Here is a 138864-nt window from a genome sequence, read left to right as displayed (position 1 = left end):
CGCGAGGTTGCCAAAAATTGGCTATCAAAACAAGCAATATGGCAAATCTACTTACCACCACCTCGACAAATCAACTTTGCACATTTTGATGTTAGTGTGCCCAATGAAGTTCATCAGGCTGACATACTATTCCTGCCTCATGATACTGTCCGTAGAAAAATATACAAATACGCGCTAACAGTAGTTGATGTTGCCAGTAGATACAAAGAAGCAGAACCGTTAGCGACTAAAACAGCGTCCGAAGTCGCCTCTGCGTTTAAACGAATTTATCAACGAGGACCTCTAAACTGGCCACGATTATTACAAGTTGATCCTGGCAAGGAATTTCAGGGCGCGGTGTCATCACTGACAAAGCAGCATAACGTTACCATACGACGAGGACATACTGAAATTCATCGGGATCAGGCAATTGTTGAGCGATTTAATAGAACACTCGCTGAGAGATTATTCGGATACCAGTACGCGAGGGAATTCATTTACGATACGAGATCTCGTGAATGGGTTGCAAGACTGCCAAACGTGATAGCCGCACTGAATAATGAAATTACCAGAACAACAAACATGAGACCTGTAAATGCAATCACAAAAAAATATATACCCCGCGTCAGTGAACGCGGACAACAGCAACAAAATGTTTCAACGCAGCCAGGGACGCTAGCGTCCCCACTGCTGGGTAATGTCACCGTTAGGTATTTATACGAACCAGGCGAACTAGAAGGAGGAAAAAAAAGAGCAACCGATCCCACATGGAGTGTTACTACACATAAGATATCCAGCATAACCAGATCAACTGGGAGAAACGCAATCTACAGATTAGATTCGACTGCTCCTCAACGCGGATTTAAACGCGAGCAACTTCAGGTGATTCCCGAGGATACACAATTACCACCCCGATCACTAAAGTGATCCGCACTGAAGTGATTCAATCATTTAAATAACTGCAGCAACACCTCTGCGTCGGTTACACTCAAGACAGGTCAACATCACATTTTCACGTGTATGACCGCGACTGCTATCTATTCTATCTACGGTGAATTGCCTTGGGTCGTTTTTCGAATACTGCCACAGCAATAAACAATTACAACTCGCACAGTGATTATTCTGCTGTTGTTGTAATTGTATTACAAATTCAACATCCAAACTTTGTTTGGGATCAAACTCTCTACCATTTTTTTTGTCGCTCTGTTTGTAACCGGCTAATTTCTTTCTTATTGTGTCATCAGCGATTGAGCTGTCGTTGACAACATCATCTAATACAATTCTTCGTAACTGACCTATCCTTCTTACTCTTGACACGGCTAAATAAACTAAATTTGACCACTCGATGCGATCATCAACAATCCAAACTGTTGTATCTGAAATAGTTAGTCCCTGCGAACTGTGGATGGTCATAGCGTATCCTAGCGTCCACGGGGATTTGCTCATTTTCAGTGCCTGTTCAACAGCATCAACATCAACTGTGACAATATCATTTAATACTAAATTCTGTTTCTCCGGACCCGACGCAGTCAGGCGCCCTGGAATATCAACATCATTATTCTGCAATCGCGTATCAGCTGGTCTATAACACAACGGCACTGGCAACATGGGAAATTTCTTCTGATGTAACTGAAATAACCGCTGCTGAAGTGTGTCCCTGACTATCTTTCTACTTGCCACAATTAAATCACCTGGTTTCCACGTTTCCCAAAAGTCGCTCAGCGAAGTCTCTGGAATTATTTCACGCATTATCTCACACTGGACTTTATTGGTTTGTAGCCTGATCAGTGCCTTAAACTCTTTCAGCGTTTCATCGAGTGCTCTAACATCGTTAGTTATTTCCTCATAATAATCTACAAAAGTTTTCAGCCACTCGTGTGGAGATTCACCTGTAAATGGGGGTGGTTGACCATGATCGCCGCACATCACCACTGCGGTATTTTTCTTTAGCAGCCAATCCAGAAACTGTTTTAATGTATCCAACGGCACAGTGTCTATCTCATCCCAGATGATTTTCTCGGGAATATATTTCGTTCCCATTCGTTCAGGTGTCCACGTGCCGCCGCTGTATTTGAAAAAACTGTGATACGTGCACGCGTTAACATCCCGTTGTCTCATCTCCCTGGCAAGTCTGTGTGTGGGTGTTAGCACAATCATGTCAGAGTTTCTAAATAATTCAATCGCTCGAGTTGTTTTACCAGAACCACTAGGACCGTTCAGATAAACTGTTTTGTGTCTTGTAACAGGATCGTGCACCGGCGGCAACAACGAAGTTGCCCCCGACGAAACCATCGAAGATATTTCTGCGCTGCGATACTCATCCTCGATTTCAACATCAGCCGATTTACAATATCCGTGTAACATTTCATTCTTTATTCTCCACGAGCCCCACGATGGATCATCCGATATAACATTATCCAACAGCGCTGAGTGTTTTTTATCAATATAAAATGAATCCGTTGCAACTCTCACTGCGGCAACAGGGAATCTATTGATCATCGACAACAAATTTATGGATACATAAGCCAGCATCGAAGATCTCAAATGTATGTACTGAGATGATTCTCCGTCAATATAACTAAAAACAGTCCCTAGTTTTTCCCCGTTTGACAGAAACACATCTTTGCGGTTACAGAACATGTTGTTCGTGGCTGCATCAGCGACAATAAGATCCAATTCAGTCTTGTCCATGATTAATCGACTGTGATGTTGTTTATGATCATACGCTCCACCTTGAGTGAATTTCCCTATTATTCTTCGTCCTAGATCTTTTGCTGTGCTTTCATCATTTCTGAGTTTGCTTTTAAGTACTTCAGGAGCTTTCTTGATGATAGCGTCGATAGAAGTTTCTGGATATTCTCGTGACCAATCTTCGATGACTTCTTCTAACGTAACCGGCGTTGGAGTTGGCAACCAAACTTCGGTTTGACGACAATAACATATAATCGCTTCGCTGACCGTCAGCGACAACAGTATTCGACTGTCAAGCATGTATCGCAATAACACTATCGGTGCCCATCGCTTCTCAACGAAATGTCTGCCAAACCAAACATAACACACAGGATGTAAATCCTTAGCGAATTTAAACGACGACACACAAGCAAATCCGGTCAAGTCAAAATCGGGTAAAACACCGTTGACAGCTACTCTTGTCATGGTATTGCCAGCGTGGCCAAACCGTTTAAAATATTCGCTGCATTCTCCACGCCCAAGGAAACTTCCTGGATAACACGCCGTCATGTCCACGGATATCATACCGCGGTGATCATACTGAGTATTCCACAAACCGCCGTGTCCGTATTCGACACAGCTCTGCTGGATATCAGCAAGAAAACTTTTCGGAGTTGGTCTCCATGAATTTCGTTCCCGGGCTACATGCGCGACAACACCCGGGACAGTAAAACAGTGTGTCAGTAACGTATCAGTGTTGCCAGCATGATATTTTTCTGCGAGTTTTTTCATTTCCTGCTGTAACGCCATTGTTCTGTATATTTCCCCGTTGGGTCTCACAAACTGATCATATTCTCCATCTTCGCTACTTCTGAATAACCACACAGACACTGGATCGGTTTTACTTATCTGATAAATAAAATCAAACATGCTCCCAGAATTGCTTTGCAATTCCGGATAATACTTCACAACACGGTCTTGCGGAAATATCCTAACCGAGTCAGTCCAGGCGTGACTGTTATGATCGATAATAGTTATTGGTGTTCCACGGGAATTGTATTTACACTCATACAATACCTCACCGGTTAACGATGAAACCGTTATAGGAAATTTTAGTAATCGCTCTAGCTCAGCAACATCATTTATTGACGCTCCTTTATCCGCTACTCGTGTCGCCCACGCTGTTATTTTAGTTTGTCTTAGCGGTGTTAGGCCGTTTCCTCGCATTGCATTTTTAAAATGTTCCATTACTCGCTCAGCTACACAATTCAACACCGACACCTTCATCGGTTTGAGTTTATCAACGCGTGGTTTCTTCATCGGATAAATTCCATAAACAACTGCGGTCACAGGATACGCTCTGGCATAATATGGTATATCAATCCCAACAAGTACTCCCGGTTTTGAGTCTTTACTTAACAGAACGGTTTTTCCACGAACGCCTCTGGCATCAAGAACAGGGTCTAGTTTGTCTCTGATAATCCACGTTCCCTCGCCGACTCCAACAATAAATTTTATCTGTACGAAATATCTTCTATCGTCGAGATACCCAATTATGTTACGCGCGATTGTATCGTTCATGGTAGCATCAATGATACGGTCACGAGAAATGCTTTGCATTTCCCGAGAAACGCTCGCGTTTCCGAGGATAATTTTATACGAAGACCACGTGTGTGCGGCACCATCACGACGAAACTCTTCTTTGGCATTCTTGATAACACCAATTACCTCTGCTAACTCTCTTCGTCGTGGATCAGCGGTTAACCGGTCAAGATCGAATCTAGAACCTGATATGGGTTTTATTCTGGATAGTCTTTCAAAACCCATTATTATAATTAAGACAAATATTTAAATAGACAAATATATTATATGATGAACCAATGCAAGTGGATCAAACTAAATTCATCAGCGCCGTGTAGCAAACCCTGCAGAGGCGAATACTGTGGACAACATGCTCAACAGGTCCGCGGTGGGAGTCTAGGACCGATACCGTGTATCAGATGCGGCATTGGAGTACGAGGAAAAACGCAATTATGTTCAGCGTGTGGTGGAAAACGCTATCGAGAACTAAAACGGTATTATGATAAAAAAAATCCAGACTGTGATAACGCTCTCAAATGCGAGCGTGATTACATAAATAAGTTTTCAGATAAATTATGAATTAGACAATGATTTGCTTATAGTATAATGAATCAAGAATTCGTCCGACATCCAACTATTCCAAATTATGAGGCAAACCGAGATGGCATAGTGAGAAACTACAGGCTGAGGAAACAAGTTGGTACAGTTGATAATGCTGGTTATTTAAGATTTACTGTTAGGAAAGGGAGGTATTTATGTCATCGTTTCGTCTATGAGGTTTTTAACGGAGAGATCCCTAAAGGCCTTGTCATTGATCATATTAACGGGAACAGACTTGATAACAGTATTGAAAACCTTCAAGCGATCACTCAGAGCAAGAATACCATACGAGGAAGAGTTAAATGTAAAACAGCTATAAGAAGAGCAGTGAAATCTGTGAATGTTGAGACTCGTGAAGAAATAATATTTCAATCAATGAGCGCAGCCGGTAGGTATTTCGGTATTTGTCCACCTTCTGTACAGCATGTCGCAGATGGGATCTACAAAACAGCATTTTCAAAGAAGCTCAAACAGAAGATTTCATTCTGTTATATAACTCTTATCGTTGACACAAACGACGATAACTCCTCCGAGAGTGTGTAACGCTTTGCAGAGTTGTCGTTGCTGGTCAGAGGATTTGCTCCCCCTAAGAAAGCCACCTTGATAAAATATTTTATCGAGTTCATAACATGTAATCATTTATTTACCGTAGAATATATATTTTTTTACAAACAATATCCTCGTTTTACTGAATATATCCGACTGTTTTGCTCTTCTGTGCTTGTTATATGACCGCGCTTAAGAAAACATACAATTAAAATATTTTAAACAAGTCCCGCCCACTGCTAGAGCGAATTTCCAACTCGCAAGTAACAGTTGGGTTATATACGAAATCGCTCCCTAAGACCTTTGGGTCAATCGAAAGTCAGCACGCGCAAGCAAAACCATAAATTTAATCCGCCAGTGGCGGGTGTCTTTTGTGCACCATCCAATGGTCGATTCAATGGATGGTTTTGCTCTGCTGCTGACCGTAGAAAATGACCCACCTGTGTATGTTTGTGTCGTCATAGGAAAAGGTCTTAGGATAAGTTAGGATAAGATTACATGTTCATTGTGCCTTTACTTGCTGTCATACTCGAATCAGAGGTTAAAGGTTGTCTGTTCTGTACCGTCTCTTAGGATAAGATTACATGTTCATTGTACCTTTGCTTGCTGTGATACTCGAATCAGAGGTAAAGGTTGTCTGTTCTGTACCGTCTCTTAGGATAAGATTACATGTTCATTGTACCTTTGCTTGCTGTGATACTCGAATCAGAGGTAAAGGTTGTTTGTGTTGTCAAATAAATGTTTGCCGGGCCTGCTAGAGAACTCGATCCTAGAAGCCAGGGCTGTCTCGTCTTGTAAATAAATGTGCCTCTGAGTCACTTGGCAGTCAGAGGGGTCCGTCCTTAGGATAAGTTACGTGTTATATGTTTGTCCTTGTCAATTCACTAAACACGTCCTCTTGAGCCTATAGAACGTTATTTGACGATCTAGAGGCTCTTGCAGGGGATAAAGTGTTTCGTGTTACATGTTGTATTGTCATGTCGGAAGCAGTCCTCGTGGGGTTCTAGAACGTTATTTGACGATCTAGGCCCTTGCAGGGGATAAATGTTTCCGACTGTCTCGTTTTGTTTTGGAAAGCTAGCGTTTCTCATGCAAAGTGTTTCTATTAAAAATATAAAAATATATAATAATATGAATCACGAAAATATAAATACCATACTTGTTGAAATTAAAGAATTACAACAGCGAGGTTTTAATATTTTACTAGACACTGAAACAATTATGTCAGATTTTGAATCCTTGAATGAGCTATCACGCTTGGGGAAGAACAATCTCCCTGCTCGTTATAGGTTCATTAAGGGTTTGCAAGATCGTGTTTACAGATCACTTGCCGGGATAACTGAAAATCAGGTATCTGAATTTATTCCACTGTGCCGTGCAGTTGAGAAGATTCGTCTTGGATTGTCACAAGAGTATGAGACTCGAAAATTAATTAGCACCAGGGTGAGACGGTTAAAAGGTTATATAAAGAATCTAGACACGGAAATGCCTTGCATTTCTGACAAAAATACTAGTGTTTCTGACTACGAGGCCGACAAGGAAGTATAAACCGCATAGCGTGTGACTCACAGCACAAAGTGAAAGTAGAACCTGAGAACGCTAGCGCCCCCCCCCCCCGCTTGGAGTGTAAAGCACATTTCCACGGGTAAAAAAAAAAGTGTATTATTTTTTTTGCCCTTGGAAACTCAAAGAGTTTCTCAAGTGAAGGGCGCTTTCAGATTTTCAGGATTTGCTTAAGCGTTTCAACATCAATACAGGAATGAGAATAGTTCATAATCTGTTCTCGTTGACACCAAACTATGATCATATGATTTTGCTGTAGCTCTGTTAATTGTGACGGAGTTAACAAGAAGTCTTCGTCACCATACACGTCAATAACTATTTTAACGGGGAAATACTGTTCTGGGAATGTCTGTATTTGAAATGCGGTTTTTATTGCCTCGTAAAGAATTTGCTTATCATGAATATGAACTCGTGCATGAATGTACTCGGGTTGATACATTATACACAACCGTTTTTTTTTAAATGCGTGCTAGCACTTTCAACGATAACTTATGCTGGTTTTGATAGGGTATTTGCACGATAAAATGACGAAAATGGATCAGTGCAGAAAAAAAAACTATTATAAATATTATGGATCCCTTGACTTAGGACTTCACCAGTAAGTTTATACTAACAGTCTTGTCACGCAGGTCCAACAAATTCCCCCTCTGGTCGGTGAGTTTGAAATTTATCGTTGACAACCACGGGTTATGACACCGTAGATAGACCGGATTGATTGGTTCTTGCACAATCAGAAAACCAGGGGGGTCTCTTGGTGTGAACGTATACAGGATAAACCCCTGTTGTGCCGTCGTAGTATCTGATGCGCTGTAACTGCCATCGATGACGTCACATACAAGATTGACCGCAATAACATCTGTGATATTTACGATCCCGGGTGAGATGTGTCTGCCATCGGATGCTGTACTGTTGTCGTGCTTGAGAATAACAGGTTGTGGTTTTATTCGTTCGTACGCGGCAAGAATATCTTCGAAAGATTGATCGATGAGATCAGAGACTGATTTTCTCAGCTCGGGCACGTTATATCCAGGAAATTTAAAATCTGAAATATCATTCACTTGAATACCATATTTAATTGCAAAATCTGCTCTGGCTATCTGTCTATAATTATCATCGATATAGTCTTTAAGATTCAGTAAAGCCTGAATTATTCTTAGATTTATAGTTTCCATGGCCGATGCGAGTTTGTTTAGTTTTTCTATGGTTGTGATAATATTATCACGCGGACTTGTTAAATCAGAAATATAATCTTGGAAATATACTCGCAGGAGTTGTAGCTGTTGTTTATGTACTAGATTGATCGGAATAAATAATTCAGATTCTATATCATCTAGACGGTAAACACGGAGCTCCTGCCCCCCCCTTAACACGTGGAGCTTCTATACTCCAATTATCGGGCATTAAAGTACTTTTTCTTGCTAGTAATTGATCTGCAAGGAGTAAATAATAATTGTACTCGAGGTCGTGTAGTGCTTCTTTATAGGTCATAAAATCCGATTTTTCAGGTTTTGGTGGACGAGGTTTAACCTCGGGGGCCTTTGGCCATCCTAATAATGTTCGGATTGAGCTGTTATAAATATCCACGGCGTATCCTGGCGTTGAGATTTCAATGACCGCAGACAGCGTTGGTTCATGAGCTGTTATAGATATTTTGGCTTCCTTGCCGGTGATTCGTTTTATTTGGCGTTGTATCTCATTATTGATTTCTTCGATCTGATAACTCCCAGTGGGAAGTGTAATTGTATTCCAGTCAAGTTCACCCTGTTCGCCGGAGTCGGCTTTGCTTTTCCCGAACACGAATGAATTATTTGGCTGCAGACCACCAAATGATGCCGACCTAACACTGGGCCAGCTGTGATACACACTGAGCTTTGCTAACGCGATTTCACTCACTGGAATTGGAGTTCGAAAATTAATACCGAATTCTGGTGTCGTCGAGGACACTGAGATCATTGTGGTCCTTACCGGTGTTGTGTTTGTGACTATTTGTTGAAGCAGTTCTATTGACATTATTTATTTGTTTAGTTTTCAAATAGTCATTGTACGCATCTGACATTAGTTTGAATTCAGAATCTGATATCGTAGCGTCGCTACTTTGCACGTCTAACGATGATGATATCAGCGATGATAATTTCTGATATGCGGTCGTGGCTGTATTTAATTTTGTCGTGTAATCGTGTAATTTTGTGTTAGCACATGATGATATTTTTTTTGCTATGATGCCGAAAACTTCAGCTGTTGTTGTGGCCGCGGAAACACAGATCGTGGCGGCGACTGCTGCAGTTACCGGAGTGACCGCTGATAGTATTGCTCCGGCAGATGCAACAACGGCAGATACTGAATAAACCATAATATCCAGCACTGTTATGCGGCGCTTGTATTTTTTTACTTTTTGACTAGTTACTTCGATGACAGTTTTTAACTCAGATTGCCACTCACGGACTTGATTGTATCGATATTGTTGAGCATCTGGCGTCGTTGACATTATTCAATTACGCGGTAACCAATTGAGGCGTTGCAGCGACGAATTCCAAACAAAACCAGTAAGATGTTGCTGTTAAACTATCGTCCTCGGCTTCAAGCATAAATGTTTCCTCGGTTCCGCTGTTTAGTATTACAGTGCAAACCCCGGAATACTTATCGGTGGAATGTCTCCAAGGATATGTTGTGAAGATTTCAAATTTAGCGGCTGAAAACACAGACAACCTGTAAACATCGGTGGCTGTTGCTGTATATTTGATAGTGTTATTTTGTCGTGACCATGTTGCGAATCCCGATGATACCGTGAATACGATGTTGGTGATATGCCCCGGAGTAACTCCAGTGGGAACTTTAATCAAACTGGTTTTGTTAACGATATCAGGAATACCCGATACGATATCCTGCTGTGTTTGTTTGATCGTGTTAATGTCGGTCTTTACATCAGCGAGTTTTACATCGACGACTGGAGGAGTCCCAAAGAACTTATCCACGACCTCATCAGTTTTTACGAAGTTTCTTCGAAATCTTGTAAACGCGCCCACGTGAACATCATGCTCTGCACGCAGCGTATTTAGTTTACCGTTGACGATGTCCACGTATTGTTTGTTTGACGCATCCTGGTCGGATTCGGGATTCGCTAACGCGGTTATTTTGTTGCCGCTCATGCTGAGTTCGCCTGTCATCGTGTCACCGGCTTTTTTCACACATTTATCAACACCTTTATCAATACTGTCTTTGATGCTTGCGATTGATATATTCGAGTCCTTGATCCGGCCGCCATCACTAAATGCAACGAAGTTATCCTTGGTAGCTCCAAGAACTCTGCGAATTATATCATTCCACTTAATGTTGCTCGTTCTTAGTTTTCCTTGCCTGTCTTGGAAAATAGCAACTTCATCTGGGTCAACTCCAGCTATATTCAAAAGATTATCGACTTCATCTTTGGTCGCATATTTTGAGAGATCAGCATCTGTGCTTGGTTTACCTCCTCGTGTGAAAGGTCTTCCGTAAATATCCACCATTATTCTTATTGCTGTTTTTCAAATGCTAGCATTTCTCGATGCGGTATATTCATACACTACTTTATGAGGAGGAGTTGCTGGATTTCTTGAGATTGCATCAAGAACATTTAAAACCTCCCTCCCACAAATGGGCGGATCAATTAATGTTTGTGTTGGTAACGTCGACTGCCACACTGGAACATTAGAAAATCTGCTGACATACTTGAGAAACTCAACTGGCGGTGCTAAACCGTACGAATCAAAATAGATAATTCCACGTGGATCGATCGCGTAAGCAACCCAGTGAGTTCCCGGACCATCTTTGTTGTCGAGATTGATAATGCCAGTTTCTGGATTATTCGGTCGTTGCGGTAATTGATCTCGCATAAATACGCCTCTGAAATGTTTTACACGCAATTTTTTAACAGCATCGAGTAAATCAAAATTGCTCAACGGCGTTAGAATTTTTTTGGATACCATGATGGTGGAGTTCCTGGTAGTCTTAGACCGCGTCCCTTTTTTTTCTTGCATCCTTTTCCCGTTGCCTTTTTTAGTGCCATTCCAGCTGCAGTTCCAACTGCACCGAGTGCTGCGGCTTTTGCTACGGCTGGTGCTGCCGCGGCAATCAACGCCGGTATTGCTGCGAGAAGAGGAAATATTCCACCGGTTTTAGTCATGTCCTTGATAGCTGCAGCAGAGAAATCAAGTCGGACACCGGTTTTTGCTGTTAGTGCCTTATTAAAATGTTTAAGCTGAGTATTAGTCAACGACAATTTGTTTGGACCACCAGTAATCTGATCTCGTTTTAGTGTTATTGATGTCCCGCACGTGCTTGCGTTCTTTGATTGCAATTTCTTCGTTTGACCGGAAGTCAAGGTGACATTAACATGACTGTATGACATTATATCCTAAGTTTGATTTTAATTGCGTTACATATTCTCGATTGGAGCGTCGATGACCCTCATTCGTCCGCCAACACCTTCAAGCAGCATTGCTTTATCGGAGAGTATGACAGCAATCGCTCTGTAACCACCAGCAGGAACACCTACACGAGCTCGGAAATGTAGGTCGACAACAGATTGTTTAACCAGATCAAGATGTTCCAGCGAAAAGTAATAAATCGGATATAAACTCATAAAGTCTCGCTGTGATATTTGCAGGCCAGTGTCTACATTAAGGTCGCGCCCCATAAATGACATCAGACGATGATACGCGCGTGCGACACGATGATGTTCGAAATCTATTAATATATCCTCAGATGGCTCCTGATGCCCATTTATTCTCAACGAAACTTCAGAAACTCCAAGTGTATCAAATACCATTGGATTTCTTTCCTGGCTATCTGTTCTAGCACGGTATTGAAATGCAATGAAAATATGTCGTGGTGCTGATACTCCTTGTTGCGATGATATATGCCATGTAAACAACCCACCATTATCACCCTGAATAACGTCTGTGGTTGTTGTTTTCCAGGATAGCAGTGATTTACCGCCCGTGTCCATGAAAGACAACAGTCGTTGTTCTTCGGTGATTGACGGAGACAACACTGGCATCCACAACCACAGTTTAGTTAGTATTACCTGACCAGGGGCAACAGCAGCATCTCGCCAGATAGCGTCATTATCATCAGGTTTTCGCACAAGTACAACTGTGTGTTTGGCACCGAATATGACCTTGTGGACATCTCTGCAGAATCCAAAGATGTGAGACAATGGAATCACACCTGAGAACTCTTCATCTCCACTTAACATCGATCTACGTGTTGCAAAACCCAAATTAAAATTTTCGTTCATCGATGCAACTGCGTCACCGGCATTATTCATTGTTACATTCCTGTTCTCGGGGCTGTCGGTTATATCCTTTGCAAACATCATTGATGGTCCGGCTGATCTGGTGTAATCATCCGAGTATCTCGCCAACCCGAGAATTGTTGTGGCAACGTCGACGTTATCATGAATTGTTTCAATTTCTTTTCCATCTATCATGTAAATAGCGGATTTAAATAACGCCATGATGCCGTTGTTAACAAATCCAACTCGGTCGCCGATTCGGTAGTTAGTGTTATCATTCTTTAAAAGCCTACCTTCAACTTCGATGAAGGCCTCAGCGGGCAAGAAGTATCTACTTGTATCCTGGACCTGTAGTTCAATTCTTCCGCGTTGGTTAGGATCACGTGCTTCATAAGAATAATATTGAAAATCACGTACAGAATCATCTTTAAGTACTGGTTTGGACATATCAAACGCGTCATTGGATTTTCGTGCAAACATTATTATTATTTGTGATGATCTAATTAAAATGTTATCGTCACCGGAAACCACTACCAGCTATCAAATTAGCAGTTACACTATCTTGCAACGCTTTGGAGGTAATTCCTGCTGTTGCGATCTCAGCTAATTTCTGATTTACGGCCTTATTTACTACGCTACTAACATTTGCCGGCATAGCTTCAGTGGATGGTAGTTTTACTGGCACCAACCTCTCGACTGGGTTTTTTTTTCGTATCAGCTGTGCTAGTCGATCCTTGATTGATTGAAATGCTTTCCCGGCAAGACTACCAACAGTGCCAATGGCTTTATCCTTGACAACATCAGCGGCTTTCATCGCGAATTGTTTTGCTAACGGTCCAGCTTTCGGAGCGATTCTTGTGACTAAATCCCTAACAACATCACCGACTCCATCTCCGTAAACAACCTCGTATACTGGTAATCGTGAGTTTACTACTCTGACACTTCTTGGTCTGCGAAAAGAATCGTGTAGTATCATTTTATTTAATTATTGTTTATCTAACTGAATTTGCTAGCAAATTTAATTATTAGTCGCTGTGGTAACCGTCTGCGAGTTCATCAATGAGCCCCCGGTAGATGCTGATATCCATGATGCCACGCTGAAATAGTCTCTGACAGATATCTGCGGCTTCATTTATAATTTCCGGAGAATTGTTTCCGGCACGTCTTCCTCCGATGAGAACTTCCAACCGTGATACATCATCGATGATATTATTAGGGCAGGCAATAAAACCGGATCCTAAACCCTCCCCTGTTGATGGTACAATTCTTGGGGATAAAATGTCTTGAGGCAAACTTTCAGAAGATGTTGTTAAGCTAATTATCGGCGACCTAGTTTGTTTGAATTTTTGGCCCCGCGGACTTCCTTCAGATGCAGCCTCGTATTCACTTAACGGAGTTAGGTCAGGATCTATTGCTCTTCGCCGTGAAGGATATTGTTGTCGTTCTGTGTGTTGCAACGGTGATTTTTCTTCTTGAGGTTGCGATGGTGGAATTTCAAGTTTACGTATAGCATCTACAAGTCTATCGTATTTTGTATCGTCCCTGCTGATTTGTTTTTTATTTTCACGTATACGATACGAATATTTGATAAAATTATCATCTGTCATAGAACCGTGTTCTGGGTTTAAAGACACATCTCTTCTAATCAATCCTAACAGTATTGTCTCAGGTAATTTCTCTTCTGGTACATTTTTAAGAAGTTCAATATAATCCGGCGTAAATCTTTTGGCGGGGTCAGTAATTCTCCCTGTTACTCGCTTACCAGCAGGTACTGACACAACAACTTCATCGGGTGGAGGCGGGGGTTTAAGTCCAGCTGAAATATCCTGTAAAATTTTCCTTTGCTCTATTAAAGCCTCTTTGGTAACAGCTGCGGATTTTTCAGTAGCTTTGGTCACGGGTTTAAATAATTCCTCCGTAGTCTCTGCAAAGCCTTCCCGTGCTTGCTGTCTTAGTTGTAATTTTTGTCTGACACTATCACGGACAGGAAGAAATTTCTGAATTGCTTCGAGACGTTCTCGAGCTAATCTAGTCGTATGTGCTTCTCCAATATTTGCCATTATTTATTTGTCAATGATTTAATTCCGCTAACATAAAAATGTTTTTCCTTGGAAACTCATTTCCCAGAGCAGCAGAGGGGATGGACCCGACCCATGGATTTTTCAATAACGACCCCGCCACGGAAACTGTTTCAGATTTATTGAAGTAACCCAAGTTGTCAGTGCAAACTCAACGAGTTTGTCCCTGGAAACTCTTCGAGTTTTCGGGGGACATTTTTTTTTGTCCTGTATTCTGAATAGAAGGGTTTATTTCGTCGAAATAAGCCCTCTATCGAGGAATAGTTTCCTGGAGGGGTTTATTGTGCAAAAAGTTTCGGTCTGTACAGCCCCTCTGCTGCTATAGTTTTGAAAATATTTTGAATGAGAAATGGTTGTTGTTAAAAAAAAAAAAAATAAACGCCTCGTGTGTTAGTGTGTGTGGTATAGTAAGACGTTTCTCATTTTCCTTTTTTTCGTAATTTTTGGAGTGGTTCGGCCATGTCCACTTTGAGGGATCTGCACTATCTTTATTTCAACACGTGCTTCTTCTTTTTGGTGGACCTAGCATTCTATACCCCTTTAATTTTTTATGTAATTCCAAACTTTCTAACCGGCCCTGAAGTTCCAGAAATAGAAAAACAAAAGTTATTAGATGGTTAGTTAGGGAAAACTTTGGATTAGTACTCTTATTTCACCATATTTCTGTTTGTCTGTCCATGTCCTGGGACTAGAATTTTCCGAGGCTCTTTCGCAGGCCTGTTCACTTCGCTTGGAGCCATGTGACTTAGCCCTGCGATGTTTATGCCTCTTACTTCTTCTAGTCCTCAGGTTCCCTGTTCCTTATGTCCGTGCAAAGAATTTTTAAATTTTTTTTATAGATGGTTAGCATATATAAATATTGACGGTGCGTTTCCCCTATAATTGTGATGTTAGGTAATTTGAGGTACCGGGTGATCAACGATTATAGTGATAATTATTTATTTAAATTGTTTAGAAAGCTTTACTTAATTTAGGTTTTATGTTTTCATTGGGTGGAAAGATGAGGTAGGGGCTCCAGTCCGCGCTCAGGCGGTACTCACCCCTAATGGGCGGTAAACCGAAGACCTTCTCTCCCCATCTCCCCCCATGTGATGTCATGCTACTAAAGGTTACTTATTTATTTTTATTATCTGTCCACATGCCATCATAATACGTATTATATAATCTGTGACCTTTGCTAATAAGCTTCTGTCAAAATCCCCATCGAGGAAAAGTAAGTTGCTCCTCCGGTACTTTTCTCACTTGCAAATTTCCATAATTATGTTTTTGTTTTTTTAATTTTCTTGTTATTGCATTGCGCTATCACGTGGTATTTGGTAAAATTTGCCCTTTTGCACAACAAGCATTTGTGAATTATATTTATTATGCTCCTCCTTAGGGCCACATACCCCGTCAACCATGCTTTATGTAAGTATTTATAAATCAGACTTTGGATTTTTAACGAATTAATTTGGTACCAATGCCCCCATACTCTAGGCCAGTTAATTCCCCAGTTCTTTTGTTCTACTTTACATTTATTATTTTTTGTGACAGCTTCTCTCTTCCATTCGTAAGTGTTCTCCTTATGTTTATCCCATAATTCCTTTGCTTCTCTGTATTTAGTTAAAAGTTCTTTAATAATTCTAAATTTCCTTGGTACTTCTAGTTTTTTTTCACAAGTTGATTATTTTTGTATATGCCTGGTCGGTTTCTAAGAGTGAAACCAAACCAGTAACTGTACAACGCTTCCCATGGTGTCCTCGGTTCTGTGTTTAGTATTTGAAATCTGTTTAGTATGTTTGAACATTTTAAAAGTATGGGGCTTGGTAGTGCTTATCCCCCCTTTTTTGTTTGATCTATATAAAGTTTCTTTTATTATATAGTGTGTTTTAAAACCCCAAATAAAATTTACTATTTCATTATCTACTTTATTTAGCATTTTATTTTCTATGTCTATCGATTTTAATGTATAATTGATATTTGAATGTAAGTAAGTTTTGGCCACTTGGGCCCGCTCCATTATGCATTATGGGCGTTAATGCCCGGAAATCTTTACTTACTTTGATCTTTTTAATCATATTCTTATAGTTTTCTATCTCGTTGCTTTTGCCAAAATGCACACCTAGTGCTTTGACTCTATCCTTCACTAGGTGTGGTGGGAGTCCAGGGTGATTCCCGCGCTAGTTTCCTGTTTTTATAATCTCTGTTTTATTGTGATTTATTTTTGACCCAGAGGCTTTTCAAAATCTGTCGAATTCTTTCTTTAAGTATTTTAGTGATCTGGTGTCCTTTAATCATCTGCATGCTAGAGCACTTTGAATTCCTGTCGTAAAATTGGGATTTTTATCCTTTCTATTTCTTTGTTGTTTCTTATCTTGTGGCTTAAGATTTACGTATAATAGCATAGACAGTGGACAGCCTTGCCTCACCAATCTCTGTATTTCAAATTCTTTCATGGTCGCCCCATTTGCCTATACTTTTGAAGTTATATTTATATACAGGATTACAGTCCAGCTCTGGAAATCATTTCCAAATCCAAATTTGTTAGAACAGTTTGTATATAATTGTGTTCTAATCTGTCATAAGCTTTTTCTTGGTCGAAAAGTACCACAGCACCTTTCTGACCTTTTTCGTTTATAAAGTCAATTGCCGTCTTTACGTTTAAAATGTTATTTTGGATATCATTACCTTTCCCCCACAAGTTTGATTATATTTATGATTTTCCCTAGTCCTTTTTTTAAAAACCCTATTAGATAAGATCCTGCTTAGAATTTTGTAGTCTATGTTTAGGAGGGAGATGGGCCTCCACTTCTGTTTAGATCGTCCCTTTCTTCCTTCCCTTTATATATTATGGCAATTATTCCCTCCCTCATCGTTTTTGGCATTGTGCCTTTCTTTAAGAAAACGTTGTTATATAAAAATTCAAGGATCGACGATATCTTACCTTGGAATTTTTGTGTCCATCTCCGCTGACGATTTCTCTTTTGCTAATTGTGAAATGGTTAGTACAGTTTCTTCTATCGAGATGAAATCGCCACATGTGTCTCTATGTTCTACCGATATCACCTCGCATTGTACATCATCTAGATAATTATTTCTGGTATTTATGTCAGTTTGTTGAGAAGTGTATAGTTCTTTATAATAATTTAAAATATAGTCCGTAATATCTTTTTCTCAGTTAATTCTTTATTATTATCCCTTATTTTATCTAATTTCTTTTCTTCTCCATTTCTTATTTCTTCCTTTTGTACAGGTCTTCCGCCTTTTTATATATTTGTGTATATTTTCTAGCTCCAATTTTTCTCCCTTACTTCTATTTCTTTAAGCCTTTGTGGCTTTTTGTCATTGAAAATAAATTGGTATGTTCCGAATGCGCATAGGGTGGTTTCACGCCAGTTTTGCACTGTTTTTTTTTTTTTTTTTTTAAATCAGTCTCTTCATATCGAATATTTTCGTGACCAACACAATTATTTTTTTTCATTTTGCTAATTAAACTAAATCAACTTTGAGACGACCCCTCTCATGGACAGTTGCTGATGAACATAGAAGTAATCCGAATAAACTATAACAACTTTCTCCACACGAAGAAGGCGCTTGACACGGTTGAGTTTTGCGAAGAATTGTATTTCACAAATTACTGATGTCGGAGCCAGCAGCAAAAAAGTCAGCTGTCTCAGCACTTGAACAGCTTCGGGAACACACTGTTGTTGTGGCTGACACAGGGGATATTGAAGGTTTTTAAATTTAGAGCTTGAATTTACGCTTGTTTGGTCGTGTTCTTAATTTCGACCCCGGAGCTTGATTTGGGGTCGTTTGCCGGTCAGGGTTATTCAGTAGTATACAGGCCTGTACTTTTAGGAATATTGACATGCATTATCATGTTGTTGATTCTTTTTTATAAAAAAAATGTAATTAACGGTATTAAATTTATATTGAATTTGTACATCACTGTCTAGAAGTGACAAAAAAAGCGAAAAATTAAAAACGTTTTACTAGCAGGATGAGTGCGAGTGGATTTGCTTATCAGTTTGATTTAAGGCAGAGAAACACTTCAAATCTTATATCCTGCTCCGGCAAGTAGAGCAACAATCACCCTTCAGGTCACGAGTTTTGTTTAATTACAGTTCATTCACAATCTGAACTTTCAATATTTATGTTTTTTAAATGTAATATTTTCAACTTAAGTTATTAATGAGTCAAACATCCCGTAAATAGTGAAAGTTATCCGATTGTAAATTTGAAATATTTACCACCCTGTCGGCCAGTTCTGCACGTCAGGTAATAATGCGCAACAGTACGTAATTTCTGAAAACATTGGATCATGTGCTATTCTGGGTCAAAAATCCATTTTGTATCAAGAACGACCATACTTTAATTAAGAAAAGTGATATTCATAAAGTGTACAAAAATATCCCACATTCTGACTCGAAAGGCATATGAAAATATGATTTCTAAATGTCAACATGAAGACCCACTCCTAGTCCAATAAATCAACCCCACAAATCTGTGTTGACGCTGATGGACGATGTTGTGGGTCTGATGTCACCTGTTCATTAAAATGTGCAATTTTGCTGCATGCAAATGATTCCGGAACAAACCCGTGTACACTTCAGACACATACCCAGTAATTGGTAACAGCCATATCAAGCTCAAAATGCAAAATGGCCACAGGACAGATGGTTGTGCTATTCCAGGTGGATTTACAAGTCACTAAACATGATTTGCTTAGGAAATATAATCTACATGTCACCAAAAGAACCCTTCATCCAACAGTAGCTGCACAGCCATGAGAAAAACCGGTAAGTGTATAACATGCACACTGATGTGTGCAGCCAAATTTGCATGCAGATAATTGCAGCTTTTAATGAATATGTGATATCAGCCCCTAACCCAAAAATCAATATCATCATGGGTGAAGGGCTGATTTATTGGCCTAACCCACTCCATGACCTTCTTAAACCTGTAACCCAGAAAATCCTATTGACTATCTATTTTTTAGAATCATGTAAATAAATACATTATATAAATATGGAAATGTATACTTTAAAAAATTCTGCATCTTAATCCAAGTTTCCAATTTTGCAAGAAGTTGTCCCGCACATACAATATTGCCTGCTACCCAACGTGTCAACTTGCTGCTAGAACGGTATTCTCAGGAAATTCCTCGGTGTATAGTCTGTTTCTAAATTCTTAGTAATTCTTCCCCATAAGCAAGACATTGTAAACATATTACATCCTATTCATTGTTGTTTCTCTTCCACATATCTTATTTTTTATAAAATGTTAACTTTAGTAAAAATTTTTTTACAAGATTGGGTTTGTTTGCTTAATATCTCTTGCCATTTATTGGCATTGTTACATTGAATTTTGTAAAACTAGCTATAAACCTGACCTAATTACATGACTGAACTGCTGACAGAAACAGTTGAAAGTAATATATTTCATTTCTATAGCCTGATGGATAAACATTACGTCTTTTCAAAGCTGTGCGCAGAATAGGCCGACGTATCGTGAGTCATGAAAACATCGGGGTGGTATCCGGTGTGTCCAAAATTAATATTGCAACATACACTTTGTGTATGCAAATGGCAAAAATAGCATATAGAATTTAGAACAATTAACAATTGTGCGGTTACTGTTTCAGTGTGGCAGCTAGTGCCAATCTTGTATTTTGATGGAAAAAAGGTGTTTGTTTTGGGAGTCCCTCTAAATGTAACATGGTATCCATATATCCCCTTTAGTAATCTCCATGTCCTGGGATGTAGAATGTATTGACTGGCTCAAATTTAAGATTTGTTTAAAAAGGTTGGGCTGAAAAGTCCTCTACATAGTGGTATGGGAAAATTATATTGGTCTTCGTGAGCTGGTAAAAATTATATCAATTGCATCAGTTTCTCTCTCTCTCTCTAACAAAACTCCAAGTCATCACAAGTCAGTTGGGTCTGTAAAATTTTCAACTAGCTACTGCCTTTAGTTAACAAGCTTTATTATGTGAGGTGTAGCAAAGAAAATAGTCGATGGCATTTCCGACTGTAAATTGTATGAGTGAAACGATTATGCATTTGTATCAGTAACATAGATAAATTTGTGACAAACTCATGTGGTTAGAAGTCTGCCCCCAACCACCTACTTCAATTCCATGCTGATTATTTAATGCTCAGCCACTGATAACATATTGATGTAAATAAAACATTGATGTTTTGCTGTTGCTTAACATTTTGTCTACCTGTATTGGATGTGAAGGCTACACTTCTGGTGTGTATTGCGGTGAAATTTGTTAAGTTCTGATTTGTGCTAATTGTTTGTTCAGGTCCAGAGTAAAGCAATAACCACCAACCAAACTAACTGTAGCTTATTCACTGCATGACAACACTAGAAATACATGTATTGGAATCAAAACTAAAAAAAAAATATAAAAATAATTAGCACAGAATGAGCATTAGGACCGATTCCAAACAGCACAAGTTATAGTCACCTTATTCATTTGTAGAAGGGGTGGGGATTTTTAATAATCTCATTTATTACACATAGAAATGCATGTCTAGGTATGCGTCAGTTGTTTTGCATCTACAGGAGGTACACTGTGAAGGATTTGGTTGTCTCCCTTACTCAGACTTATTCTTGATAAGATTTTCCATGCATGAGGAAAATTCAGTTTTGAAAATAACACCAAAAAATCTTTCAAATATAGATGAAGGCATGAAATTGGTAATAAAATGTTTTAAAAGCATTCATAAAGTGTGATAAAAAAACAAAAACAGGGTATGGTGACCATGATGAGTCCTGTTCTGGTCAATAGGAGCAGTCTGTAATGGCCTAAACAGTTCAATAAAAATCATTGAAACCTAACAGGTGGTCAGTTTGAAGGTTTTTTATCTTGTCAAGGATGAGAATGGCATATGATATTAATAAATTTATCTTTCTGTGATCTAGATGCTAGAAAATACAACCAATATGTCAACATATTATAAAACAGTACCACCACACCACTTAGAGACCTCGTGAAGGCGAAAAGAGCATCAAGTTGATTCATGTATCGATATTGTATCTTATTGTAGGTTGTGTATCATGAATCGTATCAGTATGTGGCAGAGGTGTATCGTTTTGTTCCTGGTATTTACTGGATTAATTGTTTTGCTGCCATGACCCAGCACTAGACAAATAACAGTGAATGCCTCAGTGGAAATGGTCATGTGTTCGATCCCTGGCCAAGTCATACCAAAGACTTACAAAAATGGTACTAACAGCTGCCTCGCTTGGTGCTCAGCATTCAGAGGCTAGTGTTAGGATTGGTTGGCCTGGTGTCAGGATAGTGTGACTGGGTGGGACATCATGCTACATGTCTGCAGCATGATGCCCCAGTGCTAGACATCACTATAAACTGCCACACTGCAGACATCATAGCGATATGACTGAAAAATTGTTAAAGGTACGTTAAAAATCCAAGTGACACACACCCCCCTCTCTTTTTCATAAAATTATTAAGCACAGGCCAAAACTTACTTCATTTGTGCTTTGTCACTCAGGTTTTTTCACAATCATTTTCATTTAATTTGATTTTTTAAAATTATTTTACAATCTTTTAATTATTTGAATCATATGGAGGATTTGATCATTCTTTTCTTATGCCATATGAACATATCAGGCAAGTTAAAAGATCTGTTATTTAATTGCCACCTCAAGAAGCCATAATTCTGGTCAAATAGGAATGTGGATATCTGGATATGCATCAGTCATGCATATAAATGTTGTGTTCTTGCATCTGATTGGTTGGATCCATGTATATAAATGAGATCATCTTGCTCTTGATTGACAGGATCCATGTATATCAATGAGGTAATCTTGTATCTGATTGGCAGAGGTAGTGACCACTCTTAAAGTCGTATTTTTGATCTGTTGTGTTTATTATCATCAGGATCAGGAATGACATCAGTTATGAGCAAGAGATCATAAATATTAATTATGCCTTTATTGTTAGAAATAATTTGTGTCCAGAATTAATTAAAAGAGGTAAAATCGATATGACATTAATTAACAGGATTTGTTCTGACAAGAGTAAGTATGTCTGCTTAGTGAAGTGGTTAGCTGTTATGTAAGATGGGTGAGCGATATCAAGCCCATTTGGACCTTATGTATTTGCATAGAATTGTGAAATAGTAATTGCTTTTGAAGATGTACATCTCTTAATGATTTAAAGCGCTGAACAAGCGGTGCTTGACATGATGTGAGTAAAATGTGCTCCGTAGGTATAAAATATTTTGTGAAAAATTAACACCTGGCAGGAATAGTAGTCAGTTGACTTACAAGCAAATTAACACCTGGCAGGAATAGTAGTCAGCTGACTTACAAGCACATTAACACCTGGCAGGAATAGTAGTCAGTTGACTTAAAAGCAAGTTAACACCTGGCAGGAATAGTAGTCCATTGACTTACAAGCAAGTTAACACCTGGCAGGAATAGTAGTCAGCAGACTTACAAGCAGCAAATTTAATTTAGTCTGTATCGTAATAATTAAACTTAATATGAGCATCAGTCATAAAAAATATAGATGTCTGGCCAGCCTGTGTCTTTATGATGCATTGAAGACTAGAACATAAGTTTAGTTGATCTTGACTGCTTGGCAAGGATTTTTTCCATGCCTGCCATGACAAAATTTAAAATATGTAAGTTATATTTAAATCAATTAACCAGAATAGATGATCAGTGTAACTCTTTTCAGGAGAGGATAGACAACAGTTCTTAAAATAGAACCCATTTAGACTACATTATATCTATTTTCTAAAAATACTTGTACAAACGTTTCCATATTTTCTTACTTTCAGCTATGAAGGCATATAAGCCCACTGATGCTACCACTAATCCATCCTTGATTCTGGCAGCAGCTAAAATGCCCAACTATCAGAGTCTTTTGGAGGAAGCTGTGGAATATGCCCAAGAAGAAGGAGGGTAGGTGTGCAGTTTTTTTTTAGAAAGAAACTTAACAAATACGTTGCTCTAGCTAGAGAGAAATCAGATCTTCTTGCTCTGCCATTCCCCCTATAACCCTGCATTGTTCTCAGGATCACTTATTTAACTCTTGTGGATCACGCTATCGAAAGAAGAAGAAAAATAGACTGCACATTCTTCAGTTAGGAAAGCAACTTTGTTCTTTGAGGTTTTTTGTGTTAATGGAGTGACAGTAGTTTAGTCATTCTAAAATGTTCCCTTGGCCCAGCTGACTTGGTTGAAGTCTTGCAATCTCGTTTGAAATGTATTGCATGCTGGCGTTGATATTGACTGAGCCAACAAGACAGATTTTTGCACATCGACAGGCATGTGTTTTCATTGATGAGGAAGACATTCCAACTTGTGTTTTGAAACTTGAAATATGTAAGTAGCAATATGCATTTTATTAATAAAATAGATGAAATCACTTTTTCAGTATAATTTTGAAGATTGAAACTGTTGTGTTTGCATTATTTTCATCTTAAAATCAGTTTAAAGCTTTAAGTGAACCTGTCATGAGATAATAATGGCAGACATCACTGTGTCCTGGAAGTACCTCTTCATAACATGGTTGTTTTTTTTGTAATTCATTTGGCATATAAATCAAGAAAGATATACAATTCATAAAAAGCAAAGTCTAAATATTATGTGATAGAAGATTTAGCCTAAAAATGTAAATTTTTTAGGTCAGAAAAGTATGGAACAATGCTATATTGTGGAATATGCTTTGAGGTCACTGTTTTCATAAATCACTCATTTTATTGAAAGTACACGAAAATTATGAAAGCAAATGTTTAACAAATGTACAGTGTTATTATGACTATATAGTCAGATATTAAAAACCTAAATTTGCAATCCTCGATGGATTATTATGTGAAGCTAGAAAGTTGGAATAGTCATATTGGGAAAATCCATGTTTCTGTGAATTGATACACCCATGTGGCATGTGTGGAGCCACAACTGCTCTTGACTATGTGCCAGTTACTGAAATAAGAATCAGATAATAGTTCTGTATAATATTTTGATACCATGATACTGTAAAAAGAGGCAATATTACAATCCCATGCAATGCTCAAGTCTTGGCTTGACCAATGCGGGTTTGAGAGAAAGTTTTCCAGTAGCTTCCTGTGTTTCTTTCTCCACCAAATACACAGGGTACTATGTATAGACAGCCTGTCATATGCTGAAACATTGGGTCAGAACCCACAACACAAAACCAAACCCATGCAAAGCTATGCAGGCAAAAGTATCCAAATATTCTTAGAGTTAATCAGCCCAGGCATTGTCACTGGCTTGCTTAATCAACATCAGCATCATATAATTTGATTTTAAGCACCCATGAAAGGTAGGTGGAAATATATTGAAGCATGCTCTTCATAAGGTCTGCATTCTACTTCCACTGTGCAGGCTCCAATGATTTTAAGTTGTATGGGCATTAAATGTTATCCTGAAACCACATAACAATTTGCTAGAAAACAATTTTTTGTTTTGGTGGGGTGGGGTCAGTTAACAATACTGCATATAATCAATGGTGACACAAGCTGTCTAAAAGCTGTAAAAGTTTTGCCCCCTCCAGCATGGTCCTATTCCATGTATTTAGTTAATATTCCCCACCATCTGCAGCTTACTGTAGAAGTTATTTTAATCACTGTAACATAAGAAAAACAATGTTCAACACAAACCTTTAAAAATGCCTTTCAGAATGACAATCAAATCCAAAAAGTGATTATCACTTACTAGTATTAAAGATGAGGACAAAGACTTCATTCATCCCAGTTATTATCGATCGACTCCAAACAGTGTACTCAACCACTACAGTGAAGCCTTTTAAAATTGCTCATTTTACAGTAACGCTTTGATTGTGAGCCTGACATGCAGGCCCTTGCTTTGTTGTTGTGACTTTTGTGAAAAATAGCTTGATTTAGCATCGTTTACAGTTTCTGAAAAATAGATGGATAAATTTGAATTATCTGGAAATAATACTAATCAGGTGCAGTTAATATATCAATATTTTAGGGTATAATATACGTATGTAGATGAACCTGGTAGATGAACTAGGGTTATCAGAGATTACTAACAGGTATATATTACCTGAAGTTTTTAAAATGTTTGCTTGGCATATGCATGATTCCTACATTATTTAAACAATAACTGTCTTTTTATTTTATATTTTTGATCTTAGTTTCATTGTTTCAGTGGTCTGTCTCTACACATAAATTTAGTCATTCAGTTTTCTCCATTTCCAAGCAATTATACCAATGTTAGTTGGCATCCGTTAGTCTCGAGAGACGATGGAAGTGCACCCATGAGAGATGTCCTGGTTGGTGGTTGTACAGCATCTGCTGTGGCTATGGAACCCATCATGGAAGTGTCAGTCCTTGCTGCACTTGAAGGTTGAGTCTGGTGTGGGTTGGAGCTGCTTCTTCTTCCTCTGAGACTGCTTTTCATCAGCTAGCAAGCATAGCCTGTCCTCACTGGCTTTCAGACCAGTGATCAGAGCATGTCGCCAGCTGGACCTGTCTAGAGCAAGCTCTTCCCAGATTCTTGACATTGATGTCAAGGGCTTTCATGTTGCGCTTGCAGACATCCTTGAAGTGGAGATGTGGCCATCCAATCAATGTTTTGTGAGGCAAGTTTCGAATAAAGAAGGTCTTTCATCTGACATACATGGCCGAGCCATCTGATGTGACGTTGGTGTAGGAGTGTGACCATGCTGGGAATCTTGGCACATTCAAGCACCTCGTTGTTTGTTACCCAATCACTCCAGTTGATCCTGAGTATGTGTCAGAGACATCTCATATGAGAGGCGCTCAGTCTTTTCTCATGTGAGGCATACAGATTCCAGGTTTCACTAGCATAAAGGAGAGTGCTTAGCACACAGGCCTGGTACACGGAGATCTTAGTGTTCAGGATCAGCATGCTGTTGTTCCACACTCTCTGCAACAACCTGGAGAGAGTTGTTGATGCCTTTCCAATCCGCTTGTTGAGCTCAGCATCGAGTGAGAGGTTGTTGGTGATGGTAGAGCTGAGGTACATGAACTGACTACCTCAAGTTCGTAGTTGTTGATGATGATGCGTGGAGGGTCCGCATCCTGAGCCATCATGTTTGTTTTCTTTTGGCTGATGGTCAACCCAAACTCATTGCATGCTTTTGCAAAGTGGTCCATCAGGTGCTGTAGCTGAGCTTCTGTGTGAGTGGCTAGAGCAGCATCGTCTGCAAAGAGCATGTCCCAGATGGCTGCTTCATGCACTTTGCTCTTTGCCTTTAGTCATGCCAGGTTGAACAGTCTGCCGTCTGATCGTGTGTACAGGTAGATCCCTTCTGTGGACGTCTCAAAGGCGTACTTACGCAGGACAGCGTAGAAGATGCCGAAGAGCATGTCGGCAAGGACACAGCCCTGTTTCACTCCGCTGCGGATGTCAAAGGGGTCGGATGTTGAGCCATTGTACTGCACTGTGTCTTTCATGTCATCATGGAAGGACTGGATCATTCTTAGCAGCTTTGGAGGGCATCCAGTCTTTGCCAGGATTGTGAAGAGTCCATCTCTGCTGACCAGATTGAATGCCTTGGTGAGGTCTGTAAAGGCCAGGAAGAGGGGTCTGTGTTGTTCTCTGCATTTTTCCTGTAGTTGCCAGAAGGAGAACATGTTGATTGTGGACCTTTCTGTGCGGAACCTGCACTACAGCTCTGGATACACTCTGTCAGCAAGTGTCTACAGTGTGTTCTGAATGTCACGTGGAAAGACTATACCCACAATGCTGAGAAGGGATATGCTTCTGTAGTTGTCACAGTCACTTCTGTCGCCTTGCTGTCCGTTTTCAATCATCTTCCCAATGCCAAAATTGCCAAGACAAGATGGCCAAGAGTCATGGTCGGCACCCACCTTAGCACTGAAGTTGCCCAATAATACTGAGTTCTCTTCCTTAGGAATTTTGTCGATGAGCGAGTTTAACTCATCGTAGAACTCATCCTTCGTATCTGTGGTGGCGCTTAGTGTGGGAGTGTAAACGCTGATCAGGTTGACAGGCCTGGTTATGGTGTGGAGGCAGAGGGATAGCAGTCTTCTAGATAGCAATCTGAGAGCCCAGTGAGCATGGTCCAGACATTCCAGGTACCTAGCTTGAGGATTGGAGGTGTCCTTGTTAGTTTTCTTTTGTTATTTCTTGGTGCAGTAGTTGCAGTGTGCTTGTCAAGTACTTGTGTACCTTAAGCCCTATGCACCCAGCAAGGCAGACGAACTGTGGCGGGATGGCACCTTATTGGCTGGGGGCTGCTGTGGGTGGTAGCTGTCCAGTGAGACCTATTGGTCTCTCTCACTGTCGGAAGCAACCCCTGGCGTCTGACTCTACACCAGTCGAGCGGTGACTTATAACCGGTAAACTGCTGCTTCCCGTGTTGTGTCGACACTGTGGAGCAAAGCTGGAGTGTCCTCTCTGGGGCAAAAGTCTGGGCAGGGTGATATGGAGAATCAGCTGTTGCCCATGCAGCTGATCCCCCTATCCATGCAGCTGATGGCTCCAAAGGAAAGGACAAGCTGAAACGTCATAGCACCGGCAACATCGCAGAAGTTCCCGAGATGACACTGAAAGCAGTGCCAAGTCGCCTTAGGGTCTCTGAATTTTCTGTTGGGGTTTAATCCCTTAGCCTTTCCCATGAGAAGGTATAGTCACAAGGCAGCGAATGTTTGAAGTCAGAGTTTACAATCTACTAGATGGGTACGACCCAAGGTTAATGAGCTCCATCTGCCCGAAGCATCTGGTTTTGAGGCGCCAGAAACTTGCCTTCATCCCTTCTCCAGTCAGTTTAAACAGTTAATGCCAGGCTTAGTTAAGCCACTTGTGAAGGCCTGGAGCTGGATTTGGTTGTCAGATGCTCCATCAGATGCAAGCCATTGGGGGATTTCCAAGGGAAGTGGGTGCTTATCTCCCACATCTGTCCCCGGCAATAATAACCCTTGGAACAAATACAGGTAAGATAAGCAGTGGTATATATTGTCATTTTGAAAATTCACAAAACCATTCACTACACAGATTGAATGTGTGCATTCCTCATTGGATTGCAATCATCACATTGACAGTTTGCAGAGTAGTATCATCATTATCAAAAGTTGCACTGTGTGGATTGAACCTGTGCAGTAGTCGGTATGTTGAAATAAACACATTGACAGTCTAAGGGAAAATGTAAAACTGAAAACCATTCACTTGCATAAAGAATTGTAAATAGTACAGATAATAAATGCACAATATAATTTCCATCATGCAGAAATATTGTCTGCTGAAGGTTTAAACCTGTGGCTTCATATAACCTTCAGGTATTTATGTTTGTGAAAATTTATTTTACATGACAGTTTAATTTGTAATTTCAAAGATGTCTTTCAGTATTCGCAAAGTATGATGCTTCTTGTATTCTCTTTGTGCAGGACCCTGGATGAACAGGTGGAAAATGCAATGGACAAGGTGTACGTATTGTTTGGTATCGAGATCCTAAAGATCGTCCCAGGCAGGGTTTCAACAGAGGTGGATGCCAGGTATTGAACCAAAGGCTTTTCTTTTCTAACTAGATATAATACCAAGAACTCAGGTAGATTTAATTAAGCTCAATTAAATGAGGTAGTTGTTTTGTTTGTTTTGTTTTGTTTGTTTTGTTTTGTTATTAATTTAAATTATGTTTGGATGAACAAGCTTGAGCAGTTTATACTGGGGTAAACTAATTCAACACAGAAACTTGACAAGAAGCCTATATCCATTTGGAACTAGTAAAATAAAAATATAAGTGCTAAAAATATAAAACATTAGGTGAAACAATGAATAGATCTTATTTTATTCAGTTACCTTAATATAATGAACTTGGTTTCATATGTTGTTCAATTAATTTCAAGAAAAACTGGAACTGTGTGCCCTGATTGAAGAATGTCACTTAACTCATCCTGCTGTATTTTTTACCTTTATCTTTGCTTTATATGCGTTTTTGAAGAATCCTAAACCTACCAAGCATATATTGTCTGGATTGTGCTAATGTGCCATTAAACCTTATACATACATACAGGTAGACAGACAGACAGACACCGACCCATGTAGGTAGGAAATATTAAACATTGCAGGGGATAAGGTCTGAAAATGCACACAGTTGCAGTCAAATATTCATGCACTTGTTAGGAGGAATACAACTAGATGCAGGCTGGTGAGAACAGACCAGTGTTATCTAGTCCAGTTTTGGTTACAAGTCTATTCACTGTCCCTATAAAGACCTCAAGAAAGTGATTATTAAATTGGATATCAGGCCTGTCAGCCCTTAGGATTGTACCATAAATCTTACTGAAATGATCCTTATGTTAAAGACTTACCAGATAGTAGTAGAAATCACAAAACTGTTTTGTAGCAATCAAATCCAGGTACTGACTTGTCCTTGTTTAATCACGCTGTTGCTTTTGGTATTTGTTAGAAATTATCCATCAAATGGTAACAATTAATGGCAAAAGTGACTAAAGGCCTCTTAAATAAATAATCAGCACAAAAGCATAAAAAGGAAATATTTAGAATCTTGGAAAAATAGTTGATTTGATTATGTCTCTTGGGAGGAGAGATGATTACCATTGCCATATGAAATTTAGAAAAACATCAAAGATAACGCTGATTTGAGATACTTAGTAAGAAGGAGTTCCATGGGTTCGGACCTGCAGTTTCTGGAACTGTACTGGAAGTAATGAAGGTTTACTTGAACATAATGTTTGCCTTTTCTGCATCCGTCTCAGATCATAAGTTAACAATAGCAGTACATGATATACCATTAAACCCAACTGAAATTTGGCATTACTTGCAGAAAAATATCGACTGCCGTACTGAGAATGTCTTATGGGTGGCAGGTCCGAGAAAGGATAAATTTTAGTTAAATTAATACTTTTTATATTGAGGCTTGTCTCTACCAGTCCTCCTTGGGGTGGATGGCGTATAAACTCAGAAAGACTAAAATGATAATGTGATATTGCAGAGTAACTTCTTTTTCAAGATTTTAACTCATCACAAAAATAGAAACTGAACACTTAATCATACTTGGCAGAAATGGCTGAGAAAAGTTTACATAAATGCTGCCTTGCTGGGGATTTGTACTTAAATATGCATGCCTTGTGTTTTTTTCTTGATTGCAGATTGTCCTTTGACAAGAAGGGGATGATTCAGAGGGCACTAAAACTGATCAAACTTTATAAGGAGGCAGGTATCAACAAGGATAGAGTTCTTATCAAGCTCTCCTCAACCTGGGAAGGGATTGAGGCTGCCAGGTATGTCATTCTGCATGTAATGAGGCTGCCAGGTATGTCATATTCTACATGTAATGAGGCTGCCAGGTATGTCATATTCTGCATGTAATGAGACTGCCAGGTATGTCATATTCTACACGCAATATTATTGCATAACCCTTGATACAATTGACATTTTGAATATAGTCGTTGTCAATGTCTGCAGCTGAGGTACACCTTTTATATGTCAGTGTCTTGGTGAATATTGCCTTGAAAGTCATGAAATTTGATTTGTGCATGCAGCTTAAGGAGGAGTTCACCATAATACTGAAAGTAGGTCAGTGACTTTTCTCACTCATTAGACATTTACACTTGACGTGTTTGGTTAGTTTCTTGGATACAGTTTTTTGTACAGTCATGAGAATAGATCTGTCCACATATTCAGAGGAGTACCAAATTATCATGCCAAAAGTAGGTCTGTTTTACTTACTTATCATGCTGCATTCATCATGTACACTTATTACATTTAGGTCGGTTTCTGAGACACTTGCTTTTCAATCACAAAAATAGATCTCTGCTTGGATTCTGGAAAGTACCAGACCACAATTCAGAAAATAGGGCACTATGATCTGCTTTCATAAACCATTGATTATGTAAACTTTTCATGTTTGAGTTTCTCAGATGCTGTTGCTGTACAGTCCTGACACCAGATATGTGTATTCATCCTGAAGAGTATTCTACTATTATACACAGTCACCTCCGTCTGCTTTTTACACATCAGTGTCTGTACACTTCTTGATGTTGGGGTGAATTTCTTTGACGTATAGTTATCAAACTGGACATGAGTATTATGTAAAGAGAATTATGGCACCATGATAATCTAAGAAATAATGCATTTGTGACATCTTCATTTAATATGGATCACTTTGAGTATTAACAAATACAGAATTGTTTTCTTCATAAATTTGACAGTTTCATTTCATGTTTGTAGATATTTGGTACATAATCTGTGTACTTATTAATTGATCACATGGGTATTTGGTCTATAATTAATGTACCGAATAATTATGATGTAGGCATTTGGTACATAAAATATGTACCTAGTAATTGATCATATGGGTATTTGGTCTATAATTAATGTACCGGGTAATTACTCATGTAGGCATTTGGTACATAATCTATGTACCAAGTAATTGATCACATGAGTATTTGGTCTATAATTAATGTACCGAGTAATTACTTATGTAGGTGTTTGGTATATGATTTATTTGCCTAGTAACTAATCATGTAATAATAACAATCAGGGCTCAGACTCATTCCTCATGCTCTGGCTAATGTTTGCACACAGCAGATCCTTATAGTTAAACTTAAGCATAATTGCCATACAGTTTATGAGCAGGTGGTCTTTATATACAGACTGATATAGTACTACCTGTTTATCTCTACATCCTTCGGTCTGGGGTAATACTGTCGACATAAGTGGCTGTCGAGATAAGTGTTATAGTGGGGGTGATCGTTGAAAAAAATATAAATTTAGCATGTACATCTACCTGAATTTAGTTGATACAGGGTAACTTTTCATCAGTGTGTAAGATTTACACTGTGAAAATAAACAATTGAAAATTTCATTAATTGAAGGCAAAAGACAAAACCAGTTTGAAAAACACTTGTATTCTGACAATTTATGTTTGTGCAATATACTGTACAATCCATTGTCAACAAACATGCCAACAGCATTTAGCTGCATGTACATAAATTGGCCTAGATTATAGGCTGCCTGAGACAAATATGGTAAACTTAATGAGGCTACTCAAAGGGAGGTGAAAGATAAAGAAGTCAACCATGTACATCTCTAAAACAGAATAGAGTAATACATGTAATTAAGTATATTCAATACATTAAATTCAAATGGAATATTGTTTAAAAGTTAAGGCAGTTAAAATTAGATCCTTTTAGCATAACAGGTGGAGATGTAGATAGTTCTGAATTTTATGCAAGCTTCTTCTGTTTTAGTCTTGATGGGTGTTATCTCTGTATGAGATGCTGAAACTTTTCCAAATGTCCATGTGCTTCTTCCGATATTGCCAATGAACTTGATTGTGAAAAACAAAATCTGGTCAAACAATCGCAGATTGAAAATGCCAGTGCTGGTAGACATCGTAAGCATAAAGTTACTTTTTTCAACAGAAAACGAAACTTGCACAACAAACTTAATTTGTTCCCATCTTCAATAACCTTCAGAAATGCGACAGTCAGATTTCACTACCTTTATACAAATTTGGTATCGACTTTATTTAATGAAGGGTACATTGTCTTATAAAAGATTGTAACTGACTTGTAATGAAGTGTGCATTATTTTAACTGGCTTGTTTTTATGATGGGTACATGCAAAAACAAACTTCAGAAGACCAAACATATACCCTCTTTGACAGCAGATTTAAAGTCTGGGGGGCAACATCAAATAACTGCTGGCTCATCAGGATATGTGGGAAAAAATAAAGAATTTGTTCAGGTTGGGACCAAGGGCTTCTGTCAACATGTACAGTTATTTTTTAATCTCAATGTTGACATAAGCATAGCATATTTGGTAGTAATAATAGACCACGGGACTGGGACTTTGTATTTTTGTCGTCATAGACGGCTTGTCAACACAAGTAATGTCAACATAAGTGGGAGGACTGTATTTATTTATCTACAAAAGATGACAAATTTTGACTTTACATACATGTAGATATATACCTGTGTACAATGGGGATACATTTATACTTTATATACAGGTAAATGTAGTATTTATGTACACAAGGTGACAAATTTAGACTTAACATACGAACAGAAATATACTTGTAAACAAAAGGGGACAATTTGGGACTTAACATACAGGCATATATATACTTATGTTGCAACAAAGCAAAAAATTGGGACTTAACATACAGGCAGATATATACTTATGTTACAAAAGGGGAAAACTTGGGACTTAACATACAGGCAGATATATGCCTTGTTACAAAAGGGGACAACTTGGGACTTAACATACAAGCAAAACTTTATATGTAGCCATTTAGAATTGACAAACCTCAGACTTTTGTAAGGTTGCTTGAGGACTTTAAAGGGTTATAGGGCAGTTCAGAATATTAATGTTACCTTGATAACGGATTTATCTTGGATCAATTCACTGCCTGTGAAATGTAGATTCCAATGCTGTTGTGTTGTGCTGTGGTTGAACTGTCCAGGGGATAGTTTATGTACCCCTGTCTCCTGTATTGATCAGAATTTGGAGATTTGTTAAATTTATTAGGACAATGGCAATTTGAGGCAGGAAAATGTTCTCTAGACTCATTCAAGTTGTAACACAGATGTTATTGACACTCATATGTGAGATTTTGGAGTAAGTATTATGTAAAGATGTGGTTCTTTGAGACTAGTAAAGGTTTGAAAATCATGCCTCAGTTTTAAGGTATCTTTTTTATAAGCTCTCCATGAGGAAGAACACATCATATTATGATATTGGCAGTCTGTTAGTAATTTCATTTCTGCACATCAGCTTGAGTTCTTCATTTTATGAAATTGTCAGACTGCATGGATGGCTTGCACTTTGGGTAAGGAATAAGCCCATTGATTTTGAGATCAAATAGTCATAGGTCAGTGTCATTGTGATTGGAGGGAGACAAATGGTTCCCACAAAACAACCCAAAAAAACCGATTAGTTTTACATGACAGACCTGAATCAAACTTTGTGGATGGATTGCGCTAGTGGTAAGGAAGAAGCCTATTGATTTGGGGTTAAGAATATCAAAATTAAAGGTCATTGTGACTAAAAGAAAAGTGGATTTTGGAGAATAATTTTCTCTCTAGAGCAAGTACGTTGACCAAACTTTGTTAATGGCTTGCACTTAAGCAAATAAAGAAACCTATAGATTCGGGGGTCTAAACATCAGAGGTGAAGCACATGGCAAGTCTAATAAGAAAATAGTTTTCTGTACAGCATGTTTAGTTCCAGACTGCTTAACTTGACCAATGGTCCAGGTCATTGAGACCCTTTGGTCAGTTATATCTATGATCAACCATGCTTTCCTTGCACCTCTATATGAGACTATTATTCATGGTTCTTTTATTTATTTGATTTACAGAGTTTTGGAGAATGAGTATGGAATCCATTGTAATATGACACTGATGTTTAACTTCTATCAGGTAAATATATGTTAAATCCAATTCTGCCATGCTTACATTGATACATTGATAGGAAAAGTTAATGTTTTTTTTGACAATTGTAGCTTTTCAAAGAATTATCTATATCTTTGTTCTCTTGACTAAAAAATCAAATACTGTATATATCATTAAATAACTACAGACCTATAGCTCTTATGACTATTATTTCAAAAATTTATGAATGCATCAAACTGCAAAGATGTGAAGTCACAACCTCCAATAATCAGTTTGGTTTTAAAAAGCAGCATTCAACAGATTTATGTCTCTATGTCTTTAAGGAAACTGTCAGCTATTATGTAGAACATGGCAGCCCAGTGTTTGCATTCTTTTTAGATGCTATTAAGACATTTGATAGGGTTGATCATTGGACACTCTTTAAAAAGTCAATTTATATATTAAAATAACTGTCTACATAGTTCATATTTTAGTTAACTGGTATGGCAAACAGTTGTATTATGTGCGATGGGGAAATGTAATATTCAGTGCTTTCCATGTAACCAATGGGGTGAGGCAGGGGGGTATTCTTTCCCCTGTGTTATATATATATATATATATATATATATATATATATATATATATATATATATATATATATATATATATATATATATATATAGACGAGTTAAATCATCAGCTGGGTCAGTGTTACGTGGGGTTATGTCTGCCACAAATGTGTTGTTTCTTATTGTATGTTTCATGTTTTGACTCAAATAAACAGCAACACAAGAAAGAGTGAAAACAACAAGCTTTGAAAAATGTAACATGTAATTTATTTCCCTGGAAAAATACTGTAAAAATGAAAAAATAACTTTAAGAATCAAATCCAAAAATAATCTAAGAATAATGCACAAATTAAATTTTAGAAGGCCTAATAATGAAATGTTCTAATGAATTCAAGTTCAAGTCCCGATGAAGAATCTAAGATGGAAGGCGATGACGTATGCTGTATCCTGTTCAATGTTGTTGTCTACAGTTCCTTGTAGAAACACAAGAAATAATCCGTTTTTTGAATTAATGAAATTTCTTTGTCCATGAATTCTGTATGAACAAACATATATTTCCAGGAATAAAAGAATCAATCCTTTTGAGTCCAAATAATTCTAAATAACTCCAAGCTTGCACAACAGAAGAACAAGTGTTATAAGCCCAGACTGAGATCTTTCTCTCTAAGCATCACTATTAAAACCAATTAATACACAATTTCAGAAATGCCTGAATTGCGAAATAGAGGGTCACATGATCATGTTTACATATAAAAAAAAGTCACGTAGCCCCAGTATGACCTTGATAAAAACCAAGCATTTTACTCTAAGAATAAAATTTTAAAAAGTTGTTTACGTCATTAAAAACTATTTACAAGCCTAGGGTCACATATCCAATACAGCCTCAATCTGACACTTATTATTTTCACAATAAAAAAAATAAAAAAAGAACTTATTCACGTGGCTGTCAGTAATTTTGAATTAAGGTTGGGAACTAGGTCAGCTTTAAGTGTTTACCAAATGAACAGTCATGGTCAAACTATTTTATGGAGAAAAAAATCCAAATCATGTAAACATGATTATATTATAATAGCATGTAATAGAACAAAAAAAATTAAACTGACAAACAAACAATGAAATTAAAATAAATATAAATTAAATCAGATATACATAACACTTAACAATTTTAGTTTTGCTGATGATATGTCATTGATAAGTCCTATCACAGGTTTAATGAAATTATTAAAGAAATGTGAACAATATGCATTCGAGAATCATATCATCTATAATACAAAAACAATCAGTATGCATGGTCTTTTAGCCAACTTCTTTCAAATTACCATCTCCTCCCCCAGTGCATCTTAACAGCAATGCTCTTACGTATGTTATAAGTTATACCTATTTGGGTCATATTTTGAAATAAAGAATTCTTATCATATCTTATCTTATTGTGTGTTTAGAGATGTGCATCAGCTACTTGGTCACAATGTGATACATATCTACCAGATCTACCAGTTATGTTTCATACCTGAATTTGTCATAAAGAAATAGAAATGGAAGCATATAAATAATTTATCATATTAAATAACCATATATAAATAAACTAATTCTGATGTTTTGCCGCTGAGTGGTTTCTCTTGCATAGTAAAACCCGTCTAATAACTAAAATATCGCAGATGGATAATACTATGACAAAAGCAGCTCTGCAGAAATCATTTTAGCGTTTGTCCTCTTTAATTCATGATACAGTATATCACTTTCTCATGCTATTATGTCATTGTATTGTCATACTGACAAAGTAATGTCTTGAGATAGTCTGGCAGTAATTACAGCTATTGATGCAGCCTGGCAGTAATTACAGCTATTGATGCAGCCTGGCAGTAATTACAGCTATTGATGGAGTCTGGTAGTAATTACAGCTATTGATGCAGCCTGGCAGTAATTACAGCTATTGGTTGAGTCTGGTAATAATTACAGCTTTTGATGGAAACTGGAAGTAAATACAGCTAATGATGCTTCAGGCAGCAATACAGATATTGTTGCAGAAAATATACGATGCCAATATGCTTTTGTAATTTTAAACCAGACCTCTTGACCTTAGAATTGATTCAAAGGACTTTTATCGCAGTGTTACACTTAACTGAGCTTATAAACATAGTGACTTGTGTATATATAAACAGATTTTGATCAGACTTTGTATTTTGTTGTTTATCAATAAATAAGTTTATATTCAGCACTCTAACATCAATGTCAAGGCTTAGGTCTTGACTGGGAGGTTGGGAGTTGGTATTATTGATGGCATAAACACTGCATGGCAGGACATTTGCTTCACTTACTGGCATAGTTAAATTGCAAAACAAGAACTGTGGCTTCTTCAACTCAACTAGAACCAGGTATATTTTCGAATACTAAGACTCCACAAGCTGTGGTACATTGTGACTTGAATGTTGCTTCTTGCTAAGTTTTTGAACCAAAAAGCAACTGTTAACCCAAGTTGCCCCAAGGATACATGTCCTGTAAATAAGCAACTCATTACCACCTCTCATTCAATATGAAGGATGCCACATCACACCAAACTGCATAAGATTATTTTTAGCTATGTTGCTTACAAGGATCTGCAGCAGTGGAGACTTATAACTGAATTTGAAAAGGGCAATAACTCTTAAAGTTTGACCTGAAAGACAAAACCTTGAAAAGGTACATCTACATTTGATAGGCAGTTCACCCACTAAATGGCATCCAATTATATTACAGGTTGTAGAGCTTTGTTGGTTACAGTAAGTGTGAATGCATAGTTAGATCGGTGAGCGGAGATGGTGATTACTGTAAGACTTTTATGGGGCAATACAAATTCTCAGTAGAGTCTAATCAGTCAGATTGCTGGAAGTCATAATAAAGACAGAAAAACTGAATTATGTTATTAGTCCAGTTTGTAAGGTGTGAACAGATATTAATGTTTTTAAATATATTTAATCTATAATGTTAAATTGAAATAAGTGGTCCTTTTTTGTTATAATCAGTCTCAGTGTAACTCATGTTGGTTATTCTGATAAAGTGATATCAGGTACTGTACCTGACCCATATATACCTGTTAAAGAATGAACCACTACTGGAGTGTGACTGCTCTGGTGGCCTAGTGGTTAGAGCATCCACCTCAGATAGGGAGGTTGTGGGTTCGATCCATGGCCGAGTCATACCAAAGACTTACAGTAATGGTACTAACAGCTGCCTCGCTTGACACTCAGCATTAAGAGGTTAGTGTTAGGACTGGTCAGCCTGGTGTCAGGATAATGTGACTGGGTGGGATATCATGCTACATGTCTGCGGCATGATGCCCCAGTGCTAGACATTACTATAAATGGTCACACTGCAGACATTGTAGCGATATGACTGAAAAATTGTTAAAGCTATGTTAAAAATCCAAATCACACACACACACACACACACACTACTGGAGTGTGTACCATGCCAGTGCCTACTGACAGTGAGGAATATTCTTGTCCTGTTTATTGACTTCTAAACGTTTATGATATCAGTTTCATGAAACAGTTTTTGAATGATGTTCTGCCAGAAAAAAAAATCTTTATTAAAAAGAATATAACAAATATGTATATATAGAAAAAATGTTGACCACATTTATTAAGGACTTGATAATTTAAACCTTTGTCTTATGTTATATACTTTTTAAAGAACTTTGGTATCTCAGGTTGTGGTTGCCGTAACTTTGTGGACTGTGGTAAAATAACTATTAAATATGTTATTGAAATGGATTAAAAATAGAAAATAATTTGTCACAATTTATACAGAACACATAACTGTGCTGCTTCACTCGTACACAGGTTGACTTAAAATCTCCAAACAACTACTATCTTCACTGGCAACTTAATGTTTCATAGGTAAGGCATACATGTTGCTAAGTAAATGTTATAGTTGTTTGATTGGCAGTATGCAAATGATTGATATAAATCATGCTTTGGATGTGCATTTATACAGATTATAACAGAGCATTGAAAAAGGTAACTTTGAACAGAAATTTTTAGTTTTATTCATTCCTTTCTTTCATTTATGTTTGTAAGATTTATTTATATGAATTGATTATTTTAGTTTGAATTTGAGCAAAGTATGAACCAGATAACAGGTTGTACAGTTTGATTTTCGTGTGCTTTTTGTTTCTCAATTTACTCACCTGAAGATGCACAGTCAGTAACAAATTTTATAAACCTTTTTGCAGGCTGTTGCATGTGCTGAGGCAGGGGTCACCCTTATCTCCCCTTTTGTTGGTAGAATTTATGACTGGTTTGTCCAGAACACAGACCAGAAGAAATTCACACCACTTGATGACCCAGGTATGAATATCTGATGTTAAGTTATTGATAAAAAAATTAATTTCTTGCAATAGATTATTACATTTTCACCTGACCCCCTACCTCCTTGGTCACTGACTGCCTGAATGGAAAATCTGTGTTTGTGTGCAAAATTTGATTTTATCGAATGATTTAATAAAAGTTTCATAATCACTGCCAATTCATCAGAAAATATTTATCAGAAGGATATGGTTCTAAAATGTGACATATATTTAGCTGGATTGTTGTTTGTCTGTCTGTGTCATGGGTATTTATATATATCATGTGGTCTGTGTCATTGGTATTTATATATATCATGTGGAGTACTACACTTTTCAGTGAAAAATTATGTCACTGTGAAATATATTTTATGATCCAGTGATTTGGTTAACCCTTGTGTTCAGCTCATTTTTTCAGACAAATTGTCTGTGGAGTCACATAAATTGGTATGTAATTGCATCAATAGGAATGCTGCAGCCATCAGTGAAAAACTGGGACCAATGTTTCAGTGTTCATTTATTTGTACTAACCTTGGCACTGAGTTAAGTTGCTCAAGGTTAGCTTTTGCATTGAAGTCATTTTGTTATACTGGCGTACTAGTATGTGATATCAACCCTGTACTTCAGTTTTAAATTATTAGTAGTGATATGTTTCTTCATATTCTAAGCAAGTAACATAGACCAACACCATATGCACTATTATATACAGTATTCTGTTCACAATTTTCAAAGAATGATATGCCAAATTTTGGAAGAACACAAAATTGAGGACAAAAGCTCGTCATTGTCTTGCATGTGCAGTCAACTTTCTCCAGTTGATATCTCCAAAGTCTGTTGTTGCTGAGACAAGTATTGAATTTGGTGGGTCAGTAGCTGTAGCCAAGATGATCATTAGATCAGTTTGATGTCAGCAAAATCCTTCTCATGGATGCTGATTTAGAACATGAGATATACCCAAGTTTTATATTTCTCAGTTAAGGAAAAGTCTGTTCTGCTTATCTGAACACTGTTGTCAGTTCGTATGTGACTACGGGATGTGCTGCCATCTTATTAGGAGAGCAGTTTATCGTGTGGGGAAACTCTGGTAATTTTCCCTCAGGATCCTGACAGTAGAGGTTGGATGCTTACGCATTTCCTCCTTCTCTTATCCTAATGGTTGCGTGATTAAGGAAGGCATATATATATATATATATATATATATATATATATATATATATATATATATATATATATATAGTTTTTTGTAAATTTTGTTTATCCAAGATGCTCATCTGATCACATTACTATTATACCCCACCCCACCCTGCAGATGTGGGCATCCTCAATGATGTATTGCACCCAGTAGTAACTAGTGCATGTACTGGGTAAGAGTTTCTTCCTCATGTCTTTATGATATATATATATATATATATATATATATATATAGAGAGAGAGAGAGAGAGAGAGAGAGAGAGAGATGAAAGTTTCATCTTGCCAGGATTTCTGGTTTAGAAAGGTAGTGGAGCTTATTTCCCATATATTCTTGGAGAATTTTGTTAAAAATGTACTTTCCATATATATGTGAGCACAAATGAATGACCTTGAAAAAAAGAGGGAAAGCTGGAGAAATCTGAGTGTAATTCATTTCCAACAGAATTTTTGAATAATAAAATGTAATTTGTGCTAATTTGCCTGAAATAAGAATAATATTTCATGTAATAATACAGTACTACCCATTTATCTCAACATCCTTGGGCCTGAGGTAATAATGTCAGCATAAACAGATGTCATGATAAGTTTTATTGGGAGGGATCTGAAAAAAGATCAAAGTGAAATTTTTCTGTAATAGGTGACCTGTTTTCAGCCAGTAGGATTTACATCGAAAGAAAACAAACAATGCAGACTTTAAGTAAATGAAGACAAAACTAGTTAGAAATACACTGGTATACTGCCAACTTAAATTTATGTTACCTTTGTGTGATACAATCAATAATGCATTAAGTACATGTATATGAAAAGTCCATGAATTTTAGTATATGTTACATGTTTTATCATGTGTTGGTCATATACCTAAAGAATAAACATAATTAAAAACATGTACAGTATATATAAAGAAGTGTTAGTCCTCATTTGATCAAAGTCACGTTGTCAACAAATGTGTCATTACATAGTTAACTGCAATATTCATTGTCACCAGTATTTGTGGCTGGATAGTATCTGTTTACATGCACATTAATTGGCCTAGATTTTGGTCTTCCTGAAACAAAAGTAATCTTATTGCTGAGGCTACCAAGGGAGAAGAGGAGAATGAAAACCCGTCAACAAGTGAAAATTTCACAAATGTCTTTGTGAGATGCTACATATTTAACATCCTTCATGGCCTGATGTTTAGTTTCAAGAGATGGGAAAGTTTTTGTTTTATGCCACCATTAGTAGCAATCTTAAACATGAGGTTACGTTTTTTCCTACGAAACGAGAAACATTCACTGCACAATAAATGTGTTCCAACACTGGAGTTTGATGTTTTTTTAATATAATAAGATGAAAATTTTGTGATGACACAAAGTGGCCTTATCTGTACTGTGTTGTATATTTATAGTTTAGATAAGGTTAGTGTTGTCACAAATTTTTGTTGTACATTTTTGATAAAACAGTTCCTATCACTGATAACTTTGGAAAATGCAACAATTGCAACAATTGATCAGATTCCATTGCTTTTATTCAAGTTTGGTGCTGACTTAATTTGATGAAGTGTGCATTGTTGTTACTGAAGATTGTATTTGGCTTGAATTGATGATGGGTTTGTAATTGACGTCGCCATGAAAGGCCAACTTTGGAGGACCAAACAATCACCCATTTGTTAGTGCGACAGGAACATTAAAGATTCAGAGCAAACATCAAATAATTTAGTACAGTATAACAGAATATGGGCGTGAACTGTTAGCTTGTTGGCATAAACAAATAGAAAACAAGGATTTTTTCAATTTGGGGCCAGTGACTTCCGTCAACATATACCCTTATTTTTTATCCCAATTTCAACATAAGCATGACAAATTTGTTTGTAATAATAGAATATGGGCCCAGGACTTTGTGTTTTCGTTGACATATGCAGCTTGTCGACATAAGTGATGTTGTTATAAGTGAGTAAGATTGTAATAATGGTATATGGGAGATAGTATTTATTCAATATCAAGTTTGAAAGTGAACCTTCATTCAGAGGTCACCTGTTTCCAAAGGCCACTTTGAACTTTTCCCAGGTGTGGCTGCTGTTTCAGGTTCAACTTCATTTCACAACAGGTTGTAATATGCCTAATTTGTGAAAATCATATTTAGAGCTGTATAAAATGGAAGTGTTGCCAGTTTTGTGCAAGTTGAAAATCACATGTTTCAGGCATGTTAAGTAAGAGATACAGAATGCCTTGAGTGTTTAGTGGATCATAAAGTCAACATCCAAGGTGCAAGTTGCATTTATTTCGCATGACTGTGGAAATTTCCTGATTTTGAGTAGTATTAGTTACAAAGAAAACCATATACATTGAAATTAAGTCCTATGGGTATGGCCAGTTTTGCAATTTACTGTGTATTTATAACTTTTAAAAATCTGCTCAACTAATTCTGATCGTGGTTTGCAAGTAATATCTTTGGTTACCCAGTTGGCCAAGCAGTCTAAAGAGCTGCTGTTACTAATCATTGCCATCTCACCCCTGTCGACTTGGGTGTAAGTCTCAGGCTCAGCCGATACATGCGAGAAAGTTTACCAGTAGCTTTCTATAGGTCAGTGGTTCTTATGGGAGTTACCTGGGTTCCTCCACCAGCTGTCATGTATAGCCTATTAAGCCTCAGAAAAATGGCATTAAACCACAAACAACAACAACTTTTTGACCAGTATTAACAGACTGAGTAATGTAGAGAGACCAACGTTGCCTCTTGCATTTTGAATACATTGGCTATGTTACTTTTAGTAATTTTAAAATGTATTTAAAAAATTTCATTACTTGGAAGAAATGCAGGTTTTTTGTGTAATGAAACATAATTTTATTAATATAATTTTACAAATATATGTAATAGTTTACATAATTTGTAATTTTTCTTCACTTTATCACATAAATGCATTCTTTTATTGCAGGTGTGCTAAGTGTTACCCGCATCTACAACTATTACAAGAAGTATGGGTACAAGACAGTTGTGATGGGTGCCTCCTTCCGCAACATAGGTCAGATCGAAGGACTTGTTGGCTGTGACCTTCTCACGATCTCGTAAGTGTTACATTCTGTATGATTTAGTGATGAATATTCTTCCACCATGGTATTGCCAAAGAACTGTCAGTATATAGATATTTTTCTGCCTGCATGAAAAAAAACATTTTAATGACAAGTAATACATTACCTGTTGTTATGGCCTAGACTGTGATCCAAGGAGATTATTTCCTCCTCTAATTAGTAATTGGTGGTCTAGAATGAACACATTATTCCAGTCTGATATCTTAGTCAACTTCCTGACAATCAGAAAATTTGCTTTCAGTTCATTGAATTTAGTGTAATTCTCACATGGCTCTTGGCATTTCATGATTTAAGTCACCTTGCATCATTTCTGCTGCCATTCATATCCTATTTTGGGCCCTGGGTTGCCAAGTGGTCAGAGGCACTCACCCTTTACAGATCACTTACATCTCACCTCTATCCACATGTGTTCTAGTCTTGACTTGGCCAACGTGGGTATGCGAGAAAGCATGCTAGGAGCTTCCCATGGGTCAGTGGTTCTTCCCAGGGTTTTCTCTGGTTCTTCCTCTACCAGAATATAGTGGTCACCATGAATAGCATATCGTGTGCTGAAAAATGGCATTAAACATGCAAAACAAATAAACAGAACGTATCCTTTTTTGTGTTGTATTTATGATTTTCTTCTCATTCTTTCATACTTTTTTAGTATCTGCATCCTTTTTCATTGAATTTTACAGTGCTTTGTTATTTTTTATCCTTCTGTTAGTCACTGGTATTAGGGTAAGTATAACCTAGACATTTTGGGGCTGTGGGTGGGCATGTAGCATTTGCCACACTAGATCAGTAATATCTCACCTCTGTCTGCATGGGTTTGAGCCTTGGGCTCAGCCAGTGTGGGTATGTGAGAAAGATCAACAGTAGCTTCCTGTGGTTTGGTGGTTTTTTCCAGGTTCTTCCAATACTATTTATACTGGCCACCATGTATAGCCTCTTGTACTGAATAATGGCATTAAACCCATACCAATCAACCAGCCAATCAACCTATTCATTTTTTTTCCTGTTCAGTATTTATTTATTGTGTTTCTTTTCAGCATTCAGTATGCATCAAGGTGTGAGTAAATACATATGCCTTTCTATTTATGTTTGTACTAGATGTCTATGCACAGTCATTTGTCTTGTATAGGTATGTCAACAGCTCTGTAAAGGAAGGTACAGGCTTTTTGTGGGATGCAGAAGTTATCACAATATATGGAAGGAGGTTGTCAGCTGCCATGATGGAGGGATCCTCTGCACTTCCTGGAGAAGGAAAGCTGTCAGCACCAAGTAGTGAGTCCCACCTTCTTGATGCAGGGGAATTGTGGTCTTCTTGCACATACAGACTTGTATTAAAGATTAGGGATCTTCCTTGTTGGAGCTGAATGCCACAAACCAAGACTTACAGGTCTATGCTATCTGACGGATCTTTCTCTGTGACCAGTGAGGCAATGTCACAGGGAGGTATCAAGTGACAGTCACAAAAGGTCTTTCACTGTACACTGGTTACTGGTCTGGTCTATGGGCACTGGGTAATGTGTCAAATGAAAGTCAATGAATATCTGTCACCAGGTCACCTGGCACAGGTCACTGAGAAATATTAGGTCTGTCACTGGGTCATGGGGTGTTGATTACTAGTCACCAAGTAATGTCCCAAGTGATTGTGATCAATTGTCTGTAACTGAGTACTGAATACTGGGTGCTAGACACCAGACACTGGGTGCCAATCACTGGATATGGTGATTGGTACCAATGAATCATTTTTGGTCTCGGGTGCTTTTCACCAACCACCAGGCTCCATGATGTGCACCACTGACACCATTCAAAAGACTAGCACCAGTATTTTACTGCTTGTCAAGGGAAAGCAGTGCATATGATATTCTCCCTTTATTTTTCCTTTCAGTCCCTTTGGGGAAAGGGCTCAGAATTTGATGATCTGAGAGAAGAACAATATATTATTGTCATGCCCCCATGAGTGGAGACAAGACATTGAATCTTCAGTTATAAATGCCACCTTTCTTGGAGAAGGTTGAAATGCCTTGCCCTGAGAGCAAAGACAGGGCAACAAGCTATAAAAATTTTGGTTGATGGAGCTGAGTTCCCAGAAGAACCAGTCATGTTCGGTCCATCTCATTTGGAATCTCCATCTTCCTAGGTGATGGTGAAGTGGTAGTGTGGAGCTTAGGTAAGACAGTAAACAAGATCCATGTCCAGAACTCAAAGGATCATCATAGGCTGAACTGCAGAGATTGTTTGAGACCATTTCCAGGATATTGAGACATGCACTGTCAGTCTCCATGATGCTGTCTTCATAGCTTCTTTACATCCATAGGTATGGCACCTGAAGCACAGCAAAAGCCTTTGCAGGCTGCCACTCAATGCTGAAATGCTATTCAGAGGGCTAATCCCTAAAATTACCTCAAAAGACTCGAGGGATCAGCAACACTGGTCCCTGACCACAGTACCAGACCCAGCTAAAACAGAGATGAAACACCCCTGTCTCAGATGTTCTGGAGTTCCCCCTCCTGAACATTTTACATAGAGGAATCAACAGAACTCAGAGGTCTGTGGTCTAAGGTTGACATTGCCTGGGGTGGGAGTGGGAGACATGCGCCCCAGTCCTCCAAAAATGCCCCATATGGGTTGCGTCTCTGAATGCCTCTGTCAACTAAAATCCAACTCCTGGCCTTCGCAAGTGGCTTAGATTTGAAGTCCTCCAGACCAAGTTTTCCACTAACAGGAGAAGGGGTGAAGGTGGGCCCCTGGCACCTTAAAACCAGTTGCTTCGGGTAGATGCAACTCGTAAACCTTGGATGGTAGCTCATCTAGGAGAAGGAAAACTTGATTCCAAACCTCTGCTGCCTTGTGGCTATACCCACTCATGGGAAAGGCTAAGGGAATAAACCCCGACAAAATCCGGAGACAGAGTCCCTAAGGCGATCTGACATTGACTTCAACGTCATTCTGGCAACTCCTGCGATGTCGTTGGTGCCAAGCTGTATCGGCATTCGTCGTTCCCTTGGTCCCACCAGCTGCGTGGAGAGGGGAGATCTGCTGCATGGACAACAGCTGATTCTCCATACCACCCTGCCCAGGCTTCATAGCTTCAATCAACAGAACTCAGACTCATTTTATAACTCTCTTCTACCCTTCTTTCTCACGATGAGGTGTCAGGGGTGAAAGTGTACTGCATCTATACCTTACCTTTGGAGGGAGATATTTTGTGCCTCAATTGCACCCTACTTGGTCAGATCTGGAATCCTGAAACTGTAAGTTAAGCGTCTTGATGAGTACCATACCCGTATCACAAATGAAGGTCCATGTGACCCATATTTCATGCTTTACTGACTTTAGTGACCTTTTGTGTCTTGAGATTATTTCTCCAACACTGTTCTTACTTGAATCATCAAATTTTATGATCGTTTGCATCTCTCTTGGTACCACATCTTTACAACAAAAAGGTCACTGTGACCTACATTTCACATTTTATTGGCTTAGGTTCAGTTTTTGCATTTAGCTTTTTACCATATTGGTCTTTAATTCCACTTTACATCCTGTTATACCTGGAATCTTCAAACTTCTTGAGTAGGTGATCTCTTTATCAGTACTATAACAAAAGTTGATCACTGGGACCCATTTTTCTCACTTCACAAATATTGTTTAGATTTTATATTTTAACTGTTCATTCAAGAATCATTAAACTAGGTGATTGTATACATTTCTGTTAGTATCACACCTGTGCAAAAAGGTCAAAGAGTCATATATTTTACATTTTTCTGCCATAGATTAAGTTTCTGCATTCATCTCATGACAACATGATTTTTTTGCATGTTATATACATACCATCTTTTTTAGTATCATGAAACTTTGAGGGAATGCATATTGATGAGCACTACACCTTATTGCAGAAGTAGATCATTATGGCCCATATTTTATGCAAGTCACCGTAACTCAAGAAAGAAAATGTGTTTCCACTCAGTAACATTAGCTCTACATCACAAACCTGGAGTAAATTTTGTGACTGGTTTGCACATGGGGTAAGGTAGAAGCCTATTGATGTGGGGTAAAAAAATTAAAGGTCAGTGGCACTGAAGATGAAAAACAAAAAATGGTTTCTGCTCAGAATTTCAGATCTTGAACAAATACTTTATGTGACTGCAGGAAAATTAGTTTTGGAAACAATCTTTTGTTTTTGAGTAAACTTATTGACCAAACTTTGTAGCTGATCTACACATTTCATAATATATATTTTAGGATCTCAAGGTCAAATGTCATGGTTATGGTAAGTTTAATAGAAAATGGCTTTCTTACTGTAAGTTTAGTTCAAGATCTCATATCTTGACCAAAGTCCAGGTCATCTCCAGTTGACCATATCCTGCCATTGACAATACTTGTGTTGAAAACAGATGAACAGTACATGGAAAGACCCATTTTGTGAAATGGAAATACCTGGAAATACCTGAAGCTAGCTGATCACTATGATATGGCAGCCCACTCTTGTCAGCTTATACTGATTGACTTGTCCAAAATTACAAGTGTGTAAGTGATAATGGTAATCAACAAACGTCTAAGTCACATGGGCTGAAATAGTGTAGATTTAACACAAGGAAAGTGTATCATGGAAACTTTGCACCACAATATTAAAGGTCAGCTTTAAAGTCTTAAGTATCATAAAGAAGTGAATCATTTGAATCAAAGTTTTAGAAACTTGAGCAATGTACAGTGTGACCCTGCTACAGCATGCTCCATTATAACACGAATTCAGATATAACACGGTCGTGGTGTGGCTCCCAAAATTTCATATAAATGTATTTTTCTCGTATATGAAAGAAAAAGACTGCTTCGGTGACCTAGTGGTTAGAGCATCTGCCTTGGATGCGGAAGGTCTTGGGTTTGATCCCCAGCCGAGTCATACCAAAGACTTATAAAAATGGTACTAACAGATGCCTTGCTTAGCGCTCAGCATTAAGAGGTTAGTGTTAGGACTGGTCAGCCTGGTGTCAGGATAATGTGACTGGGTGGGACATCATGCTACATGTCTGCGGCATGATGCCCCAGTGCTAGACATCACTATAAACTGCCACATTGCAGACATTGTAGCGATATGACTGAAAATTGTTTAAGCTACATTAAAAATCCAAATCACATCGTACACGGAAAAAAATCTTTCTTAAAAGTATGAAAAAAAATCCAAAAAAGCATATTATCATTTTGGGGAAGAGATCATGTATGAATAATACAAGACGATTGTGGCGTGGCTTCCGAAATTTTATATGTATTTTTCTCGTACATGAAAAAATAGTGTTTTATTCTTAAAAGTATGAAAAATAACATGTGAAAACTTTATTCAGGGATCATGCAGAGCTTTGCCAATGTCACAAATTGTGATGTTTTTCCTTATTGGCAGCAAAATTTACCATCTGGTGATTATTTTTATTGGTGACATTGATGGCTGTTTAAACTTGCATATACAAGCACTGGTTTGGAGTGGAGAAATTCAGAGGTCCCATGAAAGGAAGCCGCAAAGTTGATATAAAATGCACCCAGATGTATCTATTGTTACATAAACAATTCTTTGTCCATATTGGCAAACCATCTTAACAGTGCATTGTTATGTCATAATCCCCTTATGTTGACATCTAGCATATGTACTGTATGTTTTGAAATATCTGCTTTTTATAAAATTTTCATTTCTGGTAGCGGAGATCAACTGGATGAGGCATTATCTTACAATGTATCTTTTGTTGGATTTTCGTTCGCTCGCTAGTAATTAATATATTTACATAGACTGACATTTGTATGTGGATGGTAAGTAAAATTCCTCTTCTTTTCACTGAGAATTAAATTCTTTAGAACATTCACATTTTATGTAGTAATCCCTGTCATCAGATCAGAACACCTGCATCTCTGTCGTCGATTGACCCTTTCTTTAAATTTCTAATGCATGCATGGAAGGCAGCATCACTCCTACCAAAAATGTACAACAAAAAAAATAATAAAAGAATTATAAATACCTAAAACAACACTAAATTTTACTTGTCTGTTCAATAGGCTGGGAGGAACAGTAACTACAGTTGACCATAGGATGGCCAATTCATTTAAAAAAAAGGGTAACTGGATAAAATAGTTTGCTGAAATTTCAAAGAAAACATTGCATTTGAAGCACCGATTGTTATGAAAACATTCTTCGCAAATGGGAACAAAATCAGTCTCAATCATACAGTACAATTTTTTGATATTGCCACCACAGTAAGAAACGGGCATTTGTTTGGTTCTCCAAAGCTGTCCTTTAGCGGTGACTTCAATAACACATGCACCCTTCATCAAAGAAAGACGACTACAATCTTCAGTAAAAACAATGAACCTTTCTTCAAAGGACATCAGTACTGAACTTATATAAAAGCAGTGGAATCTGATGGATTTTTTCATTTTCCAATATGACTGGAACACTTTTACTGTGCCATGAAAGGTTCCTTTTTACAGGAAAAAAGTTTATGTTTACAAACGCTACCAATAGCGGCTTAAAACGCATACTTTTACCGACTTGGGACGTACTGAAAAGTAAATGTGCTTCATCATTTGTTACGTGATTGTGCTGTTTTTCCTCCACTAAATTCAGACCTATATGACCTGTGACAAAATTATTGAATATTTTTAATGTGTATGTGTGCATATTTTCAATGGAATTACATGTATTGTGGATTCAATGTGTGTGATGAGATTCATGGGTGAGTACATGGTGTTGATACTTTATTCATGCTATACATTAGACATGTATATTTAAACATTATACACGTATATGTACCAATCTGTGGTTCTCTGAATAAAGTAAAATATTATATATGCCTTCTGTTTTCACTACAGGTGTATTTCTCATTTAATACATTTAAGATGCATTGATTTAAGATGATAACTTTGCCAATAAAGCATGTATTGTTGCTTATAACATGGTTTGGTCTATAACACGGTCAGGTTCTATGGCTCCCAACTACCATGTTATAGCAGGGTCACACTGTAGTTCTTTTATTTAGTCAGATCTAGATAGGGTTAACTATGATCTATCTTAAATGGTCCCAGAGAAGACCATAATGAAAAACTTGGAGTGCATCATTATTGTTCTGTTACAGGCCATCCTTGCTTGACCAGCTGGCAAAATCTTCAAGTCCCTTGGAAGCAGTACTCTCTGCAGAGAAAGGTAGTTTACCATTTTTTACTTAGTGTTTATTATTGCTTGATGGTAATATTTGAAAATAAATTCCATTTAAGGTCTAAATTGAATAAAGGCCATTTTCTGCCCTGTCTTTCTTCACATGATGCATATTACATGCATGAGGTGGTTGCTTCATTTTAAACACAATGTTTTGTGTTCACTTGCAGCTTAACATGCAGATGGTAGATTGAAAAAATATAAAAGATATTTGCAACTCCTCCTGAATGAAAGGTCATATCAACATGGAGTTTTCACTTAAATATTTCTTATGTCTAGTTAGTCCTAAACAAATATGGTGGAAATCTGACATTAAATATGGCCACCATGTCAACCATCTTAAAATTCTTCTTGTGATTGCTATTTCTCCTGAATGGAAAGTCATATTGACATGAAGTTCTCAACAGAAGACTTTTTTATATATATATTTGGTTCTAAATGAAAAAGATGCCTCTCTAACATCCTGTCATCTTAAAAAGCTTTTTATCACTGCTCCTCCTGAATAGATTGTTTTATCAACATGGGTTATTTTTTTAACTAATAGACTTATTTTATGTCATGTATGTTTGGTAAAAAATGAAAATGGTAGCAATCTGACATCCTACATCCATCTTGAAAATCTTTCTAGTTCTACTCATCCTGAAATGAAAATCGTGTTGAGTGAGATTTTCAACATAAGATTTTGTATGATGACTGGTTGGTCCAGAATGATAATGCTTCCAATCTGAAATCAAATATGGCCACCACAGTGGCCATCTTGAATGTCTTGTTAATCACTACTTATCCTCAATGAATGGTCATATCTGCATGGAGTTTTCACTAAAAGACTTCCTATTGTCTCTTGGTTCTAAATTAAATGGGTGCTGATCTGAATTTCAATTGTGAACATCTTGTCATTGCTAATCCTTTCAAATGTGAAGTTATTTTGATGTGGGGTTTTCATCAGAAGCATTCTTAATGTGTCTTGTTGGTCCTAAATGAAACTGGCGACAATCTGTCTACTAATTTGAAAATCGTGTTAATGTTAAAGAATATTAGATAGAGTTTCAACCTAAGCAGTTAAAAGGCTTTATCATGAATTTCAGGAAATTCTTTTCACCAAGTATAGCACCAGTCCCTATGAGAGACTCTTGTATCATCTGAACTCAATTTATGAACTTTATTATGATGTACCACTTTGAATTTTTGCAAGATTGTGATATATATATATATATATATATATATATATATATATATATATATATATATATATATATATATATATATACACAGTAGTCCCCCTTTTATAAGGCCACCCCTAATGCAGCAGGGAAGTGGCCTTATAATGAGGGTGGCCTTTCTAGAGGGGGATGACAAATGCAAATAGTAAATACAAAAGAAAGTCACAAGTACATTTAGTTCTAAAACATTTAATATTTTCATTAAAAAATCACATGCATGTTGTGAAATAAATGTAAAACAAACTGTTTCATCATTTTCAAAAGAATGTTATGAATAACCATTGATATAGTTTTAAAACTATAAGTATGTTACAGATCACATCATCTGTCACTTTGTTGGCAACAGTCTAAAAAAACAAACCAGTCTCATCACAATTAAAAATATCCTTGCAGTCATATCACCTGCATATATTGTTTAGTCTTTTGTTCCAATCTTCGACAACTTCATTATTAACATCAGCTGATTCTCCACTAAGGACAGAACACTTAATATTGTGTTGCACTTGAAATCTGGTCAACCATCCGTTACTTGCGGTAAAGTCGTCATATCCCAATTCAACTGACAAAATTGTTGCTTTTTCTTGTCATTCAAATCAGGATACAAACATCTCCTGGCTCAAACAATCTTCCTTTCTCCGTCCATTTCACCTTCCCACGTCTGCAGAATTGTTTCCTTATCTTTCACGATATTGTTTATCTGAGAGTTTCCGACATTAGTTTTCAGCAAGGATCCTCAACCCCACCTCCCCCCCTCGGTCAGTTGAATTACTTTCACTTTCTCTTCTAAACTGAGAATTTTTCTTTTCCTCGATGACATGTTGATCTTTCTGCAGTAAGTTATTCATGTTGCCAACTACAATACTGATAAAACAATTTTTTATGCATCTAATCAAATTGCCATGTTTTTAAAGTAAGTGTTCTTGTCACGTGACTCGTTAGTCGCAGTCGGGTACCCTATTGTTTTTATACATTTCTTTACACTAAGTGAGAGAATCCAAAACGGCTTCGATATGTACCATTAACATCACACAGATTTGACCTCGCGGCTGTTAGGATTTGTAATTTTGACAATTATTGTCAGTAGTAATAGCCAGTAATTATCAAAGTGAACAAGCTCAACATCTTACTAAGGAAAGTCATAAAGCCTATCAAACCATTTTACTGCTGACTTGTGTATGTACATCAATGCTGCCACTTCTCAGCTGTTACTGCTGTTCAATAGTTGTAATCTTAACAATTATCAGAGTGACTAAACTGGACATCTTATGATAACACAGCAGTATGTCTAATTTGATTACATGTACTTACCCTTTTGTATGGATTACAATTTGAGTCTTTATTGGCTTTATGGAATAAATGTGGCTTCTCATGAGGCGTAAATGATATTATATTAACCTTAGTGGTACATGTACATTAGTCAACACTTCTTTCAGTAACGAAAACCTGACATCAGGAAACAGAAATCGGATTGCTCAACACACGTTAAGAATAAAATACTGGTTCTGGATACATATTAAGATAAAATGCGGCCGCTTGTGAAGGGTAAATTTTATATTATTGCACTAATATGCTGGCCGCTGGTTGCGTTAGCCGGGTGGCCTTTTGTGAGGGGTACTTTTGAACACAAACTCGTTGGTGCCAACGGATTCTGGCCATAAGGAGCGGGTGGCCGTTGGTCAGGGGGCCGTTCAAGAGGGGGGCTACTGTATGTGTGTATATATATATATATATATATATATATATATATATATATATATATATATATATATATATATAGTTGACTCTATTTTTTAGGATTTTATATCTGTTGCATGTATATTTTATTTATATACATTTTACAGAATGTTAAAAACTTACTTTTACCTTGCACTTCAGGTTAGATTTATTTGGAAGGTTTTATCTTTAAAGCATTTTTTGTGCAAATTTTTTTATTTTTACATTCTTAGAATATTACTTTTAATTGGCTCCATATAGCCATTATTTGTGCTGATATGCTAATAAGTACATTCAGATCCAGTGTTTTAGTGTGATACCACAAATTGCATGCATTGAAGGAGCTAAAACTGGCCTTTTATTTTATTTTGCAAACATTTTACATTCTGATTATGGACTGAAATTAATATCTTACATGCTTGACTTGCTAATATATCCAATCATGCACCCCATCCCAACCCCACTCACAAAAGAGAATTTTTATTCCAGCCAAGGCATTGGATATTGAAAAGGTAACAGTGGATGAGAAAATCTTCCGCTGGCAGATGAATGAAGATGCCATGGCAACAGATAAATTGGCTGATGGAATACGCAAATTTGCTGTTGATGCTGTCAAACTGGAGAACCTGTTCAAAGAAAAACTCTCAGAGTAAATGATATATTTCTCAACTTCTCAAAGATGCTGTATATAAAACAACAAACTTTCCTTTGGTATTTCTCCTTGCATGTTCAGTAATCAAAGTAAATATTTAATGTAATGCCAAAAATGTGTCAATTAATGTAATTTTTTTAAATTAGATTTTATTATGCATTTAAAGATATTAAGATTGATCAAAATTAAATAATGTTACAGTTTTTAAAAAGTGCATAATGTGTGAATATGTCAGCAGTATTTCATTTATTTATAAACAAGAAACTTTGGAGAATGCACAGACATGTGAAGAGCATATGACAAGGTTTTTATACAGATCTATTTTTCTTGAAATCAGTGTTATGGATGTCAGTATCTAATCACTGTAGGAATGTTTTGATCTGAAATATTGCCAATTCTTGTTCCGTGCTTAAATAGCTTACATTAAATATTTTTACAGCTGTTTTGGAAATGGCTTATTTTTGCATAGTTTTAAATGTAAATTTACTGGTATAAATTTTTACATGAATTTCTTTGGAAATTAAACAATATTCAAACTATCCTATCACAGTTTGTAATCTTTACACTGTCCCAGTAATACCTGCCATGGGGCCCCGAGTGGCTGAGTGGTCTAAGGCGCTCACTGTTTCAGATCATTGCCATCTCACCTCTGTCTGCGTGGGTTTGAGTCTCAGGTTCGGCCAATGTGGGTATTTGAAAAAGCTTGCCAGTAGCTTCTCGTGGGTCGGTGGTTCTTTCCAGGGTTTTCCTGGGTTCATCCTCCACCATTTATACTGGCTGCCGTGTATAGCCTATCTTGTGCTGAAAATGGCGTTAAACCCTACAACAACAACAACCTGCCATACCTGTAATGACTTATTGGGAAAATGTTTAAATGAAGCATTCCTTGAAATTGGCACCATTTGTAGCTTACCTGTATAGCTTACCTGGCACTAAGGCCAAGTTTAAATTGAGCTTTTGGTATGGCCTTGCTTACATTGTGTGTCACCCAATGGTTAACACTTGGCTGTTTTCAATTTCTTCTCAAAAGCCATTTTGAACAAATTTCAACCAAATTGTACATGCTACCTTCTGGCATGAGGACCTTTCAGATTTGTATAGTTGATGCTGATCTACCATCATCTAGAGTCACAGTTACTAAACATAGAAAATCTTAAAGTGTGACTTATATTTACTTATATCACAAAATATAATTCTTATATATAAGTGTATATATATTCTTTTCTATTTCACAATTCTCTGATATTGAGTTTTCAGTTGAACAGTAGTAGCCTAGGACAAAGTGAAATCATTTTCATGTGTCATTATTTATGACTTGATGCCTTTATATTCTGGAATATAATACGATTCTGACAGGAAGCCGTTTGTTGGTTTGATTTGAAGTCAATTTATTGCTCTCCAAAGTTACACGGACCTTTGTATAAATTTTCATTGATGGCAATGAAAATCTGGACTGCAGGTATGGAAAATACCATGCATGTATTTTTACAGAAAAACATGAAGATCTTATGCTAAAATATTGCGAAAAATGTAACAAGTTTTGGACTTGGGATGAAAAATTAATATTGAACATCTTTACTTTTCATTTCACCTGGTCATAAGGTCAGGTGAGCTTATGGTATGGTCCCACATGTCTCCAGCATTGTGTGTCATCCATCCATCAATAATTGCTTGTTACTACCCAGGAGGCCATACTTGTGATCAGATTTATATCAAACTTGGAATATGCGCTTTTTACATCAAAATCTCAGAGCTTAAAAACGAGCAAGCAAAGAACCAATAAAGGAGTTGCATTCTGTATTTTGAAAAATGTCTCCATCATTGTACATCACAGGTTGTCTCTGTCATATGATGCACCATGTTGCAGGAAAAGCTGCTGATAAATTAGAAGAACTCCTGAAGCATCAAGTTGGCACTCCACTCTACCTGACAATGTACTTCATATGGATAGAGTTGATTTTTTCATCTTATTTCCCAGCTAAAAGACCCAATAACTGTAAGATATAAATTTCCTCTTCTTTATCAGGTTATGAAAGGAATATTGGTTCTTTAAAATTCCAGAGGGATAAATAAATCATTTTGTACATATATGCTCATTGAATTTTTATCATGTTATATGTGAATTTCTCTTTTTCTGCTCGGATTACTCTTTTTGTCCACTTGGATTACACTTTTTCCTCGCCAGGGGTTGGCATGTAAGCTGATTTGACTAGGTAAACAGGATAATCTCATGAAGCTGTTCGATTACTTTTAATATGAGTGAGACCTATGCATATTAACTGTGTTCTTGTGTCTTATAGGCCGATGATTTTTTACCACTCTTGAAATTTTAATTTGATAGAATTTTGATCAAACTTGGTATATAGGCTTATATTATCAAGATGTTAAATAACTTTGATTACAAGCAAGCTCTATGCATATTTATGAGGCAATCTTGCTGCCTTAGCAGATGCTTGATTTCTTTGTATAATTTCAGTAAAATATGGTGAATAGGCTGGGTAAGTTCAATTAGGAATGAAGTTGCATATTAATTTTATCTTTATCTTTGGAAAGAAATTTTATCAGAACGGTAAAATTTGAATGACAAAATTATTGAAGATAGTTTACATATAATTTTGCTCTAGCAAACTACATAAATCTACTTCATGAAATGGTCAACTGCTAAGCTATATAAGCCAGGTAAACAATATTAGGACCACTTGGACCTCTTGCTATTAGGAGCAAATGACCTCTTCATGAATTTAACTTGCTATTAAATAAGTTCAGTGTCATGATTTTCAAAAATGGCTCCAGTGTTACCTATTTTCATTTGTAAATACTTGAGCAATTTTTATCTTAGAAATTACATGAAAATAAATACTTTGTGAAGATATGTGTATAATATATATTTTGTTAGCCAAAAGTTCTCCATATATATATGTGTGTGTGTGTTTATATATATATATATAATGCATGTGTGTGTGTGTCTTCATCATAACTGTATTGAATATTTTGAATAAGATATTCATATTAAATATTCTATGCTGTAGTTACATGAAGTTTTGTTATGATATGAATAAGCCTATTGTGCCTTTTTAGCTTGTCTGGCTACAACACCAAGTGACCTTATGATATGGTCCTGTGTCCGGTTTGCATTGTTCAGTATTCATCCATGAACATTTGCAATTTTCAACATCTATTCAGAAACCACTAAACCAGTTGAGGACTGGTGCTCAAAATAGAAAAACTGCTAAATGTATTCTTAAAAACTGCTAGATTGTAAACAGAATTTGACCAAATTTAATAGAAAGCATCCTACCAGAACCAGCTTTCAGGTTTTTACAAATGATGCTGATGTACTATCAAGTGTGACCACTTACTAAAAATATAAAATTCTTACATTGACATTTCAAAACCTATATGGGAATTTTACCAAATTTGACAGAAATTGTCTTGGCATGAGGAGTTTTTAAGTTTGTAAAAGTGATGCCCATCTGCCAACAAAAAAGTCTGTTCTTTTGAAAGAGCTTGTTTTTCTCAATTGTTTTTGCAATTCATTATATTTACACAATTTTAGAACTGACTTTTATTCTACATCTTATTGACAGTATTGTGTTGACATGCTGTCAAACTCTTTTAAAGGGTCACTTGATTTACACCATAGATACATTCCTGGTTTATGGTGTAAATTGAAAGTATTTTCCCCATATAATACATGTAAATTAAGGAAGTTCTAGGGCAAAAAATGCATCTGGAGTTTTCAAGTAATGATTATTTATGCATAATTTTCAATTAAATTAGTACATATAATATGTACGTGATCTGCATGTGAGTCACGGCACATGGTGCCAGCGATGGCATAAAGATAAGCACAGTGGCACAAGTAGAATGTTAAAATGAAAGTGTGTAAATCGATTGGTGTATGGAGAGCATCACATGTACACACATACTAAAAATATTTTCCTCAAAAGCCCCCAAACAGAATTGGACCAGACTTGATAATAAGCATTCAGACCCTCAAGCCTTTTGAATCTATAAAGACTATACTTATCACAATCAAATATGGCCAGTACTCCTAAAAATAGACAGCTCCGGTGGCCTAGTGGTTAGAGCGTCCACCTCGGATGCGGGAGGTCATTTGTTCGATTCCCCGCGGAGTCATACCAAAGACTTACAAAAATGGTACTAACAATTGCCTCGCTCGGTGTTCAGCATTAAGAGGTTAGTGTTAGGACTGGTTGGCCAGGTGTCAGTATAATCTGACTGAGTGGGCATCATCTACATGTCTGTTGCATGATGCCCAAGTGATAGACATTACTATAAATAGCCACACTGCAGACATTGTAGCGATATGACTGAAATGTTTTTAAAGTTACGTTAAAATTCCAAATCACACAGAGAAAGTATCCTGGCATAAAAGACTCGAAAATAATTGATAAGCAATGTTGATTTGCAAAGAAGTTAACAGGATAGAGAAACCTTGAAACAGCAGGATGCATGACATATGAAATCAGCAGCATTCTTCTGATCCAGATTTCATACAAGCTTCTCGAGCATTAGGATATTAAACAATCAGCCTGGTGAGTGATTGCTTGCTTGGGCCTCCTGTTCAATGTATTCATGTAAAAATATTAGGTACCTGGATATCTTAACAGAAATGTAATCACCAAATGCAAAGCTTTCATGAGTCTCCAGCAATCTTGTTGATGGGAAGATGGAATAAATCAGTTTTCTATTTCCTGTTCATTCTTTTTCATTCTCCCAGCATGATATATATGCGGGGTGGGTGGGGGTGATATAGCTATTGCCATGTCAGTCTCTCTGTCCAGAAACATTTTCATGGCATAACTCTCTTTAAAGTGTAGGCATCATTCTAGACTAGTTGACCAATATAGGCCTTTTTCCATTCTTTGCTTTCAATAATTTTAATTTTTTGTGTTTGTTCATTTTTACCTTTTGTCCATTTGTTCATCGAGCTGGTCATCACACTTTTGTTTCTGAAGCAGACTTAAAAAACATTCTTCATTTTGAATATTTTTAACCATTTTGTCCATGTGTTCATCGATCCACCTGACATTTGTTTCCAAAGCAGAAAAGAACTATTCATAATATCTTTATGAAACTTCATACACAAATCTGCACAGATCTTCATTTTCGGTTGTAATTGTTTATGTCCATTTGTCTTCTATCCATCCAGACTTTCATTTCTTGGGTGAATCTCCAAAACTGTTGAAGACATCTCTATGAAGTTTTGTACATTTATTAGACTGGTGGTGTAGATTTGATTTACCTTTTGCTTTTCAGTATGTCAGTTTCACTATTTTTAATGTTTTCATCAATTTCCTTTTTTTTATCTTTCCATCTGTCAATGATGCTTTTGTTTTCAGAGCAAAAGTTCTGTATCATGCATGATATTACTATGATACTTCATACATATCAGACTTGTATTTTCGATGTGACTTTTACTAATTATCAATTTTTATTTTCAAAAATGTTTTTGTCCATCAATTTATCCATCCATTGATCTATGATTAACACTTTTATTGGGAGGACACCATTCAGTATATACTGATGACATTTGATGTATATATATATATATATATATATATATATATATATATACTTTACTCACTTAGTCAAGTCCAACTGAAAACAACATAGACCCTGATCAGCTGTCACATAATATGGTGACAGATCAAGGCCTGTGTTGCTTGTTCTGCTGAGTACTCATAACAAAGTGCAAAATCTCAGATCTGCTGGCTCATTATGTGATGGAAAATACAGGTCTGTGCAGTTTTCAGTTTGACTCAACTAACAAGCAAGTATATATGGTAATATAGATGTAACCTTTGCTATTTATAAATTGTTTTCGGAAGTATTATTTGGTGGGAGGGGATATGGAAGTTTCTCTATTCATGTTTCACTAAAATGTATACAATAACTTATGTGACTACACCACGATAAAATTTGCCAGAAATAACGAAGGTGGTTAAGACAACCCTATCCAGGTCAATAAAATGTAAAATATAGGTAATAGTGACCTTTTTGGTATATTTTTGGTACTAAGAGAGATGTAAAAAAATCATCTAGCTTAAGGAGTACAAAATTTACAAACTGAACCGGGCCCCAAGTGGCCGAGTGGTCTAAAGCGCTCTCCGTTATGGATCACTGCCATCTCACCTCTGTCTGTGTGGGTTTGAGTCTCGGATTTAGCCAATGTGGGTATGTGAGAAAGCTTGCCAGTAGCTTCTCGTGTGTTGGTGGTTCTTTCTGGGGTTTTCCCGGGTTCTTCCTCCACCATTAATACTAGACACCATGTATAGCCTATTGTGTGCTGAAAAATGGCGTTAAACCCTACAACAACAATAACAAACTGATCCAAAGTCAGTGAAATGTGAAAGATGGATCACAGTGACCGATATTTTTAAGATGAGTGTGTACTACTTAGCAAGATGCAACCTATTGTCACGTTTCATGATTTCAGGTATTGCAGTATTATTTAGCAGCTAAAACACCAAGAACTAAATGCAAAAGCTTAATAAAATGTTACATGGAGGTCTCAATGGCCTTTTGTTGCAAGGCAGTTAAACATGAAATATGGGTCACAGTAACCTGCTTCTGTGATATGGCTGCAGCACTCCTCAATACATCCCCTCACCATATTTTTTAATTCTTAGTATAACAATGTATACATGGTGCTAAAAAATGCCTTATTTGGTTGCGAGATATATCCCCAAAACTTAAATGACACCTGTAAAATGTGTAATGTTGGTCAGTGACAGTTGTGGTGAGGGTGTGGTACTTACAGAGATGTACACATCATGTTTTTTTTTATCCTAACTTGGACAGAGCTAGAAAAATGAACTTGAAACACATTTAACCAAAGTCACTATAGCATGAAACAGGTCATAGTGACCTACTTTTTTGATGATAGTGCACCCCTCCACAAACTTTCATGAATTTAGGTATATCACTGTATACGTACAGGGTGCAAAAATCTGGTTGGTCACAAGGTAGATGCAAGTCAGTAACTAGTGAAATGAGCTTCCTTTTTGGTAAGGCTGTGGTATTATTAGATAAACATACTTTGATACAATTTCATGATTCTGTCATACACAACACATTTGTAATCAACTTAAAATAAATTTAATCAGTCACTGAGGCATGAAATATAAGTCAGTGACCTAAAGGACTATATTGAATAAGGGCCATTTTCTGCCCCCTCTCCAAATGTTCTTATATTATGTATAATGTACATATGAGGTGCTTAACAGTTATTTCTGATATCAGTTTTGTGTTCACGTGTCCATTGCCATGGTTACAGGGTGTCAAAACACTATCAGAAAATACATGAAAAGCAGTCATCTTTTCCATTTACTTCTCATCGATACTGCTTTTCCATGAGCTATTCACTCAGTTTCAAATTTGCAATATGCATTGTTATTATTTTAGAGGTTATAAAGCTGTATATATATATATATATATATATATATATAAAGTTTAGTTTCTAAAACTATTCCAAAATGGTCCAATATTGACAAAAATAGAATATTGAACTAATACGTCAACTGAAAACTTTCTAAAATGCGTTGACAAAAAGGTACTAAATCGTACTATACAAAAACTGTTCTTCAATAAAATATTGTTTAATATTATTGAATGATGTTTAATATTATTGAATTATTTAAATGATTGATATTATTGAACATGATGGTAAAGGAGGCATTAACAGGGTCCTGTATGTTCACTTCTTTGCCGAATACATGGGTTTCTTACCTTCAATGGAAATGCCAAGTGTTCGTTATGTATTTATGTACTTTAATCCTTATATTTTCATGCTATACAACACATACACTACTGTGTTTCTATTTTTAGGAGAAAAAAAATCAATAAATTGTCTCCCACACCCCTTGTGGTAGTCTATAGTCAAACTGTAATCTAGTTATAAACTATATATTCATCAGTAAAGATATAATATGGACATTAATAAGAAAAAGAAAAAACTATTGGTTCAGCACTTTTAATGAAGTTCTGAAAACTGAAATATGTTTTAGAAGTAATGGTATTGGAGAGTACAAGAAAGAAACAGACTATAGGTTTTGTACTCTCTAGTCTAGACCTTTTGCTCTTTTAATGAAATGAAGACATAATGTCATTACAATAAATATGCAGTAATTAGATAAGTAGATTGAACTAATAGGTATTTGGCATATTTGTAATGCAAATATTATTTTCACTTACAAAATCATAATTATCTGGCTTCCATCGGGACTTTGGACATTTTTCCCACTGTTTGGACAGTTTAAAATTTTAGCAATTGTAAATTTTTTTAGCAATTGTTAAAAACATCATTAGTGTAGTAAGCAAGTTAAATTTTTTTATGTCATTCTTTAAACGATTATTCTTGTTATGGACGAGTGTATCGGAAAATGCGATACAAATTCAGTATGAAAAAATTTAATATAAATATACATGTATGAAAGTTATACTATCTAAATATGGAAGAATAACTGCTTCACAACATGGGTTCTACTACCATTATTTTCTGATGCAGACATGATTGGCCACCCTTGTAATGTTCGATTTTACATGAAAAACACATTGATTAAAATGTTACCTTGCTTGAAATAAAAATTAAATTGATTTTTCAATTGTGCATTATTTTTTTGTTTTGCTGAGCTGTTACTAATTTTATTTCAAAATAAATTCACAGCTGTTGATATTATGAATATTAATTCTTAAAAAGAAAAAAGAAAAAAAAAGAAAGAAAAAAAATCAGAATGTGGGGGATTCGAACTTGGTGTGATAGGTTTCCGAAATAAATGCGCAACCATTTGAGCTATTGAAACTTTCAGTTTTATATGTGTATCATGCAAATGACATTTTTTCCAAGCTGCTTTATATAACTGCAGACTATTAGTTGTTGTTTGCACATTTAATAATAGAATTTTAAAGAATTGTTATTGTATGAAGAAAGACACAGTTAACAAAATTTAATGAAAAAGTACGCAGGTTGTAAACGTTATTTCCAGCAGAAAATTGACAGATTCATTTACTGTAGATGACATACGGAATTGCGCTGTAATAGTTAATTAAACATAGCAAACATGATGGAACTGAAGAAAAACCATGTTATTAATGTATATAATAAATAATATACATGCACTTACCCTATTATTTAAAGCATCCTTTTGTCAAAAATTTGGCAACGTAAAAATACAGTTTCATTTAAAGTTTAATCCACATAGTCTTTGTTTATATATAGTTCCAAATACCCCTTCAGCGCCTCTTTGAAAAATCTTGTTTTCAATGCATTTTAGATAGAATAAAGAAAGAGAGAAAGAATGGAAACATTTTTAAAATATCTGAATTGTTATTATTCCCGGAATGTTTCTAATATAATAATAAAGGAAATAATATAGTGCACTCTAGAAATGCGGGTCTAATTGCTCATGCATAGCGATACTTCGGCAGGTATGGTGCAACAGGGAAAACAACGATAATGAGATATATACAGCAAAATTCAAGAATTTTTGAATTTTTAGTGATTAGCGCAAATGTGAACACATGAGTTAATATGAGAACCTAAAAATTGTAATAAAAATTAATCGGTGTAAATATCTTGTCTGATCAAGCCTGCGCTTATATCTTATTTCTAGTTTCAAGTTGCTCAAATGTAGCATTTGCTCTTAAATTTCCCATACCAGACCATGTTCAAAGGTCGTCTTTTGGTATGAAACAGAAATTTATGTGCATATTTAATGCAGAATCATCATCATCATCATCATCAGTCTCATGACCTAGTGAGGTCGTCGAGGCACTGTGCTGCTAAACATCTGACCAGTTCCCTCCACTTGTCTTGATCATGTGCCAATGCCTGTGTCTCTGCAAAACTTTTCCTGGTTCATTCTGTGATGTTGTCAGTCCACTTTTTTCTCTGTCTACCTCTCCTTCTGCCACCCTGGATGCTGCCCTGCAGAACTGTTGTGGATACACTGTTGGCTCTAGTGACATGGCCATATTGGCTTTAGTGACATGGCCATACCATTTCAGCTTTCTCTTTTTGACGGTGGTGAGGAGGTCCTCATATTGGCCTACTTCACGCCTGATGGTGTTATGCACTTCTTCATTTGTGATGTGGTCCATGTAAGAGATGCCAAGGATGGTTCTGTAGCATCTCATTTCAAGTGACTGGATTCTTCATTGTAATTCTGCTGTCAGGGTCCAGGCCTCACATGAGTACAAAAAGACTGAGATGACTAGAACTCACAATACATGTAATCTGATTTTAGTTTTCAGACAGATATTCGTGTCTCTCCAGATTGGTCTTAGCTTTGACATAGCTGCCATTGTTTGTACTGCTCTTGACAAAATTTCTGCTCTTAATCCCTCTTCGGTGATTATGGAACCAAGATATTTGAACTGGCTCACTGTTTCCAGTTCATGTCCTCTGACTTTAATCTTGGCTGAGATTTGTTTGCCACTATTTGTCATCAGCTTTGTCTTCTCAGCGTTTACCTCCATGTCAAATCTGGAAGATGTTTCATCCAGGTTCTTCAGTAAGGTGGCAAGTTCGTCTTCACTGCCTGCCAGCCCATCAATGTCGTCTGCAAAGTGGAGGTTGGTGATGTTTGCCCTCCAATGCTGACTGTCCCACAGTGGTTTTCCAGGGCTTCGCTCATGATACACTCTAAGTAGATGTTGAAAAGCGTGGGTGACAGGAGACAGTCTTGACGCACTCCCACTGTTGTCTGGAACCAGTCCCCCACAGAACCTTGGGCAATTACTGCACTGGTAGTCTTGGCGTATAGCTGCTTGATGGTATTGGTTAACTTTTGACCCATGTTATACTTCTTCATTGTGGCCCACAATGCCTCATGCCACACTCTGTCAAAGGTCTTTTTGAAATCTATGAACACATGATAGATGTCTTGTTGGTGTTGCGAGTACTTTTCACACAGAACCCTGAGATTGAATATTTGTTCTGTTGTGCTTCTTCCACTCCAGAACACGGCCTGTTCTTCAGCGATTATTTCTTCTGCTTGTGGTTTCAGTCTGTTCAAGATGATCTTCAACATTACCTTATTAGCATGGCTGATCAAACTGATAGTTCTGTAATTCTGGCACAGCTGGAGATTGCCTTTTTTGGGGAGTGTTATAATCAGTGACTGGGTCCATTGTGTTGGCCATTCACCTGTCTGCCAGATCTTGTTGCAGATTTTTGTTAGTAGCTCTTTCACTGATTCCCCGCCCCCCCCATTCTTGATAAGTTCAGCTGGGATGTTGTCTACTCCAGCTGCCTTCCCATTCTTCAGTGCTCTTATTGCTGACTCCACCTCTTCTTTGAGAATGGGGAAGTTATCATCATTTGAGGAGTTTGGAACTTCAAGCACCTCTGTGTCTCCTGTGGACTGATGGTTGTAGAGTTCTTTGCAATACTCAGTCCATCTTTCTGCAATGTCACTCGCTTCTGTGAGGCATTTTCCATTTTTGTCTGCAATGGTACTGACTCTTGGTTGTTTCTGCCTGGTGAGGTCTTTCACAATTTGGAATGCCTTTTTGCTGTTATTCTTTATCAGACTGCTCTCTATTTCTGTGCACTTTTGTCCAATCCAATCTTCTTTTGCTTTCTTCAAGTTTTTTCTGATATTCTTGTTTATTAATGCAGAATAGGGTGATTTATGCATCAAATAATACAATAAGGCACAGAGTTGTGATATGTACAAGAATTTTTTTCCCCCATAAAAATGGGGGCAGAAAATGGTCCTTATTCAATATAGTCCTTTGTGATGAGGGTATAGTACTTATTTAGATGCATCGCCTCACTTTCATGATTCCAGGTTCATGTATACATAATGCAAAACACCTGAGCCCAATGCCAAAACTTAATCAAGAACGCACACCTAGTGCATATATTTTTTTTACTAGTTTTGGCCCCTTTCCTGATGGTAGCTAATATGAAATCCATTGAAAACTGTTGCTATGACCTAGGAAAAAGAATGAATGACATTGAGGGTGTGCATATGTATGTGCTTTTGTCTGTGTGGATGCTGATGTTGATGCTGAGGGTTGTACAATGGCTGACCTCAGCTTGGAAGGGGCGAGTCAAAAAATGCAAGAACACAGTGATTTATGATGACCATAACATTTCCATCAACGCTTAGGCAATTGCTTTTACCAACCTCTGACAACCCACCTGTGTGCATGGGTTCAAGTCACAAGTAACTTATCGATGTGTATCTTTATAGAACATTTCCAGAGTCTTAGGCCCAGCCCACGTGGGTATTTGAAATAGGTTACCAGTAGCTGTCCATAGCTTGGTAGCCGCTCGCATCATACTTAGAGTACCACGATCAGAGCACACCTCCCCGCTGCTCTGTACCCTACACTGGCTATCCATTCGATCCAGAATCACACATAAAATTTGTTCTCTGTGCTATGTTTCACTGTCAGACTCTAGTCCAACATACCTATCTGACCTCACCCATGTGTACACACAGCAAGATACTTACGCTCCTCTTCTGACAATCGTATACTCATTATTCCCACTATGAAAACAAAGTCATATGGACAGCGTTCTTTTGCATACCAGGGCCCAGCAACGTGGAATGAATTGCCCACTGAACTTAGACACAAAGACACACTGATCACATTCAATAGGGCTCTCAAAACTCACTTATTTCGACTGCAAGAACAAACTTAATGACTTAATAATGTTTCCTACCTGAAATATTCTCAGCACGTTTTTTAATTTTTAATGTTTTTCTAATTTCATGGTGTTTGTTTTTGTAATAATACTATTATGTTTTTATCTTTTAGATGTTGTCTAATGTTGTAAAGCGCTTAGAGCTTCTAAAGATTAGGCGCTATACAAAGTCCTCATTATTATTATTATTATTCCCCGTGTTTTCCTCCACCAATTATATTGGTCACATCGCTGTGTGTAACCTATGCTGATAAACAACAGCAAAACATTTCTAAAGTTTCAGGGTAATCCCTTGAAATCAGAGACCAGTTGCATTCAGAAGATTATCATACACTCCATTGAGCCACAAGATAAAAAAGAGCATCAACTCTACTGTGGGAGTGAAGAGATTGGTGAATATGCACATCCTAATGTGTTGACCATAATATATACCAATTTCCATGGCAATCCATCAAAAAATGTTGGTCTAGTTCTGCTCGTGAGATTTGTGTCACAGAATGCATTAACCTTTGACGTCTCTACTCCATTTGCATGGAAGCACCTATTGACGTCTAATGTAAAAACATCAGCCATTTTAAGCCAGTTTTTGTAGCACTACCTTCGGGTAAAAACCCCTATTAAATACTACATTCATTTCTGCAAATGACAATTATGTCAGATCACGTGGTCACTGTTTATGCTCTGGTCGATATCTGCTATTTAAAGTAACTGGTTCGTAATCTCCACTCTCCAAAATGGAGGTCGTGGATTTCATTCAGTACTTAGGAAGTTTTCATGATTAGAATCACAACTATGAAAGATTCAATAACTTAGGTAAAGGCTCTGATACTGATGTAGGCAGTAATTCGTTTTTATAAATTATCAAATTCAGATGACTTAGTGATGTAGATGCGGACAAAAAACTTGTAAATTTCGAGTATGAGAAATGGCAGCTACGGATGGTCATGCGGTCTCACTGACTTGACGGTGAACGAGTTCTCAAGATTTTAAAGCACATAAAAAATTCTTCCGTGATAAATAATTACACAGCTATAACAATCGGACTTTACTCTTAAATATTTCCACACATAATAGATGTGTACCAAAAATGTAAAATGGTTCAAATTGCTGTTAAACGTAACATACACTACACTGCTTAGCAGTTAACAGGCAGGCCTATGTGTATGGAGCCGAACAGGTAACAGGTGTTCTATTTATAGCATGCTCCACTTGGTAACTATGCTGTATGAGGTAAAGGGTTAAGATACAAGATATAAAAGGGTAATAACCACACAAAAAAATGTGGAAGTCAATATTTTGATGATATATACCCAGTTTCATGGCAATCCATCAAAAAATGGTGGACTGGTTGTGCTAATGAGATTGTATCATACAATGCTTCCATATGAAAGGGGCAATAACTCTAGAAAACACTGCTCAAGCAATGTGATTTGGAATGATCTTCAGGTAATGCAAGTAATATCTTCAGGTAATGCAAGTAATATTTATCAAGTTTAATGGTAATCCACCCAAAACTGGGGGACTAGTTCTGCTAACGAGATTTAGTGCTAGATGGAACAAATGACAGACGAATGAACAGATACAATGACACTAAATTACTATGTACTGCCATTGCTTGTGGGAGTATAAAAAGCAAGCAACCAGCCAAACACAAATTGCAAAACTGCATATGCAAATGGCATAGAAAAATGTAATCGAGTTATATACAGGCGCCTGGGACATGTCTACCAATATTTGTCTACTTTCAAGTGGTTTTTACCTGGTTCTTTTAACAAGCTTGCACAGGTGGATTGATGGACAGAAGCAAATCAGGATGCCTACGTTGTATTTGCAGTTATGACATAAAAAAGGCAAGATAACTTTTTATGTCCCAAAAGACATTTATTGACATTTTGTCTAGTACAAATATTTAATTAAAAAAATATGAGGACATATAAAAACTTAGAAAATATTTACAAGATGCTTCTCATCATGTACAAACCATGTTTAAAAAAAATAATAAAGACATACATTGGTCTATGAATTTAAAGACAAAAAGTCTGGATGTCAAGTAAACATTTACAAGTTCAAAAGACTTGTACAATAGATATAAAACATTTTCAGTGTTGCAACTGTTGTAGAAATGCTCTAACAGAAAAATAAAATGATCCTAATAATTTTTTAAAAAATTGCTACAAGTATGAATATTGATTAAAAACAACTTGATAAAACAAATACAGCCAAAATACAATTTGTTCAGAAAGCCAAAACATGATGTCTAAATAAGTCTTAATCTGAAGACAGTATATTTATTTCCCAACAAATTAATATATAAAAACTATGCACTAAAATGTAGAGAGACTAACAATAATTTTTAACAAAATGTAGTATATGAAAAATTGATGTACATGATACATGCACACATCTATGATGTTGACAAGCTAACAGAGTGAACAAACATACATAATTGATTTTATTATAGGTGGTGAAGCCAGAAACTTCCCCACATCATGTAAATTTACTTAAAATGAAAACATAAATGATGGGATCAATAAGTATTTTTGTTGTAATAGCACTTTGAACATTACTGGCTATATAATGCAAAGGAAATGGGAGCTAAGGGCACATTCCAAGAACACACTGAGGTAGCCAAAATAAAAAACAGTCAGGTGAAACTCTTTTACACCCTTGAAAGATAAAAGTATGTGAAAGATAAATGTATGTTTTTTTGTGTTAGGTTTAATGCCATTTTTCAGCATATCATGGGATATACATGACGACTAGTATAATTGGTGTGTGTATATATGTTTGTATGTATGTATGCATGCTAGCTTAGGGTTTAAAAGCACATCATCACAACCCTGACTAAATAAAGTCATGTGTTTGTGTGTGTTTTTGGTTTTTAATGTATCCTTAACAATTTTGTTCATATTGCTACAATGTCTGCAGTGTGACAGTTTATAGTGATGTCTAGCACTGAGGCATCATGCTACAGACATGTAGCATCATGTTCCACCCAGTCACATTATCCTGACACCAGGCCAACCAGTCCTAACACTAAACTCTTAATGCTGAGCATCAAGTGAGGCAGCTGCTTGTACCATTTTTGTAAGTCTTTGGTATGACTTGGCTAGGGTTCGGAACTGCAACCTCCCGCTTCCAAGGCATATGCTCTAATCACTTTGGCCACCGAAGCAGTGCCATAAAGTTATGCAAATTTAGGTATCTCCAAAAAGGCACACAAAACAAAGACAAAGGCAAACAAGGGAGAAGTCTGACACAATAAACGGTCAAGAACATGGCCACGGTCTGCATATCCAGCCTGACCCTAAGCCATGATTGGCATATCCAGCCTGACCCTAAGCCATGATTGGCATATCCAGCCTGACCCTAAGCCATGGTCTGCATATCCAGCCTGACCCTAAGCCATGATTGGCATATCCAGCCTGACCCTAAGCCATGGTCTGCATATCCAGCCTGACCCTAAGCCATGGTCGGCATATCCAGCCTGACCCTAAGCCATGGTTGGCATATCCAGCCTGACCCTAAGCCATGGTCTGCATATCCAGCCTGACCCTAAGCAACAGTCAACTCTAAAGTGTGTGGCATAAATACTGAAAGTAAACTAAACAACTATTACATTGAGAATAAGCTATGGTGTGGATGGACATACGGACACATATATTTCAACAGTACCCACGAAACTGATCAAAATGCAAAACTTAAATCCACTTAAGTGTGAAATCTAGGTTAAAATGACCTACTTTTGGTAATTCAGCAATTTACCATAACAAATTTATCACAAACAAAGCTGCAGGATTCCTTAACAAATAGTACATTATATACATAAAATAGAAGTCAACAACAATTTAAGCAAAATTAGGGAAGGGTGAAATGTAGATCACGCTGACCAATTTTGGTAAAGTGGTGTTGTAAACATCAAGATGTATCCAAAAAACGAGTAATGTGACCAAACGCACTTAGAGAAAACGACTATTGCGTAAGTACAAGCATGTTAATAATCATGAAGGTCAATATTAAGCTTAATATGCTAACATTGCGACTAAAGGGAAAAATCCTCGTGCCATGGGATGATCCATGAACCAGGATGATATATGATAAAGATAACATCATATTCCAGATATAAGGAGGGTAAGATAAAATGGTACTCGAATAAAATAAAAAACAAATGACTACAGTTACATTAATTTAGTGTGTGGAAAGATGTGCATACATGCCAACCCCAAGAGGGGTATGTATAAGCATAATTCTTGCAAATTGCAAAAAAGCGTAATCTGAGCAACAAAATTGTAATCTATATATTACTATTACTAACATTAGTACTCATACATTGTTGAGGCTACAATATTGTAGCTAATATATGACATGCCATAATTACAGTACACTATGAAAATTGTACATTTAGTTTTACTACTGACTTGAATTTGCAGGTCAAAATATTTGGCAAAAATGGGTAAAATCCATATGGATGAGAACCAGAATGAAAAAACAAAAAACATATTGACAAATTATTTATATTCAACACTCACTTTAACTAGTCTACATGTATAACTTTTGCCGAATGATTAAGTCCACAAATTCTGCAATGAGCATGACAAGTGCTCTATCTGAGTGCTTTATTGCATCCATCTCACATCCTTTTACAAATTTGTGATTTGTCTTTTTTCTGATCGGATATGTTTTGAAACTTAAAAAGACCAGGCCACTCTAAGAACTTTCATCCAAAAGTCAAACGATAAAGGCCTGTTAAGCTTAATATCTGGTGACATTTTCTTTAAAAGTAGACTGGTCTGCTAACTTGATTATCAGTATACTGAATCTGAGAGAAAAAGAGTTTCAAATTAAAGAAGTCCATCTGTTTTCTGGTAACGGGTCCAATATAGTTGCTATAAATAGAAACTTAGGAATGTACATGTAGATATATGATGGCCAAAAACTATTACGATATTCTTATGCAGCAATTTTTCTTTATAGAATATTCTCCAATTATTATGATGAGTTGAATTAAAGATATGATAATATAAATGACAAACAATACCTTTTAATGCTTTATTTTTATTTGATTTTTTTACTGTACCCGATAAGCATAATCCATATACAGATGAGCGTAACATGTAATTTGATTGGAAAAAACATAATGATGATGCCAAAAGCATAATGGTTGGCATGTATGCATATTCAAAGATGAAAAGATTCACACACATATACCAAAATGATCACTATGGTAAGATTCCACCAAGACTGGCTTGAGAAAAAATGGGATCTACATCTATCAGAGATAATAATAACAACGATGATAACAGTGAAACTTCTGAAAACCATAGACTCAACTAACAGAAACGTCCATCATTCAGAGGTGCTCAAAGAGGAGAGTAAATTCCAGTGACATTTATATTTTACATTTACCACTGACTACTTCATTGTTGAACAGAATGCAAACATGACTTAAGTCTTTCAATTGTACTTTTCACACCTTTTGTAGATTTCCCTTTTCCAATTAAGGATTTGTCAGGCAATGTGCGATAGAATAAACCAGTCTTGTCACAGCAGAAAACATTTTCCAGAGGATATTCCAACACCATATCTGGGATATGATGAAGGTATTCCTGTATTTTCCTTATGTCGGCACCAGTTCCTTCCCCCCCAGTTATATGCTCTATATGATACAGTTAAAATATTAGTTTCAAGCAAGAAAATAACTGTTTAATAATATTTCATCATATAAACAAGATAGTCAAGTAAATTTAAGTACGATAATGTCATGTAACTGTACAATGATTACTACTACATTGTGGCACAGTCCATGTCAGACATCATGTCCCACCCAGTCACATTATCCTGACACCAGGCCAACTAGTCCTAACTAACCTGAATTTGTCATCGTTAGAAAAAAGCCAATGCTGATGACAACTTGTACCACACATTTACACAGTATTACACATCAGGCTGATTTATGTGACAACTTGTACCATACATTTACACAGTATTACACATCAGGCTGATTTACGTGACAACTTGTACCACACATTTACACAGTATTACACATCAGGCTGATTTACGTGACAACTTGTACCACACATTTACACAGTATTACACATCAGGCTGATTTACGTGACAACTTGTACCACATAGGCTGATTTACTAATATTTCTGTAAAAAAAAATTAATTACATTATTTACCTTTGGGAAACATACTTGTAAAAATAATCTTTTGATTTAAAGAAACACAGTTTCAAATTTGCAAGCCAGCGCAGTTTCTTACTGTCAATGCAGATCCAACAAACACATATGTGTCCATGTCCATGTATTTATTTTTCCTTCATGTACATATATTTATCCAAAATGAAATATTATCATGATGATCCTAAGCATTACGTACCAAAATTGTCAGGTATATTCTGCCAAACATGTTTAAAAATCTGAATCACATCATAACATAAGGTAAAATATGTACAGCATATGAAACATTGCAACCACAGTATGCTGTCAGACACATTTTCAACTGCATACATATAAAACCTGTCAGACACATCTTCAACTGTATACATATAAAACCTGTCAGTGATAAGCCTAATGTGCAGGATACGGATGGGTTTAACATTTGTTGGTAGTTGTTGTTGTTGGGTTTAATGCCAATTTTCAGCACAAGATAGTTTACACATGGCGGCCAGTATAAATGGTGGAGGAAGAACCCCGGAAAACCCTGGAAAGAACCACCGACTCACAAGAAGCTACTGGCAAGCTTTCTCAAGTACCCACATTGGCTGAGCCCGGGACTCGAACCCACGCAGACAAAGGTGAGATGGCAGTGATCTGTAATAGTGAGTGCTTTAGACCAATCGGGGCCTCTAACATTTTTTGGATTAAACAACAAAGTAAAAGGGCAAGTGCGCATATATCAGAAAATACTGCCCTGGCTTCATATCTCAGACTTAACTGCCCTGGCTTCATATCTCAGACTCAACTGCCTTGGCTTCATAACAATTCTGGCTTTGCATGATGAGCATCTATCAAGGGTTTAGGTGTAAATGAAAACCCTGAAGTAAATGCTTGAGAAACTGTTGACAAAGATGGCACTGGTAGCACAGGAAAAGTAACTGCAATCTCTTGCTTTGCACTGATGTACACTAAAAAGAATGGATGTACAAATAGGGGCCATCTATTGAGAATGTACACCAAAATATCTGCCATTTTGACCCCCTTGTTGCAGTGTACATTTTTCTACTCCCCCCTTCCCTATGCGTAGTACGCTTTTGCTTAGTACCCTCCTACTTTACAGTCTGTTGGCTTTTCAAATCAAATGGGAGTTTCTTTACTAACATGATTGCCATATTTGCATGGAAGAGTCTATATTTTCAAGCAACGAATGTGATCATTCATCATCTTTGAAAATCTCAATTATTCCATAAATTTTTGAAGTTACATCTCTTTAAACAAATGTGTATATGAGTTCCTCCTTTTATTATTCAAATATTTTTTTAGAAATATTAAAATTTGACATTGCAATTACTTAGTGCAGACTACACAGTTCTAACTGCAATGGACTGTTCAAGAAATCAGAAAGGAAAGTCCAGTCTGTATGCTTGTTTACATCTAGAGCTTCCATTTGTTTTACTCTCAGTAGCTATAATATTGTTTGTGTTATTATGTGTGTACGTACTACTTAGTCTTATTCCCCCCCACCCACATGCATATATATGCAAACTTCAAACACCACTTCCCCCCTCCATGCATACAAAGTAACTGGAAGAGCCCATGCCAGAAACACTAACGCTTTAACACTGGAAGTTGTTAAAATATTAGTTGCAATAACATGAAGTATACAGATACAGAAGAAGATTGTTGGCTGCTTTTGTTTTGAACAAATTTTCCAGCATTTCTGTCCAACCTGCAACACTTTTAAAGCTAGTTTTCAGCAATCATTTTTGAGCTTACAACATCCATTACTGCAACCTGCTAGGCATTTTTGGCATTGGCTGGGAAACGTACATCCCAAGCGAAAGACTGCAACAAAATAAAGCAGCTACCTCAAAATGAACCAAAATGAGCTCAGTAACATGTAATACAGATATCAGAATTTCTCTGAATCCAAAGACGACTAATGAAAACCAATAACCAGGTTTTAACGTACCACATATTAGCCAAGCTCAATAAACCAATGTCATCAACTTGATACAATTTGTCTTAATTTCTGATAACAATGACATGTTATGAACAATAAGAATTTGGCAGGTAAATCTTTCCAATATTGTCATATGTAATAATTCAAATCAGTATAAAATTCATTCATCAATATAAATACAGAAAATGATATAATCAGAATTTCCATCTGAGCAAAAAGTCATATTTGTATGAGCATTATCCAATAATTGTATCAATCAGTATTTACACAACCCGACTTCTAAATTCCCAATTACTTACCTCAGACTGTTAATGGAAGAAGTAGGATAACACTTTTTCTCAAAGAGCAAAAGGAATAATCTATTATTAGAAGTACAATATTACTTTGAATTTCATTACATATAACATGATAGTGTTTATTGCTTTTATGTTACTGGATTCCTTCAATTTCACTCATGAGGATATTTTGAATTAAAAAAGTAGAAAACATTATAATTTTTTTACTGTCTTGTGAGAAATGGCTATCTTTCTTCTACCCCCATCCTCACCCCCAATAAATGACACTCTTTTATCTGGCTATGGTGCACTTTAGGATCAATAATTTTATTTATAATGAAAAGTTTAAAGAATCATACTTTAACCAGTGGTTCATAATTAGTTATTAAAGGGTGGATCTGGTTTTCCAATACTGGTAAAAAGTTGCAGGTCTCCACAAACATACACTTCAATGTTGAAGATATACTATCATCGTGGTCAAATGTTATTCAGTAATGACAATGACAAGAATAAGAGTTTTGTATTTTTAAAAGTTGACATTTTTGTAAAAGTTGCTCAGGACTGGTCTATAGAGTCCAAGTCCAAGTTAATTAAACACGTTCCAAAGTAATGTTTTAAACACCCACCACCATCACCACAAAAAATCCTTATTTCAATCACTAGATAAATTTTACTAAAAAGAAACGTTCCTATGTAGTCTGTAAATAATGAAACATTTTTTGTCCGGTGCTACACATACTGAGTAGTGCTTAAATTAATTCATTCATCTGAGATATAATGCTTCAAATATACAGATATAATACTGAATATTGATGGCCATGCTGACCGCATATATATATATGAATTGAGGTATTTATCAGCAATTTAAAAAGACAGGAATTTGTTGAGAAATACTGACAGCCAAGCTTACTCTTGTCAGGGGAGGTTACTCTGCAGATGCAACTGTTCTTTAAATGATATACCTTGAACCAACTTAGAATTTCTTCACAAGATTAAGAGGAGTCTCAGTATTATTATCTGTTGTTTGCCTCTCATTTGTTTTCACAAGTCCATTGCAAATATCATCAATGCGAAACTTTTTGTATCTAGGAATGCAGTCCCGATTCTCTATGCAACCTGCTCTGGACTGGAATGCCTTGGAGTCTTCTTGTTGGTCCAGTATTGGTCTCTTTTTCACTGGTTTGAACTTTTCTTCATGATTATGATGGTTTATGACATCAGAATTGAAATTATCATGCTTTGGCATATCATATTCACTGTCAAATTTTGGGGGCTCTTCACAAAGTTTGGATAGATCTAATTTCTGATCAGAGAAGAATATCCTCTTTTGTACTGGATCCAAGTCTTCAGCTGACGACAAGTCTAATTTATTTATGAGCACTTGTATGTCTGTCTGTACACATGTAAAAAGGATAGTGTCCTGGGTAGGAATGGAAATTTTCAAGGGGCACAACTCAAGAGAGCAATGAGTATTACACAAACTTTCAAATTCTATCGGTTTCACCTTGAAATCAGAAACAGTGTGTTTTGAAGGCATACAATTTATCCTAGCAGAACTATTTACATTCATCTGATGAAAATGGCTTCCAGCGGGTAAGGCTCTGGCTGACATGTTCTCCAGTGGACTTGGTACAGCTGTAGTTGTCATGGGTTGTGGACTGGACCTTGCCACAGTTAAGTCCTCTCCATTCTGCATGGATTTTTGTTCACTTGACCCCGCTACAGTGCAGCATGTGACAACCAGACCTGGAAAATTTAGCAAAATTTGGTTGAAGAAGGTGATGTCTGATCATGATTTGAAGCCACAAGATAAAACAAATTATTAATAAATAAGTTCAAGTGAAAACAGCCATACCATGTATGTGGCAACATAGGCTTTAATTAAGTCCTTGTTCAGAACCTATCTGTCCATGTATTATATAGGAAGTGGATAAAAGTCATTTGGATCTTTTATAAATCTTTGCTGAAAGCCTGTTTTGTCATGGTATTATATGGACTATTAGCCATGCCTTACAAGCTGGTAATCATTCAAAGCTGGAAGTTTAGCAAATTACCATCATGTAAAAGAAACACATCTGTGGCTGGATAAGGGATCAAACTAGGACCTAACTGTACACAAATTCTGTTTACATTCGAGCTCTCCGAGCTGACGCTCCTAACCAAAGCATGTGATATAATTACATAAACCCCATATAACACCTCCTTCCCAGTCTAAAGCTGTAATTACCATCCACAAAATGTACCAGCATGCCTTGGTCAAAAGGCAAAACAGCTGTGTCCTAAGCAATCCTCACACTCACAACCAACAGACCCTTAGCCCAGGATGGGATGCCATGCCAATGACTGGCACATGTTGACCATGCAGGACAGGCAGTATACATAAAGTATATCAAACAAAGTTGACTATTCATCCTTCTGTTTGTTTAGAATTAAGTTTCTTTACAGGAAGTTGATGGTAAATTTGTATGCCACCTCCATACATGGATCAGTGAATAGGGCCCAAAGTGCAACCCATGTTTCTTCATTTTTGTCAGATCACATCCTGGCCATCACAAGTTTTTCCCCCCACTCAATAGCTTCTGAAGGATTTTACTGGATTGAAACCACTTCATATTACAAATATCTAGATCAATTTAAACGTTCTGTTTTCTGACAAATTTAATGGAAATTATGTCCCTTGTTTAACTTGGAAATTTGCCCTTGAATTGCCTAATATTGCCTGGGGTATGTCATATGGACATGTATCTAATCAGAATTTTGCCTATTAGTTGCCTCATATTGCCTGGGGCATGTCATATGGGCTTAAAATGCCAATTTCAATACATAATAGGCCAGTATAAATGGTGGAGGAAGAACCCATGAAAGCCCCAGTAAGAACCACCAACCCATGGGGAGCTGCTGGCAAGCTTGTCACATACCCACAATGGTCTAGCCCTAGACTTGAACCCACATGGACGGAAGTGAGATGGCAGTGATCAGTAACGGAAAGTGCCTTAGACCACTCTGCCACCAGAGCCTCACATGTCATATGGACAAATGTCTAATTAGAATTTTGCCCTTTTGGTTGCCTGAGGCTTGTCATTTGGTCACATGCCTAATTAGAAATAGTCTAGGAACTATATATCAGTGTATGCTTTTCGCCAAAATTTGTATTAAAATGTTGACCACTGCTGATGCCAAATACTTTAACAAGGAACTCTCACATATAACTGTCCCTCCCCAGCACAAAGACCTATGTGTGTTTTATGATTTTCAAAACTTTCACATAAAATCTTAAAATTATTGGTGCTACCAGAACCACTGATGCTACTAATACAAATGAAACAATGACACTCACCACCAGCACCCTGTTCAACCTGGAATGTTTTCATCCAGTTGACGAAGGCTTTGAGATCCTTGGCCTCTAGTGTATGAACCATCTCCAGAACTCTCATCTTGGCCTCATGTAAACCTGCAGGGCAATAATAATTGCTGTTAATTTATTAGCTCACCCAGCTGTAAGGCAGTGAGTTTTTGGTATGGTCCATCATTTGATGTGTCATCCATCCATCATCAATTGCTATTTTCAGCATCTCCAAAAAACACACCTACTGGACAACTTTCTTTCAAACTTCTACAAATTATGCCATAAAATACAGCTTCCACAAATGAGAAAACCCTTTAAATGACTTCAAAACATTATAAAGAATTTGAGAAAACCTGACAAAGCAATTGGCATGAAGACCTTTCAAATTTGTACAAATGATGCAAACCGATGATCAAATATGGCTATCATTACCAAAAATTAGAAAAACCTTTCAATAAGAACTCCAATTCTGCTGAAATGAATTTTACCAAATTTGTCAGAATGCATCATGGCATGTCAAGATCTTTTAGCTTTGTACAAATCATGCAGATAGGCCTTCAAAAATGGCTGCTCTTACACACCATTAAAAGACTTTGGAGAAAACCCTATACCAATATGACCATCCATTTGGGCGAATTAGATTTAAGATTTTCTATATGTTCATTGTGCCAGCCATATTGCATAGTCTTCATTTAGGACCAGCTACATATAATACGAGGTCTTTCAGTGAAAATCAATGTCGATATGATAATCCATACAGTTGCAGTAGCTGTAGATCTATTAGCTGGCTACTGTGGTGGTCATACTGAAGTTTGGCAATAGACCAACCAGAAACAATATGAAGTCATTTAATGAAGACCCCATTATGAGATAGCCATCCTTACATGAACAGACCAACCAGACACAATAAGAAGTCATTTCATGAAGACCCCATTATGAGATAGCCATCCTTACATGAATAGACCAACCAGACACAATAAGAAGTCATTTCATGAAGACCCCATTATGAGATAGCCATCCTTACATGAATAGACCAACCAGACACAATAAGAAGTCATTTCAATGAAGACCCCATTATGAGATAGCCATCCTTACATGAAGAGACCAACCAGACACAATAAGAAGTCATTTCATGAAGACCCTATTATGAGATAGCCATCCTTACATGAATAGACCAACCAGACACAGTAAGAAGTCATTTCATGAAGACCCCATTTTGAGATAGCCATCCTTACATGAATAGACCAACCAGACACAATAAGAAGTCATTTCAATGAAGACCCCATTTTGAGATAGCCATCCTTACATGAATAGACCAACCAGACACAGTAAGAAGTCATTTCATGAAGACCCCATTTTGAGATAGCCATCCTTACATGAAAAGTATTTATAAGATTCACAAGCTCTCCAATGAGGTGGTCATGTAAGATGACTGGCTGGTGGCATTTTCATTCAAGACCAACTAACATCTCGTGAAAATCCCATGCCAATATGACTTTCTGTTCAGGAGGAGTTGAGATAACAAGATTTTAAAGATGGTAGCCATATTGGTTGTCAGTTCAGCACCATTTTCTTTAGGTTCAGGGAGATATCTGGGGCTAATAACTGTTAATACATTATTTGTACTATTAAGGAAAAGTTTCTATGCATTGTCCTTTTGTTTATTCGAAGTTTTTTTTTTACATCTTGGACTGAAATCTTACACTTAAAAGTTTGAACATGACATATTTTACAAAACTGGGGAAATATAAGGATAACGGGTTTTTTTTACTGCATGGAAAAAGCTACTATCTATGATGAAACCATTTAACTATATGCAAGTTGATTTTTTTTCTTGGTAAGTCAAATTTATTTTTACTTATCCAGTGTGCAAGTGGGAAAATACTATTTTTCTAGCCTGATAATTTTATCTCTCTTTAAAATTTGCTGAGTATCTAATTTAGCAATGCATGTCATTATTCTGGTTCACAAAACAGTATTTAAGACAAACATGGCAAGCATCTTCATTATCTGTAGGCATGCAGTGCTGAAAGCAGCAAAAAATGTCAACGGAGCACAAGTCAGCCAAGATGAACTCACTTAAATCCTTCTTGGTTATCTTGCCACGGTACTGTTTCAATGTTCACCCACTTCTGTTCTTGAAATTATATTATACTTGTAGATTTCTCATCTAATTTTGCATGTGCCATGAAAAAGGCATGAAAAAAAATGTAATGAATTTACCAATAGTCGTCTCCTCCAACTCTGTATCATATTCCTTTGTATCTGAGGCATGGGATGACACGCTCTCGCTGCCTACAGTCTCTCTGTCTTGTAACCCTACAGGCTTTGTAGGTGGTGATCCAGGGTTTTCTACCTTGATCAAACTGCCCATGAATGAACCGTAGTTATCTTCCCTTGATAGCTGCACCCGAGAATTCTCCTCATTTACTGGTAATGGGATCGGTAATTTCGATTTGGAGTGTGACATTACGTCATGGCAAATTGCCTCTATCTGAGGAATGCATGATGGTCTTATTGCATGATTTGTATACATTTCTGGCAGTCCTGCTTGCTGACAAATTCTGTTCATTAGCTTGTGCAGGGTGCTGTTCCCAAGTCCTGTGTGGTCATACCAGACGTAGTCGGATTTCTGCACATTGCGTTTGTGTCTCTGCCAGAATGAGGGACACATGGGGTGAAGATGATTCAGGTATTTTGTGAATGAGACAACAGGGCAGTATGGATCACCTGCAATAACGGAATGAGACTTACAGATACTTATAAATATTAGGCATATAAATATTAAATGGAAAATTACACCAAGTTTCCTTCCTCACAGTATCTTACTGGACATGTTGTTGTTGTTGTTAATGTTGTTATTGTTATGGGTTAAACATCATTTGTCAGCATGTGATAGGTTATACATGGCCACCAGTATATTTGGTGGAGGAACGATGTTTATTTACTCAACTGTGATCTGAAATTATCCAATTCTGACTAAGAATAAAAAATATTTAAAAGCAACTTTAAATATATAATCTGGCTGAAAGAAAATCCCATCTCACCCCTAATCAAATGGTTTGTCATAATGTGTGCATTAATGCTACTGCCCTTCAATGTACCTCAAATAATTTAAATTAATACGAGTCAATGAGTCGAAATCCAGTTTCGGTACCTATGTCCATGTACATGGTATTATCCCCAAATATTCAAAGTTTGCATGGTATATATGTTTCTAAAAGAAATATAATTAAAAATGATTTACCTGGGGTTGTACATGCTTGTGGCATGAAAGATCAATAACTGACAATATGCTATGCAACAGGAATTAGCTGAAGCAGAAAAACAATGTGCACCATGGCAAGAAAAGGATACTGCAATGAAATCCTAACTTTCTATTGTTGACTGAATGAGGCAAGGAAACATATTTAAGTTCCTGTTTCAATGAAAGTATACTCCTTATAATGTTCACTACATCAAATTAAGGTGAAAATTTTATGTACGCCAACCACTTAAACAGCCAATAACCTGTTCATGAGCATCCAATATAGCTGTCAAATCCTCAAACTTTTCACTGCATGATACTGTCTAATCTGAAAAGTAATTTTAGATCCTATATTCAAGGTGCCACCCCACCCCACTCCCTATATAATGACTTAGTTTCATTGCTCTAAATGTTGACAATGGGACTGGACTGCAGGCAAGGCCAGGTTACGGTGACAGCATGCTATGGTGCAATTTTAAAACGTATCCACCCTCCCACCTCAAGCCTCAAATACCATGTCACTGAGTTGCAGGCACTGGCTACAAGTTATCAAAAGAACCTACATGAGGATAGTGACTAAGAAGCCATGCTTTACATATTCAGTAGAACCTCTCTTGAAGGACCACAGCCTCTGACAACAAAAAAATTACGGTCTCTCAAAACTTGTGGTTGCTCATGACAGATCATAACACTATAGAATCAATAAATGCATTAAGAATATGGTCTCTCAAGACAGGTGGTCACTCATAGCAGTGGTCTTTCAGGACATTATTTTTTACTGTACTGTTTCTTTCTACTATGTGTATAGTTTATTCTTAAAATATTAAAAAATATCACTATAATTAAAATCTGTGCAAATTCAACCTCTGACTCATTGCAGATTGCATGTATATTTGTTAGAAGCTGAGTCAAAATGCAAAGTGCACAGATCCAGATCTGCTTGCCTCATAATGTGCCTGCAGATCTGGGTCTGTGCAGTTTCTTTGGAGCAATCATTAGAACAGACAACATAGAGCTGAATTTCAGTACATTATATCCCACGAATGTGTATATATTCCAAATTTCAACCTGAAAATTCCCAGTTGATAGATTCTAGGTGTTAGATTCAAACAAATAAAATTAAAAAATCTTTGTTCCATTTTCTATTTTTAAACCAAAATAGAGAAAAAGACCTAAATTAATAAGAAAAATGTACATTTATCACTGATTAATTTATGGGAAAGTTGGAAAACTGGTGGTGGTGGTTTTTGACTGACATTGCTAAGTATTCAGTAACTCCTTAACAAGAATTCGTCTACTTTTCATCTGTGGTTACTGGTTGCTTGAGGCATTTAGACTGTGCTATTCTGAGCTCATTACTACAAATGCTGTCATGTTTTTATTTTAATCTTAACATTCCAAATGTGGCTCACTTATGCTTTAGAAATGGCAAACAAATTCAGATTTGTATACCAAGTGTGGTGAATTTCCACACAACAGATTAAATGGATATTCATTGCGTTCAAGGACAAACAGACTAAAATATATATATATATATATATATATATATATATATATATATATATATATATATATATATATATATATATATATAATCTACCAAACACTAAAGTATAATGTGACCCTGCTATAATGCAATAATTGGGGTCCATTAAATTAGATCGCGTTAATGCAGAGTTTTAAAGTATATACTTTTTTCATAAAACAACGCATTGGCACATATACGTGTATTCATGTCTAATGTATATCATGAATAGGATATCAACACCATTTACTATCGTGCCATCGTGGCATGCAGTTCATCCATAATACATGTAATTTCACTGAAAAATTGCAGATTTAAAATATTCAATAATTTTGTCACAGATCATTGTGTCCGAATTCAATATCTAATATATAACATGAACAGAGTATTAACACTGTTTGCTTTCTGTCTGATATTGTACCACCATAGCATGCAGTTAATCTATAATACATGTAATTCTATTGCAAAAATTGCATACATATTTAAACTATACAAACTGTACAAATTTCATACTGGTAGTGGCCGAGTGGTCTAAAGCGTTCGCCGTTACGGATCACTGCCATCTCACCTCTGTCTGTGCCAGTTCGAGTCTCAGATTCAGCCAATGTAGATATGTGAGAAAGCATGCCAGTAGCTTCTCGTGGGTCGGTGGTTCCTTCCGGGGTTTTCCCGGGTTCTTCCTCCACCATTAATACTGGCCGCCATATATAGCCTATTGTGTGCTGAAAAATGGCGTTAAACCCCATAACAACAACAACAACATACTGGTAAAATTTTCCCAGATGTGTTTCTGTGTACCTTTTTACCCACTGTAAATTCCCAATAATTAACACTTGTACGTCTATTCATTTGAATGACTACAGCAAGAATAACTGACAATCAACATATGCTTTAAGCGTGCATATAACTTTTACTTCAGATTTTGTGAATATCAAAAGAAACGTGAAAACTACTATACTAATAATTGCCCAAAGTGCAAAGTCAATCTGGTTGCATGACTCCATCATTTTAAATTTCATCATTTCTTAAAAGATCTGTCTAGTGGAGTCTGCTTATTTGCCGCGAACTGTTGGCTTCTAGCAAAGTCAAGAATGCTTCTCAGTTAGAGGATTTTGACACTGTCCACATATTGAGTTTCCAGCAACCTCAAACTGGCTTCTAGGTGCTCTACTGCCTCTGAAACTTTTGGTGGGGGGAGTTAATTGTTAAATTTAAAAAACCATGCCAGGATTGTATTATATTCAAATTCATATGCAAAATCTTTCCCAAAATGATAATAAAACATTTCACACACTATTTCTCGTACTTTTAAAAAATATTTTTCTGGGTATGAGAAAAATACACATACATGTATTTCAAATTTCAAGAACCACACCATGATTGTATTCTATTCAAATTCATACGCGATCTCTTCCCGAAAATGGTAATCACTTTTTTATACACTATTTCACATACTTTGAACAAAAAATATTTTTTCATGTGCGAATGAATATATGAAATTTTGGAAGCCACGCTACAACCACATTATATCTGAATTCATGTTATCGTGGGGCGCATTACAGCAGGGTTGCACTGTATAGGGAAAAGAGACATACCCCTATGATGCTTGTAGTAATTCATATCCATACCACACCCTGCTTCCTTTCAAACAATTCCCACCTTTACATACCAACCCCAAAGAAGTGAAAGTCAAATTCAAGGTTTATACTGTTAAAAGCCATATTATTACAATAGCTTTAAAATCTAACATCTTACAAGTAAACTGTGTAGGAGGATTATTAGTACATATAAACTTAACCAGAACATAACTCCTACGCACAATGATCATCGGTATCAGATTTTCTTTAGAACGCTTCAAACAGCAACAAAAACAATATTTTAAATGGGACAAAGTTTAACAGGTGCATATATTAAAAGTTAGCTGATATATTATTAGCTGTGTACGCACAAGTGTGTCACCTCTTCGTTAAGATATTAATAACACATTAATTAGCCTGCCACATTTTGCAAAACCAAACCTAAAAAAGGACAGAGATTACATTGTCCTACTGAAAAGTACATCCATCCACTGTTTAAGATATGGACATGATATACTGTGGGATATGACTCAGAAGTGCATGACATTAAATTGTGCCCATCGTTTATTTGGGGATGGTTTGTACATGTTCACTGTAGTTTTGTGATTTTCAATATGCGGACTGGGCTGTGGTGGGTTTAAGACAATGGTTGCAATAAAATAATGAAAACTTCACTACATTTTACACGTTTTTTAAAAAAAAAGTTGTGGGTCTGTTCTATAGGTAATTGTCATAAATTTCTAGTAATAAGCAAAACAAAGATGTTGACCCTTTTCTATGGAAATAGTGGCATACAATGCCAGAAATAAGCCAGTGATCAAAGACTTATCATTTACACTCACAGTGTATCCCCTAGGGGTGCAAGAGTTAGAGTTAAAAATCTCCTTGGTGTCAAAACTGGGGGTTAGACTGAGTAAAAAATGAACTTTGGTATCAAAACTGATGGTCAAATTAAAAATTTGGGGGTCTCTGAAGCACAAATGAGGGTAAAGGGGAACACTGCTCAGAAATAATATTACCACTCCAGTGGCCTAGTGGTTAGAGTGTCCGCCCCAGTTGCGAGAGGTCATGGGTTTGATCCCTAGCGGAGTCATACCAAAGACATCTAAAAATGGTACTAACAGCTGCCTCGCTAGGTGCTCAGCATTAAGAAGTCAGTGTTAGGACTGGTTGGCCTGGTGTCAGGATAATGTGACTGGGTGAAACATCATGCTACATGCCCCAGTGCTAGACACTTTAAACTGCCACACTGCAGACAGCGTAGCAATATGACTGGAAAATTGTTAAAGCTAAGTTAAAAATCTAAATCACACACACATACACACAGAAATAATATTAAAATTTTTCACCATTACAAAATGAAGAGATTGGATTTTTTGACTTTTAAATGTAGCTGTAACAACTGAAGACATAACGCTACGATGTCTACAGTATAGCAGTTTGTAGTGAAGTCTGGCACATGGGTATCATGCTGCAGGCATGTAATATCATGTCCCACCCAGTCACATTATCTGGACACCAGGCCAACTTGTCCTAACAATAACCTCCTAATACTGAGCGCCAAGTGAGGCAGCTACCAGTACCATTTGTATAAGCTTTTGTTATGACTTGGCTGGGGTTCGAACCTGCAACCTATAACATCTGAGGTAGAAACTCTAACCATTTAGACCAAAGGAGTGTTAGAAATGATGGGGAAAAAGACACTAACATGAAAATTATAATCCTATTCACAAGACTTTTAAAAAATGTAATACACAAATACACCAACACACACAGATATATATATATATATATATATATATATATATATATATATATATATATATATATATAACGCCCAATACAGAAAAGGGGTCATTTCCATTTATTTTTAAAATTTAAAAATATTAGTTATTAATGAACCAGAGATGCATATCAACTGATGTGATTTATTTAATAACCTGTAAAAACTGTAGCATGCAATATGTTGGACAAACACTACAACAAGTTTCTAAGAGAATGAATAATCATCACTTTCATATAAAAAATTACAGAGATCCTCAGTTTTCCTCTAATGTTTCAACAAACTTTAACACCAATAATCACTTTCTACTTGATTTTTCTTTCATGCCAATAGATATTGTGCATGGTGACATGAATAGACTCATAAAAGAAACTTATTGGATTCATAAGTTAGATACTCTGTATCCTAATGGACTTAATGCTAATGCACTATAGAAAATTGTATAATTTAAATTGATATACTGTATATCCTTTATAACAATATAATTATATGTATGACTGTTTGTCTCTATTTTATTATTGAACCAGAGATGGAAAACAATGGTGAACCCGACACGTAATCAGTCTCATATATTGGATACGGTGATAAACATGATCGAACGGTGCTCAATCTTACATTGAAGTAACCAGCAATCGCAAAACTAAATTACCTTTTCTTTCGTACATTCTACCCCCAACCTGGACCCCTGGGGACACATCGTATGGTAGTCCCCCTGCCACCTCGCGGAAGCTGAACTTGTAATGGTACTTCAGCCATACGTATCTCCTCCTCCCACTCTCATCCATGCTCACTTCGAAGTCTGTTTTATCCATTACTTTCATGAAATCCTTGCCCCTGTTACATATAAAGAGGCAAACATCAAAGAAAACCTTATTCTGCAGACTGTCAGGGCTGTTCAGGTCCATTGAAGGACCCAAATAAATCTTCTTCAAATCGTCCAAGTCGAACGTTCGAATTCTGTATTGTTTCCGAGGGGCACTTTTAAGGGAGGTTAGAACTCCATTGAACACCGCATTAGCCTCTTTGAAAATGCCATCATTTACGATGTCAATGTCTCTAAATTTGGCAAAATATTCCTGGATCCCTGTCCTGATGAACTTCAATTTGGTTGCGGATGAGGCGTCTTGGGCAATTGTTTCTTTCATGACACTGTAGAATTCCTTCAGAAAATTGGCCAGTTCATTTGTACCTAAATTCACAATGGCATCAAGATGCTCGCCTCGTAATGCCGCAAAATTCTTAATGTACGCAATAGCATAGCGGAAAACATCGGAATCGTTAGATTCTCCCTCTTCCCCGTCAAAAGTGGGTTCCGTTTTAATGGAATTCATTTTGGCACAAAATGACTAACGCGCCTGCCTCAACAACTCTCTGTCGTCTTGTTTCAGTTATACCAGGTGACGTCACACTTACAGGTTTAAACTTTCAAAACTTGGGTATGTGATATTTTTTTTATAGATCTCTTCAGCTATAATAAACTTTTATGACACCTGTTCTTAATAAATGCAATTGTATTACTAATTTTAAAAATTATATTTGTGTTGAGCTTCAAGTCACAAAACGTGATATATTAGATATGTTATATATAGAAATTACATATTCACCCTGCTACCCCTTCAATATAGTGGTTATGACCGTGTGCTGAATGTGGTAAGCAAAGAGGTTCGTCATGTCTAAAGTCATAGCGCTTTTTGTGTGCAGAAAGAGCATGACGTCACTGTGACAGATTGCCTTGCGTAATGATATGAATCGAAACCGAAAATATGGGGCTCACAGTAGGGATTTTGATATATAACTACAGGAAATAGGAAAGGAAAGAGGAAGAAATTTGTAGAAACAGGAAAGACGGAGCACAATTGTCTGCTTTTTGTCATGCGTAGCACTGGATGATTATTTTGTTATATAATTAATAACTGTCAAAAAATCAGAGCAATGGGTGTGAATAATACAATTAAACTGAGTTCATATCTCTATAGCAGAAGTACAGTTATACCAAATCCTTTTAAACTTGTAATTTGGATCGTGGGATGAGGTCAAGGAGTACATTTTGAAAAAGAAAAAAAAATGACATTAATATAGATGGAATAAATTATTATTGCTGTGACTTGTTAAAATTAATTGTATCAAATGAACAAATATATATATTGAAGTAAAACAAACAATTATCCTCATTAAAAATATAAATTTCTTAAACCTTCCTCCCATATTTTAATGGTCGGTCCCTAAAGAGCAGGCTTATTACTGATTATAATTTCAGTATGCTTTAAAAATCTCGTTACGGAAACAGCCAATATTTTCCTGGAGAAGAAGGCGTTGGAATTCGAATTTAACATATCCCACAGCATGTTACATGAAGTTTCTTACCCTACTGTAAACCTCTCCCCAAGTATGTTACACAAAATATCTTACCGTCTCGTGCGTGCAGTGTGCATTATACCCTCGTTTTTCTTTGCATAAACATTATTACCCAACTTTACACGAGCGTGCAATTACAAAAAATATAAGCTCTATTTTCAAAGTCTCTCTCCCTGATAAATATTGCCTATTGGAATATATATATATATATATATATATATATATATATATATATATATATATATATATATATATATATATATATATTACGATGCTACGTATAGCAATATCGGCGTCCACATGATTTTTCCAGGGGAAGGGAGTTGGACCAAAGGCAGTTTTATCCAGGGGAGGGTGAGAGACCAGGTCAATTGGCAGAACGGAGTTTTTACAAAATCCAGACTGTGGGACAAAGCTCAGGGATGAATCAGGTCAAGTGGTGATGGTGGTGAACATAATTTCAAAAGGGTCCTCAGGGTCGGATCGGGACAAGTGTCGGTGTGTGTGTGTGTGTGTGTGTGTGTGTGTGAAAATCTCAAAAGGTCCATGACTCTCCTCGAAACGGCACCTAAGCAAAGTGTGCATAATTCCCAATAAACGTGCGCAAGAAGGAAATGATGGTCAAATTTCAAGTGACAAGTGAATGTACGCGCGTGTGTGTCTGTTTTCTAGCAGGGGATGGTACCCCTCCCCCACCGCGCCCCATGGACGTCCATGTACAGTAATATCATTATCCAAAGCGCTTAGCTAAAGAAGAAACTTGAACACTTAAATTTAAATTTGTACAGTTTTTTCCCATGCGCACCCCACGTACAATAAAGAAAAAAAAAATGATCCACTGATAAATTTAAACCCGATCTTACTATATATACAGACGATCACACAAGCTGTACTAACACACTTCTGAAATTTAAATTACTACGATCTTCTTCCACGACCAATAAATGTAAAATTATCGCACTCAGAAGTTCGTGTTTAAGTTCTAACTATGTTTATTCATAGATACTAAGATTAACAGCTACCACATAAAAAATAAATGAGTCATCAATCGAACTCGGTATTGATGTGGCTTAAATCACGTGAGGCGTGCGATATAGTCTACTCTGCGCCTGTTGTGTAAGGGTGTACAACCTGTATTGACAGATATTTTAGTTACTGTACGAACTATTTTGCCCACGTGCAGTTAACGAAAGCAAAATAAAATGACCTCACACGAATTTCTAAAATAATTTCAGCATTGTCTTGGTTCACACTTTGTCATGGCCTTCCTTCCGTGATATAAATCTTTTAACTTAAAATATTTATTTTTCTTAAAGGGCATTGATATTGGAAAAACAAAAACAGATAGTTAAGAGCTGACGCGCGCGGTGGAGCGAACACAAAATATCGTCTGCTAATGTTGGTCTTGAGTGAATTTGACAGGGTTAGTAAGGAAGGGTCGATAGCGCAAGGCAGAAACGTTATACCTAAAACCCTAAGCTGGCGGTTCGACTATTGCTCTTTATAAATGACAACACACCTCGTTATGTGTTTCGGACACTATATAGTAATGGCATATGATCTGAGGTACATGTATACTAAGTGATCAAAGGGTAAAAGGTATACGGCCCGCAATTAATAAAAGGCATAGAATTTCGGCATAAAAACAAAATCAGAATTTGATACGTGAACCCAAGAGGCAAGCTATTCATTCAAAAAGAATTTTGCAGTGGTTGTGCGACTAAATGAGGCGTTCAGGGGGAATGCTTTTAATCTCCACAGAGAACATTTTGATTTAAATCCGTCGCCATACTCCATCCCAACCCACCACGCTAGTCCTACAATTTAAGACATAACACGTGTTATTTACTACACCAAAACCAAAATATGTGATAAGCCTTAAGTTGTGGACTACAATCACGCCATCTAAATGAAAGTTTTCTGACGAATTGTCCCCGTTGCACTAAGATGAGATTAAATACTGACTGGAGGTGGTGGAATGGTGTGAGACAGCTGCTAATAAAATATTTTATTAGTATTTGGTTTGACTCGGCCTGGGTTCGAACCCGCAACCTTCCGCATCCAAAGCGGACGCTCTAACCACTTGGATCACCAGAGCAGTCCTTTGGTTATCATTATCAGAGATGATCGACCGCGGTGTTATTGCCCGGATCAAGTAAACAATAGAATAGAATGTGAAATTAATGGATGGAATAACAGATCTGAACAGAGATATTAAATAGGACAAAAGGAGCCACCGTATGTAAAATACAACAATTTAATCAACTGAACCAAATGAAATTGAACGTGACATTTGAATGATTCACTTTATCTTAGAAAAGAGTTACAAAATTTATGTGAAATTCAATTAGCCTTTTTGTTTTACTGACAGAACAAATTTCATCATATAATCAAGTGACTAATCAAACTCTAATTGCCGACATGTCAGCATAACTCGCCGCTTCCGGTTCACATTTTGGTGATAGGTCGGCGCTGCCGTATTTCTTCTTCTTCTCTCTCTCTCCTCTTTGGATCACCAGTTGTCTTGGATGTAGACGGATCTTTTCCCACTGTGCAATACACTATGGAACTATTTTGTGCCTGCAAATAAAATAGAATACCTAACCTAAATACATCAGGTTTTACATCTCCTGGGATCAAACAGTATTTTCACTCTTTGTTACATCATATATGGTCTATCGTAATTCCAAAGAACTACGCTTTAGACAATTCGCAACATAATTCACGCTCACAACCCTGTTAACGTGAATTTATATCTTTTCTAGCGGCTGCTCTCATTCTTAACTGGAACTATGACATAATTAGACATCGCAGATAACTATTACTGCCCCTCGTTGGATATACATTACCAGCTGCACTATGCCTGGCGACACACGCTCCTTATACTAACACCATCAATTCTCGGTTGAAAAGAATTCACAACTTAATTGCACAACAAATTAATGGACTTCACTTCTTGTCCTAACTATGTTCCTTGGCTAAATTAGCGATCCATACATAGTAAAATCAAATCTCAGCATGAATGATACAAATCATGTACTTCTCATCATAAATCAAAGAAACCTTTATGATACAAATTTCTATAACACACAAAATAACTAAATCCGAACTCATTTATATAATACATGAGTAATATAATATTAAGACAAAATGCACGCAAACAATTACTTCTGAACTGAAGAGAAAATTGATGTATGAATTCAGAATGAATAAATCCAAAAAATAATTACAAACTTACATTAATGAACATATATTGTAAGCAATTGAGACTAACCTTGTGCATTATTTGAGATTCGCACCTTTCTATGAAGTCGACTATCTCCTTTGGTGTTCCTCATTTTCCGACATACATCATAAGGACAATTTAATTAGAACTTTCACTGACTAATTTCGCGACGGGAATTTCTTCAAGCATGAATTCGTCTGGGAACACACAACTACTCGTTTATCTTAGCCAATCCGGATTTCTTTCTTTAACCTCTAAACTTTTTAACTCCAATCGAAGTCAGAATAATTCTCTCTACTCCGCCTTTATTAATAACTATTCTGAAAAATATCATTTTATGACACCTGCTTCAAATGTCCAAAATCTTCCTAAAATTTTCCCTGGTTTGTCTGAACTATTGTTATTTTCCGCTATTGACCATTGGCATCGTCCATGTCTCTGACCGCCAATGAACGGACGCTTATTAAAATTCAAGTCATGCCTCAGAGCAGAAGATGTTAATTATTACAATGTGCCAAGTTATTGCGAGCCTAGCCAATACATCAATCTTAATGGTTACATGTCACGCTGACCACGACAAAATGTACTGAAAATTTTTTATACAAAATTTAGCACCATTACGTATGCTATGAAAGTGTCAGTTGCAAGAAAGACTCTCTATGGCACCACCTTTCGCCATTTTTCCCCATCGGTCCCTCTTGTGTTCTTAAGTGGAGCTGGTATTAATATACACGTGTAACAAAATGGGAACATAAATAAATAAAATATAGGTTGATACAAATGCGCCAAATCTACCATATGATTGCAAAAGAACACAGGAAGTCAGAAAGACTCCATGGAGAAGTTGGTCTCGATGTGTGACTTAAAAGTAGTGAAGGGGGACACTTTACGTACAATGGAAATTAGCATTACAGACCCCCTTGGGACACTTTACGTACAATGGAAATTTAACATGGCGAAAAATCGTGGGACACTTTACGTACAAGGGGAATTAACATGGGAATAAATCGTGGGAACATATACGTACAAGGGGAATTTAACATGGGAATAAATCGTGGGATACTATACGTACAAGGGGAATTTAACATGGGATTTTTTTTTTTTTTAAATTTTTAAAAGGGGTAGGCAATTCAAAGACTATCTCTTTTCGAGAAATATGGCTGGCCCTGAAAAGGGCCTTTGGGTTTATGTTAATATGCCCTTAACATAGAGGGCATTTGCGACATCTTCTTTTCCTCAAACTTCGTCTTACAGCAGGGCCATACATCAGAGTCCTCTTGAGGCAACCTTGTCTCTCTATATAGACTCTTCTTATCCACAGGCTGCTGTTGGTCCTGTGGACAACGGTCCACTTGGATCGGACATACATGAGCATGTCCGTCCTGAACATCATTGTTGACACAAGGGTTGAAGATTCAACGTCTGTCCACATGTTGAGGCTCCGAGAATAGGTGAATCAATGCAGTGAACGGCGCTTATTTATAGGGACAGGAAGGATTGAAACGGATTGAGTTCATTCACCAATCCGAACACGCGTTACAGAATTCAGTCAGCCCGCATCCAATCGTAAGAGTGCAGTCTGTGACGTCACGTAGTCTATATAGATTCGTTAGCGCTTGTGTGCAGTCAATCTATGCGACAGTGATTCAACATGACGGAAACTCAGAAAACAATAAATTGGGGTGCACCAGCAGGAGAGACTGCCCAAGGGAACTCGGACTTACTTTCAGAAGAGGTGAATTGGGATTTTGTGGATTTTCTCTCCTCGCAAGAATTTGTTCCAGAACCTTCGTTACCTTCTTCTTCATTACCGCAAGTGGAGAATTTTAGACAGAGACAGAAAGAAGAATTGGAGAAATTTATACAACGACAAAAGGAAGCGGAACAGGCTTTTCTCCTACAGCAACAGCAACAAGAAGAAGAGGTAAGAAAAAAACAACAGCAAGAAGAAGTAGCAGCAAAGAAACAAGAGGGTGAAAATCAAACGGTCACGGTACTGTTGGACATTTTAGCGGAGTTAAGAAGTCTGAAACAAATGTATCAGACTTCTTTATCACGACCGAAGAGAATACGACCTTCCCGAGCTAAACACGTCAACCCTGTGACTAAGCCTACCGTACCACCCTTAGTGATTTCAACCCAATCATCATCATCAACATTACGCAGTCCAGAAGTAGGCCTTGGCCGTGGCAAAGGCATAAGGCAGTTAAAGTTGATTGCTTAAACTCACCCCTTTACCATGAAGAAAAAGGCCCTTTTCAGGGCCACCCACATTTCTCGAAAAGAAATACAATTTCAATTTGCCAATAACTCAAAAAAAAACAAAAAAAAAAAAAAACTCACCCATGTTACCCTTATAGTACGTGTCTGTGTATGAGTGCGTGAGTGTAGCTTCTTATTTTAAAACCAAAACTCAAAGACTCTTACCTTATATCATTCATTTATTCTTTTCTCCATTTTTTACAATCCAATTCACAACACAACACTTTAATAAAAAGTTCATTGATTTCTTCTTTTCTCCTTGTTTAGTCTCTCTGTTTTTTGAATTTCTTCACCGTCACACTCTTTTCCTCTTCTTCTTCTTCCTCCTCGCTTTCTTCCCTTCTTCTTTTTTTCTCCTGTTTCTTTTTCTTCACCTGTCTTCTTTCTTCCTCAGAAGAATCCCTCTCTTCCTCTGAAGAATCCCTCTCTTCTTCTGAAGAATTCCTCTTTTCTTCTGACTCCTCTTGTTTCTTTTTTGGGCAATCTGGAGACCAATGTCCTTTTTCTTTACAATAATAACAGGTATCTTGACTTTTGTCTTTTTTATCCCCTGTTTTTTTTCTTTTTTGACGGTCTGGACACTCTGAAGACCAATGCCCTTTCTTCTGACAGATATAGCAAGTATCTTGACTTTTATCTCTAAAGGAAGGAGAGTAGTCCGTAGGCTGGTCTGAAGAGAATTTTCTAATGACCCCTCGCAAAGCTCTGACGAAACGTTCCATCTGGTTAGTCTCTTCCATCGTTGTGCTCGGCTTTTGAGTGAAATGAATAGTGAAAGGACAAGACACACACCCTTTTATATACGCTGGTCTGCTATGACCATAAAGTAGTTTATGGTGTTTGAACTTGAGTCATTTGACTTTTTGCTTTCAAGATGAAACGATCCCATTCATTCGAGAAGAAAGAAGAAGAAAGTAAGAAGCAGAAACGTGATCTATCGCCTCGTACCAGGGCTGAAATCTTGGCACAAATTCGTGCCAGTGATTTTGAAGAGGACATGAGTGAACCAGAATCCGAACCCTCTAAACCAAGTTCACCACCCTTAGTCAACCCTGAAAAGTACTATTCCATTCGAGAGACGGAAAAGCGCTCCTCTAGAAAATTTAGAACCACGGCTTACAAATACACAGTGAAGTTTAAAGATTTCAAGGCTGAAGTGCCGTTAGAGAAAGCAGAAGTGTTCATCACCGAGGTGTGGGATTCTTTGCTCACTGCACTCAAGCAGCAATGTCAACCCAAAGAAGACGATCGCTTGAGACTTTCCATACAACACGACGGTTTGAAATCCCCTGTTTGGATCGAGTTTAGCACCCCTGCAGAATTGAACGCTTCCAAAGTCATGGACAAGATTCAACACGTGCAACAATCCAATGACCAGTTTGACATCACCGATGGAAAAGCCACATTGGACATGACCCACGTCTCTCCTCCTCAAGGAACTGGACGCAAAAAGATGTTATTGGTGGACGACCTTCGCAACACCAAAAAGAGTCTCGTCCGAATTAACAACTCTCATGACCAGATGTGTTTAGCCCGTGCCATCGTGGTGGGACGAACCTATGCCGACAAGAACGACACGGTAGAATGGAAAAGAACCTGGAACACTATTCAACGTTCCCATCGACCCAAACAACGAAACGAAGCAGAACTCTTGTTGCAACAAGCTGGCCTGTCCAAAGACACACCCTGTGGCATTCCTGAGATGCAAAAATTGCAAGATGCCCTAGCTCCACGCTACACCTTGAAAGTGCACCCTCAAGAAGTGCGCGGACCTCTGTTGTTTCGAGGCCAAGACTTTAAGGACGGAAAATACATTCATGTCTATTATCACGATGAACATTTCGATACCATTACCAGTATCACCGGATTCCTGAAATACGGTTATTACTGTGAGAAATGTGACCATGGTTATAACAATCGAGAGCAACACAAGCATTGTGGATCGAAATGCACAGGATGTTTGGCCTCTTCACCCTGTCTGAGCGAAGAACCAGTGCCTTGTTCAACTTGTCTGCGCACGTTTGTCAGCCCTACCTGTTACCAACAACATCTGAAAACGCAAGGTTCACAGAAGAAATGCGCTTGTCAACTGCTGAGATTGTGCCCCGCGTGTGGACAAGGCATACGTACCAATAATACCAAGGCACACGTATGTTCAGGAAAGAAAAAATGTCACATTTGTCACCACATCGTGGACTTGGAACACCAATGTTACGTGCAAAAATACCAACCCCCACCAGAGAAAGAGGACGGTCACAAGAAGAAAGGCAATTTCATCTTTTTCGATTTCGAATGCATGCAAGAAACCGGCATTCACATTCCTAATTTCTGCGTGGCTCATCGAGCGTGCGAGAAGTGCATTCAAGAACCTATCTTCAGTCATTGCCCTCACTGCAGCAAGATACCCGGAGGGCGTGAAAAAATCTTTCGGGGACCAAACACGTTAGCCGATTTTGCCCAATGGGTCTTAGACCCCATCGACAAGACGTGGAGCCAAGAGGATATCGAACGTTACGGAGATTGTCATCGTCATGCCACGGTGATGGCTCACAATTTCTCCGGATACGATGGACAGTTTCTTTTGAGGTACTATACGGAACAAGGCACCGAGCGTCCTAAAGTGACTTTGAACGGAGCCAAAATCATTTTCATGCAAGTGGGACAAGTACAGTTTAAAGATTCGATGAGCTATTTGGCCATGCCTTTGAGTCGAATGCCTAAAACGTTTGGAATGACAGAAATGGCTAAAGGGTACTTTCCACACTTTTTCAATACGGAAGCCAATCAACACGCCGTTCTACCCCATTTACCTGAGGCTCACTATTACGACCCCGACAACATGCGTACCGAACAACGAGAAGCTTTCTACGCTTGGTACCAGATTCACGCCTCGGACCCTTTCGACTTTCAGGAAGAAATGCTAAAGTATTGTCGTTCCGACGTGGACATTTTACGGCGTTGCTGTGGAAAATTTCGAGAACTGTTCATGGAACACGGAGGGGTCGATCCTTTGAAAGAAGCTTGCACCATTGCCAAAGCGTGTTCCTTAGTGTATCGACAACGATTCATGCCTGAAAACACCGTGGCTGTCATCAGCCCTCAAACGACCCACTTTGTCAAACGTCAATACTCGGTCAAAGCCCTACGTTGGTTACATTACTTGTGCGACAAGGAAGACAAGTGGATTCAGCATGCCCGCAACGGAGGAGGCGAAAAGACCATCGGAACGTATTCGGTCGATGGCTGGGACTTAGAAAACCCCAAGATCGTGTACGAGTTTAACGGTTGCTTATTTCACGGATGTCCCGTCTGTTACCCTGACCGTGGCACTAAAAATCAGTTTTTGCAACGAACCATGGAAGACTTGTACCAGGACACTTGTCAGCGACGCCTAAAGTTGGAACAGGAAGGATACCAAGTGGTGGAAATGTGGGAACACGAGTACGATCACCGTATGAAAACCGATCCCGAGTTTAAACGCCTCGTGGAAAGTTACCAGTTCATGGACCCGCTGAACCCGAGGGATAGTTTGTACGGAGGAAGGACCAATGCCACCTGTTTGCTGTACCAAGCCGACGAAGAGAAAGGAGAAGAAATCAAATACTTGGACGTGTGTTCGCTGTATCCCTACGTGTGCAAATATTGTCGCTTTCCTGTAGGGCACCCGCAATTGTTCACGGAACACATCGACCTGAAAAACATTCGACAATACGAAGGCTTGATCAAGTGTAAAGTTTTGCCTCCCACGAACCTCTACCATCCCGTCTTACCTCACCATTGTCAAGGCAAACTGATGTTTCCCTTGTGCCGTACTTGTGCCGAAACATGCAACCAAGACCAGCCTTGTCATCACAGCCAGGAAGAACGGGCCTTGACGGGAACCTGGGTCAGCGTAGAATTGTTCAAAGCTCTGGACATGGGATACCAACTGTTAGAAGTGTACGAAATTTGCCACTTTCCCAAGACACAACAATACCACAAGGGTGATCCCAGTCAGAAAGGCATTTTCGCTGACTACGTGGATGCCTTTTTGAAACTGAAACAAGAAGCCAGCGGCTATCCTTCCTGGTGTCACACTCCCGAAGACCAAATAAAATTCAAAGAGAAATATTACGAACAAGAAGGCATCACTTTAGACCACATCGAGAAAAACGAAGGTAGGCGATCGTTTGCCAAAGTGATGTTAAATTGCTTGTGGGGTAAAATGGCACAACGACCGTGTTTACCCAAGACGGAATATTTGACAGAACCTTCCCGCTACTTCCAGATGATTCACGACAAAACCAAATACATGAAACACGTGGACGTCGTTCGAGAGAATTTGATCTTGGTCAATTACGAAGAAGATCTGGACTTTGTACAAGACGACCCTTTTGGAAATGTCATCATTGCGGCTTACGTGACAGCTCATGCTCGCTTAAAATTGTACGAAGCTTTAGAACTGTTAGAAGAACGCGTCCTGTACTTTGACACGGACAGTTGCATTTACATTCATCACCCGATTCAACATCACCCTAACATCGAAGGAGACCGTTTAGGAGCCTGGACAGACGAGCATCCCGACGACAAGATTCTAAGTTTTGTCAGTGGCGGTCCCAAAAATTACGGCTACGAATACCGTGACAAACAAGGAGAAGTGCACACCACGTGCAAAGTGAAAGGACTGACTCTGAATTATCGTACCAGTCGAGTGGTCAATTTTGGGGTATTGAAAGAAGCCTTGCAATCGGGAGAGGATGGAAACTTTAAAGTGACCACTTACCAACCGAACAAGATTGTACGTTTACCCACTCACCACATCGTCAGTCGACCTTTGGAAAAAGTCTATCAGATCGTGTACCAGAAGCGAGTGCGACTACCCAACCACTTTACTTTACCGTATGGACACGTTGGTATAAAACATTGGTTGTAATAGGATAGTCACCCACCAGAAAGATGACTTCGCCACAGCAAGAATCGAGTGAGAAACCCGATGAGAACTCCAAGTTCAAACCCTACCATTTTCCAGTCTTCTTACCTGACTATTGTGATTGTGCCCTTCGATTGGACACGTTTCAGAAATGGCCTACGGATAGGGAAGGATTACCTTCTTCGCATGTTTTAGCTAGAACAGGATTTGTCTACTTGGGACCTGAGTCAGGATTGGGATACGAGGTACAGTGTTTCGCTTGCGGACTGAAGTTACGAATGGATCTATGTATCTATAAAGATTCAGCTATTCTGGAACATACTCGATGGTCTCCGCACTGCCCTTACCTTTCTATGGCCTTTCCACCCATTACACTACGGTACAATGTTGACGGTACCTTAGAGACGGTACCTTCCGAAACAAGACATAAAAAACGTAAAAAAGGAAAGATGTACAAGCTGGAGACTGCATTGAGACTAGTATAAAAAGGGGGCTATGGTCAAGATCGATAGTTCATTGTGACTACCAAGACCGAGCGAACAAGATGAATACTTTGAAAAAGACATCGTTCCAGTTTGGGGATTGTAAAAAAGTTGTATCTTCCTCTAGTGTGACTAATATTGGATGGATAAGACCCAGGCATTGCGACGGAAAATGTCCGGAAGGAAACTGCGATTGTCCATGTGGTTACCATTGTAATTGCGTAACGGAGTTTGCAGACGAGTGCGATTGTGAGCCTTGCGATGTGACCGATGCTGTACGTTGTGACCTGAGCGATGCCGTAAAGCATCATGGGAACTTTGTTCTCACTGCCCCTGTCATGGAAAGTGATGCTGTGCGTGTCAAACCTGAGGGATGCGAAAGCGATGCCGCTCGTCCTCTTAGACATTTTACCGGGTTTAAAGGGGAATGTCGACCTTCACGTCTACCCCCCTACGGATGTCATCCAGCCCTGAGCAAACTCCTGTTCCTGTCACCCAACCCTCATCGAAACGAACCTGTGAAAAACGAATATTCGTTTCCTGTGCGTTTGTCGGAATACTGTGACTTTGAAAATCGTCTTCAATCGTTCAAAGGAAAATGGCCAAAGTATCTGGGAGGACCGACCCCCGAAGAATTAGCCAGAGCCGGATTTTTCTACTTGGGCGAAGGAGATAAAGTCAAGTGCTTCAGTTGCGGTGTGTCACTTCACCACTGGGAACCGCAAGATTCGGCCTACGTAGAACATGCTCGATGGTCACCGAATTGTCATTACTTACCTTTAGTGGGACCAAGACATTGAAGAAACTTTTTACCATAATAATCTGTTCATGGATACTTTACAAGAGAACATTCGTGCTTTGCCTGTGGACTTGAGAGAACGCATTTATCGAGAACTGGTCAAAATACAAGTAAAACGTAAAGAACAATTGCATCCGATACGTCACCGGTGTTTGAACCACTGGTACCTGAAGGCTATACAAGGACTGATTCAATTGAAAGTGTTCCATTGGACAGACATTGATCAACGATCCTCTAGTTTTAAAAAGGATTGGTTTGGTATGGACGATTGTAGTTACATCATTGTAAACGTACTGCATCGAATTCCAGAGGAAGAGTTAACGAATTACCAACATCTTTCACACAATGTCAACTTAGTGAAAGAGGAAACTTCTGAACGAATTGTAATGTGTAGATTAGTGACTCAACGATTTAAATTCGACACTGAAGTGAAACCATGTTTGTGCAAAGAGTACATTTCTTGTGTTAGACCAAAGAGGATTTAGTATGACCTATTCATGGATACTTTACAAGAGAACATTCGTGCTTTGCCTGTGGAGTTGAGAGAACGCATTTACCGAGAGCTGGTGAAAATACAAGTGAAACGTAAAGAACAATTGCATCGGTTACGTCACCAGATCTTTAACCACTGGTACCTGAATGGTATAAGAGAACTGATTCGTCAGAAATTCTTTCAATGGTCAGACATTGTTCAAAACTTTGAGGTCGCTAATGATCGACATGTTCATGATTATGGTTACTTCGAGATTCACCTACAGCAATACATTGAGGAAGACAAGTTAAAGGATTACCAACATATTTTACGTGGAATTTACTTAGCGGAAGACGAAACTTCTAAACGAACTCTGACGTTTCGGTTACAGTATGCAAGTTTTAGATTCCCTACTGGAGAACGAAGATCTCTGGCTAGAAAGTACGTCTATTGCATCCAAAAAAAGAGAATATAAAAACAGGCTGCCATGTCACGGTTTATGTCACATGTCATCCAACAGATTCCGTGGAAGGAACTCAATGACCATATTCAAACCGTGGATCATTACCATCAATTATTACAAGAACTTTATCAATTCAATTTGGGACGACAAGTGGTGTGTGTCTTAGTGACTTGTTTTCTGGGATTTCGTTTACCAGCCGATTCTTTGTGGACTCTTTACGATCAGTATTTACCACCTCCATGGCCTTAAATGGTCACGAAAAACTCCTTTTGCTCAAAGCCTTGCGTTTTCATCTGGATACTTCTCGACCTCTACGGGAAAAAAAGATTCGTCAACTTTTAGCTACCCAAGACGTGTATGACGATGTGTGTGTGTAGCTTGTGACTTACATCCCCATTGGACAGATGTCCGTGCCTGGAAAGAATGGGATTTTGAGGCTTGGACCCAAGAAGTGGCCCAGTATGCACGAGAGTTGTTCAAGGAAAAAAGTTACTTTTCAACCCGTGTTAGTGACGGTGCCAGAAGAACCCGTCACCCAAGACAGGACTGTCGTGGACAGGCCTGAAAGACCCTTTCGGGAGGACACTTGTGTGACCTTACCCCCTGTTGAACTGGTTAGAACATTACCCAAAACATGTGGTTGTTGTACAGACACTTGTGTTTATTCCACATTCATCGTTATCATGTGCCTTTTATTCTTGTACTTAAGCCTTTGGCTTTTATGTATTTTTGTCTTTCGTATTCATGTTTGAAAAAAAAACATTCAATAAACGTGTTCTGAAAAAGTATATAAACTCTTGTCTTGTTTGTTTTTCGTGTCACAAGTGACATTTCTCATACCATGGCTACCTCTGCTGTCTCTGCTCCCTATTCCTCTACTGTCAAAGTCATCGACGAACACTTAGATCGTGCCAGTTGGGAGGCTTTGTATCTTCGCCATCCCTTTAACATGCTCATTGCTGGACCTAGCGGTTCAGGCAAAACCGAATTCGTCAAACGTTTGATCGAACATAAACATCATTTGATCGATCGGCCCCCTCAACGGATCGTGTGGTGTTACAAAGAGTGGCAATCGGCGTACAACCTCTTGCGTGAAAGTCAAGGCGATTCCATCGTGTTTGTGGAAGGCATTCCTAAAGAAGACGATGGCATCGTCTCTGACTCCCGTCTAACCCATTTGGTCATTTTCGACGACATGTTAGGAGAAGACGAAGAAGAAATTAAATTGTGGTTTACGCGCAAAGGGCATCACCGTAATGCCAGTGTCGTTTACATCACCCAAAATTTGTTTCAACAAAGTAAAGCCCATCGCACCATCAGTCTCAATGCGCATTACGTGGTCTTGTTTAAAAGCCCTCGAGATAAATCGCAAGTGCAAGTCTTAGCCAAACAGTTAGGAACGCCTTGGCTGACTCAGGCGTACGACGATGCCACTCAAACTCCACACGCCTATTTACTCGTCGATTTGAAACCTACGACCCCCGAGGATTTGCGATTTCGTACCCACTTGTTTCACCACTGGTGCCAAGACGGAGGGCCTGTCCTGTACACGTCTCCGTCCTCGACTTCATTTCACTCCCCATGAAAAAATCTATAAAAACCTCAGACCCTTTTTCGTCTGTCTCACACAGTGTGAACATGACGTCCCTTCAGTCGCATCTTCCCGTCAAATTGATTCGTGCCTTGTATGGTATCAGCCGAGAAAAAGATCCACAAACACGAGCTCGTGTCTTAGAAGCTAGTCTCAGAGAAGTCTTACGATGGTTCACGGTGACGGCACGTCAATTACTCCAAGGAATCATTCAGATTCCTCATCAAACCCAACGCTTTTTCGATCGAAACAAAGTCGCTTTGGTCCAACTGGCCGATCCCCGCATCGACACTCAAACCAAAAAACAAATCATTTTGAAACCTGGAGGGAGCGGTACTCTAGGAGGGGTCATCATTCGCTCACTCTTAAGATGGGATCCTAATGCCCCCAAAGTTATCCCTAAGACAAAAGTCCAACGAAGCCCCAAGAAGAAAAAGAAAAAGACCAAGTCCCCAAGAGGAACTTCTCCAGTGGCGGGACCCTCCTCTTACCAGACACCACCACCATCACCCCGGAAAAAGAAAAGAAGCCCCCAGAAAAAGAAACAGAGAAAAAGTCCTCAAAAAAAGAAAAGTCCACAGAAGAAAACTAGTCGCAAGAGAGGCACTTCGGCAAGGACGCAACCTTACACTCGCAAGCCACGACCTGCCACAGCGTCTCCGGCAGCCTCACGTTTGTCCACTTCTCCGTTGATGTCACCAGGAACTGAAGAGTACTTGGAGACGTTGATTACACCAAGAACTTCTCCGTTGATGACCCCCAAAAGAACTTCCCCAGTGGCAGGACCTTCCAATTTAGCGGCAGTGGCTGCTGCTCACAAAGTACCTTCTCCCAAAATCAAAGTTCAAGAAAGATCGGGCATGTTACAAAGTTTACTGGATTTGTCCAAGCAAGAACTGGCTCGATTTAGTCCGTTACGTACCCCTGCACGACGTGTCATGCCTGTCCTCAAACTGATAAAACGTAAAGACAATCAGTGGCGACGCGTTCCAGTATAAAAAAGGCCTGTGACCGAGTAGGGTATCAGTGTTTTTAGGTGCTTCTAAAGACTCAAAGATGTCACCCTCCAGAAAACCCCAAGGAAAGAAAAGGAAAGGACTACCACCACGTTTAGCCAAACATGGGGACCTGTTATCTGTCCTGTCCAAAGCTTCTCCACCCCTACGAAAAAAACTCATTCAAACGGCCTCCAAAGAGGTCATCGATACCGTGTGCGAATGTTGTTTGAACGTTTTGAAAGGCACGATCCCTTTGTCCAAACACCAGAAACAATGCTTAGGCAAACATCGTCACGTTCTTCGGAAAATGGTTCAAAAGAAAATTCCCATTCGTCAAAAAAAGAAGATGTTGGTCCAACGTGGAGGCATTTTACCTCTCTTGTTAGGCCCCATACTGAAAGGAGTCTTGGGAATCATGTTGGGAGGACTGATGGGAGCAAGATAAAAAGGCCTTCGGAAGTCCCAAGATCTCAGAATTCACCCCTGACAACCCCATGGAAGGACGAAAACTAGCTTTAGTGCCTTACAAACGATGGATGGAATACCATCGGTGGCAAGAACAACGCACCCCGCATTTACCTCCCAATCCCAATTTGAGCGAGATGTCCCAGTTACAACACGAATTGCAATCCTTGCTGGATCGCCAAGATTTGTCCGAAACAGAAAAATCGCAAAAGTACGGTCAACTCTTGCAACGACTGCAACTCTTTCACCAGAAAGCTTTACACGAAACAGCTCTACCCACTTTGAAAGATTGTAAGACCTTGATGAAAAGTCCAGCACCATCACCAGTACCAGTACCAGTACCACCAGTACCCGTGACCAAGACAGAAAAAGGAAAAGAAGAAGAAGAAGAAGGGTTTCAAACTCCACCAGAAAAAGTACGCAAGTTAACAACACCACCTACCTCCAGAATTGGATAGATTAAAAAGATGATGGCCACCCCTTCTTCCTCACAAGAGAAAAAGAAAGTGAAGACAGAAGTGAAGACAGAAGTGAAACAAGAACCGATATCCCCCGCTCAGACATCCTCCTCTTCGACACCTATTGCTGGCCGCACACGCAAAGCCTTGCAATCCAAGAAAATACCCCAAGAGAAAAAGAGTAGCCTCTTCCAAGAGTGGGTACCTTATTAAGACACCAACACAAAAAAATGGAAAAAGTCTTAGCTAGCATTTACTACGATCCCTCCCATCCTGCAGGTTACGCAGGAGTTCAAAAATTGTATCGTGCTGCCAAAACGCGACTGAAAAGTCTCCGTTTACCTCAAGTGCAACGATGGTTACAAGAACAAGCTACCTTCACTTTACACAAACCCATTCGACGCAAGTTTGCCAGAAGTCGCACCCGAGTGGAAGGCATCGATCATCAATGGCAAGCCGATTTAGCCGATGTCTCTCATTTGGCCAGCTACAATCGTGGTTACAAATATTTGTTTTGTGTCATCGACGTCTTTTCCAAATTTGCCTGGGTCGTACCCTTGACTTCCAAATCCAGCAGCGAGTTAGTGCGAGCCCTGCAACGGGTGTTGAAACAAAGCGGTCGTCGCCCTCTTCGATGGCAAACGGACAAAGGCACCGAATTTCTGAACCAAGCTTTCCAAAAAGAATTAAAGAAACGTGACATTCATTTTTTTACCACCGAGAATCCCGAAACCAAAGCCAGCATCGTGGAACGTTTTCAACGCACTTTGAAAGAACGCATGTGGAAATATTTTACGCATCACCACACTCTGAAGTACATCGACATCTTACCGCACCTGGTGCAAGCGTACAACCAATCTTACCATCGAAGCATCGGACGTGCCCCGCAAGACGTGACTCCCGACAACGAAGTGCTGGTGTTTGAGCGTCTGTTCGGTACGTCCCCGACGAGGGCTGTCCCCAAGAAAAGTGGAGAGTTGACCGTAGGAGATTGGGTGCGCATTGGCAAAACCAAATGCACTTTCGACAAAGGTTACTTACCTAACTGGACGACCGAATTGTTTCGCGTCACTGGACGAGTGCATGGCCGTCATCCTGCCGTCTATAAATTGGAAGACATGAACGGAGAAGTACTCAAAGGAACGTTTTATTTGCCCGAGTTACAACGTGTCACCAAAAAAGAAGACGACGTGTACGACATCGAAAGCATTCTCGAACGCAGAACACGTAAAGTGGGCAAACGACGTGTCAAAGAAGTCAAAGTACGTTGGAAAGGATATCCACCCAGTTTCGATTCTTGGATCGACGCTTCGCAAGTCATCGACTATAAAAAGAAGAAGTGACCATCATGCCCTTTCACACAGCAGACGCAGCTACGTCGACCAGTCCTTCTTCCCCTAGTTCTTCTGTGCAAGATTTACAAAAACAACCCTTGTGGGTGTGGTGTGGAGAACGTGTGCCTAAAACGCAAATCGTCTTTTTCTGCCAAATCTTCGTGGTGTATTGTGTCATCGGGGCAGCCATCGCCAATTTGAGTTTGCAACAAGGAGACAAACAATTGTGGACCATTTTATTGAGCAGTTGCATCGGTTACCTGCTTCCCAATCCCTCCCTGAAATTCTCCTCGAACGGGAACGTTGTGTCCAGTGTCAGTGCCAGTCACCACTCCAACAACCACAACCAGAACCCCATTTTGGGCGGAGACACGCCTCTGACATCCAGTAATATCCCCTCGGACAGCCACAGAACTCTGGAATTATGAGTCACCAAAACCAATTTTATTTAACCTTACCCAGTGACAGTTCCATGGAGGTGTTTCCCAACAACACGTTGTGCTGTTACACGGCCAAATTACCTCAAGCCATCCCCTTAGATCACGAAGCCCATTGGGAAGTGGCTTTAGTGGAAATGATTAACCCAACCCATGTCCAAAATATCACTGCCCAGCAAAATTGGTTTAAGGTGGAAGTTCATGACAAACAATTGCAAGATGAGTTGGATAAGACTAGTAGCACATATACCAATAAAACCTATGATGAGAAAACTAAAACGTGGACCTACAACTTGTCCATTCTCCCAGGCTATTATTTCAGTGGTCATCATTTGGTCAGCGCCATAGCCTCCAGGTTTAATGGCGTGTTCCATAAAGCTTTGAGTAATGTCCAAAAAAGTGTCACCCTGGAATACCACAAAATAGCTCGTCGCTTTCTGATGAAATTTTCTGAGGGGTCCAAAAAATTCATGTCTTTCTTATTTTGTCCTGAATTGTTTGACATATTGGGCGGTGACACGGAGATGAGGAAGATGGGAGAACAAAAAAAAAGCCCCGAATTAGCAGTCATTCATGACAACGACTCTTTTGCGAGGTATTTTCGTTTCCCGGTAGAACTGAACCAGGGACTGAATTTGATCTTCGTGTATTCCGATGTGGTGGAGTACAACGTGGTGGGACACACCTCCGTGCCGTTACTGCGTGTCATTCCTTTCAAAGTGGATTCTGCCACAAACGCTGACGAGGAAGGTGGAAACACTTACCACGTCCACCGCGAATTTGTCCATCCTCACTATTTACCCGTCAGCAAGTCGTATTTGGACACGGTCAACATTACTATAAAAGGAGATTTGGGACAAAATATTCCATTCACCAAAGGAAAAGTCACGGTGAAACTCCATTTTCGAAAACGGTTCTCTCACGACTCGTAAGTAAGTCATGTATCCAGTGTACCAAGGGGTGGCTCGACAGCGAGGACACGGTTTAGGAGACATGTTAAAATCGGCCTTTCGTTCGGTGGCCCCGGTGTTGAAACCGATGGTGACACGCGGATTGCACGCCTTGAAAGATGCGGCACTGACACAAGGCAAAGAATTTCTCCAAAATGTCATCATCGACAAACAAAACCCTAAAGAAGCCTTCATGAGGGCAGGCAAAAATGTCTTGCTGCAAACGAGCAAAGACATTTTGGGTCGACGAGAGACACCTATAAATGCCCTGCACGCTACCGAGTCAAGCATTCAGCAAGGACAAGGCAGAAAGAGACGACGAAGAAGAAAACACCCTTTCACTAGACTTCAAGCGAGAAAGGCCAAGAAAAGAAGAACCGTTCGAGACTTAGACGTTTTCGATTATTGAAACACAGAACAAAATGATGCACCGAGAGTCTTGCGCTTGTTCCAAGACGGAACTGGATCTGTTTGCCATGCCCCCTACCATGATGACCATGCAAGAATCCCAATGGGTGGAATTTCATCCCGTCTCCTCACTGACCGATTCCGCTCCCATCGAGTTTGAAATCAAGGCACAGCCCGAAGATTACATCGATCTGAATAGCAGTTACTTGTACTTGAAAGTCCAAGTTCTAGATAAGGATGGTAATGGAGTAAAAGACGATGACGAAATAGGTCCCGTCAACAATTTCATGCATTCCTTGTTCAGCTCAGTGGATTTGTACTTGAATAAGAAACTAGTCAGCAGCAGCATGGATACATACCCTTACCGTGCCTAGTTGGAAAATCTCTTGACGTACGGAATAGATGCCAAGGATAGTCATCTCAATGCCTGTGTGCTGTGGGTAGCTGACGAAGCGGGCAAGTTAGAAAAAACAGATACATCCAATTCCAGCTTTGAGGCAAGAGCAGACAAAATCATAAACAAGAACATTTTAGAACTGATGGATCGTTTGCATTTGGACATGTGGTTGCAAGAGAAATATTTGCTGAACGGAGTCAATGTCCGCTTGAGACTGAATCGCAGCAGTACCACTTTCCATTTGATGGCTGCTGATCCTACTAAGGCTCCTAAAAGCACAATTTTAGAGGCCAAACTCTACGTACGACGCGTAGAAGTGTTACCCAAAGTGGGTAACGACATCAGTCAGACGTTGAGCAGAACGACTGCCAAGTATCCCATCCGACGTGTGGAAGTGAAAACGTTCACCATTTCTGCTGGACTGCAATCCATAACCGAAGATCATCTGTTCCAAGGACAGTTACCCAAACGTTTGATCCTTGGTATGGTCACGAATTCAGCCTTCAACGGAGCCTTCAAAGAAAATCCTTTCAACTTTCAACACTTTTTAGTGAAGAAAGTCGAAGTCAGTCGTGATGGCAAGACCTTGTGTACCCGACCTTTCGAAACTGACTTTGCCAACAAAAATTACTTGAGATCGTACTTGTCCCTGTACGACGCCACCGGTCAGTTAGGAACCAACACCAGTCACGGCATTGAGTATGACGATTATGCAGGAGGCTATGCTTTGTGGGCTTTCGATTTCACTCCAGACCAAGGCAGCGACGAGGGACATTTCCACCCTATAAAATCTGGCCAGATTCGTGTGGAACTTCAGTTTGCAGATAAACTACCAGCGACAGTGAACGTCATCCTGTATGCAGAATTCGATAATACCATAGAAATCAACAGTTTGAGAGAAGTCATTCTAGATTATTAGAAAGCCATGGAAGACTGTTATCCCTCTTTACCTAGTGGAGAAACTTTGGAGATGGAATGTGAGGAGACCATGGAAAAAGAAGAAGTTATCATGATGACGTCAAGATGGTCAGAACAAGAAGCCCATTTAGTCTCCTGTTTTGCCAAACACTTGGTCGACAAAATAACGGAATTGATCAAGAAAAATTGCTATGGATGTCAAAACGATCATCCCAGTCAAATTCAACACGATAAATGCCTAATGTTAAGTCAAGAAGAAAAATTGGACGAGTATCTGGACGAAGCTTGGAGTCTCATCTCGAACAAAGACGTGTTGCACCAGTGGTATAAAGACTTGCGTGAACATTCTTGTCCACCATTAACCACTCAAGAGATCCATCGTATCGAAGCTCTCCTGAATCAGAGTGAGGAAACAGAACGAATAACCGTTTATTCGTCAGACATTTTCAAGCAAAAAGTCAGGATCGAATTGACGACGTATTATTACCTGTGAAGAAGAAAACAAACACAAAACAATGGATACCTGGGAACTTTATTTCCTTTTGAACCACAGTTCGTATACGTCTTCTTGGAATCCTGTCGTCTGTGCTAAAGATGAACTCCCTCATCGCAAACCTAAAGACCATCAAGCTTACGTGATCAACACGGACGACAGTCATCTCCCAGGAACCCACTGGGTAGCCGTCTACTTTCCTCAAGAAGGCTGTGTGGAATATTTCGATTCGTACGGATTGCCCCCTTTGGAAGACGATATCATCGACTTTATGAGAAGAAATGCTCAAACCACCCGATTCAATAACGTGAAATTACAAGGCACAGATTCCTTGGTGTGTGGACAATATTGTGTGTATTTTCTGCATCATCGCAGCCTGGGCTATTCCTTAGAACATTTAGTGACTCATTTTGATCCTCGTTCTTCTGCTAGAAACGATGTGAAAGTAGATCGATGGTTTTGTGACCATTATGCTTATCTTTTGTCTCAAGCTAGGAAACGTAGTGTCCATCAATGGCCTAATGATTTCCAACAGTGGAAATCACAATTTCATTCACAACGTTGTCAGCCTTGTTTAAAGTAGATTGTATTTGAAGAAAAAAATGTTTGTGATTTGAAAAAAATTGTTTGATGTTATAGTGTTGGATTATTGTTAAAAATGTTGTTGTTTAGTGTTAAGTGTTAAGTGATTTTTTGAATAAAAAATGTTGTGTTTAGAAAAAAATGCCTTTGTCTTTTGTTTAAATATAAGAATGTTGGATTGATGCTCTTTCATTTCTTACTATCCCTCTCATGAACGTTGCGGCTCGAAAACCGTGTGGGGAATGTTTTCCTTCACGTCCGCGCTTTAACTTTAAGAACCGGGTTGTTCCCAGTCTAGCCATCCATTGTCGACTCATCCTCCTAAGAAGATGTGCTCCAAACTAGCTAAGCTCAACGAAGCCTACGTGAATTTGCATAGGGTCAGACACAGTCTGATACCGAAGCCAGAAGAAATAGAGAATGTGAGAATGTTAAAAATCACTGAAGACCTGATAGAAGAGCTCTTCAGAGAAGAAATGAACAGGGAGAAAGAAGAATGGACAGAGAAGTACAGACTTCAGAGACAGCAGCAACAGCAGCAACAACAGCAGCAGCAACCTGAAGCTGACAGAGGCTTTGTCGATTGTCGTATCGACACCAAAGAATTCTTCTTCTCTTTCCGAAGAAGCAGACCTATCGCCAGAAAGTCTATCCTCAGAGGACATCGCATTCTTAGAAACTAAAAAAGAATGCCATAGCAAAATAAAAAAAACAGCCCTTTTCAGGGCTACCCAATACTCTAGAAAAGAAATAACGATCGATTTGCCAATGTGTGTAGGTAGAGTAGTGTGAAAATAAACACTAACTCTTTCTTAAAAAATGTGAGGGTATGAGTTAGTGTGTTTGTGTTTGTAAGTGATAAAATAGGTTGGTGTGGATAGTAGATTAAAATGATGTTTGGTTTTTTGGGCTGTTTGAGGTGTATATTTGGGGTTAGATTGGATTGCCTTGCGTATGTGGATAGTCTATTGAAGTGATGGGTAGCATAAAAAAGTGAGCGAGTGTTTCTTTTAGGTCCGCGCGTTGTTGTTTTTTGGTCATGATCTAGGTAAGATGAATTTTATGTTTTTAGGGGGATGTTTTCCTTCACGTCCGCGCTTTCAGTATAAATTGAAACTCGTTCGGCAGTCCAGCTACCCTTGTTGATTGATCAACACAGCCAGAAGAATGAATAGCAGAATAGTGAAACTGTTAGAACTCCAGATGCACCTGGAATATGCCAGGCGCATAGTAAACGAACTATCAGCGGAGGCTATCGTAGAAGAAGCAAGAATAAAGAAGGAAGAAGAGGAGAGAAGACAGAGGGAAGAGGAGGAAAAGAAAAGAGAAGAGATGATGTCGTTTAATATTCCTGAAACAGAGGATTGGGGTGCTGAAGCGAATCATCCTCCCTCTGCGCTCCCCAGAAGAAAGGTGAAAGAAGACTGGGGAAGAAGATGCGTGTGCGGCGCCAGGCCAGGAAGGTGCAACCATTAGATAGGTGCATCTGGAGTTTAAACAAACAGCCCTTTTCAGGGCTACCCAATAGTCTAGAAAAGAAATAACTATTAATTTGCCAATGTGAGTAGGTAGAGTAGTGTGAAAATAAACACTAACTCTTTATTAATAGTGGAAGTGTATGTGTTTGTAAGAGCTCAGGTATGTTTGTGTGAATAGTAGATTATGGTTTTTTTTTAGCAAATGTGGAGAGTATAGTTAGGGTTATATTATATGAAATGAGAAAGTAGGGGAATGTTTTCCTTCACGTCCGCGCGATGTTTGGTGATCATCTAGGTAAGATCCATTTTATGTTTTAGGGGGATGTTTTCCTTCACGTTCGCGCTTTTCGTATAAGAACCCACAGTATTAGTTGTTCAAACCATTCTGCAAAGAATACAAAGAAGATGGCGTCAAACCAAATGGACAAATTACAAACCTTGCAAGACGTTTTAGACAACTTAGGAATAATGGAACAGATGCTATTAAGACTGGTTGAAGACCATTATTCCTATAGTCCCCATCGTGTGAAGATGGAAATTAATAACTTAAGGAAAGCAAAGGACAAGATTAGTGGTGTCATGAAAGAGATCAAGGAGGAGAAGGAGGATGAAGAGGAAAGAATAAGAATACGCAATTGGAACGAAAAAATTGAAAAAGAAGAAGAAAATGAAAAGAAGAAGAAAGAAGAGGAGGAAGAGAAGAAAGAAGAGGAGAAGAAAATAAAGAAAGAGAAGAAGAGTGTAGGAGATAAAATAAGAACTTGGTGGAGGAAAAGAAGAAATTAGAAGAAAACCCAAAGGCCCTTTTCAGGGCCAGCCATATTTCTCGAAAAGAGATAGTCTTTGAATTGCCTACCCCTTTTAAAAATTAAAAAAAAAAAATCCCATGTTAAATTCCCCTTGTACGTATAGTATCCCACGATTTATTCCCATGTTAAATTCCCCTTGTACGTATATGTTCCCACGATTTATTCCCATGTTAATTCCCCTTGTACGTAAAGTGTCCCACGATTTTTCGCCATGTTAAATTTCCATTGTACGTAAAGTGTCCCAAGGGGGTCTGTAATGCTAATTTCCATTGTACGTAAAGTGTCCCCCTTCACTACTCTTAAACATAATGAGCTGCGTGAGACAATAGCAACAAATATAACAGAAAAAAGTAGAGGAACTTAAAAACGATAATTTAAGGAGTCCATCGCGGAGTGAAGCAAAAGCTAATATGTAAAGAAAAAGTAACCCCCTTGGGTTGGTATGTGCCGCAGTTCCGATATAACTATTGGAAAATGTACAGATAGCGAGGTGGTCATTTTGCAAATGACTGCCGCTTCCGCGGCCCCTGAAATGTGGGGTTGGGTAGGTTGGGTCAAGAATCCAGATTTTATTACATTTGGGGTCCCATACCTAAATATGGGAGGCGAGAGGGTGGCAAACTGTAAAGTGATGACACTGAATAACGATACAAGTCTAAATTATTAATTTTGCATTTTAGGAATTGTAGGTCAAGTTCTTACATCGCACCAATTACTTAGACTTACTACTCGATCTTAAGAAAGAAGACGAATACGTAATAAATTTAAACTGTTCATTGTTTTCTTGTTGCATCATATATTCAAATAACTATAAAGCTCACCTTTTTAAAGAGCTCTACTATTGAATTAGAGATCTCTGGATATCCAACAGAGAACTCTGTAAATCAATTAGAGACCTCTACTAAATGAATAATTGCCTCAAGTAAATATTGTTGAGCTCTAAACTTGAATTGTAGACCTCTCTAATTCAATTGGAGACCTCGAGACATTAATGAGAGAGAGAGAGAGAGAGAGAGAGAGCATTCATTCAGTTATAGAACTCTTTAACAGAATTAGAAACCTCATTGGTTGGACAAATCTAAGAATGAATCAAACAAGTCTTTAGAAGAATCAGAGATCTCTTAAAATCAATTACATAGCTTTCTTATTCATTCGAAGTGGTCTCTAATAGTAGTTCTATACATCCAAGCCCAACTTCCTTCATAAAATTAAAAATAAATTACTGCTTTATTTGTTAATTTTGTCGAGAGAACCGGGGCGGGCAGGGAGGAGGAGGAGAGTGAGTGCGTCAGGCATATGTAATGGAAAGAGAATCCGGACCAAAAGTATTGCGCGTCAAACTCGATTGTCACATATGTATGTATGTATGTATGTATGTATGTATGTATGTATGTATGTATGTATGTATGAGTGTGTGTGTGCGTACGTGTATGCGTGTGTGTTTGTGTGCGTGCGCGCGTGCATGTATGTATGTATACATACATACATACATACATACATACATACATACATACACGGGGCCCCGAGTGGCCGAGTGGTCTAAAGCGTTCTCCGTCACGGATCACTGCCATCTGACCTCTGTCTGCGTGGGTTCGAGTCTCGGGCTCGGCCAATGTGGATATGTGAGAAAGCTTGCCGGTAGCTCCTCGTGGGTCGGTGGTTTTTTCTGGTGTTTTCCCGGGTTCTTCCTCTACCATTAATACTAGCTGCCATGTATAGCCTATCTTGTGCTGAAAAATGGCGTTAAACCCTATAACAACAACAACACACATACATACATTCGTATATATATATATATATATATATATATATATATATATATATATATATATATATATATATATATATATATATATATATATATATATATATATATATATATATATATATATATATATATATATATATATGACATAGTACACTTTTAGACAGACGCAATTTATATAGTGTAGTGCGATTTCGTTCTTAAAATTCCTAGGTCCATGTACTGAAACAATTCAAAACGATCTCACGTGATCCAACAGGGATACTGGTACTGGTTAAAAGGCCATACTGACTTAGTTCCTGATTGGCTGTCAATATTTCAAAATATCACATGATTCTTTCGAAAGCTTTTATTGCTGTTGAGTGTTAGTTTACTATATTCGTGAATTATTGTGCGGAATCATTTATTATTGATATTATTACTGGTCCTGGAAAAGATACATTGAGTGGTTAGATTCATTTATTTAATATAATCATTTGTTGGATTGCAGTGCTGTAACATTCATTTTAAAGACCTTCGGATAATAGCTGTACAGATTACTGTGAAACAGCCAAATACATTTCGATTCATAGCTCTATTGGACTTTCCGTGGATTCATTTAAAGGACATTTGGATTTAATACATAGTGACTTGTGTAGTGTTGGTACATGGTGGCATTGCAGTTATCATTCGGAATATAATTGAAACGTAATGTATCTTTTTGGCGGTAACTCCACTGGCCATTATATAGCCGAAGGATATCTAATGTGACATAAAAATTCTAATTAGGTCACGTGACCAAAACTACTGCTCCACGTGAAGGACTACAGAAAAATTAAGACTATTGGTCAAAAAAACACTTATCCTAAGAACGTTAAATCTCACAAAACAGGCTTCAGTAATTATCAACATGCAATAGAATCTCTAAAAGAGAATTAAGATCTCTATAATCATCAAACCAATTCCGAAGTAAGTGAGTAGTGAAGTGGGGCACCCTAGCCTCAATGGAAATTAGCATTACAGGACCCCTTGGGCAACTCTAGCCTCAATGGAAATTTAACATGGGAAAAAATCATGGGCCACTCTAGCCTCAAGGGGAATTGAACATGGGGAAAAAGTCATGGGTCACTCTAGCCTCAAGGGAAATTGAACATGGAAAAAAAAATCTTGGGTCTGTTGAGCGAAAAGGGAAAATGGAACAGGGTCGGGACCCTATTTTAATAGGGTCCCGACCTGATGGGTCTATGGAAATGGAACATACGAAAATTGAAACAGGAGGGGTCTATATTTTTTTTTAAACAAAAAAAATAAATAAACAAATGGGGTAGTCAATTGAAAGTCTATCTCTTTTCGAGAGATTGGAGTGGCCCTGAAAAGGGCCTTTGGATTTATGTTAATATGCCCTTAACATAAAGGGCATCTGCGGCATCTTCTTGTCCTCAAGCTGCGTCTTACTGCAGGGCCATAAATCAGAGTCCTCTTGAGGCATCCTTGTCTCTCCACATACACTCTTCGTATCCACAGACTGGTGTCTGACCTGTGGACAATTGTCCACTTGGATCGGACATACATTACCATGTTCGTCCTGAACATCATCGAAGAAACAAGGGTTGATGATTCGACTGTGGTCCACATCTTGAGGCGCCGAGAACAGGTGAATCAATGCAGTGAACTGCGCTTATTTATAGGTAGAGGAAGGATTGAAACGGATTGAGTTCATTGACCAATCCAAACACGCGTTACAAAATTCAGTCAGCCCGCATCCAATCCGATGAGAACAGTCTGTGACGTCACGTGGTCTATATAGATTCGCTAGCGCCTGTGCGCTGTCAATCCATGCGACAGTTATTTCAACATGACGGAAACTCAGAAAACGATAAATTGGGGTGCACCGACGGTGGAGACTACCCAAGGGAACCCGGACTTAATTTTAGAAGAGGTAAATTGGGATTTTGTGGATTTTCTTATCTCGCAAGAATTTGTTCCGGGACCTTCGTCACCTTCTTCATTACCGCACGTGGAGAATTTAGACAGAGACAGAAAGAAGAATTGGAGAAATTTATACAACGACAAAAGGAAGCGGAACAAGCTTTTCTCCTACAGCAACAGCAGCAAGAAGAAGAGGTAAGAAAAAAACAAGAAGAAGAAGAAGTAGCACTAGCAAAGAAACAAGGGTGTGAAAATCAAACGGTCACGGTACTGTTGGACATTTTAGCGGAGTTAAGAAGTCTGAAACAAATGTATCAGACTTCTTTATCACGACCGAAGAGAATACGACCTTCCCGAGCTAAACACTCCAACCCTGTGACTAAGCCTATCGTGCCACCCTTAGTGATTTCAACTAAATCATCATCAACAGTACGCAGTCCAGAAGTAGGTCTCGGCCGTGGCAAAGGCTTAAGACAGTTAAAGTTGATTGCTTAAACTCACCCCTACACCAAAAACCAAAGGCCCTTTTTCAGGGCCACCCACGTCTCTCGAAAAGAGATAGACTTTCAATTGCCAATAACTAAAAAAAACCCCATTTTACCCCTATAGTACGTGTCTGTGTATGAGTGTGTGAGTGTACGTTCTTATTTGAAAATCAAAACCCAAAGACACTTACCTTTATATCTAATTTATTCTTTTATAAATATTTACAATCCAATTCACAATTCACAACAAATCACTTTAAAAAGTTCATAGACTTCTTCTGTCTCATTGTTCACTCTCTCTGTTTTTTGAATTTCTTCACCGTCACAGTCTTTTCCTCCTCTTCCTCCTCACTTTCTTCCCTTCTTCTTTTCTTCTCCTGTTTCTTTTTCTTTGCCTCTTGTAAATAGAATTGTCTTCTTTCTTCCTCTTCTTCCTCTGAAGAATCCCTCTCTTCTTCCTCTGAAGAATCCCTCTCTTCTTCTGACTCCTTTTGTTTCTTTTTTGGGCAATCTGGAGACCAATGTCCTTTTTCTTGAAAATAATAACAGGTATCTTGACTTTTGTCTTTTCTAACCCCTGTTTTTCTTTTTTGACGGTCTGGACACTCTGAAGACCAATGCCCTTTCTTCTGACAGATATAGCAAGTATCTTGACTTTTATCTTGCAAGGAAGGAGAGTAGTCCGTCGGCTGGTCTGAAGAAAAGTTTCTAATGACCCCTCGCAAAGCTCTGATGAAATGTTCGATTTGGGTAGTCTCTTCCATCGTTGTGCTCGGTTTGAGAGTGAAATGAATAGTGAAAGGACAAGACACACACCCTTTATATACGCTGGTCTGCTAGGACTATACATTAGTCCATGGTGTTTAAACTTTAGTCATTTGACGTTTTGCTATCAAGATGAAACGATCCAATTCATTTGAGAAGAAAGAAGAAGAAAGTAAGAGGCAGAAACGTGATCTATCGCCTCGTACCAGGGTTGAAGTCTTGGCACAAATTCATGCCAGTGATTTTGAAGAGGACATGAGTGAACCAGAATCCAAACCCTCTAAACAAAGTTCACCACCCTTAGTTAACCCTGAAAAGTACTATGACATTCGAGAGACAGATAAACGCTCTTCTAGAAAATTTAGAACCACGGTTTACAAATACAGGGTGAAGTTTAAAGATTTCAAGTCCGAAGTACCGTTAGAGAAAGCAGAAGGGTTCATCACTGGGGTGTGGGATTCTTTACTTACCACACTCAAGCGACAATGTCAACCCAAAGAAGACGATCGCTTGAGACTTTCCATACAACACGACGGTTTGAAATCCCCTGTCTGGATCGAGTTTAGCAGCCCTGCAGAATTGACCACTTCCAAAGTCATGGACAAGATTCAACACGTACAACAATCCAATGACCAGTTTGACATCACCGATGGAAAAGCCACACTGGACATGACCCACGTCTCTCCTCCTCAAGGGACTGGACGCAAGAAGATGTTATTGGTGGACGAGCTTCGCAGCACCAAAACAAGTCTCGTCCGAATTAACAACCCTGAAGACCAGATGTGTTTAGCCAGGGCCATCGTGGTGGGACGAACCTATGTCAACAAGAACGACATGGCAGAATGGAAAAGAGACTGGAAAACTATTCGACAATCGGACCGAGCCAAATAACGAAACGAAGCAGAACTCCTGTTACAACAAGCTGGCTTGCCCAAAGACAAACTCTGTGGCATTCCTGAAATGCAAACATTGCAAGATGCCCTAGCTCCACGCTACACCTTGAAAGTGCACCTTCAAGAAATGAGTGGGCCTCTGTTGTTTCGAGGGAAAGACTTTAAGGATGGAAAATACATTCACGTCTATCATCACGATGACCATTTCGATACCATTACCACTATCACTGGATTCCTGGGATACAGTTATTACTGTGAGAAATGTGACTATGGCTATAACAATCGAGAGCAACACAAGCATTGTGGATCGAAATGCTCAGGATGTTTGGCCTCTCCACCCTGTCAGAGCGAAGGACAAGAACCAGTGTATTGTTTCACTTGTCTGCGCACGTTTGTCAGCCCTGCCTGTTACCAACAGCATTTGAAGACGCAAGGTTCACAGAAGAAATGCGCTTGTCAACTGCTGAGATTGTGCCCCACGTGTGGACAAGGTATACGTACCAATAATGCCAAGGGACACGTATGTTCAGGAAAGAAAAAAATGTCACATTTGTCATCACATCGTGGACTTGGAACACCAATGCTACGTGCAAAAATACCAACCCCAACCAGAGAAAGAGGATGGACACAAGAAGAAAGGCAATTTCATCTTTTTCGATTTCGAATGCATGCAAGAGACTGGTATTCACATTCCTAATTTCTGCGTGGCTCATCGAGCGTGCGAAAAATGCATTCAAGAACCTATCGTGAGTCATTGCCCTTACTGCAGTAAGATTCCTGTAGGGCGTGAAAAAATCTTTCGTGGAGCGAACACGCTAGCCGATTTCGCACAATGGGTCTTAGACCCCATCGACAAGACGTGGAGCCAAGAGGACATCGAACGTTACGGAGATTGTCATCGTCATGCCACAAAGATGGCTCACAATTTCTCCGGATACGATGGACAGTTTCTTCTCAGATACTATACGGAACAAGGCACCGAGCGTCTTAAAGTCACTTTGAACGGAGCCAAAATCATTTTCATGCAAGTGGGACAAGTACAGTTTAAAGATTCGATGAGCTATTTGGCCATGCCTTTGAGCCGAATGCCTAAAACGTTTGGAATGACAGAAATGGCTAAAGGGTACTTTCTACACTTTTTCAATACGGAAGCCAATCAACATGCCGTTCTACCCCATTTGCCTGAGGCTCACTATTACGACCCCGACAACATGCGTACCGAACAATGAGAAGCTTTCTACGCTTGGTACCAGGCTCATGCCTCCGACCCTTTCGACTTTCAGGAAGAAATGCTAAAGTATTGTCGTTCCGACGTGGACATTTTACGGCGATGCTGTGGAAAATTTCGAGAACTGTTCATGGAACACGGAGGGATCGATCCTTTGAAAGAAGCTTGCACCATTGCCAAAGCGTGTTCCTTAGTGTACCGCCAACGATTCATGCCTCAAAACACCGTGGCTGTCATCAGTCCTCAAACGACCAACTATGTCAAACGTCAATACTCGGTCAAAGCCCTACGTTGGTTACATTACTTGTGCGACAAGGAAGACAAATGGATTCAGTATGCCCGCAACGGAGGGGGTGAAAAGACCATCGTAATGCATTCGGTCGATGGCTGGGACTTAGAAAACCCCAAGATCGTGTACGAGTTTAACGGTTGCTTATTTCACGGATGTCCCGTCTGTTACCCTGACCGTGGCACTAAAAATCAGTTATTACAACGAACCATGGAAGACTTGTACCAGGACACTTGTCAGCGACGCCTAAAGTTAGAACAGGAAGGATACCAAGTGGTGGAAATGTGGGAACACGAATAAGATCACCGTTTGAAAACCGATCCCGAATTTAAACGCCTCGTGGAAAGTTACCAGTTCATGGACCCCCTGAACCCGAGGGATAGTTTGTACGGAGGAAGGACCAATGCCACCTGTTTGCTGTACCAAGCTGACGAAGAGAAAGGAGAAGAAATCAAATACTTGGACGTGTGTTCGCTGTATCCCTACGTGTGCAAATATTGTCGCTTTCCTGCAGGACACCCGCAATTGTTCACGGAACACATCGACCTGAAAAACATTCGACAATACGAAGGCTTGATCAAGTGCAAAGTTTTGCCTCCCACGGACTTGTACCATCCCGTGTTACCTCACCATTGCCAAGGCAAACTGATGTTTCCTTTGTGCCGTACTTGTGCCGAAACGTGCAACCAAGATCAACCTTGCCAGCACACCCAGGAAGAACGCGCCTTGACGGGGACGTGGGTCAGCGTAGAATTGTTCAAAGCTTTGGACATGGGATAGCAACTGTTAGAAGTGTACGAAATTTGTCACTTTCCCAAGACACAACAATACCACAAGGGTGACCCCACTCAGAAAGGCATTTTCGCCGACTACGTGGATGCCTTTTTGAAACTGAAGCAAGAAGCCAGTGGCTATCCTTCCTGGTGTCACACTCCCGAAGACCAAATAAAGTTCAAAGAGAAATACCGGGAACAAGAAGGCATTACTTTAGATCACATCGAGAAAAACGAAGGCAGGGGATTGTTTGCCAAAGTGATGTTAAATTGCTTGTGGGGCAAAATGGCACAACGACCGTGTTTACCCAAGACCGAATATTTGACTGAACCTTCCCGCTACTTCCAGATGATTCACGACAAAACCAAATTCACGAAACACGTGGACGTCGTTCGCGAGATTTTGATCTTGGTCAATTACGAAGAAGATCTGGACTTTGTACAAGACGACCCCTTTGGAAATGTCATCATTGCGGCTTACGTGACAGCCCATGCTCGCTTAAAATTGTACGAAGATTTAGAACTGTTAGGGGAACGCGTCCTGTACTTTGACACGGACAGTTGCATTACATCCATCACCTGAGTCAACAGCACCCTGACATCGAGGGAGACCGTCTAGGAGCCTGGACAGACAAGCACCCCGAAGACAAGATTCTAAGTTTCGTCAGCGGCGGTCCTAAAAATTACTGCTACGAATACCGGGACAAACAAGGGGAAATGCACACGACTTACAAAGTGAAAGGATTGACTCTGAATTATCGTACCAGTCGAGTGGTCAACTTTGGGGTATTGAAAGAAGCTTTGCAATCTGGACAGGATAAACACTTTACAGTGACCACTCACCAACCCAACAAGATTGTACGTTTACCCACTCACCACATCGTCAGTCGACCCTTGGAAAAAGTCTATCAAATCGTGTACCAGAAGCGAGTGCGACTTCCCAATCATTTCACCTTACCGTATGGACACGTCGGTATTGGTCTGTATATAAAAAGGAACCCTAGGCAAGATCGATAGTTCATTGTGACTACCAAGACCAAGCGAACAAGATAAATACTTTCAGAGAAACACAAAACAAGTTCAGACATGCACAATTCAAGTTTGGGGGCTTCTGAAGTGGAATGCGATTGTGAGCCTTGCGATGGGAACGATTCTGTACGCTGTGACCTTAGCGATGCCGTAAAGCATCATGGGAACTTTGTTCTCACTACCCCTATCATAGAAAGTGATGCTGTGCGTGTCAAACCTGAGGGATGCGAAAGCGATGCCACTCGTCCTCTTGGACACTTTACTGGGTTTCGTTTTAAAGGTGAATGTCTACCTTCACGTCTACCTCCCTACGGATGTCATCCAGCCATGAGCAAACTCCTGTCCATGTCACCCAACCCTCATCGAAACGAACCTGTGAAAGACGAATATTCGTTTCCTGTGCGTTTGTCGGAATACTGCGACTTTGAAAATCGTCTTCAATCGTTCAAAGGAAAATGGCCTAAATATCTGGGAGGTCCGACCCCCGAAGAATTAGCCAGAGCCGGATTTTTTTACTTGGGCGACGGGGATAAAGTCAAGTGCTTCAGGTGCGGTGTGTCACTTCACCACTGGGAACCACAAGATTCGGCCTACCTAGAACATGCTCGTTGGTCACCGAATTGCCATTACTTACCTTTAGTGGGACCGAGACATTGAAGTAACTTACCATGTCGTTGAAGAAGAAACCAGATTGGTTAGGAGTCAAATGTTGGACATCACCGAGACCAGTGTTTAAACTTCATTTCAAAAACGATATTGAATTATTACCTAAAGAACTGCAAGAGAAGATTTACAAGGAAGTTTGGCAGGGGCTTGCCAGAGTGAAATCTCAATGGGTGACTGTAGAACTTTTGTGCCGAGAAATTCACAAGAGGAAAGTGAAAAAAATCAACCAGTGTGTTAGATTTCTCTGGGTCAAGTGTGCATTCGTCCTATTATATTACTCTAGACCGTTTACATCAAAAGAGTTCAGTGACATTCTTGGACGTTACCCTGAATGGCAGTGGTCAGAAATTACTCACTATGTGGATTACTTTTGCTCTGGGAGAAGATTGTGAATTGTACGGACTGACCTATTCATGTATACTTTACAAGAGAATATTCGTGCTTTGCCTGTGGAGTTGAGAGAACGCATTTACCGAGAGCTGGTCAAAATACAAGTCAAACGTAAAGAACAATTGCATCCGTTACGTCACCAGATGTTTAACCACTGGTACCTGAATGATATAAAAGAACTGATTCGTCACAAATTGTTTCAGTGGTCAGACCTTGTTAGTGAATTAGTGAATGAACTGAATGTTCATCATTTTGGTTACTTCGAGATTCACCTAGAGCAGCGCATTGAGGAAGACAAGTGAAAGGATTACCAACATATTTTACGTGGAATCTGCTTAGCGGAAGGGAAAACTTCTAATCGAAGTTTGAACTGTAGGTTACAGTACGCAAGATTTCGTACTGGAGAACGAAGACGTCTGGGTAGAATGTACGTGTATTGCTTCCGAAATAAAGAGACTATAAAATCAGGAATCCATGCCACGGCTTATGTCACAAGTGATTGAAAATATTCCGTGGAAGGAACTCAATGACCATATTCAAACCGTGGATCATTACCATCAATTATTACAAGAACTGTATCCATTCAATTTGGGACGACGCATAGTGTGTGTCTTAGTGACTCGTTTTCTGGGATTTCGTTTACCAGCCGATTCCTTGTGGACTCTTTACGATCAGTACTTACCACCCCAATGGTCTTAAATGATCACGAAAGACTCCTTTTGCTCAAAGCCTTGCGTTTTCATCTGGATACTTCTCGACCTCTACGGGAAAAAAAGATTCGTCAACTTTTAGCTACCGAAGACGTGTATGACGATGTGTGTGATGCTTGTGACTACACCCCCACTGGACAGATGTTCGTGACTGGAAAAAGGGGGGTTTTGAGGCTTGGACCCAAGAAGTGGCCCAGTATGCACAAGAATTGTTCAAGGAAAAAAGTTACTTTTCAACCTGTGTTAGTGACAGTGCCAGAAGAACCCGTCACCGAGAACAACCACTCGCTTCAGGACAGGACTGTCATGGACATTCCTGAAAGGTCATTCCGGAAGGACACTTGTGTGACAATACCTCATGTAGACACTGTAAGAACATTACACACTGTCCCTAGGACATCTTGGTTACCCAAAACATGTTGTACAGAGACTTGTTTATATTCCACTTTGATCGTTTTGATGTGTTTTTTATTCCTGTACATAACTATTTGGCTTTTATGTATTTTTGTCTTTCGTGTTGTTCATATTTGAAACATTCAATAAACGTGTCCTGAAAAAAGTATATAAACTCTCGTCTTGTCTGTTTTCGTGTCACAAGTGACATTCCTAACACTATGACTACCTCTGCTGTCTCTGCTCCCTCTTCCTCCACTGTCAAAGTCATCGACAAACACTTCGATCGTGCCAGTTGGGAGGCTTTGTATCTTCGCCATCCCTTTAACATGCTCATTGCTGGACCTAGCGGTTCAGGCAAAACCGAAATCGTCAAACGCTTGATCGAACATAAACATCATTTGATCGATCGTCCACCTCAACGCATCGTGTGGTGTTACAAAGAGTGGCAATCGGCGTACAGCCTCTTGCGAGAAAGTCAAGGCGATTCCATCGTGTTTGTGGAAGGCATTCCTAAAGAAGACGACGGCATCGTCTCTGACTCCCGTCAAACCCATTTGGTCATTTTCGACGACATGTTAGGAGAAGACGAAGAAGAAATTAAACTGTGGTTTACGCGGAAAGGGCATCACCGTAATGGCAGTGTCGTTTATATCACTCAAAATTTGTTTCAACAAAGTAAGCCAATCGCACCATCAGCCTCAATGCGCATTACGTGGTCTTGTTTAAAAGCCCTCGAGATAAATCGCAAGTGCAAGTCTTAGCCAAACAGTTAGGAACGCCTTGGCTGACTCAGGCGTACGACGATGCCACTCAAACTCCACACGCCTATTTACTCGTCGATTTGAAACTTACGACCCCGATAATTTGAGATTTCGTACCCACTTGTTTCACCACTGGTGCCAAGACGGAGGGGCTGTCCTGTACACGTCTCCGTCCTCGACTTAACTTCACTCAGCAAAAAAATCTATAAAAACCTCAGACACTTTTCGTCTGTCTCACACACAGTTTGAACATGATGTCCCTTCAGTCGCATCTTCCAGTCAAAATTGATTCGTGCCTTGTATGGCATCAGTCGAGAAAAAAATCCACAAATACGAGCTCGTGTCTTAGAAGCTAGTCTCAAAGAAGTCTTACGATGGTTCACGGTGACAGCACGTCAATTACTACAAGGGATCATTCAAATTCCTCATCAAACCAAACGCTTTTTTGATCGAAACAAAGTCGCTTTGACCCAGCTGGCCGATCCTCGCATCGACACTCAAACCAAAAAACAAATCATTTTGAAACCTGGAGGGAGCGGTACTATAGGAGGGGTCATCATTCGCTGTCTTAAGATGGGATCATAATGCTCCCAAACGTCTCCCCAAGAAAAAAGTCAAACGAAGCTCCAAGAAGAAGAAAAAGAGCCACGGTGCCAAGGCCAAGTCCCCAAGGAGACCCGTGTCTCCAAGAACTTCTCCAGCGGCGGGAGCCTCCTCTTACCAGACACCGCCCCGGAAAAAGAAAAGCCCCCAGAAAAAGAAACAGAGAAAAAGTCCCCAGAACAAGAAAAGTCCACAGAAGAAAACTAGTCGCAAGAGAGGCACTTCGGCCTGGACGCATCCTTACACTCGCAAACCACGACCTGCACCGGCGGTGACCGGGTCTCCGGTAGCCTCAGGTTCATTCACTTCTCCGTTGATGACACCAAGAACTGAAGAGTACTTGGAGACGTTGATTACACCAAGAACTTCTCCGTTAATGACCCCAAGAACTTCTCCAGTGGAAGGTCCCTCCAATTTAGCGTCAGTGGCCGCTGCTCACAAAGTACCTTCTCCCAAAATCAAAGTTCAAGAAAGATCGGGCATGTTACAAAGTTTACTGGATTTGTCGAAGCAAGAGCTGGCTCGATTTAGTCCGTTACGTACCCCTACACGACGTGTCATGCCTGTCCTCAAGTTGATACGACGTAAAGACAATCAGTGGCGACGCGTTCCAGTATAAAATAGGCCTGTGACCAAGTAGGTGTATCAGTGTTTTTTGGTGCTGAAGACTCAAAGATGTCACCCTCCAGAAAACATCCCTCTTCTAAACAACCCCAAGGAAAGAAAAGGAAAGGACTGCCTCCTCGTTTAGTCAAACATGGGGACATGTTATCTGTCCTGTCCAAAGCTTCTCCACCCCTACGAAAAAAAATCCTTCAATCAGCCTCCAAAGAGGCCATCGATACCGTGTGCGAATGTTGTTTGAACGTGTTGAAAAGCACGATCCCTTTGTCCAAACACCAGAAACAATGCTTAGGCAAACATCGCCACGTTCTTCGCCAAATGGTTCAAAAGAAAATTCCCATTCGTCAAAAGAAGAAGATGTTGGTCCAACGTGGAGGCATTTTACCCCTCTTGTTAGGCCCATTGCTGAAAGGAGTCTTGGGAACCATGTTGGGAGGACTGGTGGGAGCAAGATAAAAAGGCCCTCTGGAGTCCCAAGATCTCAGAATCGACCCTTGACAGCCCATGGAAGGACGAAAACTAGCTTTAGTGCCTTACAAACGATGGATGGAATACCATCGTTGGCAAGAACAACGCACCCCGCATTTACCTCCTAATCCCAATTTGAGCGAGATGTCCCAGTTACAATACGAATTGCAGTCCTTGAGGGATCGCCAAGATTTGTCCGAAACAGAAAAATCGCAAAAGTACGGTCAACTCTTGCAAACACTGCAACTCTTTCACCAGAAAGCCTCAGACGAAACAGCTCTTCCCACTCTGAAAGATTTTAAGACCTTGATGAAAAGTCGAGCACCATCACCAGTACCACCACCACTACTACCAGTAACCAAGACAGAAAAAGGAGAAGAAGAAGAAGAAGGGTTTCAAACTCCACCAGAAAAAGTACGCAAGTTAACAACACCACCTACCTCCAAAATTGGATGGATTAAAAAGATGATGACCACCCCTTCTTCATCACAAGAGAAAAAGATGGTGAAGACAGAAGTGAAGACAGAAGTGAAACAAGAACCGATATCCCGTGTTCCGACATCCTCGTCCTCAACACCTATTGCCGGTCGCACACGCAAAGCATTGCAATCCAAGAAAGTACCCCAAGAGAAAAAGAGTAGCATCCTCCAAGAGTGGGTGTCTTATTAACAAACAAACAAACACAAAAAATGGAAAAAGTCTTAGCCAGCATTTATTACGATCCCGCCCATCCTGCAGGTTATGCAGGAGTTCAAAAATTGTATCGTGCTGCCAAAACTCTACTGAAAAGTCTCCGTTTAGCAAAAGTGCAACGATGGTTTCAAGAACAAGCTACCTACACTTTACACAAACCCATTCGACGCAAGTTTTCCAGAAGTCGCACCCGAGTGGAAGGCATCGATCATCAATGGCAAGCCGATTTAGCCGATGTCTCTCATTTGGCCAGCTACAATCGCGGCTACAAATATTTGTTTTGTGTCATCGACGTCTTTTCCAAATTTGCCTGGGTCGTACCCTTGACTTCCAAATCGAGCAGCGAGTTAGTGCGAGTCCTGCAACGAGTGTTGAAACAAAGCGGTCGTCAGTACTTCGATGGCAAACGGACAAAGGCACCGAATTTCTGAACCAAGCTTTCCAAAAAGAATTAAAGAAACGTGACATTCATTTTTTTTTACCACCGAGAATCCCGAAACCAAAGCCAGCATCGTGGAACGTTTTCAACGTACTTTGAAGGAACTCATGTGGAAATATTTTACGCATCACCACACTCTGAAGTACATCGGCATCCTACCGCACCTGGTGCAAGCGTACAACCAATCTTACCATCGAAGCATTGGACGTGCCCCCCAAGAGATGACTCCCGAGAACGAAGTGTTGGTGTTTGAGCGCCTGTTTGGTACGTCACCGACGAGGGCTGTCCCCAAGAAAAGTGGAATGTTGGCCGTAGGAGATTGGGTGCGCATTGGCAAAACCAAACGCACTTTCGACAAAGGTTACTTACCTAACTGGACGACCGAATTGTTTCGTGTCACTGGACGAGTGCATGGCCGTCATCCTGCCGTCTATAAATTGGAAGACACGAACGGAGAAGTGCTCAAAGGAACGTTTTACTTACCCGAGTTACAACGTGTCACCAAAAACGAAGACGACGTGTACGACATTGAAAGCAGTCTCGAACGCAGAACCCGTAAAGTGGGCAAACGACGTGTCAAAGAAGTCAAAGTACGTTGGAAAGGATATCCACATCAGTTTTGATTCTTGGATCGACGCTTCGCAAGTCATCGACTATAAAAAGAAGTGATCATCATGCCCTTTCACACAGACGCAGCTACGTCGACCACTCCTTCACCTAGTTCTTCTCTGCAAGATTTACAAAAACAACCTTTGTGGGTGTGGTGTGGAGAACGTGTGCCTAAAACGCAAATCGTCTTTTTCTGCCAAATCTTCGTGGTGTATTGTGTCATCGGGGCAGCCATCACCAATTTAGGTTTGCAACAAGGAGACAAACAATTGTGGACCATTTTATTAAGCAGCTGCATCGGTTACCTCCTTTCCAATCCCTCCCTGAAATTCTCCTCGAACGGGAACAACGGGAACCTTGTGTCCAGTGCCAGTGTCAGTCACCACTCCAATAACAACAACAACCCTATTTTGGGCGGAGACACGCCTCTGACGTCCAGTAACCCCTCGGACAGCCACAGAACTCTGGAATTATGAGTCACACTAACCAATTTTACTTAACCTTACTCAGTGACAGTTCCGTGGAGGTGTTTCCAAAGAACACGTTGTGCTGTTACACGGCCAAATTACCTCAGACCATCCCATTATATCACGAAGCCCACTGGGAAGTGGCTTTAGCAGAAATCATTCACCCGACCCAAGTCCTCAATGTCCTTCCCAATCAAAACTTTTTTGATGTGGAAGTTTATGACGAGCAAATGCAACTGTACTTGGATACCCATGGCAAATATAACATAAAACCCCCTGGCACACAAAATCAAAAGTACACCACCTATCACTTGTTCGTTCCCCCAGGCTATTATTTTAGTGGTCAACATTTGGTGAACACCATAGCCTCCAGGTTTAATGTCGTGTTTCTGAAAGCTTTGGAAAGTGCAAAAAAAAAGTGTCACCATGGAATACCACAAAGCAGCTCGTCGCTTCTTGATGCAATTTGACGGGAGTAAAATCGTGTCCATTTTATTTTGTCCTGAATTGTTTGACATGTTGGGCGGAGACATGGACATGAGAATGGCCATGCTCAAGAAAAACGAATTACGAAGTTATTTCGTGCCCCGGTAGAACTGAACCAAGGACTGAATTTGATATTTGTGTACTCCGATGTGGTGGAGTATAACGTGGTGGGACACACCTCTGTGCCGTTACTGCGTGTCATTCCTTTCAAAGTGGATTCTGCCACGAACGCTGACGAGGAAGGTGGAAACACTTACCAGGTTCACCGCGAATTTGTACATCTTCACTATTTGCCTGTCAGCAAGTCTTATTTGGACACGGTCAACATTGCTATAAAAGGAGATCTGGGACAAAATATTTCATTCACCGAAGGAAAAGTCACGGTGAAACTCCATTTTCGAAAACGGTTCTCTCACGAGTTGTAAGTCATGTATCCAGTGTACCGAGGGGTTGCTCGACAGCGAGGACACGGTTTAGGAGATATGTTAAAATCGGCCGTTCGTTCGGTGGCCCCGGTGTTGAAACCGATGGTGACACGCGGATTGCACACCTTGAAAGATGCCGCACTGACACAAGGGAAAGAATTTCTCCAAAATGTCATCATCGTCAAACAAAACCCTAAAGAAGCCTTCATGAGGGCAGGCAATAATGTCTTGCTGCAAACGGGCAAAGACCTTTTGGGCCGACGAGAAACACATATAAATGCCCTGCACGCTACCGAGTCAGACATTCAGCAAGAACAAGGTAGAAAGAGACGACGAAGAAAACACCCTTTCACCAGACTTCACACTTCTAAAGCTAGAAAAGCAAAGAAAAGAAGAACTGTTCGAGACTTAGACGTTTTCGATTATTGAGAAAAAGAAAAATGATGCACCGAGAGTCTTGCGCCTGTTCCAGGTCGGAAGTGGATCTGTTTGCCATTCCATCCACGATGATGACCATGCAAGAATCCCAGTGGGTGGAATTTCATCCCGTCTCCTCTTTGACGGATTCCGCTCCCATCGAGTTTGAAATCAAAGGACAACCCGAAGATTACATCGATCTGAATAGGAGTTACCTGTATTTGAAGGTGAAAGTGATCAAAACGGACAACACCAATCCAGGAGGCGATGCTAGAGTAGCTCCTGTCAACAATTTCATGCATTCCTTGTTCAGCGAAGTGGACTTGTACTTGAATAACAAACTGGTCAGCAGCAGCATGGATACTTACCCATATCGTGCTTACCTAGAAAATCTCTTGACGTACGGAAAAGAAGCCACGAATACTCATCTGGATGCTTGCTTGGTATGGAAACCTTACACGGCAGGTGTAGCCACGTTTAGCGACACAGTCCTGACAGAAGATGACAATCCTCACAATGTGGGGTTTAACGACCGTCGTAAGAAAATTCTGCAAGGGCGAAGTTTAGAACTGATGGATCGTTTGCATTTGGACATGTGGTTACAAGAAAAGTATTTGCTGAACGGGGTGGATATCCGTCTGAGACTGAATCGTAGCAGTGCCGCTTTCCATTTGATGGCCCATGCCAATGAATACAAAACTATCATTCAAGAGGCCCGACTTTACGTGCGTCGTGTGGAAGTGTTACCTAAAGTGGGAAACGACTTCAGTCAGACGTTGAGCAGAACGACCGCCAAGTATCCGATGCGACGCGTAGAAGTGAAAACGTTCACCATTCCCGCTGGACAGCGATCTATGATCGAAGATCATCTGTTCCAAGGACAGTTACCCAAACGTTTGATTGCTGGTATCGTCAGGAATTCAGCCTTCAACGGAACCCACGATCAAAATCCTTTTGAGTTTCAACATTACAATGTGTCCAAGATCGAAGTCAGTCGCGACGGCAAGACCTTGTGTACCTGACCCTTTGAGCCTAACTTTGGTGTCGCGAAGAATTATTTGAGATCGTACTTGTCCCTGTACGAAGCCACGGGACAATTAGGAACCAACACAAGTCACGGTATTTCGTACGACGATTATGCTGGAGGCTATGCTTTGTGGGGTTTTGATTTCACTCCAGACCAAGGCATTGACGAGGGACATTTCCACCCTATAAAATCGGGTCAGATTCGTGTGGAACTTCAGTTTGCAAATCCACCTCCAGATCACACAGTGAACGTCATCCTGTATGCAGAATTTGACAATACGATAGAAATCAACAGTTTGAGAGAAGTCATTCTAGATTATTAGAAGCCATGGAAGACTGTTATCCCTCTTTACCTAGTGGAGAAACTTTGAAGATGGAATGTAAGGAGACCGTGGAAGAAGAAGAAGAATCCCAAGACGAAGAATTTATCATGATGAAGTCAAGATGGCCAGAACAAGAAGCCCATTTAGTCTCCTGTTTTGCTACAGTCCTGGCAGATATAATGAAAGAATTGATCAAGGAAGAGTGCTATGGATGTCACAACGATCATCCCAGTCAAATTCAACACGACAAATGTCTGATGTTAAGTCAAGAAGAAAAATTGGACGAATATCTGGACAAAGCTTGGGATCACATCGAAATAGAATTCGTGTTGAACGAGTGGTATAAAGGCTTGGATAAACATTCTTCTCTTCCATTAACGTCTCTGGAGTGCCGTCGCATCGAATCTCTCTTTGACCAGAGTAAGAAGTCGGATCTAAACGCCTTTTACTTGTCAAACATTTTCAAGCAAAAAGTCAGGATCGAATTGATGACTTATCATTACCTGTAAAGAAGAAGAAGAAAAAAGCCACACAAAACATGGATACCTGGGAACTTTATTACCTTTTGAACCACAGCTCGTACACGGCTTCTTGGAATCCTGACGTCTGTGCTAAAGATGAACTCCCTCATCGTAAACCTAAAGACCATCTAGCTTATGTGATCAACACGGGCGACAGTCATCTCCCAGGAACCCACTGGGTAGCCGTCTACTTTCCTCAAGAAGGATGTGTGGAATATTTCGATTCGTATGGATTGCCTCCTTTGGAAGACGATATCATTGACTTTATGAGAAGAAATGCTCAGACCACCCGATTCAATAATGTGAAATTACAAAGCACAGATTCCTTGGTGTGTGGACAATATTGTGTGTATTTTCTGCATCATCGCAGCCTGGGCTATTCCTTAGAACATTTAGTGACTCATTTTGATCCTCGTTCTTCTTCTAGAAACGATGTGAAAGTAGATTGATGGTTTTGTGACCATTATGCTTATCTTTTGTCTCAAGCTAGGAAACGTAGTGTCCATCAATGGCCTAATGACTTCCAACAGTGGAAATCACAATTTCATTCACAACGTTGTCAGCCTCGTTCAAAATAATGTGTTAGTTGGAAAAAAATGTTTGTGTTTTGAAAAAAAATGTTTGATGTTATATTGTTAAAAATGTTATAGTTGTTTGTTAGTGTTAAGTGATTTTGAATAAAAAAAATGTTGTTTTGAAAAAAATGAATTTGTCTTTTGTTTGGCTATAAGAATTTTGATTCATGCTCTTTGACTTCTTACTATCCCTCTCATGGCACTCATTGAACGTTCCGGCTCGAAAACCGTGTAGGGATGTTTTCCTTCACGTCCGCGCTTTGACTTTAAAGCCGGGGTAGCCTTCAGTCTAATCATCCATTGTCGACTCATCCTCGTACGAAGATGTGCTCCAGACTAGCTAATCTAAACGAAGCCTACGTGAATTTGCATAGGGTCAGACACAGTCTGATACCGAAGCCAGAAGAGATAGAGAATGTGAGAATCTTAAAAGTCACTAAAGACCTGATAGAAGAGCTCTTCAGAGAAGAAGTGAACAGGGAGAAAGAAGAATGGACGGAGAAGTACAGACTTCAGAAACAGCAGAGAGAGCAGATACAGCAGCAACAGCAGCAGCAACCTGAATCTGACAGAGGCTTTGTCGATTGTCGTATCGACACCAAAGAGTTCTTCTTCTCTTTTCGAAGAAGCAGACCTATCGTCAGAAAGTCTATCGTCAGAGGACGTCGCATTCTTAGAAACTAAAAGATTGCCATAGCAAACAAACAAAAAAAAAAAAAACCCAGCCCTTTTCAGGGCTACCCAATACTCTAGAAAAGAAATAGCAATTGATTTGCCAATGTGTGTATGTAGAGTAGTGTGAATATAAACACTGACTCTTTTGTGGTGTGATTGTAAGAGATAAAGTAAGTTTATGAGGATAATGATAATGTTTTTTTGCTGTTTGACGTGTGTGAAGAGTAGATTTGGGTTTTGATTGGATTGCTTTGCGTATGTGGATAGTATATTGAAGTGATTAATAAAAATTATAAAATAGTAATGGGTAGTATAAAAAAGGGAGTGAGTGTTTCTTTTAGGTCCGGGCGTTGTTTGGTCATGATCTAGGTAATATAACTTTTATTTTAGGGGGATGTTTTCCTTCACGTCCGCGCATTCACTATAAATTGAAAATCGCTAGGCAGTCTTGTTGATTGATCAACACTAGAGAATGAGCAGAAGGCTAGCGAAACTGTTGGAACTTCATGTGCACCTGGAATATGCCAGGCTCATACTAAATGAACTGGCCGCGGAGGCCATCGTCGAAGAGGGAAGGATGAAAGAGGAGGAGGAGAGAAGAAAAAAAGAAGAGGAGGAAAAGGGGAGAAGAATGGCTGAACCACGGACACAAGAAGGAAATTTCAGAATCCCAGAGACAGAAGATTGGGATTCTGAAGCCACTCATTCCGCCTCTGCACTCCCCCCAAAAAGAGTGAATAGATTGGAGTAGGAGATGCGTGTGTGGTGCCAGACCGGGGAGGTGCCACCATTAACCAGGTGCCATGGAATTCAAAACAAACAACCTTTTCAGGGCTACCCAAACCTTTATAAAAGAAATAGTAACCGATTTGCCAATGTGTGTATGTAGAGTAGTGTGAATATAAACACTGACTCTTTTTCCCGTGTGTGTGTGTGTGTGTGTGTGTGTGTGTGTGTGTGTTTGTAAGAGCTCAAGTAGGTTTGTGTGGTTAGTAGATTATTGGGTTTAATTATAATGCTTTGAGTGTGTGGATAGTAGATTTGGGGTTCGTTTATTGGCGCTTCACGTATGTGGATAGTATATAATATGAGATGAGAAAAGTAGGGGATGTTTTCCTTCACGTCCGCGCGTTTTAAGTGATAATCAAGGTAATATAACTTTTGTCTAGGCATTTCAATCCAACTAAGAAACACGAGTGTGTGGTGTGACTATTCCCACTCATGTTTATTAGCCTTTCAGTCAGGTTGTTAAGGACTAGTTAGTCCTACACCTGAGTGGCTAAATTAAAAAGTACTCTTTGAGTACACAAAAGCCTGGGGGATGAGGCTTCTTTTCCTTCCCCCAGGAATAATTAAAAATCATGCAGTGCGTGAATAAACAAGTGGTACATGTTCAAAAGAACGAAAACCACTATAATCCAACTAACTAACTAACTTTTGTCTTAGGGGGATGTTTTCCATCACGTCCGCGCTTTTCGTATAAGAACTGTTCACGCATCACTATGACACTGGCCATCATTGGCATATAAACACTTAAAAGCGTTGGGTTTATTTTGGAATAAAGTCTATATAACACTTTTTTTTCATTAGGACCTGTGTTAGAAATTTTAGGATTGCTTGGAATTAAATTCGCAACACCCCCGTTTTTTTTAAATACATGTTTTATTTTGCATTCTAGGGAACTTGGTGCTTTTCGCTCTTTTCTATTACTTATTTTAAGACCATATAATCGTAATGCATGAATTATTTCGTTATCATGTTACACATTGAATTTCACCAATAAATACATTTTTCCATACAAATAAAAGGTATACAAACTTATGAAACTGATGAAAGTACATTTTATAATGGTTCACCTGAAACAATATGGGATTTGTTTTAGGAATATGTTTTAGGCTATAGAAAGATATTTCACACTAGATTCGACATGCACTGAGAATAGAAGTTACTTCCCGCGCTAAAATAGTTTTATTTGGATATACCGATGTAGAGCAATTGTATATACAATTATTTTAGTTTATTTCTAGTCTTATCGAGGACAAAAACATATGGTCAAACAAGATGAAAAGAGGCACATCTTCATCAAATGGTTTCTTAATTTTCTTGAAATATTATTATATATTAGAAATCGGATGACTGAAGAGACAGTTACTACTTTCCAAACATAGTTGATTTTTGTCTTATATTCTATATATCCAAATTTGCATAAAATTTTAATATATGATTACCATAGACAGAAATAACCCTCGTCTTTCTCTCTCTCTATTTTTTTTAAATACGTTAATGGACTTGATACAATAGCTTTAATCTAAACGAATGATTTGTATGTCACAATTTTAGCGGTGAGGACACTAACGTTTGTGATAACATATAGTCCGATTCCATTTCCAGTTTGTACAGGAAACAAGAAACTTTTACAAAAGAATTACAGAAAATAAGTTAATCAAACGTTAGAAATTGTAGCGGATTAAGATGTTTCTGATTCCTGAGGGTACAAATGTGGGGCGTATAGCATGATACGAGATACATGAAAGCAGAATTTGATCTTTTTTTAAATGTTCATTCCCATTCAGTGCGTAGTAATTTAGCAACCCATGCTAAGCCACATTAGGGCAATGCATTGTGGGGACCAGAACTTCATTGTCTCTGTAATCACATGGATGGAAATTATAGAAGTTGGTGATAGAGATGGAATTTACATGGCATAGATGTCTATATCACTGAGTTTAAAGTAAGAGAAGACTGTATAACAGAAGAAAAAAAAAAACAACAACAACCCGGAAACAAAATCCTAGGATAAAGTGAAAAAAATACACTTGTCAGGAGATAAAAACTGAAATTCTGGTAATATCATTTGACCGGTTTATATTAATTTTTAGAGTAATGTGAACAATGTATACAGGTCCTTTTAAGTCTGACACTTTTATTCATATATCTGAAATGCAAAATCATACTGGAAGAAAATCGAAGTTTAATCAAGACAGTTAGTTAAAAACAGGAACGCTCTCTATTAGTCTATACATATTTTTCTGATTAGCATTGGTAAATTAAATGAAAAGTCGAAACATTATTTAAATAATATTAATTTATTTAATTTATGAGGAATTTAAATACAATTTATTTTAATGCACAGTTCATTTTTAACATAATTAATTTTGTTTTAGATGTAGAGGTCATCATGGCCGGGACAACTCGGCATTTTACTCATGCTATTCCGCGTCTGATTCGTTTTCGTAATATATATGATACTAAAGGTGTGAGGACCTGGCTTGATAAGGTCTTGTTTACCCTGTTCTCTAGTAGCTCGACATCGCGGAGCAGGGTGAGGTGGATCTTGATGTACCAAGTCTATTAGCAAAATTTTTTTTTTTAACAGGGTGGCACAATTAAAACACACATAACTGATTCAGATTTACGAGGCATTCTTCTTTTGACAGAAAAATTGTACAATGATGTTTAGGGTTACATTAAAATCTATGACACTAGTGGCTATTCAAGCAAAACATATTTAATGTTACAAAAACAAATAAGAAAATTCATGCATTTTAAAACATTAACTAACCAGCACAACGTTTTGCGGCTCAAGATTAAAACCGTATTCATTCAGTACCGATAAAGATGAAAACAGAGTATGTACAAGAATTAAAAAATACATAAGTAGTGAATAGGGATAGCCTAGCGTCAATGGGATTAGCATTACAAAAACCCCTGGGACAATCTAGCGTCAATGGAAATTTAACATGGGAAAAAATCGTGGGACAATCTAGCGTCAAGGGAAATTTAACACGGGAATAAATCGTGGGACTGTCTAGCGTCAAGGGAAAATGGAACAGGGTCGGGACCCTATTTTAATACGGTCCCGACCTGATGGGTCTATGGAAATGGAACAGGCGAAAATTGAAACAGGGAGGGGTCTCTATTTTTCTTTTATTTAAAAAAAATAAAATAAGAAAGGGGTAGGCAATGAAAGTCAAGGTCTTTTCGAGAGATTGGAGTGGCCCTGGAAAGGGCCTTTGTGTTTATGTTAATATGCCCTTAACATAAAGGGCATCTGCGACATCTTCTTCTTCTTAAACTTCGTCTAACTGTAGGTCCATAGACTAAAACTCTTTTGAGGCATCCTTGCCTCTCCACGTAAATCCTACGTATCCATAGGCTGCTGTCTGTCCTATGGACAACTGTCCACTTGTACATAGGTATGTCCGTCCTGAACATCATCGAAGACACAAGCGTAGAAGATTGAACGTCGGTCCACATGTTGAGGCGCCGAGAACAGGTGAATCAATGCAGTGAACTGCGCTTATTTATAGGTAGAGGGAGGATTGAAACGGATTGAGTGCATTGACCAATCCAAACACGCTTTACAAAATTCAGTCAGCCCACGTCCAATCGGAAGAGAGCAGTCTGTGATGTCAGGTGGTCTATATAGATTCGCTAGCGCCTGTGTGCAGTCAATCCATGTGACAGTTTTTCAACATGACGGAAACTCAGAAAACGATAAATTGGGGTGCACCAGCCGTGGAGACCACCCAAGGGAACCCGGACTTACTTTCAGAAGAGGTGAATTGGGATTTTGTAGATTTTCTTACCTCGCAAGAATTTGTTCAGGAACCTTCGTCTCCTTCATTACCGCACGTGGAGAATTTTAGACAGAGACAGAAAGAAGAATTGGAGAAATTTATACAACAGCAAAAGGAAGCGGAACAAGCTTTTCTCCTACAGCAACAACAGCAAGAAGAAGAGGTAAGAAAAAAACAACAACAAGAAGAAGCAGCAGCAAAGAAACAAGGGTGTGAAAATCAAACGGTCACGGTACTGTTGGACATTTTAGCGGAGTTAAGAAGTCTGAAACAAATGTATCATACTTCTTTATTACGACGGAAGAGAATACGACCTTCCCGAGCTAAACACTCCAACCCTGTGACTAAGCCTACCGTGCCATCCTTAGTGATTTCAACCAAATCATCATCATCATCAACAGTACGCAGTCCAGAAGTAGGCCTTGACCGTGGCAAAGGCTTAAGACAGTTAAAGTTGATTGCTTAAACTCACCCCTACACCAAAAAA

General features: G+C 38.8%; 2 protein-coding genes across 2 annotated transcripts; one reads left to right on the top strand and one right to left on the bottom strand.

The window, feature by feature from the left end:
• The first annotated feature begins 17823 nt into the window (after positions 1-17823).
• On the top strand, positions 17824-55081 carry LOC149797255 (putative transaldolase). The gene is made up of 9 exons (XM_089961961.1): positions 17824-18002; positions 23091-23214; positions 28674-28781; positions 30399-30530; positions 34616-34676; positions 39408-39522; positions 43624-43753; positions 50878-50945; positions 54380-55081. Exons 1-9 carry the CDS (start codon positions 17909-17911, stop codon positions 54541-54543), a joined length of 996 nt encoding a protein of 331 aa, XP_089818087.1. The 5' UTR covers positions 17824-17908; the 3' UTR covers positions 54544-55081.
• Positions 55082-69083: 14002 nt separating this feature from the next.
• On the bottom strand, positions 69084-88499 carry LOC149797254 (uncharacterized). Its single transcript, XM_089961953.1, has 4 exons — positions 87752-88499; positions 81194-81700; positions 78962-79075; positions 69084-77370 (listed from the first exon to the last, which is right to left on the bottom strand). Exons 1-4 carry the CDS (start codon positions 88431-88433, stop codon positions 76598-76600), a joined length of 2076 nt encoding a protein of 691 aa, XP_089818079.1. The 5' UTR covers positions 88434-88499; the 3' UTR covers positions 69084-76597.
• Between the last annotated feature and the right edge of the window lie 50365 nt (positions 88500-138864).

The sequence above is a fragment of the Sinohyriopsis cumingii genome, chromosome 6 (genome assembly GCF_028554795.1).
Source record: "Sinohyriopsis cumingii isolate HCF-2022 chromosome 6, ASM2855479v2, whole genome shotgun sequence".
Taxonomy (NCBI): domain Eukaryota; kingdom Metazoa; phylum Mollusca; class Bivalvia; order Unionida; family Unionidae; genus Sinohyriopsis; species Sinohyriopsis cumingii.
Note: the sequence above shows the minus strand (reverse complement) of the source record. Positions and strands in the feature narration are given on the sequence as shown.

Excerpts from the sequence above, each read along its gene's own strand:
- LOC149797255 (XM_089961961.1), top strand. The coding sequence starts at position 17,909 with ATGTCGGAGCCAGCAGCAAAAAAGTCAGCTGTCTCAGCACTTGAACAG. Across the intron at positions 34,677-39,407 it reads TGATGTTTAACTTCTATCAG|GCTGTTGCATGTGCTGAGGC; the intron begins GTAAATATATGT and ends ACCTTTTTGCAG. Across the intron at positions 39,523-43,623 it reads CACACCACTTGATGACCCAG|GTGTGCTAAGTGTTACCCGC; the intron begins GTATGAATATCT and ends CTTTTATTGCAG.
- LOC149797254 (XM_089961953.1), bottom strand. The coding sequence starts at position 88,433 with ATGAATTCCATTAAAACGGAACCCACTTTTGACGGGGAAGAGGGAGAA. Across the intron at positions 81,701-87,751 it reads TAGAATGTACGAAAGAAAAG|GTGATCCATACTGCCCTGTT; the intron begins GTAATTTAGTTT and ends CCGTTATTGCAG. Across the intron at positions 77,371-78,961 it reads GGTTGAACAGGGTGCTGGTG|GTCTGGTTGTCACATGCTGC; the intron begins GTGAGTGTCATT and ends TAAATTTTCCAG.